This window comes from Ochotona princeps, chromosome 2 (genome assembly GCF_030435755.1).
Source record: "Ochotona princeps isolate mOchPri1 chromosome 2, mOchPri1.hap1, whole genome shotgun sequence".
Taxonomy (NCBI): domain Eukaryota; kingdom Metazoa; phylum Chordata; class Mammalia; order Lagomorpha; family Ochotonidae; genus Ochotona; species Ochotona princeps.
This window is the reverse complement of record NC_080833.1, coordinates 9,831,641-9,960,402: the sequence shown is the minus strand read 5'-3', so window position 1 is coordinate 9,960,402 and position 128,762 is coordinate 9,831,641. Positions and strand designations below refer to the sequence as shown.

At 47.4% G+C, this 128,762-nt stretch overlaps 3 protein-coding genes across 7 annotated transcripts; 1 reads left to right on the top strand and 2 right to left on the bottom strand.

Moving 5' to 3' along the window:
* Positions 1–9,879: 9,879 nt before the first annotated feature.
* ZBTB17 (zinc finger and BTB domain containing 17) lies at positions 9,880–39,977 on the top strand. Of its 3 annotated transcripts, none has more exons than XM_004592338.2 (15): positions 9,880–10,030; positions 34,881–35,087; positions 35,568–35,756; positions 36,258–36,395; positions 36,625–36,750; positions 37,193–37,428; positions 37,518–37,660; positions 37,764–38,064; positions 38,138–38,225; positions 38,316–38,432; positions 38,531–38,651; positions 38,855–38,985; positions 39,107–39,316; positions 39,418–39,507; positions 39,588–39,977. In XM_004592338.2, the coding sequence occupies exons 1-15, from the start codon at positions 10,024–10,026 to the stop codon at positions 39,869–39,871; spliced, it is 2,388 nt and encodes a 795-aa protein (XP_004592395.2). In that variant the 5' UTR covers positions 9,880–10,023; the 3' UTR covers positions 39,872–39,977. The 3 variants fall into 3 exon arrangements, with proteins under 3 accessions (XP_004592395.2, XP_058531642.1, XP_058531648.1); XM_058675659.1 differs by having other exon boundaries at positions 37,761–38,064; XM_058675665.1 differs by lacking the exon at positions 9,880–10,030 and adding an exon at positions 10,388–10,512 and having other exon boundaries at positions 37,761–38,064.
* Positions 39,978–41,657: 1,680 nt separating this feature from the next.
* SPEN (spen family transcriptional repressor) lies at positions 41,658–121,245 on the bottom strand. Of its 3 annotated transcripts, XM_058675650.1 has the most exons (16): positions 120,783–121,245; positions 100,775–101,095; positions 97,492–97,968; positions 70,459–70,619; positions 68,156–68,356; positions 64,487–64,638; positions 60,239–60,364; positions 59,477–59,590; positions 58,367–58,480; positions 56,976–57,076; positions 44,829–52,947; positions 44,278–44,427; positions 43,918–44,076; positions 43,630–43,824; positions 43,270–43,428; positions 41,658–42,197 (listed from the first exon to the last, which is right to left on the bottom strand). In XM_058675650.1, exons 1-16 carry the CDS (start codon positions 120,863–120,865, stop codon positions 42,066–42,068), a joined length of 10,764 nt encoding a protein of 3,587 aa, XP_058531633.1. In that variant the 5' UTR covers positions 120,866–121,245; the 3' UTR covers positions 41,658–42,065. The 3 variants fall into 3 exon arrangements, with proteins under 3 accessions (XP_058531633.1, XP_004592397.2, XP_058531636.1); XM_004592340.2 differs by having other exon boundaries at positions 43,918–44,427; XM_058675653.1 differs by lacking the exons at positions 100,775–101,095; positions 120,783–121,245 and adding an exon at positions 99,548–100,764 and having other exon boundaries at positions 43,918–44,427.
* A 2,522-nt stretch (positions 121,246–123,767) lies between these two features.
* Positions 123,768–124,936, bottom strand: LOC101525055 (H/ACA ribonucleoprotein complex subunit 2-like). Its single transcript, XM_058660785.1, is given in 3 exon segments — positions 123,768–124,601; positions 124,702–124,738; positions 124,740–124,936. Coding segments are annotated over 3 exon segments (276 nt in total). The 3' UTR covers positions 123,768–124,559.
* Between the last annotated feature and the right edge of the window lie 3,826 nt (positions 124,937–128,762).

Below are 128,762 nucleotides of genomic sequence, written 5' to 3'. Positions count from 1 at the left end.
ATGGGTAAACCAGACAGGAATTCCTACAGTGGGATGCTACTTATATACACAAGTATAAATATATTTATAAATACAAAATAGGGAAGTGGTGGCACACACGACAGCATAGACACGCCTTGAAAACCAGGGATGAGGCCAGTCACAAATGAGCACACGCTGTCTGAATCCACTCGAATGCAATCCCCTAAGCAGGCAAATCCATTTATATGAAGATTAGATTGAATTGTTGGGAGGTGGGGCAGAGAACACCTGTTAGTGAGTACAGACATCCTGCTGGGGTGATGAAAATGCTCTGAATTAGATGGAGATAATGACTGATATTAAACCCCACCCCCAGAACTGCACACCTTAAAATATTTGTGTGGTATGTGAATTCTATTTCAACAAAGTTTTATGCCTAAAAAATATTGATTTATTCAGTTGAAAGGCAGAGGGGTGTGTGGAAAGACAGACACAGATCTTCCACCTGCTAGTTCACTCCCCCAAATGACCACAACAGTCAGAGCAGAGTCCGTCCAAAGCAATGAGCCAGCAACTTCTTCTGGGTGTCCCATATAGGTGCAGGGACCCAAGAACTTCGGCCAACTTCTACTGCTCTCCCAGGCACATTACCAGGGAGCTGGATTGGAAATGAAGCAGCCAAGACTTGAACAAGCACCCATATGGGATGCCAGTACCGAAACTAGCAGCTTTGCTGGCTATGCCACAGAACTAGCCCCTAAAGAATAAAGTTTTGAGCCCAGCGTGGTAGCCTTGCAGTTAAAGTCTTCACCTTGCATGAGCTAGGATCTCATACGGGTGCCAGTTCTAATCCCAGTGGCGCTGCTTCCCATCCAGCTCCCTGCTTGTGTCCTGGGAAAGCAGTCGAGGATGGCCCAGAGCCTTGGGACCCTGCACCTGCTTGAGAGACTCCTGACTCCTGGATTCAGATCAGCGCAGTACTGGCCGTTGCGGTCACTTTGGGGAGGGAATCATCGGACAGAGATCTTCCTCTCTGTCTCTCCTCCTCTCTGTATATCTGACTTTGCAATAAAAATGAAATAGATCTTTTTAAAAAGTTGTATCATTACCTAAAACACAGAGAGAAGTAGAGATAGGGGAAGAGAAATCTTTCATCATCTGCTGGTTTTCTCCCCAAATGGCTGCAGCAGCCAGAACAGAGCCCATCCGAAGTCAGGAGAGAGGAGCTTCTTGTAGGTCTCCCCATGGGTGCAGGCGCCTAAGGAATTATGCCATCCTCTGCTGCTTACTTCAGGCCATAAGCAGAGAGCTGGATCTGAAGTGGAATAGTCGGGACTAGGACTGGCATCCGTATGTGCTGCATATAGAAGTGCTGCAGACAGGTTTGACCTAGAATGCCATGGCACCAGCCCCTAAGGTTTAATTCTTTTTTTTTTAAAAGACTTTTTTATTTATTTCTATTGGAAAGGCGATATACAGAGAAGAACATCTTCCGTCCAATGGTTCACTCTCCAAGTGCCCGCAATGGCTGGAGCTGAGCCAACCCGAAGCCAGGAACCAGGAGCTTCTTCCAGGTCTCCCTCACGGATACAGGGTCCCAAGGCTTTGGGGCATCCTTGACTGCTTTCACAAACACAAGCAGGGAGCTGGATGGGAAGCAGGGCTGGCACGATTAGAAACAGTGCCCATATGGGATCCAGGTGCATTCAAGCCAAGACTTTAGCTGCTAGGCTACCGCACTGGGCCCAATAAATAATTCTTTTAAGATTGATTTTATTTTTATTGGAAAGTCAGATATAGAGAGAGCAGGAGAGACAGACAGGAAGATCTTCCATCCAATGATTCACTCCCCAAGTAGCCGCATGGCAGGAACTGAGCCAATCCGAAACAAGGAGCCAGGATCTTCTTCCAGGTCTCCCACAAGGGTGTAGGGTTCCAAAGCTTTAGGCCATACTCAACTGTGTTCCCAGGCCACAAGCAGGGAGCTGGATGGGATGCAGGGCTGCCGGGCCCCGATAGATAAGTTTTAAAACGAAGATTTGGGGGCTTGGCAAGGTGGCCTAGGGGCTTAAGTCCTTGTCTGGAATGCCAGGGTCCCATATGGGCGTCGTTCTAATCCCAGCAGCTCCACTTTCATCCCGTTCCCTGCTTGTGGCCTGGGAAAGCAGTGGAGGACAGCCTAAAGCCTTGGGACCCCGCACCTGCGTGGGAAACCTGGAGGAAGCTCCTGGCTCCTGGTTTTGGACCAGCGCAGCACTGGCTGTTGTGGCTGCTTGGGGAGTGAATCAGAGGACGGAAGATCTTTCTCTCTGTCTCTTTATATATCTGATTTTGCAATAAAAAATGAAATCTTGGGCCTGGCGTGATAGTGTAGTGGTTAAAGTCCTTGCATTGCATGTGCCCGGGATTCCATATGGGCGCCGGTTTTAATCCCGGCGGACCCGCTTCCCATCCAGTTTCCTTCTTGTGTCTTGGGAAAGCAGTCAAGGATGGCCCAGAGCCTTGGGACCCTGCACCCGCGTGGGAGACCCGGAAGAGCTCTTGGCTCCTGGCTTCAGATTGGCTCAGCTCTGGCTATTGCGGCCGTTTGGGAAGTGAACCATTGGACGGAAGATCTTCCTCTCTGTCTCACTTCCTCTGTATATTGCCTTTCCAATAAAAATAAATAAATCTTTAAAAGAAGTGAAATCTTTAAAAAAAAAAAGGAAAATTTTGAACTAGATTGTTGGAATAAGGCAGAAGTAAGGAGACAAGTAGATTGAGTGAATGATTATGCCTTGGTTGGTTACTTGTTAGGCTCCTTGCTTCAATACGTTGCCAGCCAAGTCCAAGCCCCGAGTTTCTCTCCTCTGATATCACCTCTGCTCAGCTGTCATAATGACACACAGGACCTTTACCAAAATCTTCATGCTATACCTCAGTCACCTGTCATCCTCATCCCCTCCCAGAGCTCAGTTATTATCACATGTGAGCAACCTGCACTTTCCCCCACAAAGTGGCATCATCTAAGGGCTTGGTCACTTCATAGATGGAAGTTAACAGAAAAGCTTGGTGGGTTCTTTCCTCAACTTATTATAGAAATAAAAGGTCAGGAACCAGTTGCTGACAGAAAAGTTTATTTGCAAAGGGACCTGGTGGGCGGGGAAAGAAGAAGGAAGGGGAAAGCACCTTCTGCGAGAAAGCCGGGAGGTGGGGTGCCCCTTGGAAGGAGAGAGGGAGAGACCTCAAAGGTTTGAGGAAGAGTCTTGGGCTTTTAAACCTTCCCTTACTCCTCCTTGTTGAGAAGGAATCTACAGGTAAGATGTTGCCCATTGGTGGTCTCTTAACCAGTTAGGAAATGAGTGGGCAATGCTTGTATCGCCCACCTGAAGGTGTGGCCAAGACCTCAGCAGGCCTGGATGGTCTCAATGGAGACCTCAGAAGCTGTGGTGGAACCTACATTTGGGCCAGGAGATGGAAGTCCTTCTCTTCTCTGTCTCTCCTCCCTGTAAACTCTGCCTTTCCAATAAAATAAAATAAAATAAATCTTTATACTTTTCTGTTTTAATTCAAGAATGAGAGTGGCAGAGACCAACAGAGATGACAGAGAGTGCTCCATCCATCTCTGGGTTGCTCCCCAAATGCACACAAGGGCCTACGTTGAGCCACACTGAGGCCAAGAGCTGGGAATTCAACCTGGGTCTCCCAAGGGCATGGCTGGAGTCTAGCTCCTTGAGCAATCACCTACCACCTTCAGTGGTGCACGGCAGCAGGAAGCTGGAGTCAGAATCTCACCCCATGTTTCTTTGTGATGGGAACACTCAAAATCCTCTCTTCTAGATATTTTGAATTACACAACATTCGTAACCAAAACCACCTTTCCAGCTGCCAGAAATAGCACTCATTCCTCCAGCTGGCTGTGACTTTGTACCCATTAAAAAATCTCTCCTCACCCCCATTCTTCCCCTCCCTGGCCTCCGCATCCACCAGTTCAGCTTTTTCTGACACTACAGATGAAAGAAGTCACACAGTATTTGTCACTGTGGGCCTGGCTCTTTTCACTGAGCGTTGGGCTCCTCCAGGTTCATGCATGATACTGCAAAGGACAGGATTCCACCCTCAGTAGACCCTAACTAGACATCCTCTTGCAAATACAACCTTCTTTTAAAAATTTTTAAGAAATTTATTTTATTGGAAAAGCAGGTGTACAGAGAGAACAGAGAGGAAAGTCTTCCGTCCAGTGATTCACTCCCCAAGTGGCTGCAATGATCCGAAGCCAGGAGCCAGGTCTCCCACACACGTGCAGGGTCCCAAATCTTTGGGCTGTCCTCGACTGCTTTCCCAGGCCACAAGCAGGGAGCTGGTTGGGAAGTGGAGCTGCTAGGATTAGAACCGGCGCCCATATGGGATCCCGACATGTTCAAGGTGAGGATCTTAACACTACATTATAGCGCCAGGCCCAATAAAACCTTTTTATTTTTAGTTTTTTATTTTTTTTGTTGTTAATATGCATATTTTCTTTTTTTTTTAACTTTTTATTATCATTTTATGATACAGTTCCATAGGCTCCTGGTATTTCCCTTAGCCCAACCCCAATTCCTCTATATCATTACTAAAGTATAGTTCTTCATACACAATCATATGTCCATCATTGCGGGCATGGACAATGGGAGAGAGTCCAGCATCCTATTGTCAAGATATAGTAAACAGTTTCATTGTAAGTCCATCTTTGTCTGGAAATAGAAATGCATACTACATTGTATCCTCACATCTGGATGTTAGTCTCCATTTCACAGCTACTGTACATCCCCTCAAATGAAAAGTCATAATACAAAATCAAAAATAGAAAGAAAAGTAGAAATTTACAATGCCATGAAGTTAAATGACATGTTACTAGATATGACAGTCTCCATTACCCAGCTACTATACATCCCCTTAAATGAAAAGCCACAAAATAAAAAATTAAAAAAATAAAAAATAAAATCAACAGCAGGAATAAAAAAGAAATTAGAAAAAAATTAGAAAAAATTAGAAAAACACCATGAAGTTAAATAACATGCTACTGAATGACTACCATGTAGCTGAAGAAATGAAAATCAAGAACCTTCTTGCAGAAAATGATGCTACTCTATGATCTATGAGTCATTGAAGAATTTAATCAGAAGAAAGTGCTTTGAAGAGATGAAACTAACAGAAAACATCAAAACCCATGCTATAGAGTTTCTGCTGATTTTTGTTAGTGAAATGTGTCTCTTCTAGACAACAAATAGATGGGTGTTGTTTTTTTTAATCCAGTCTACTAATCTATGACATTTGATTGAGCTTAAGCCATTTATTTTCAGGGTTAATACGTATGGGTGGTACTTTGGTCCTGTTATTTTAGGAATGGGTTGTTCATTGGTTTAGTCTTCTGTTGTCATTTTACTGGAATATTCTTCTCATTTGCCTTTGGTTCTGGTGGGTGCTATTCCTCTTCTCTGTCAAGAGAACATCTTGAAGAATCATTTGTAGGGCAGGCTTGGAGGAGGCAAATTCTTTTAACTTTACTGTGGAAGAATTTTATTTCATTTTCAAAGACAAAGAAAGCTTTGCTGGATATGTTATCCTAGGCCGACAATTTTTTCTTTTAGAATCTGGAATATGTCACTCCATCCTCTTCTTGCCTGTAGAGTTTCCTGTGAGAGATCTCCTGTGAGTTTAATTGGGATTGCTTTATATGTCAACTGATTATTTTTTCACGTGCACATTTAAGGATCTTTTCCTTATGCTCAATTGAAGATCATGTGTCTTGGTGAAGATTGCTTTTGATCAGTCCTGTTGGGAGTTCTGTGCCCCTCCTGGATGTTGTTTCCCAATTCTTTCTCTAGATTAGGGAAATTTTCCCTTCTTATTTCATTAAATATATTTGTAAAACCAGTTCATTTTTCTACACCTTCTGGGACTCCCATAACTCTTATGTTAGGTCTTTTAGTAGTGTCTTTCAATTCTTGAATACTTTTTTTGGCCTGATCCAGCTCTGCTTCCAGCTTTTTGTTTGCTTCCCCCTCATGACAGGAAATACCTTCCAATTCTGAGATTCTTTCTTCTGCTTGCTTCATTCTATTTTGGAGACTCTCCACTGTACTTTTAATTTGCTCTACTGTGTTCTTAATTTCTGATTTATCAGCCTTGATTTGCTTTATTGCTTCCTTAAATTCTTTGAACTCTTGTATGTGCTTCTCATTGTTGATCAGAAGCTTTACAATGAATTTTCTGAATTCTGTGTCCTCCTATTTTCTCAATGTCTTCCTCAGTGAACTCTGAGGTTGGCATAGGGTTTTGCTCCTTTGCAGGGGAGTTTTCAGTAATATTCGTTGTGCCTTGGTCTCTTCTTTTGCTCTTGGTCATTGTACTTCTGGTTAGCAGAGTCTTCTCCTTGGGACAGGTTTCTAAGCTGTGTCACCTATAGATCTGCAGTTTGATTTTACTTATTGCAGTTGGTACACAACTCTTTGCTTGCAGCCACTTGTGCCCCTCCCCCAAGCGAGTTCCAGGTCTGGGTTCTTATGTTAGATTTCAACAAAAAACTCCATAGCCCCAACTCCTGGCTCACCAATCTCTACCTCCTGTGATACCATGCTAAGGCTGTACAACTTTTCTCCCACTTCTGGTTGGAGCAGGTCCCAGGATTAGAGAGACACCAGGTGTCCTATATAGCTAGGTATTTGGTGGCAATGATCTTACCGGAACCTGTTGGATGTTAGGTCTGGGTGCCACATGGACCTGTTTCGACCAGTATAATGCCACAGTCAATATTATTTTCCTGTGGAACCAGTGCAATCCATGGAACTCAGTGAGTTCTCGTGAGCTCAGGACATGCGCAGTTCACTGTTGTCCCCTGCAGTCCTAAAGCTTTTGCCACAGTGTACAAAATGGAGCCTAACATACCACTACTAGAGTTCTTGATCTGCTGGCTGTCAGGTCTGAGGGCTACCCATATCTGTCTTGGGTGGAACCTGTAGAATGCCACGTTGATGCAGTTCACTGAGTCAGAAATGAGTTCACTCCCAGCTCTGCGAATGCTCAGTCCTTTCACTTGCCTTTGCCTCTGTAAGCAAAACGGGGCCCAATTCGTCTTTAGGGGGCTGACTGGGTTGTGAAATCCACCCTGTTCTCACACTGCTCATCTGGGATCTGCTGCTCTGTTTCTGCTCCTGGTCAAATCAAACGGGCCAGCAGGATGGACAGTTCTTTGTCTGGGTTCACCTGCCAAGCTCCCAGCGAAAGTCCCTTCCCACCTGGTTGCTGGTGGAGTTCTGGCTGCTGGTGGAGTCCAGATCGCCGTTACCTGAATGCTGCTGGAGTATCAGTCACTGCAACACCACACCGTTGTGTCTACTGCTTTCCTGTGTTTGTCAGTCTCCAGGTACCCCTCTGCAGTTGTTCTGTCCTCTCCTATTTCCTGGAATGTGTCCTCTCTGCATCATCCTGAATAAATGTTTCTCTGTCTGTTTTTTTTTTTTTTAAAGATTTTTATTATTATTGGAAAGCCGGATATACAGAAAGGAGGAGAGACAGAGGGGAAGATCTTCCATCCGATGTTTCACTCCCCAAGTGAGCCGCAACAGTCTGGTGCGCGCCAATCCGATGCTGGGAACCAGGAACCTCCTCCAGGTCTCCCACGCGGGTGCAGTGTCCCAATGCATTGGGCCGTCCTCAACTGCTTTCCCAGGCCACAAGCAGGGAGCTGGATGGGAAGTGGAGCTGCCGGGATTAGAACCGGCGCCCATATGGGATCCCGGGGCATTCAAGGCGAGGACTTTAGCCGCTAGGCCACGCCGCCGGGCCCTCTCTGTCTGTTTAAACGTGTCCTTACCCTATTCTGCCATCTTGATTCTCTTTTTTTTTAATGATTTTATTTTTATTGCAAAGTCAGATATACAGAGAGGAAGAGAGACAGAGAAGAAGATCTTCAGTCTGATGATTCACTCCCCAAGTGACCGCAGCCACTGGTGCTGCGCTGATCCAAAGACAGGAGCCAGGAACTTCCTCCAAGTCTCCCACGTGGGTGCAGGGTGCATCACCCACTGGTGAATCTGGGCACCAGAACAGAGTGTGGGTCGACCCTGGTTCGGTCACGACCATAACCAGTGCACATTACAGAATGCCAAGATGAGGTTACCTGTACCAGATGTGGACGCAGTGCCCAACAGCACACGTGAGAACCAGGAGGAATGGGGCCGAGCCGGCAGTAGCTCCCCTACTGGACCACTACTCCCTCTGGAGAGCGTGAGCTGGGATGGGTGCAGTCCAGACTAAGCAGGGCTACAACACCTGTGGACCTCATGTGTGCTAGACCAGGGAAAAGCCAGGCTGGGCTGATTGGTCCTCCTGGTGCAATCTACAATTAGAGTGGGTGAGGGTTGGTTGGGCTTAGCCACAGCATCAGCTGGCAGAAGCTGGCACTGGGGGCTAATTCTGTCAAGTTAAACCACAGGACCACCTGGAAAGTGCATAATCCAGGAGTGGGAGTGGCCTAGGAGGGGAATAGTGGGTTCCTCCCTCTTGGGTTACCACTCCCAAGGGAGGACATGAAAACCAGGACAGGGGCTGGGGTGGCTAGACAGAGAGACACCCAACACAACATCCGTGAGGGATGGATAGGGGGCTGGTTGGGTTGCACTAGGCTTCAATGCCTATTGACATGTATGAGAGCTGAATGTGGGACAGACTGGACTAGTCTGCTGCACATACTGGCAAACCAGGATAGGGGGCGGGTATGTTGGGGGTTATTGTGGGTCACTCCGACTAGGCTGCAGCTCCCACTGGTTTCTGTGAGGGCCGAGTGTGTGCTGGGCAGAACCAGGCTGGACTGCAACACCCATTGGTTTCAGTGGAAGACAGGGCTGGAAACAGAATCAACCCAGCAACTGCAACCACCAGCTGATTAGGGCGATGGACTGTGCCGGGCCCTATGCTAGCTAGTACACACAAGAACCTGGTCTGGGAACACCTCAAAGTTTCTTTGGGGATCCTCTCAATCGGAATGCCGGACTCAGAACCCTAACCATGAAAAGACAGAGGACAGAACAAGTCAATCAACCACCTCAGCTATATGTTGGCAGTGAAAAACTGGGCAGACAGAGACTCTATGATGGATTATGTCAATCAGTGGATTCTTCAGTGACCTCATCGTGCTTGCACTGGAGAGACTGGCAGCAATTCATAAGTGTTGAACTATCAAAACTACTTGAGCAGGATCCTTGGAGCATGCCCCATATCAGGGACCTGGGGCAGGTGGGAGACTGGGTGGGGCTTCTCCTTTTACCTCCCCCCTTACCCCAGATATAGAAAAAAATGTGTGGAAATGATAGTCTTACCCGTTTTCCTGTAGTCCTTGAACCTTTTTACCCTAATTAACTATGTAAAGATTGTAAAAAATGCAATAAAAAGAAAAAATAATGGGAAATAAAAAGAAAGAGGAACAGGAACTGACCAGGTTATTACCTGTTGTCTCATGACTAGTGGCCACAAATTCTGGGGGAACGGTTTGCCCCTTTAGGTACTTTGTCCAGCTATGCTTGGCTCTTGGGATGCACGCAAAGAGAAATGGGGTGGTTGGGCCCACCAGGTTTGGGGATCTCACCAAATCCATCTGATAATAACACAAGGGAACGTGAAGAGTTTATGGTGGTGGTGAGTGTTATCAAAAATTAAGGCTCATGGAAGATAAAAAAGACCAGAAGTGAAAGAAGGAGAAAGTTTGAGACAACGCAGATGAAAGCTTTAACACACCGTAACCGCCAACACGCGGCAGCTGATCCTGCTGTATTTGGAACAGACAACTAAGGCGGGTACAAGACCTGTCCCACGACAGGGCAGAAGTACTGTAATGTGTAACTTTTGGACAGCTAGGCGCATGCGCCTGTTCGCGGTCGCGTAGCTAGCGTAGGCGCTGCGCAGGCGCCGGAGGTTGCAGCCGGGAAGCCGGCGAGGTCGGTTCCGCCCGACTCTAACATGGCGGCGCCCTTTGTCTGCTCTGAAGTGCCGTCCCTGGCCTTCTCGCGGCCGTGATGCACCTCCCTTTGCAGTGGGGTTCGGGACATGGCAGGTGAGGACCGGCAAGCGCCGGGGACCTGGGGAGTCCAGGCAGCCGGGACAGAGGCGGCGGAGGGTGGGGCGCGGCGGGACGCTGGGGGCGGTTGTGTGGGGGAGGGGAAGGAAGTCGAGTGGGACGGGAACCGGGGCTGAGGGGACGCGCTGGGACAGCGGCCGCCGGGCACTGAGAAGAGGAGCACCGCCGGGCGAGCGGGGGTGGGGAGTGGGCGGGCGGAGCAGCCGCCCCTGCGAGGGGGCGCGAGTCACCTCCCGAGCTCGGTGACACCCCAGCTGGCGGCATCTCCGCCCCCGCCTCCCGGCTGTCACCGCCCCTTGACCCCGCGCGCCGCGGCGGGTGGGCATGCGGCGGCCGCGAGGGGGCGAGGTGCCCGGGCAGTGCAAGTCCGCCGGCCGGGGCCTACCTGGGGAGTGCCGGGCACTCAAATGATTGCCTTCATTCATTCGTTCCTTAGACGACGGCTCGGCTCCTGTCAGGTTCTGAGGATGGAGCCGGGGTTGCCGACAGACCGGGTCTCCCTCAGAGCAGGGGTTAGGAGTGTGGACGGTGGCGCCGGGTAGGGCGTTTGAACCCCATTGCACGCTGTGGCTTTAGGCGCCTCAGATTCCTTCTCTGCGCTTCAGTTTCCTCAGAGATGATGCTAACATCTACTTCCCAAGGGAGTGATGCAGATTGCTTGGGGCGGCAGGTGTAAAGTACTTGGAACACTCCTTCTGGGTGAATTGAGAGAAGTTTCCCAGCAAGCTGGGACCCACAGCCCGGGTAGGGTAGTGAGCAGGCCAAGGGGGCTTGTTCTCGGGGGAAAGTAAGCAGTCTCTAGAGAGAGATGACAGAAAGGCTAGGGAGGCACTGTGTCCTCGTTGACTGGGGAGGCGTTCTAGAGCTATTGGTGGGTGAAGAAAGGGATTCAAGGAAGAGGATGAAGGACAGTTAAGAGGTTGCTAGAACAATCCCGGTGAGGAGCGAGGGTGGCCTGGGGTTAGGTTGGAGGCAGAAGGTAGGGAGTGATGGTTTTGGATCTAGGGTTGACATAACTAGGTGATTGCTTGGATGAGGGACTTGGGGCTCACCCCAAGATTTTGACTGGTGGGAATGCAAATCACTGTGGGAAGCCACAGGACAATGAGCAGATCTGAGGGAGAGGAGGCAGATTGAAGCTTGAACATGCTGGCGACCAGCGCCTGGCAGACATGCAGTGGAGCTGTCTGAAGGTGCTGCAGTCTCCGAAGTTGCAGGAGGGGTCCTGTTCGCGTAGAACTAGGGCGGGCAGTACCCAGCAGGGTGCTCAGGACTTCCTGAGGGCTGCTGCGCCACAGTAGGACCCGAGTTTAGCCTTGGCTTTGTGCGTCAGCGTCGAGCTACGCAGTGGGGGCTGATGTCCAGATGTCCGGCGCCTGGCAGGCAGTGGTGACCCAGTGCGCCATTCCTGGAGCTCTCGCTCTGCACCCCAGCCCTGCCTGGCTTCGGTGGATGAGTCAGGGGGTGCTAACAGGCCCCCTCTGCTTCTCAGCAGGTTTCTCCAGTGTCTCTGCCTCTGAGAGTGAGCTGCGGGAGGGGCACATGCTAGAGTCACCTGGGTCCTGTGGGACTTGGAGGTGTGTCCCGAGGGACTCTAGGATGAACCAAATGGGGATGGGGGGTCATTTTGTTTCCCCTTCTTGCTGGCTCATAGTGATTTTAATCAGCCGTTCAAGGTAGCTTTTTCTTCAAAATGAGACAATAATGACAGGATCCTGATGGTTGTATTTGGTGTGTTGTTGCTCTTACTACTGTTTTATCCAACAAAGATTGAAGTGTGTTAATCACCATGCTCATACCTTGTTTTAACAAGTAGTTTAAAACAGTGGTGCAGTGGGAAACGTCCCATCAAAACAATGTGGAAACGCAGTGACTGGAACGAAATACAAGTTTCTTCCTCACCTTGTGGCAGTGTGAGAGTGTACTTCCCACCCAGCGCTGGTAGGACAGCTGGGAACAAGGGTCCTGGGATCATCTGGCTCTCCTTGCTCAAACCTCGGCTTCCGTCTCTTGGTCCTGCCTGGCTGCTCCAGTCCCTGCCATCGTGTGTGAACTCCAACTGGGAAAAAGGGAAGGATGGAACAGAGAGTGGACTCAGTTCTTCTGAGGTTCTCATGTTTGAAGAGACATGATTTTTGTACAGCAAGGTCTCCACACCTAAGCCAGCTGCTGTGTCTGGTGTGTTACCCCAGAATGAGTCATGTCTGTACCTATGCTGGAGGCAGAAGGGATTGAGCAGACCGGTTTTGTCTCTAGCATGACTGACTCACTCAGAAGTTTCATCCCAGCCAGTGTGAGGGGCTGCAGGGCATTGGTCAGGAGAGGTGGAGCTCACCCCTGGAGGACTGCTTGGAGGGCGAGGCCTTAACTGAGGTGCTGAAGGTTCAGGGTCAATGACCTGAAGTGATTTTTTTTTGTTTTTCGTTTTTATGTATTTAAAAGTCAGAGAAAGAGAGACATTGTTCACTACCTAAAATGCCCATAGTAGCCGACACAGGGCCATACCAGAGTCAGAAGCCCAGAACTGAATCCAGCTATGTAGGTAGCAGAGAGAACTAAGTATTGCCCAGTCACCTCTCGGGGTGTACATTAGTTAGCAGGAAGCTGGATCACAAGCAAGTCCAGGACTCAACCCCAGGCCCTCGGCTAGGGAACCAGGGCATCCCAAGTGGCCTGCTGGCTGCTGTGCCAGACCCCAGCTGCAGTGATTGTGGAGTGCTGCTCAGGGAGGGGTAGAAGTGGTAGTGAGGACTTGATCTAACTGCGAGTCCAGGTTCCTCTCTTCCCTGGCTGTATGTCTTGTGGGGAGGGTCATGGCCATTGAGGTTTGGTGTTCTCATCTGTGAACTGGGCTGACGACATATCCTTCATAGGGTTGTTCTGTACATTCTGTAAGGTCTGCTATGTGTGCGGACCACTTCCTAAATGTCATTGACCTTTTGCTGCAGAGGTGCAGGGTGCTTCAAGCCAGAGAGGCCTGCCAGGATTGCAGTGACACGTGGCCTCACCCCTCAGAGCAGTCCACGTGCCACCCTTACCTGAGGCAGAGACCATCCAGGTGAGGCACAGAGGCCAGGACAGCTCTGTGTTTCCCAGGATGCCCCAGGTCTTCTCATGAAAGTCTTCCCTGGCTCCTCAGAGGCCAACCTCCATGTGCATTGGAGGGGTCTTTGAGAAGGACTTGCTTGATGCGTTAAGTTCATATGTTCCTAGGAAGCTGCCCTAAACCCAGCCAGCCCCACTGACCCTGCTCTGACTTTTCTGCATCCATTATCAATCTCTATTGAGGCATTCTCACCAACTGGATTATAATCCTCAATTTCCTGGTGTGTCTGCTCTCTCCTCACCCCCTCCCACCCATCCCCGCCGTCTAGACCATCAGCATGGTGGGTGAGGAACAGGGTGTGTGATGGTGGATAGGTGAATGATCAGCTGGGATTAACTGAAAAGGAACTGGAAGTAGGAATTGACAAGGACTTCGGGGGTCAAGGGGTGAAGCCTGCTACAGTAAAGTGAGGGAAAGCTGGGGTTTACTGGTTGTTTGGCTGTAGGCATGGGAAATAGAGATGGTGAACTATGGCCTAAACTAGGAGAATTTTGGTCAGAAGACTGTTTCTTTTTTTGTCTATCAGAGCAGGGATTTTCAACCTTGCCTTTACCTTTGCAACCTGACATTGGACCAGTGTCATTGTTCACATTGTTCTGTAGTGCTTCAGACCCCTAAGTAGGGGTGCCAGTAGCAATCACATTCCTGTGACAATCAGAAATGTCTGCAGACATTGCTCAGTGTCTTTGCCTTCAGCAAAGACTTTGGGAAAGTGATTTAAAGCTGGGAACCCCTAAGCCAACCCCTCCTGGGCTCCTAACTGGTTCTTATCAGTATTTGACGTCTAGAAGCCTGTTTCTTGACCTGCAGCAGAAGGTCATTGTAAAATGGGTGCAGTGATCACCTTGCACGTCATGTCATTGGATGGGATTGTTAATGAGGCATGTATATGAAGTGATTGGCAGTATTATGTGTTAAGTGAACAACACCCTTGAGAGGATCAACAAAGAGAATGTGAAGTTGAGGAAGAAAACCATGTTCAGTACAGTATCTATGCATAGGATAGAAACATCAGAAGGTAAGTCACCACCCCACCCAGGTATTTCATGCTGGATGCCCTTGCGGAGTTCAGGGCACGGGTGTGCATGCAGGCCTGTGCAGAGGGGACTTTGTTTTGGAGTTGGTGGCTCGGATTTGTTGTATACAGGGGTCTACAGGCCTGGCGAGTCCTTGGCATGGATGTTCCTGTTTAGATCATAGGAGGGGCAGCCCCAGAATTCTGTGTGCCTGGAGAAAGAGCGGGCGGTCTACTTGCAGCAGTACTGGAATTCTTCAAGGGATGGTGCTGTGTGAGTAACACAGAAGTACGTGGATGTGGTGTTGTGACATGGTGTTCAGAGAGGGACCCCAACTTTAACAAGAAGTCTGGATACATTTTGTGCCCAAAACTATTATCCTGCATACCCATAATCCATCCTTCTTTCCCTTTCTCCTTTCTCTCACTTTCTTCTTTCCTTCTGTCATCATTTTTTTTCTTTTTTTTTTTGTTGTTGCTGGTCACAAGTTTAAGCAATTGAAATAATAGAAATCAAGTAATAAGCATGTTGGCACAAGGTGACCTCAGCATTTACTGCGAGTGTGTGGGCTACACCCTCAGCATGGGCGCTCCTGCTGAGAGTCCCAGAGTGAATGAAGGCTGACCTAGATAATGTCTTCAGGCTACCCCAGGGCTTGGGCTCTTGTATTCACGCGTGCTTGTTGTGAACTGGAGACATGATCTTCAGGACTAGCGCGGGGAGGGAAGGAAGCAAAGGGTCTTGTTAGAATTGAGGATTCGCTCCTGTGGAAATCTCAGGGTGAGCGCTGGGGCTCAGAGTGGGCAGCAGGCCAGAAAGCAGTGGGTGGTTGCTTTGTAACGTCAGTAACCTGCTCAGCTTCTGGTCTTCAAAGATTCTCCCCACACAGCTACTTCCTGGGCTGGAGTTAGTACTCCCCGCAGTCACTTCCCATGAACGACTCTGTTCTTGTCTTGCCGTTCTGCCCAGCGGAGCAGTACTGTTCTCATTTCAGTAGTCTGGGGTGTGCGGGCCCTGTCAGGGACTTTCCGGCTTCACTGTAACCCAGCGCCCCTTCCGGCTCAGGGCACAGCTTAAAGTGCACAGGAACACTGGCGTATTTTGTAATTGTTTTTGTTAAATCCTGGGTAGATTCAAGAGTGTATCAGGAATAAAGTGCAAGGATATAAGGAACATCTGTCTGCCCTCCTTTCAGTTCACAAAGCACATTATCTTTGCATCCCACCGAACAAGTCCCATCCTCCCGTTATCTCTGAAGCTTTTTAAACTGTTAGCTTATTTGTTTTGAAAATCACAGGGAGGGAAGAGAGAGACAGGCAGATAGGTGGAGGGGAAGAACCAGCCCTCATCTGTCCCTTCCTTCTGTGACTGGGGGAGTGGCAGACTCTGGGTTCCAGGAACCCCAATCCAGTCTCCGGCATGGGTGGTGGGACCTCAGTCACTGGAGCCATCATCCCTGCCTCCCGGGGTCTACGGGAGCAGGAAGCTTGGAGTCAGGAACCAAGATGTGAGGTGTAGGGCTCCTAACTGGTAGACCAGATGCCTGCCTCTCTGAATGGTTTTATCAGACATTTGTGTTGCTAAACACAAATGTTTCTTAAGCTTAATTTAATTATTTCCTTGGTGACTGAAGTGTTTTGTTTTATGTGTATTTGTGAGACTAATCCATGTTACAGATAGGTTCCACTGTACAAGAACACATTTATCTCTTTTCTGGTCGGTGCATGATTGGGTTGTTTCAGGTATTTCCTGAGACAGTGCCACCGTACTCCTTATTGGGAGCTTTGTGGGGAGCCTTTCCAGGCAGCAACACTGCCAGTGGAACCGTGGCATGGGCTATGTGCATCTTCATTTGATCAACTAATGCCAAATTCGTTATTAAAAAAAAAAAGATTTTATTTTTATTGGAAAGGCAGATATACAAAGATGAGGAGAGACAAGAGAGGAAGATCTTACATCTTCTGATTCACTCTCCAAGCGCCTGTAATGGCCAGAGCTGAGCCAGTCCGAAGCTAGGAGCCAGGAGCCTCTTCCGGTCTGCCACGTGGGTGCAGAGTCCCAAGGCTTTGGGCTGTCCTCAACTGCTTTCCCAGGCCACAAGCAGAGAGCTGGATGGAAAGCAGGTCCGCCAGGGTTAGAACTGGTGCCTATATGGGATCCCAGCATGTGCAAGGCAAGGACTTTAGCCACTAGACTACTGCGTGGGGCCCTCTCCCAACAATGGCTGCCATGTTAAAACTTTTTTTTTTTAATTGTATTCTTCATGATACAGTTCCGTAGGCTTGGGGATTTCCCCTTTAAGCCTCCTCTTTTCCCCTGCACCACACTAAACGTTTTTACTAAACTGATGGGACAATAGTGTCATGTGGTTTTAGTTTGCATTTTCCTGGTTATCAGTTATAAGGAAAATCTTTTCTTATAGTTATTAGTCATAAGGGTTTCAGCTTTTCTGAAACTTTTCAAAAATTTTTGTTCATTTCTTAGTAGGTCCTTTGTCTTATATATATATATATAAACTTAATTTTTTCATTTTAGATATTAATCTTTTCTGACTTATAGTTTGAGACTTGTCTTTTCTTTCTTGTCTTGTTCGTTAATAGAAATAGTTAATTTTGGGTCAGTGGATTATGCTGCCACCTGCAATGCCAGCATCCCATATGGGCACTGGTTCGAGTCCTGACTGCTCCACTTCTGATCCACATCCTTGCTAATGCTCTTGGGGAAGTAGTGGGAATGGCCCAAGTGTGTGGGCCCCACACTCATGTTTGAGACCTGGATGGAGCTACAGGCGCTGGCTTCAGCCTGGCTTAGCCACTTGGCGAGTGAATCCGCAGATGGAAGAGCTTTCTCTCTTTCCCTCTCTGTAACTCTGTCTTTCAAGTAGTAATTGCATAAATCTTAAAAAAAAAAAAAAAAAAAGGAAATAGGTGGGCCTGGCACAGTAGGCTTGTGGTAAAATCCTCTTCTTGCAAGGGCTGGGGCCCCATATGTGCTCTGATTTGTGTCCTAGCTGTCCCACTTCCCTTCCAGCTCCCTGCTTGTGGTATGGGAAAATAGTAGATGACGGCCCAAAGCCTTGGGACCCTGCACCCACATAGGAGAGCTGAAGGAAGCTCCTGGCTTTTGGCTCCAGATCGGGTCACTCTGGCTGTTGCTGCCACTTGGGAAATGAATCAATGGATGGAAGATATTCCTCTCTGTCTCTCCTCTCTGTAAATCTACCTTTCCAATAAAAATAAAATCTTAAAAAAAGGAAATAGGTAATTTTGATGAAATTCATCAAAATGTTTTTCCTTTTTTTGTTAGCACATTTATTCTTTGTAAGAACTTCCTCCCCAGTTCAGATGTATAAAGATATCCCCATACATAAGAGTGTATTTTATTTTACTTTTTAAAAAAGATTTATTTTTATTTGAAAGGCATGTTTAGAGAGAGAAGGAGAGATAGAAAAAGGTCTTCCATCCGCTGATTCATTCCTTAAAAGGCCACAGTGGCCAGGCAGCCAGGAGCCAGGAGCCAGGAGCTTCATCCGAATCTCCCATATGGATGCAAGGGTCAAAGAACTTGAGACGTGTCTGCTGCTTTACCATTTCCCAAGCAGGGAGCTGGCTCAGAAGTGGAGTAGCCAGGACTAGAGCGCCTGGTGCCATATGGGGTGACGGCATTACAGACGGAGGAATAGCCTTATGAGCCACCGTACCAGCCTTTCTTTTGTTTTAAATTAACAAATAATTGCACATATTTACTATTACATATTATCTTCCAAACTGTTTATCATTTGACCTATTACCCTAACTACAGTCTTTTCATATGGCTCTGTGATGTTCCCAGTCTTCAAATATCATAAATATGTAGGTCTCATTGTGGATTCGTTCCTGTCTGTGCCGTGAAGTGAACTAGAGCAGGTGGGCCCATACTGGAGTTTTTCTAACAACCCTCTCAGGAGAATTCAGGAAGTCAGGTGACTGACTGACTTCTTGACCTGAGGACCTCCCAGCACCAGGCTCAGCCTCCTCTGGGTGGGGCACCCTGGGGACTTTGACTTTCACACACAGGTCTGTAGATGCTGGTACCCAACCAGCCTGGCAGCTGCGTTTGCTCACTCGCTTCCCGCCCTGACTCGGCTCTGTTCTGACCTCTCAAGTCTTGCTTGTGTCCCTGTCACTCTTTTGATTTAGTTTCAAAGGTGTCTTACCGTTTTTTTCTTCAGTGTTTGTAATTGTTTGAAGTGGAGGACACCTGGACACCTGGTGTGCTCAGCTTCCAGAAATTGAAGTGTTTCATAGTGTTACTTTTGTATTTTATCTGGCAGCAGCAAACTTGGAATATTAGGACTAAGGCTTAGTAATGTGGACTCTGGGATTTCATGTTTCCTGACACTCAGTAGTGTGTGGGAAAGGGCTGCTGAGCACCTATTAATGACAGAGAATTTTGGTCTTTGGGGGCAGACTAAGGGTCTGTTTAATACGCCGTCTGTCCATAAAGCTTTTGTTCTTATCCATATTGGAAAGAACACAGGTTTTAGAATATGGTGTTTGACCTTGTCATCTGACCTCTCCAAGCAGTGATCCTTTTAATAGCCCCTCTCCCATTGATCTGGAGGGCTGCTAAGGTGTCACGCATGTGCAGGTGACACTGCAGGTGGGTCACCTTGGCAGTGGTTGTAGTCACTCTCCATGCGCCCAGTCTTCCTTTAGTGCTTAGTGTGAGAGCTTGTGCTCTGCAAGACTGCTTTCCTGGGGCAGCGCCACCCACAGGCCCCTGCCAGCAGTACTCCACTGTCTGTCACCAGGCGCAGCTCCACCCGCAGGCCCCTGCCAGCAGTACTCCACTGTCTGTCACCAGGCGCAGCTCCACCCGCAGGCCCCTGCCAGCAGTACTCCACTGTCACCTGGGGCAGCCCCACCTGCAGGCCCCTGCCAGCAGTACTCCACTGTCACCTGGGGCAGCCCCACCCGCAGGCCCCTGCCAGCAGTACTCCACTGTCACCAGGCGCAGCCCCACCCGCAGGCCCCTGCCAGCAGTACTCCACTGTCACCTGGGGCAGCGCCACCCGCAGGCCCCTGCCAGCAGTACTCCACTGTCACCAGGCGCAGCCCCACCCGCAGGCCCCTGCCAGCAGTACTCCACTGTCTGTCACCAGGCTGGGAGATTCCTGTCGGTTTGGGAAATCACAAGATAGGATCCTTAATTGACTATTTGCATCAAGTGTTTTTTGTTTGTTTGTTTGTTTTAATATTTGTTTATTTTTAATGGAAAGGCAGATATACAGAGAGGAAGATCTGTCTGCTGATTCACTCTCAGCCGCAACAACCAGAGCTGAGCCAATCCAAAGCCAGGAACTTCCTCCAGGTCTCCCACATGGGTATAGATTCCCAAGGCTTTGGGCGGTCCTCGACTGCATTCCCAGGCCACAAACAGGGAGCTGGATGCGAAGTTGGGCCACTGTAACTTGAACCGGCACCCATATGGGATCCTGGTGTGTGCAAAGCAAGGACTTTAGTCACTAGGCTACCACCCCGGGCCCCCAAGTGTTCATTGTTATCAGACTAATGAATGCATTCAGAATTTGTATCAGTAGTAGCAGGCCACTGTCCAAAGTATATCTTTAAAAAATTATTTATTTATTTATTTATTTATTTATTTATTTATTTATTTATTTTAGGAAAGACAGATTTACATTGAGAAGGAGAGACAGAAGAAAGATCTTCCATCCAAAAGATTTTCCATCCACTGGTTCACACCCCAGCTAAAGCCAGGAGCCAGGAGCTTCTTCCGGATCTCCCATGTGGGGGCAGGGTCCCAAGGTTTTAGGCCATCTGCTGCTTTCCCAGGCCACGAGCAGGGAGCTGGATGGGAAGTAGAGCAACCAGGACATGAACTGACACCCATATGGGATGCTGGCTCTTGCCAGGGGAAGCTTAGCCAATTGAGCCATTGTGCCTGGCCCAGACTCTTCAACTTAAAGAGTACCTCGGGATGACTAATCCTTCCTTGGAATGGTCATGAAAGCCTTTTTTCTTTTCTTCTACGAAGTCATGCACTTTGTAGAAAGAAGGTGGTCTTTGCCCTCAGATGTTAGGCACTTAGGCCTTCTGTTGTGGCTTCATTCGAGAGGAGTGTACCTTGCAGTTTCGGGGTTTTTCCCTGATCTTTTTCAGATGGAGACTTCCCATTGCCGGGTGTGTGGATCTCTCAGGCGATGTTGACACCTGTTCTTAGAAGGTGGAATGTTTTTAGGCAGTTATTTCTTTTCTGTACTTGACTGGCATGGGTTTGAATGTGGTCCTGAGTGGCGATAGCCAACAGCAGCTCTGTGAAGTAAGAGCTTTTATTACCATCCCCACATTTCCGGCAAGGAGTGGTGTGAGAGTAGAGCACTCGTGCCCACGGCCCTATCCTGGCTGGGCTGGGTCCCACGGCAGCGGCTGTGACAGGGTTTGGGGCCATGGCATGCTGCCAGCTGCTGCCCTCCAAGCTGTGTACCTCATCTCTGTCTGGAAATGCGGGTGGTGGCGGCTGCTTTGGGCAAGCCCCCGAAGGGATTTCGGCTCAGAAAGCTTTTCTGAGTGACACAGTCTCTGTGCAAATTACTGAAATTTTCCACTTCCTTTTTTTTTTTTTAAAGATTTATTCATTTTTTTATTACAGCCAGATATACACAGAGGAGGAGAGACAGAGAGGAAGATCTTCCATCCGATGTTTCACTCCCCAAGTGAGCCGCAACGGGCCGATGCGCGCCGATCCGAAACCAAGAACCTGGAACTTCTTCCAGGTCTCCCACGCGGGTGCAGGGTCCCAATGCATTGGGCCGTCCTCGACTGCTGTCCCAGGCCACAAGCAGGGAGCTGGATGGGAAGTGGAGCTGCCGGGATTAGAACCGGCGCCCATATGGGATCCCGGGGCTTTCAAGGCGAGGACTTTAGCTGCTAGGCCACGCCGCCGGGCCCTCCACTTCCTTTTTGAGCAGTGTTTTCCTGTTGAGAAGTGTTCAGTCACCAGATCGTGTAAGAAATGTCTTTAAGGTTTTATGGTAGATGAAAGTGAAAAGCTAAGATCACGGACTCCCTGAGCATTCATTCATTCTCTGTTCTCTCCACTGCCAGCCCCTTTCTTACCTTCCTCCATTTTCTCTCTCTCTCTCTCTCTTTTTTTTATCTTTTTCACTTTAAATAGATAATACTTCTAATTGCTTTTAGCAGACATACAGAGCAGAAGTGTGGCGCAAAGTAGAGTCCCTTCCCCCACCCCTGCCCCCTCTACATCAGCTACAGAGAAGAGAGCCTGTTGTTTTCAACATCATTACGTCCTAAATGTCATTAGGTAATACACATTTGTGCCTGGGTTTACAGTTTTGGGCAGATAGCATGGCCCAGCTTCTGCTGGGATGAATTACTAATAAATGTTGTTGAGGGACTTGGAACACTCCATCAAGAGTTGCTTAAAACCTCCCAAGTTTTATAATGTTTGGTGAGAGGGCCACTTGCAGAAAACTCCTGTAAATTTGAGTGAGATTCTGGACACCAGCAGAATCCCTTCCTTCTCAGTGCCAGCTCAGGTTGACACTGTCCCCTTTTTCACCTCCTAAGGGTCCAGAGCTACGCCTTTCCCACTTAAGTTTCTGCTTCTGCTCTCCCCTCGCAGCCTTTCATCTCTACTCTGCAGTCAGGGTAACCACCGAGAGTTGTGAGCTGAATGTAGCGTTGTCTTGGTTAAACTCCAGGATGGATGCCAAGTTCTGATGTGGTGCCACAGCACCACATGCCTGGCCCAGCCTGGTGCTCCAGCTGCGTTTCCCCCCCACTTTTTCCTTCTGATGTGGGCATTGAATTTATTAATTTTTTTTTCATCCAGGTTCCTGGCTCCCACAGAGATAGAGATACTAAGTGGAGGTTGGTGTTGTCTGCCAATAGGAATAGAATTTGTCAGCAAGGGAAGAAATATACATTCAGACACAAATGTGGATGTCCTACACAGAGAGCTACAATGTGAGTGGGAGAGAGAGCTGCCCACAGTCCAGTGTGAGTGACTCAGCTGCCCACAGACTGGTGTGAGTGGCTCAGAAAGCTGCCCACGGACCAGTGTGAGTGACTCAGCGGCCCACAGATTGCTGTTAGTGGGACAGAGAGCTGTCCACAGACCAGTGTGAGTGACTCAGCTGCCCACAGACTGGTGTGAGTGGCTCAGAGAGCTGCCCACAGACCAGTGTGAGTGGCTCAGCTGCCCACAGACTGGTGTGAGTGGCTCAGAGAGCTGCCCACAGACCAGGGAAGAAAAGGAAGAAAAGCGGTATCTGTGATGGGAAGGGGCCGTTCACTAAACAGGGAGAGCAGAACCACTCCATCGGCCTGCTGCAAAGGGGGCTGCTGGAGGAGGGACTCAGTGCCTTTGAGGGAGGTCCACACAGCAAAGAGGACTGCTCTTCCATCTTCTTTCCTTTTATCTGCCCTGCATGCAGGTCTTGGGTGTAAAAGGGGCAAGAGGGAAAGTGGACATTTTGACTCATAGATGGAGTGGGGTGTGGCAGCAGGCTGTAACGTACGACTCTATGGACTCAGCTAGTCACCTGCCTATTTATCCCACATCATTCCACCCTCACAGATTTCTGGAGCCTTAATCTTAGGACTGCTGAGGAATGAGGCTGCATCTTCTGTATCTACTTGCCTATCCAGGGTTCAGAAATCTCTGTCTGTCTCCCCTAAAGGGTCTGTCTCATGAGCCAGGGGATTTTCATTTCTAAATGACTGTGCTCCACCCCACCCCACCCCACCCCTGCACACACAGGGTCATCATTACTTTGAGCAGGTGCTAAATTTCAGAACAGATTTGTCAGTCACAGTGAGCATAGTTGGAGAAAGATGAATCTCGGTGGTTTTATCCCCTTTAAGAAAGGAAAATATATGCTATTTCTCAAATTGTAGGTGCTGATTAATTATCTCTGGGCAAATTATAAAATCATGTATCCTGGACATGAAGATTCATAGTAGCTTTTTCAGTGAACATGCTGCTGTTAGAATACATATGTTCAGGGCCCAAGCTTCTCCTTGTTCTGCCCATGTTGGTTGTTCATGATTACCTTAGAGCATCTGAAGACTTGGGTACTTGGCTGTCAAAGCTGGCCTGAAGTATCAGCTAGTTCCCCAAGCAGTAGGCAGGTTAAAAAAAAAAAAAAAGATTTCATGAAGTGTATCAGGATCTTGTGCTATGATGATAGGCCTCTCTAAGGAGTTTTCTGCTGATAGCAACTTCCTGAGGGAATCAAGAGGTGTGTAAAACATATGTGCCACAGAGTACAATAGTCTTGATATGACAAAAGAAAGATTTTGCTGATCTGTTTTGCCTTTTGAAGAGGTGTTTGATTTCTTCAGCCGGTTTACCAGGTTAGGCAGGCATCACTGTGTGCTCCCAGAAGACTCAGTAGCTACAGGTTGAATACTGTGATATGAACCTCTTGCCATACCCCATCAGAGCCTTTTGTACCTGACCTGAATTAATAATATACCTTATGTAATCTTGAGTTTCAAATCAAAGAGGAAGTCAGAAGGCAGAAAGATCTTGCAGATGGCATTTAGGCAGCCTTAGGTACCATCCTCATCCAGAAGGGGCAATAGGTACTTGTTCATGCCATGTTTCAGGGTCCCCTTGGCAAGGCTTAATCAGGATTCCCTTCTGATTTCACCTGGTGACCAAGGGATCCATGGGGTATGGAGATGTTAGGAAATCCCTAGAGCAGAAGGGACACAAATGAGGTTTCCATGGACACTCTGGAGAGACCTTGGAAGGCCACAGGGGAAATTACTTTCTTTAATAGGACTTTTGGATGCTTGCACCTTTTCTGTTCCAGTTGAAAAAAGCTTCTCTCCAGCCTGTGAAAGAATCGATAAAGTATCTACTGAGATATTTGTCATTATTTGCTAAAGCTGTGCTAGTAAGGTCGGTCAATCTTTATCTAGAGGTATTGCTTTCTTTTGCATAGGAGTGAGCAAAGGAGGCGATTTGATGTGACCACTAGGATTATGTTACAGATGAGACAGGAACGAGTTATTTCCCTGGTAACAGTATGCAGTTCTTTCCCTCCAAATACTGCAGAATATTGTCATTGGGACGCTTCTTCCTAGATGGGTAGTCATCCACTTCCTGAATCATCTTCCACTAAGAGACCATTAGGAACATGACCTTAAGGTTCGCCACCCACTGACATCTTTAGTATAACCTTGTGGTTGAGCTCGTTCTATATCAGGGTCAGTACAGTTGGGATTTTTAGTTACCTTTACAGGCTGAAATGCTAAAGCCATTTCTAGAATCTCCATGTAGCAGCTATTTTTGCTACTTTATCTCTAATGTATTTCCTTTGTTAATGTTACCGTCTTTCTTCTAGTGCTCCTTGCAGTGAGTGACAGCTACTTGTGAAAGTTCCAGTTCTCCCTCAGGAACAGTTAATATCTCTTTTCCACATTTAATGGGAATGTTACTTGGAGTCAGTAGGCATCTTTCCAAAATGCTGCATTGCGCATGTCAACACAAGGAAAACATATTTGGAATCTGTATAAATATTAACCTGTTGGTCTTTTCTAGTCAAGGCAGTAAGTTCAGCCTTTTGAGTTGAAGTGTTAGGTGGCAACACATTGGTTCCTATCATGTATGTCAGATCCACTGTGGCTTGTCCTGTCTTGCTAACCCCTTCCTTCATGAAGCTACTGCCATTAGCAAACCCGTGGCATCTGGGTTTCCCAGAGGTTCATCTCCTAAGTCAGGCCTGTTAGAATAGTCGTGCTCCGTGGCCTGCACGCGGACATTGAAATGGTAGGTAGAGTAGCTCAATGGAGACTTGGCATACCCGAGAGATACCTCAGCTGACTTCAATCACTGAAGAGCCTGATGTTTTGTGAGGCATCCACATTTTTAGCTGTCGATGAGCTTTCATTTCTAGGAATCCTTGCACCCGGTGTGGAATTTGAAATTCATGTGGCTGGCCCAAAGTCAATGAGGTTTGCTACCCCGAGAGCGCTATTGCTGCAACCCTTAACCATGCAGGCCATGCTGCAGCTGCTGAGTCCAGCTGTTTAGAAAAACTGGCCACGGGGAGTGAAGTGGGATTGGTTCCTGAGTCAGCGTACCTAGAGTTACTCCCTGTTTCTCAGCTACAAGCAGAATGAATGGCTTGTGCAAGGTAGAGATTCCTAGTGTTGGAACTTCTGTTGATAGCTCTTCATTCCTGAAAGGCTCACATAAGGGCGTGGCTACCAGCCCATATCCTGGGATCAGTATCCTACAGAAGCCCGCCATTCCTGGGAATATCCTTAGCTGCCTTTCTCTTCAGTGGGAGAGCATACCTTCCTAGGGTCAGAATAGATCCTAGTAGTTTGTTTATATCTTGTTCAGAAATCTGAGCTTTTGTTTTCAAATGAGACTCCTCCTCTGAGGTATGCTACAATGAGAACATCATCTGTATATTGCACAAACCCCATTATTTAATTGGAGCTAAGTTAAACTTTTTTTTAACTTGATGGAAGACAGCAAATCTCTAAACAAAGAAGTTAGATATGCAGGTATCGCCAAGAACTAGTGGGAGATAAACAGCAAGGTAAGTTTCCTAGACAGATTCAGTGTCAACCCCATTAATAATACAACTCTGAGGTTTGGGATCCTGCCTGGGAAGTTAGCAGAGTGACTTGTACTGTCAGCCAAACAAATTAGCAGCCATACTCCTGATGTCAGCCCTAACCCAAGGCCTCCGGCCTGCGATGCCAGCTCTGTGGAAGATCCTCGGGCCCACAAGCCTTCAGACAAGGCCCTGAGCAAGTGGAAACTTTCTCCTCCCTTCAGGGACAGGGAGATCCCCCTTTCGATGACTGCTTCTCTCGCACTGGGTCGTGTCTGGACCACAGAGGTCCTTCATGGAGGGACACACTGCTGCTCACCATCCTGGCTTTCCACACCTGAACCTCTGTCTTAGGGACTTTTCAGGCAGACCTGGGTTTCTGCCTGCTGGGTTGATTCTGAGGTCCCCGGATGTTGTTTAAACTGGATGCTACTTGGTGAGTCTGTTGTCTAGTCGGCAGTCTCCCATGCTGGAGTACTCTTTCTCCTGCAGCCATGGGTATATTATTAAACACCTTAAGTTTTACTTTTTATCATTGGCTCATGGGATTTTGGGGTCCCATGAAGAGGTTCTGAAACTGTACCCTTAGGAGTGAGCCCACAGGAATGAATACAGAACTTGCAGCTGAAAGTCTGTAGAACTGGAAAAGACAGAGGTCGACATGGTGGGTTTAAGTTCAGTGAGTCCCTTGTAGCAGATGCAACTTGGTGCCTTAGAATCTTTTTGCTTTTGCATCCCAAGATTGGATTTCCTGTCCTGCCTGCTTTGCCGGGTGGTGGTTCCCCTTCAGGTGAATCTGGTTCTGGGGTTCTAACACCCAGTGCCTCTTGCATTTCCCTTACCTCTGCATCTAGGGTAACTGGCTGCAAGGAGGCACTGTCATTGTTGCTAAGATGCTAGCACATCAGAGAGTGAAGTTACCTGTATGATTGGGGCATGTTCCCAGCACTCCAAATAAACTTGGAGGCTATAGACCGACCTCTAGGGGGCACTGTACCTCTTGCCTGGCGGATAAGCTCCAGTCGAGAGTTTCTCTTAAGCTCTCCAGCCCAGCATTCCAAGAACTGCTGTGGGCTTACTGGTTGCACCTAGAGACTTGAGTTCCACACCTGGATTGTATGCTCCGCGGTGAGGTCCAGCATCTTCAGATGTCAGGACTGAGAAATCCAGGGCTCGTGTTTCCTGAGGCCTGCCTTGCGGTGAGGGAGGAGGTTTGACTGCATGGAAGCTCTTGGTTCCCATTTGGCAAGCAGAAACACATTCATACCCAGAAACCAAAAGCCAGCCACATTTTAAACCTGGCTTTCCCTGCACTCTCCAGTCACCCTAGAGCAGAGAAGTTGCAATGTTATCAAGCCCTAACTAGACTATAAGTAGTCTGGCTGCCACTTAACAGGGCTGGCATTGAAAAGGGAGAGCCCCACTTCTCTACTCCAGATAGAAAGTCCCACCCCCTTATCTAGTAATAGCTAGATAATATAACTAGTAATAACTAGATAAGGGGAAATGACCCTTCGCCCTTCCCCCTTCCAATAAGCAAAGGGGAGAGACAGGGAGCCATGCGATGAGTAGAAGACAATATAGAAGCCAAAGCCAGGGCAGACACATGTTGTCTGTTGAGAACAGAGCTGTCCCACACCACATAGTAGCTGTACAAACTGCATCGCCTCAGAAAGGTGCACATTGCAGCACAGAGTCTCCAGCCAGTAGGTGAGGAGCGGTCACCCAGGATTTCCATGGTTTCTGGTTAATAGGGTGTCCAGCCCCAGCCTCCAGCTGCCTGAGCACCGGAACAAAGCTCACACCCTCAGGGAACAGAGGGAGGGAGCCCTTTAAACTGAGCAGGCAGTGTTCCTGAAACATGTGAAGACTGCAATCAGGATTACTCACCCACTTCCATTTTGGGTTACACACTGCAGGCTGGCTCACCGTTAGGATGTGGGCAGTGGATCTGTTAACTTTTCATCCAGGTTCCTGTCTTCAGCAGAGAGAAATACTAAGCAGAGACTCGAGGGAGTAAACGTGCCTTTCCATGCTGCTGCAGGCCGCCCTGCGGGAGGCAGGGGAGCCAAACACGGCACAGTTGAATCTTAAGTAGGTCCTTGGCAGAAAGAGGGCCTTTCTCCTTTCTTTGCCTTTTTTTTTCCTCAAAGATTGATCTTATTTATTTGAAAGGCAATGTTTTTTTTTTTTAAGGATTTTATTGTTATTGGAAAGCCGGATATACAGAGAGGAGGAGAGACAGAGAGGAAGATCTTCCATTCGATGTTTCACTCCCCAAGTGAGCTGCAACGGGCCGGTGCACGCCGATCCGATGCCGAGACCAGGAACCTCTTCTGAATCTCCCACGCGGGTGCAGGGTCCCAAAGCTTTGGGCCGTCCTCGACTGCTTTCCCAGGCCACAAGCAGGGAGCTGGATGGGAAGTGGAGCTGGATGGGATTAGAACCGGTGCCCATATGGGATCCCGGGGCTTTCAAGGCGAGGACTTTAGCCGCTAGGCCACGCCGCCGGGCCCGAAAGGCAATGTTACATAGAGGGAAAGACAAAGCTCTCCCATCCGCTGGCTCAGTCTCTGACTGACCACCATGGCTAGGACTGGGCCGGGCCAGAGCCAGGAGCTTCTTCAGGAAGCTACAGGAAAGTGGTAAGACTATTGTTTCCACATTCCCTCTCCTGTGTGTGTGTGTGTGTGTGTGTGTGTGTGTGTGTGTGTCTGGGGTAAGGGGGGAGATAAAGGGAGAAGCCCCACCCATCCCAGTGTCCCCAACATGAGGCATGCTCCGAGGGCACTGCTCAAGTGGTTTTGATAGTTCAGCAGTTCTGAATTGCTGCCAATCTCACTATTCCATGAAATTTCTATGAAATTGCTGCCAATCTCACTATTCTATGAAATTTCTCCAGAATCCGCTAGCTGGCATAGTGCACCTTAGAGTCTGGGGCCCTGTACCTGCATGGGAGACCCAAGAAGCTCCTGGCTTCAGCTCTGGCCACTCTGGCCTTTTGGGGAGTGACACAGCAGGTAAAAGATGTTCGAGGTCAAGGTGGACTTTGACAAGTAGATGAAGTGTGAGAATTTGCAGTTTGATTTTCAACTTGAAAAAACACAATCCTCTTGTAGGAAGAATTTTCCAGGCCAGGAGAGTGTCTGCAGGTTTTGCATTTCTAGGATGCACTCCAGGGGCATGTTGTCAGCTGGGGGTGGGGATGGGAGGGCTGGCCCACTGTGAGCTCCTATCTCCTTGCCCTGTGTTGTTGCATGCTGAGTCCCTCATATGTTTCCAAAATGAGGAACACCACGCAGCTAGCAGCCGGTGCTGCTCTCTCCCACCTGCTCTTGCATTCCTTAGGCATCCCAGGGTGGCTGGAGTCAGGGCAGGGCCTGGAGCTGGATGTGGCCACTCTCCAGGCTGGATCAGCTGTCTCCTGGCTCCCGGCTGCCCTGTGAGCAGTTGTCAGAGAAGCTACTTGCATTTTGTGCCCGCTGAGAGTCTGACTGGAAGGTTTCTGTCTGACTGCAGAAAGAGCTGGGTTCTGGGGGCACTTAGTGCTTGGGCAAGCACCCTAGCTTTTCCCAGAGCCCCCTTAGGTTTTCCCGTGAGCACCTCCCTGGTGGAACAGTGCCCTGAGGGGCTCTGTGCTCGCTGCTCCACCTGCTGCTGCTGCTGCTGCCACCTCCTCCCTCACTCCTTGCTAATTGTGCTCAGGGGTGTTTTCTGATTGCATTTAGAAGGAATAATGGGTTATGATTATAATGTCTTAACAGATCAAGCCACCAAATACTTATTGCATGTACCCAGTGTACCCAGGATAAAAGGGTGGGTAGAGACCATCTGATAAGTTTTTTGACCTAAAAAGAGTTATAATGAGAATCTTTGCTTCCTGCTAACAGCAGGTGCTGGGTACCAACAGCATGCCAGGCCCTGCCAGGCCCTGCCAGGCACTAGATGGGGACTGCCTGGGAGTTGCATTGTTGCCTGTGTTTGCTAGGGGAAAAGCTTTTCTGGGGCTTCCCTGCCGGCAGGTCCCGCATGGCACCCCAGATGTTCTACTGCCTCTGTGGGGCTAAGCTGCCCTCAAGTCCCACTGTCTGACTTGGGACACCCTGTGGAAATGGTGCCTTGTGACCAGAGGGAGCCCAGCCAGGAACTGAATGGCTTGGCATATTGAAGAGACTCTCAGTGCCATTTTGTTGTTACTGGGAACTTGCTGGATTGGGCCAACTGGGTCTTAGTCCCAAGGAGAGCCCTTTCTCAGGGCCTGCAGGACAGTGGGGATGGCTTATAGTTTTTGCCGCTGAAACTTCCAAGTTTCCTTAGGTGTCAGTCTAGAACTGGTGTGGAGTCACTGACACATGCTGGCCGCACTCGCTGCTGGCTTTTCCAGATTTGACCATCAGGAGTACAGTGGGTGCTGGGTGGAGGGAGGAGCCTGCTGGTGGCTCAGAGTCTGGGCCCCGTGTGTGACATCTGTTACCCTGCAAGGGTCCTCTTCCCTCATCCCCAAACCCTCAGTGCCTCCTTTTCTCATTCCCCAACGACTTCCTTTGAGGCGGGCCTGGGCTGGATGCAGCCAAGCTCCTGGCCTGGCCCAGCAATCAAGGATGAAAACCAAGCCACTGCTGGGATCACAGGCTCATGAAGGGTTTCTGCATCTAACACGAGAACTCATGTGATGGGCATTTGGCACAGTGGCTACCTCACTGCTGGGATGCCCACATCCCACACTGGAGTGCCTGTTTGAGTCCCAGCTCCCCTGCTTGCAATCCAGTTTGCTGTTGAGGCACACCCTGGGACGCAGCAGGTGAGCTCAGGTCCTTGGCTCTGCCTCCCACAGGGGGCCAGCTGGAGTTGGTGAGCTTTGCCTTCAGCCTGGCCCAGCTCCAGCTGTTGCGGGCTCTTGGGGAGAGAACCAGCAGATCGAGGATCTCTCTCTCTCTCTCTCTCTCTGCATTTTCAAACAAATAAAACATACAAAATAAATAAAAATTAAAACAAGGCTCTGGGGTTTGCTGGGCTCTGTGGGCTTGTTCAGATCAGCTTCTCTGTGGTTCTTAGTCTTTAGGGTATTTCTTAGATGTCAGTTACTGGTACCTACATTTGTTTATCACCTGCCAAGCTGAAGATGAAGGGATCCCCACCTGTGTGCCTGAGTGAGGGTGGCCCGTGGGAGCAGCCTGCCCATGGGGCTCTCTTCCTGTTGGCCATGCTCCAGCATAGGCCTCTCCACTTCGAGGCTCAGGCTAGCCAGCCCCCTGCCACAGCTTCCACACTGGCCACTCTACCTGCACCCCTCTAGGCCAGGCCACATGCTGGGCTCCCGCCACTCTGGGGTAAAGTCCAGTGGTCACTTGAGGGCTTTTGCTGAGGTTTGGAGGTGTGGTGTTGCTAGCTGCAGCTTAACACATGACCTGGGCAGGTAGGGGCCTGGAGAGCCATCCAGCAGGCAGCCAGCTGGTGCCCAAGAGCTGGAGAGCAGCGGGGCCACCTCGCGCTCCACTTACCCGTTTCTGTAGGTGAAACCGCCTGCTCCTGTCCCCCAAAGCTGCTTTCACACCTGCTGGGGGCAATGCTGGAGCAACTGCTGGCCCATCTGGGAACAGGGCTGTTTTTTCTTGTCTTCCTGTGCCTTCCTCTCCACTTCTTCCCTTCCTGTTCCTTGCCCATCTTGTTGCCTCCTTCCCTCTTAGCCGTTCTCTTGGGGCAGATACCCTTCTAGGTGTGTTCCTTGTTGGAATTCCAGGGGCTGCTAGTTTTCTCCCAGCACCCATGGTGGGCAGGAGCCTCTGCTAGGCCAGCATCTAGCATTCGGTAGAACATTCTAGGCACACAGCTGCTCTCTTGGACATGGTGGAGTAGAGGGTGAGGGTGGCTCGGGGACCCAACTGCCATCTACCTGTCCCTTGGGCCTTCACTGTTCTTATGAACCCAAGGCCTCTAGCAATGTGAATCCCCTTTCCGCAGTGTCCAGCGCTGAGACAGCTGTGTGGCTGGGCTTTGCTGTCTCAGGAAGGCTTGTCAGGCCGTGGGTCCCAGGCAAGGTCATGTGACCTGTTCTTGGAGTCTCTGTTGGTGGAAATCTCTTACTTGTGTCTGGCAAATCAGGTTTTTCTGCTAGAGGAATCCGCTTTGAACAGGCTCCACCAAAGGCACCTGGGAGGGCCAGCTGATGCTCCCTAGGTTGTCACCCTCCCAGCTCAGCCTCCGGGCAGCAAGGGACCTGGGCCTGTCCTGGAAGTTCTGAACATGCTCCCTTGGGAGTTTGTCCTGGCAGGGCCCTGGTGTTTCCTTTCTACACTGGGAGATGTGCTCACGAGGGTAGAGAGCATGACTGGGAACTAAGGCTGGACACACTCCTTGCCCGGGCATACTGGTTGTTTGTTTGCTTGCCTTTTCCACAGTAGAAAAAAGAGACTTAAGTGGGTTTGGCTTGGGCCTCCGTTGCCTTCTGCCTCTGGGCTGGTGTGTATGCTCTTTGGATCCTGGGCCCAGACACCCTGGTGCAGGTGTTTGCCCCGTGGACTGGACATGGGGTCCTCTCAGGTCAGGTGCACAGGAGTGTTGTGGCATTCCTTCCCGTCACAGGTGGGAACATCCTTTTCCCAGTGCCTGATGACACGACAGAAAGCTGAAGGCCCTGTGAAGGGTCCTGTGTCAGTCGCAACCGCTGTGGCAGTGGCCTGTGCTGTACAGCAGGCTTGGCTCAGAACAGGCCCTTCCAGGGACAGGGAGGGCCTGCCACTTGCAGGCTAGCATCGGACTCATCTGTGTAGACTTCAGAGCACATGGCTGAGAGCTGTGGCATGATCAGGCAGCACAGGGAGTAGGATCAGAATGGAGAAGCCCTCCCTCTGTGTGCGCCGCTCAGAGGGTGTGGAACTGGGCAAGTGTTTCTGGGTCGCTGGCGCTCTGGACTTCGAGCTAGAAGCTAGCTTGCTGCTGAGGGGGCCTGTCGCCACAGCCACAGTCCCTAAGCTTGTGGGTGACTTTCCCAAGCTCAGGAAAAGTATAGTCGCTACTTATGACATTTCCAGACACAGTGCTGTGGCTAGATTTGGCATCCTTCAGAGCTGACCTGTGCTGGAGCATGGGGGGCGTGGCCCTCACTACAGCTCATCACAGCCAGACTGCCATACATGGTCACTGCAGCTCCGGGCAGCCCCATGACTCACTCCCTGGAGGCTGATGTAACAGGGAGGCAGTTAGAGCCAGGGAGGGGCTGCTGAGAGCTGCCAGGGAGGCGGGGCAGGGAGTGGGGAGCACCAGCCAGCTCCCGTCACCTGCCCTGCTGCAGCCCGGGTGGCTCAAGCCCACCTGGCCTCAGGGAAGGGTTGGGACCAGGTTCCAGGGCAGGTGGCACAGAGCGCCTCACAGCTGCAGGTCAGACAGGGGTGCTGGATTTTGTTTTGGAACATTATGAAATTGGTTTTCTGACAAGAAGGGCTTGCTTGTTTTCCCTGGAAAATTACTGTTTCGAGGTCTTGTGGCAAGGCAGTTGGGAGGCTGCGTGGATGCTCACGGAGTGTCGGGCAGCTCTGGGGCAGCTGGTTCTTGGCCGGAAATCTTCCTGCGCATGTTCACTGGGCACAGATGTGAGCTGTGGGGTTTCCAGCAGTAAGGGCTGCCCTCGGCAGAGGAATGCCGCCAGGCAGCCCTAGCGTCCTGCAGAGAGGACTCCAGTGCCCTGTAGTTTCCAGAGCATGAATTAGAGAAAGGTTTTGTGGGAATACATGAACTTGGCCCAGAGCCTGCGGGTGCAGGGAGAGGGGTTGGTTCTGTGTTGTCTTCCCCAGCATTTCTCCCCTGCCCTCCCCCACCCTCCCAGTCTGCACCCAAGTGAACAAAGGAGAGGCCCAGCACGACTGTTCAGTGGCTAAATCCTTCCCTTGCCAGCTCCGGGATCCTGCTGGAGTGGCTGCTCCACCTCCCATCCAGCGCCCTGCTTGTGGCCTGGGAGGGCAGTTGAGGACAGCCTAAAGCTTTGGGACCCTGTACCCACGTGGGAGACCTGGAAGAAGCTCCTGGCTCCTGGCTTCGGCTCAGCGCAGCACCGGCCGTTGTGGCTACTGGTTTACACTGGGGAGTAAAACAGCGGACAGATCTGTCTCTCTGTATCTCCTTTTCTCAATAAATCTGCCTTTCCAATAAAAAATAAAACAAATCTTAAAAAAAAAAAAAAAAAAAAAAAAAGAAAAAAGGTTTCTTTGCAGCCCAGCATGCCTGGCTGTGTGGAGGGCTGGTGGAGGTGTCCACTCAGGACCACTGGTGCTTGGCTCCAGTCCCTCCTCCACGTCTGACGCAGCCCTCGTGCTCACCGCAGGAGGCAGCAGGTGCCAGCCTCTGAGGTTCCCAGCTTTGCCCTTGGCTGTTGTAGGCACTTGTCACCTCTGCCTTTCAAATAAATAAAACTCTAAATGTCATACTTCTTAAGGGGAAAAAAAAGCCAAATATGTCCCATTAAAACATCTGTTCTTTATTCTAAGATTTTGTCATACACTTTGCAAAATAACATTGAACTGAACATATCTTTTCCTACATGAAGTGATTGTAGTAATTGGTATTTTCTTTTATTTTTAAGGATTATTTTTTTGAAGGGCAGTTAGAAGGACGAGCAGACAGAGGTCTCCCATTGGCCTTGACATTCCCCAAATGGCCTTGACAGCTGGAACTGACTGATGTGATGCTAGGAGCATGGAGCTTCCTCAGGTCTTCCACGTGGGAGCAAGGACTCAAGAACTTGAACCATTTTCTGCTGCCTTCCCAGGCCATAAGCAGAGAGCTGGATGGAAAGTGGAGCAGCTGGGACTCAAATGGGCAGTGCCCATATGGGATGCCAGCAACACATGGGATGCATGACTTGCAAATGCTGTTACCTGGAACTGGCCAGAGACACACTGCTGGTCCCTGGCAGCATTTGGATTTGGCAGTTAGGGTGGCCAGTGAATCCAGCAGTAGGAGCTCCCGGTTGGTCTGGCTTATAGTGTGTGTCTGGAGTTAGCAGCCCTTTTGGGACTGAAGTGTCTCTGCTGGGCCTTTGGAGTGGGCTATCAGGACTGCCTGGTGTCCCCTCTGCAGGCTGACCCCAGGGCCTTGTGTTCTCCACAGCCATGGATTTCCCCCAGCACAGCCAGCACGTCTTGGCACAGCTAAACCAGCAGCGGCAGCTGGGCCTGCTCTGTGACTGCACCTTCGTGGTGGACGGGGTAGACTTTAAAGCCCACAAGGCGGTGCTGGCAGCCTGCAGTGAATACTTCAAGATGCTCTTCGTGGACCAGAAGGACGTGGTCCACCTGGACATCAGTAATGCAGCAGGTACCCTGGTGGGGCCGGGCCAGCTTGTCAGGGGCCAAGTGCTGCACAAGCCCTCCTGGGGTGGCACCTGCGGGGGCGGGGTGCACCAAATTTCAGCCCATGTTCCCACCATCTGTTGGGATCTGCTTTGACTGGGAGAACCGGTAGGAGGCGTTCCAGAAGGCCCCAGCCATGATGGTGCTGACAGGCCAGGGCGGGAGTTCCTCCCATTGGTAAATGCAGAAACTGACATGTGTCAGGTGACTGAGGCAGGGCTCGGGAAGGGTGTGCACTGTGGGTGTTCCCAGCCCCATCATCTGTGCAGCGCAGGCACTCTCATCCCTGGTCCCATGGGTGTACTCACATACCCTCTCAAGACTGTGGAGGGGCTGAGGACCTGCATGCGGGAGAAGGCAAAGGGAAACAGGAGGCTGAGCTGTTGCTAAATGTGTGCTGATCTCCCCCTGCTGCTGATGGGGACGGCTGCCGTGTTGTTGGCAGGCCTGGGGCAGGTGCTAGAGTTCATGTACACGGCCAAGCTGAACCTCAGCCCTGAGAATGTGGATGACGTGCTGGCTGTGGCCAGCTTCCTCCAGATGCAGGACATCATAACAGCCTGCCACGCACTCAAGTCACTTGCTGAGCCAGCCAGCAGCCCTGGGGAGCGCATGGAGGCCTCCCTCGTGGAAGGTGAGGTGGCTGGTGGGCTGCTCCCAAGCAGGCGACCAGAGAAGCCCGGCTCTGGCTGGTGAACCTGTGCCTGACTGTCGGGGGTCCCTCCTTTGGGTCCATGTCCTAAGCTGGCCCTGACTTGGGGTGGGGTGCTGGTGGGGTTAGGCAGAGGCTGGAAGAGCCCCCTTCGCCTGCCCCTCCCCGAGGTCGTTGGTGGTGCTGGCTCAGGGCTGTGCACAAGGACAGGCCTGCTCCTGCACCCTCTGCTGCCCCGGGCCTACCCGCTGGGGCCAGGTTCCTCCTTGTCACCTCAGGGGACTGGTCCTCTCCCTCCAAGCTCTGTCCTCTGATTTGCATCCGTGTCACTCCCAAGGATGTGGGGACTGTTGCTGTTAGAGCAGGTGCCTTAGCTCTAGCCCTGGGAAGATCCTGAAGAGCTAGCAGGTTGTGGGCTGCCTCGGCCTTCCAAGTAATGGGCACTTGATGGGAAATGGCAGGTCTGTCCTGTTCCACCTCCAGGAGGGGAAAAGAGAGCAAAAGAGAAAACCGCCACTGCCATGCTGAGCAGGCTGGACCAGGCTGGACGCAGCCCGCCCTCCGGCCCAGGCCGGGAGCTGAAGGAGGAGCGAGGAGGCCAGGCCGAGAGTGCAGCCAGCGGTGAGTTGCGACACTGAGGCCGTGCAAGCCACCCTGAATGGGGGAAGTGGCAGCAGGAAGTTACAAGGCCTGGCCTGGCACCTGCTGTCACCTGCTGTCACCTTAGGCCCTAGTGTAGCAAGGGGCTGCTTCCAGAAGGGCCACAGCCCCCACTAGGGGTCTGGCTGGCCCAGGAGAGTGGACTGGCCCATCCACAGAGGGTCCCAATCATGCCTCAACCTCCCTCCAGGTGCAGAGCCGACAGAAAAGGCCGATGCCCCCCGGGAACCACCACCTGTGGAGCTCAAGCCAGATCCCACGAGCGGCATGGCTGCCGCCGAAGCAGAGGCCGCCTTGTCCGAGAGCTCCGAGCAAGGTAGTGGCCAGAGCAGGCCCTCCTCCCGCATGTCCTCCGACCAGCCTCTGCTGCCTGTGTCCACCTCCCCTTGAACAGACTCATTCTTGTTGCATCTGAGGATCTGTGTCTTGGTCACGCGTCATGGTCACGTTTCTGCCAGTGCAGATGCACCTGCTGGTATGCCACAGCGCCTCCCAGGGCCTGTTGGCCAACAGTGCCTGTCTGGCTGACCAAGGCCCTGTCTCTACATCCCCTGAGTGGCACATGCCAGGACACAGATCCTCAGCTTGTTGTCTCTGGGCAGTGCCAAGGACCATCCACTCCCCACACCCAGATGCTGCCACAGCCCCTGCCTACCTGGCACACCAGGCCCCAGGGTCTGGGTGTTCTGAGCTCAGTCTCTGTGGAGGCCACGGCATGCTCTCAGATTCCTCACCACCACCTGCCCTTCTCTTGGCAGAAATGGAGGTAGAGCCAGCCAGGAAGGGGGAAGAAGGAGAGGAGGCGGCTGCAGGGCCTGCTGCGGTCAAGGAAGAAGGGGTGCCGCTGGAGAATGGGGAGGCCCCCGAAGAGAGCGAGTCGGCCGGCACCGACTCTGGGCAGGAACTTGGCACTGAGGCTCGAGGTCTGCGCACAGGCTCCTATGGCGACCGCACCGAGTCCAAGGCCTACGGCTCGGTCATCCACAAGTGTGAGGTGCGGGGCCGCAGGCAGCGCCGGCCCTCCCCACCCAGCCCCTGTGCCCCGCGCCCTCATGCCCCCCCCCCCCCCCGCTGCACCCACAGGACTGTGGCAAGGAGTTCACGCACACGGGCAACTTCAAGCGCCACATCCGCATCCATACCGGCGAGAAGCCCTTCTCATGCCGGGAGTGCAGCAAGGCTTTCTCGGACCCTGCTGCCTGCAAGGCCCATGAGAAGACACACAGGTACCTGCTCCGGCGGCCACCTTGCCCTGCGGGCATCGCCCTGCCACCCTGGTGCCCTGGCAGCCCGGTGAGCCCTCTCTCCGTCTCCTTTCTGACCAAGCAGCCCGCTGAAGCCCTATGGCTGCGACGAGTGTGGCAAGAGCTACCGGCTCGTCAGCCTGCTCAACCTGCACAAGAAGCGGCACTCGGGCGAGGCGCGCTACCGCTGCGAGGACTGCGGCAAGCTCTTCACCACCTCCGGCAACCTCAAGCGGCACCAGCTGGTGCACAGCGGCGAAAAGCCCTACCAGTGCGACTACTGCGGCCGCTCCTTCTCCGACCCCACGTCCAAGATGCGCCACCTGGAGACACACGACACCGACAAGGAGCACAAGTGCCCGCACTGCGACAAGAAGTTCAACCAGGTGCGCAGACTGCCCCCGCCCTGGGTGTGGGGGGCTGCCCCTCTGCGCTGGCCTGACCCCACACCGCACACAGGTGGGGAACCTGAAGGCCCACCTAAAGATCCACATTGCGGATGGGCCCCTCAAGTGCCGAGAGTGCGGGAAGCAGTTCACCACCTCAGGTAGGCGTGCGACTGTCCATGCTGCCCTCCTGGCCTGCTCCTGGCCACCTCGGGGCTCCCACACCAGGCCCGCCCTCTCTCCCCCCACAGGGAACCTCAAGCGGCACCTGCGCATCCACAGCGGGGAGAAGCCCTACGTGTGCATCCACTGTCAGCGGCAGTTTGCCGACCCAGGGGCGCTGCAGCGGCACGTCCGGATCCACACTGGTGGGTGAGCAGGCCCCGCATCGCCTCGGGGCTGGGGGAAGGGGCGTGGGGCGTGAGAGCTGGGTACCAGCCCCTGCTCCTGTCCCATCTGTGCCCAGGTGAGAAGCCCTGCCAGTGTGTGATGTGTGGCAAGGCCTTCACCCAGGCCAGCTCCCTCATCGCCCACGTGCGCCAGCACACTGGCGAGAAGCCCTACGTCTGCGAGCGCTGCGGCAAGAGGTGCCTGCTGCCCTGGCTCTCCCCTCCCGTGCCCTGGGTGTCGTGGGGTCCCGGGAAAACAGGCTTGGTTGGAAACCTGGCAGACTGCTGTCCCAACCCAGGCCCTCCCCAGGCTCCTAGAGTTGGTGGGAGGCTCCACCCAGCTCCCTTGGTCCTGGGCTTGCGCAGTTGGATGTGAGCCCTGCCCCCCTGTGGCCCTGCAGATTCGTCCAGTCCAGCCAGCTGGCCAATCACATCCGCCACCATGACAACATCCGCCCACACAAATGCAGCGTGTGCAGCAAGGCTTTTGTGAACGTGGGGGACCTGTCCAAGCACATCATCATCCACACGGGTGAGTGTGCAGCTGCCTGCCCGTGGCCCCTGCCGCAGGTGGCCCCTAGCTCTGCTGGCACCCCCGCCCCCGCCAGGCCGTCCCTTCCCCAGGGCAGCAGAGATCCCTGCCTCCTCTCCAGGAGAGAAGCCTTACCTGTGTGACAAGTGTGGGCGTGGCTTCAACCGGGTGGACAACCTGCGCTCCCACGTGAAGACGGTGCACCAGGGCAAGGCGGGCATCAAGATCCTGGAGCCGGATGAGGGTGGGGAGGTGAGCGTGGTCACTGTGGACGACATGGTCACGCTGGCCACGGAGGCATTGGCGGCCACGGCCGTCACTCAGCTCACAGGTATGGGTGGCAGAGGCAGGCCGCACGCCTTACCTTTGGGCTGGCAGGGATGGGATAGGCACCCGTGGCATCTGCCTTAGGCCCTGTTGTTCTGCCCACAGTAGTGCCTGTGGGAGCCGCAGTGACCGCAGATGAAACAGAAGTCCTGAAAGCCGAGATCAGCAAAGCCGTGAAACAAGTGCAAGAAGAAGGTGAGGGGGACGCCTGGGGTGTGAACTCCTGGTGGCCCCGAGGGCCCTGCCGACTCTGACAGCAGCTCCCACCTCCACAGACCCCAACACCCACATCCTCTACGCCTGCGACTCCTGTGGGGACAAGTTCCTGGATGCCAACAGCTTGGCACAGCACGTGCGCATCCACACAGCCCAGGCCCTGGTCATGTTCCAGACAGATGCGGACTTCTACCAGCAGTACGGCCCAGGCAGCACATGGCCAGCCGGGCCAGTGCTACAGGCCGGGGAGCTGGTCTTCCGCCCTCGGGATGGGGCTGAGGGCCAGCCTGCGCTGGCGGGGACACCACCAACCGCACCTGAGTGCCCACCACCTGCGGAGTGAGCGGACAGCCCCAGCCCTTCTCCTGTTTATTTAAGGATGGATGGTGCCCCACAACTGAGAAGGGTGGCCCCATTCCCTAGAGAGAATAAATTTGATTATTTTCTAATTGTTGCTTGTAGGTCCCTGTGGGAGGATGGGGAGGTAGACATACAGCAGCTACGGCTGATGCCAGGGCTACTCCACCCACGGACTGGCCTTCTTGGGATCGTCAGGCCAGTCCTCCTTCAAAGTGACACTGGAACCCCAGGACCTCTAGGACCAAGCTGCCTGCTTTACTGAGGGTGTAGTCAGAGTTCTCTCTCACCCGCTGCAATCGGGGCAGACCCCCATCCCAACAGTGACTTTGCCCTCTTCTGCCCAGTGGACTCAAAAGGTGGGGGAGGAGTTGTAGGGGCTGGCCCAGAGAGCCCAGCCCCCTTCTGGAGCCAACCCAAGCCATAGTGGCTCTGTCCCGGAAGTCATGTCTCCTTCAGAGGAGCAGCAAGGTAGAAAGGAGAGCCAGGGCCAGCCGGCTACCTGCTGGGCTCTGTTAAGTCTGGGCAATCAGGAGGGCGGGGTGCTTGCCTCACCAGTGATCCCTGGCCCAAGGACCAAGGTCAGTCCATGCTAGCCCTAAAGAATGCTTGCTTTCCTGCAACCGAATGAGGATGCAGAAGCAGGCCAGCTAGAAGCCTGGATGTGGTGTTGGGGCTGGCGGCAGGGGCCCCAGGCAGCGGAATCAGTGCTGCACGTACAGGAGGGAGCATGCACACAGCCGCTTGTCTATGTCATCTCAGACCCAAAGCCCCCGTGACACTCTGCACGTGAGACCACCAGCTCTGTGCTCCCTGTCTCATGTTGAGTCCACCCCCTCCTGCCAGGAGAAAGGACCAAGCTGTGCCTCAGGGAAGGCACTAGGTTCAGTCCTCGCCCGGAGGGAGGAAAGGTGTCGGAGAGGAGACCCGGGGCCTGCTGCGGTTTCTGAGCTAACTCTGTGCGGAGGGATGGGGCGGTATACAGTCTACAAGTCGCGAAGTGCCTTCCCCATTGTTAACAGTCACCACCTTGATGTTTCAAAAACAACATTCAAAAAGTTAAGAGTTTGGCGTTTTTGACAAAAATGTCTTTAGTTTATAAAAGCAGCAGAAAAGGAAACATTCCATATACTTGAGGTGGGGGGGGCACTGTGGCTCCCCTAAGCCAAGGGACCATTGGACCCCCCAACCCAACTGACAGTCGCATTCACACCTGACATGTTTTGTATTTTTTAATAAAGTTTGTAATCCATTGGACACACGGAACAAAACTGTGCTGAGAAAGTTTCATAAATTAATAAGTGTTAGGAAGTTGGAGAGGTCCAGGCTAGCGGGAGGAGGGGTCGCCAGTCCTTCTGTACAGGTGCTGCATGACGCTTCCACGCGGCAGGAGCAGGGCCCGGCCGTACCAAAGCGCACTTATACAAAGTCTGAGTATGAAAATAAGATCTTCTCTGAAAACACATTTTTGGCACAGATTAAAAAAAACGTATGTCAGGGAATCTGATTTTAAGTCAGTATTATATATATTTATATATATTATATATTTATATATACACATACATCCCATGTTCTGCATATCCCACCAAGAAAATCCTGTTTGCTCTTTCCAATTGTAAACTGTACATCCCGGTGAGTCAAAGATGGTGGCAGCAGGAAGATCCAGGAAGGTGACATCCGAATCAGCAAGGGAAAGGGAGGGAAGGGGACCAAAAAAAAAAAGAAATGAAATGAAATGTTCCTTGACCCCAAGGTCCCGGCAGAAGTGTGGAGTCCTTGCCGTGTTCAACACCCAGTCACAGCCCGTCTTCACTGTGCAAAGTCCAAGTCACTAATTTAGTGCAAAGGCAGTTCTGTTTCTTGTTTCTTAAAAACAAAAACAATGTAATTCCACTGCCCTGTTCCTTTTCTTCAAAAAGAAGAGAGAGAACCCCAGTCCCAAGGCGCCTGCCAGGCCAGCGGTTGATCATCTGTGTCCTTGGGCTAGAGCATCAGGTAAACATACACGTAGCAGCACCACTGCCCAGAGGTCTGTCCGCAGGCGCGGGAGCAGGAGGCTGGCATCTGGCAGTGGAGTCCTCCCCTTCAGCAGCTGCTTCTGGCCTGGCCGCGCTGTCCACTGGTTCCGTTTCACTGCAGAGCCTTGAGAACGTACCCAAAGGTGGGGACCATCCAGGGGCTCACACCGAGGCAATGACAATCATGAGGTGGGGAGAAATGTTGGAGATGCTGGCCAGGAGGTCTGGGGCCAGCCGGGAGAGGTGACTCTCGGAGAACTCGCAGGGCGGGAAGATCTGCAGCACGTAGGCGGGCTGGGGGGACGGTGGAGAGAAAGGTAGCAACCTCTGTTTTTGCACCACCCACCCCACATGTTCACTGTGGTTCCAACAGGGGAAGCCGGGACAGGCTGAGCCACTCCCCCAACCATCTGGCATCTCCTTGACCACACCTACCAGAAAAGGCCTGAACTGTGTCTGACGATTGAACACAATACCTCGTGTCCCCCACTGGGGCCTCTAGAGATGAGGTTTAAGAAAACCCTCTGGGGACAGGTTTCTGTGTGTCCACAGCAGCTGGCTCTGGGCTCTCGGGACACTGGTACCTCCTATCCCAGTGCCAGGGCTCGAATCTGGCTCTGCTTCCTGTCCAGATTCAGGCTAAGGAACTTCCTGGGAGGCAGCAGGTGCAGCAGCTCAGATACTCATGGGGAGACAGGGAGCGACCCTGATGAAATCCTGGGCTCGGGCCCGGCGGCGTGGCCTAGCAGCTAAAGTCCTGGCCTTGAAAGCCCTGGGATCCCATATGGGCGCCGGTTCTAATCCCGGCAGCTCCACTTCCCATCCAGCTCCCTGCTTGTGTTCTGGGAAAGCAGTCGAGGACGGCCCAAGGATTTGGGACCCTGCACCCGCGTGGGAGACCCGGAAGAGGTTCCTGGTTCCTGGCTTTGGTTCGGCGCGCACCGGCCCGTTGCGGCTCACTTGGGGAGTGAAACATTGGATGGAAGATCTTCCTCTCTGTCTCTCCTACTCTCTCCGTATATCTGACTTTGTAATAAAAATAAACCTTTTTTAAAAAAAATTTAAAAAAGAGAAAAGAAATCCTGGGCTCCTGGCTTTGGCCTGGCCCAGAGCCAGCTGCTGTGGACACACAGGAAGTAAACCAGCAAACTGAAGGCTGCTGTCTGTCTCAAACACAATCTGTCCTCAGCTGCTCCCCGACTCCCCCGCGGAGGTGCATGCTGGCAACCCTTTGCCCTCACTGCCCCTGTGTTACCGCAGCTGGCCTTGGCAAGCCCAGCCAGCAGACTTACTGTGCAGTTTGCTCTCGACTAGCCAGTACCCTGTGCACACTCCCATCCCGGTAAAAAGGAAAATCCAGACCAACCTGATTGGAGCCAGGATTGGGAACATTGATGATCCCAGCTGCCTGCTTGGCTTGCAGGTAGGTGATAAAGGCAGCCTTGAGAGATTCAGTCTGGCTCACGACGTCTTCTTGGTCACGGCCACAGGGCAGAGCCAGCAACAGACAGTAATCTGTCTCCACCTGTGACAGAGACAGGCCAGCCACCGTGAACGGGGGATTCCTGGCCAGCAGCAACCCAGGCCAACCCCTGAGGTGCCCAGTCCCCCGTAACAGCTGCTGCTCTGACTGCTGCTGGGCCCACGGGCCTTACACCCCCAGGTTCCAGGAACCTGAGAGCCCAGACAGGTGGGCGGGGGCTTCCCCAGGGCCTGCCAATCTCACCGTCATCCTCCGGGCAACCCCTTCCAGCTGCGAGGCCTCCAGCCGCATCCTCTGGGCTATCCGCAGTGGGGGGCCTCCCTCGGAGAGCGGCAGGGAACGATGCGCCAGCACGTTGTTGCCAGACACAAAGTGGAGCTGCACGGCAGCTGTGTCATTCTTGAGGGCCAACAGGCCCTGCCACACGATGGGGTACTTCTGCTCACAGGGAGACAAAGAGTTAGCGGAAGGGCTGCCAAGCTGAGCTGCACTGGGCACAGCCACCAAGAAGCAGCCCCAACTGGGGTTTACCTTCAGAAGTTGGACCATGTCCACAGGTCTCTGGGATGTCAAGTGTGGTGAGGCATCTGGCTTGGGGCTTGGCTGGGCTTCAGCGTGTGGCAGAGCCAGGCCTGGCGGGGTGCTGGGGCCAGAGGCCGTGGTGACAAACAATGGCTGTTTTGGGGCAGCCTGAGCAGGAAGAGGGGCCTGGAGGTCAGGCTTCATGGAGACAGAGACAGGGGAAGGGTGGGAAGTCTGGCCTGCTTCCACCTGGGCCCTCTGCAGCTGGGCAAGGGACTCCGAGGGCCTGCTGGGAGGGCCAGCCGGGAGGCGAAGCTGCTCGACTCCCCCAGTCTGGGTCCCCTTGGCCTCCTGCGAGACTTGAGGCACCTTGCTGCTTGATGGCTGGCCAGGCTGGCTGAGCTGTGACGGCTGGCAAGGCAGGGCAGGCTGAGCAGACTGCGGGGATGGCACAGGTGGGACAGGCTGTGAGGACTGCGAGGGTTGTGCGGGTGGCAAGGGCTCACTTTCTGGAGGACCCTGGAGGGAACAGCAAAGGCAAAGGGGCTGCCGTCAGAGTCCACGCCAATAAGCACCACCCGACCCCACAGTTGGCCCAATGGGCCTCAGGGCAAAGGTCAGAGCGCATCTCCTCTAAACCCAGCTACTTTTCTGACCCTCTCCATGCCTGCAGGCAGCAAGAGCCACCATGCCAATCATGCCCACAAAGAACCCCTCCCCTCTCCAGCCCCTCCAGTGTCGCCCGGGTATGGGCAGTGCTGCAGGAGGTTCCTCATCACGCCCCGCCACTGGCTGCTGTATTTTCAGGAGCACCTGACCAGCTCACCTGCTACTCCACCACTGTGCTGCCAGCTTTCTAACACATTTCTACATCCAAGCCTACTGGGCCCAAGTGGATGCCCACAGACAGGCCTTCTCACCTGCGCAGGGACCTTGGTCCGTGAAGTCAGGCCAACTGAGGAAGCGGCAGGGAACTGGGCATGAGTGAGCTGAGCTGGGGCGTGGTAAGTCCGGATGTCGCCGTACCTGTACTCCTGAAACAGCTCCCCACTGGAGTGCACAATCTGCACCCCATGGGTCACCACCACAGGGGGTGTCAAAGGCAGCCCCTGGAGTTGGTTGCTAGGGGTGACGGTGAGTATGCGCGCCTCACCGTGAGGGGCAGGGGCAGGGGCGGGGACAGGGGCAGGCGCAGGCACAGGCGCAGGGGCTGCTTTGGCATCTGATGTCTTGGCAGCTTCTTTCACTGGCTGCTGGGGGGCCTTGCTGGCTAGTGGGGCCTTCACGACCCCATCTGCCACGCGGGGCTGCTCGCTGACTGCCGTCACATGCGGATGCACCATGATCCTTACGTCTCGGGGCACGGTGTACGGGTGCAACCGGTACTCAGACTGCATGACCAGCACCTCAGACTGCACTGGGGCCGCAGCGCGAGCCACGGGGAGGTGATACTGGACTTCGTCCTCAGGGGGGTGCTGGGAGGCCAGGGCAGGCACACCAGCAGCTGCTGGCTGGGGCGTCCCCACACGCGGGGGGGCCCTGACCTCAATCTGCTGGGGCTGCAGGGGAGCCCGAGGGGAGTGCAAGGTCTCTGGTCGAATGCTGTAGGTGATGCTGGGCAGGGTGGGGGTGCTCATTCTCACCTCACCCTGGGACAAGTGGCCGAGGGACACAGTCTGGGTGATGCTGTGGGGCGGCATAATGACAGACTGCTCTGGGTGGATGCTGGAGATGAACTGAGGCACTGGGATCCCCGCGGCCAGCATGACTGTGGCATTGGTAGACAATGCAGCGGAGGTGGTGCTGCTGGGGTGGCACGCCCTTGGGAACGGGGAGGAGGCAGGCCCACTGGGTCTGGCAGAGTGTGTGTCTGGCTTTGTGGTTGCCAAGTGGGGGCCAGTTCGATCTGTCGGGGTGCTAGGTCCCGCGCTGACATGGTTCACTTCCGCAGGCAGTTTGCTGGGCAGAGCAGGAGCGTGGTGAGGAGTGAGAGTGGATCCCAGATTAGCTGGCTGAAGGACCTTGGTCTCTATCTTGAGAGTGACAGGGTCAGCAAGCTTCTTGTTAGTGGTTACGATGCTGGGGGTGAGGACCAACTGGTTGTGGACCAGCACGGGAGGTGTGTTGATGCCCTGCGTGAGGACCTTCACCGTGCCTCCCTGAGTGACCGGCGCAGACACCGAGAGGTGGATGGGCTCGGGCTTCTCCAAGGATGGCCGGTCAGGCTTCACAGAGGAGATCACAGGAGACGCGTTGTACGTCTGGGCAGTCAGGACCAAAGTGGAATGGGTGGCCACGTTCGCATAGCCTGAAGGGGCCTGAGGGCCTTTGGCTGTGGCCTGGGATGGCGTGACACAGTCAGCTTTGACCTGGGACTTGGACACCGACTGCTGGAACTCAATGTCCATCGCACTAGCAGGGGGGATCTGACTGATCTTGGCACTGATCCGCTGGGGGCCTTCTGTCTTCTGCCCCGAGTAGCTCAGAAGGACAACCCCTTCGGAAGTGTTCACACGCAGCCCTGCGCCAGAGCCCGTCTCGGCCGGCCGCTCGTCGATCACGGACATAGACCCAGGGTGGAACCGACTATTCTCGTTAGTGCTGGCTCTCGGTTTGCACTTGGCTGACGGTGCAATCACGGCACCAGCTGCGGTCACTGCGCCAGCTGTGCTGGTCACCCCACCAGCTGCCGCAGTCACTGTTGCGGCTGCGACCGTGATGGCACCGGCGTTCACTGGCCCCGTGGCGTTGATGGTGCCCGTGGCGGCATTCACCATGCCTGTGGTGGCGTTCACAGGGGCCGTGAGGACGTTCACGGGCCCCGTGAGGACGTTGACAGGCCCCTTCAGGACGTTGACAGGCCCTGCAGGCGTGCTCACCAAGCCCTTCAGCGTGGCCATGGAGCCCTTTACAGGGCCCTTCAGGGCATTCACGGGCACCAGGGAGACATTCACCAGGCCCGTCAGGGCGCTCACCAGGCCAGTGAGGGTCTGCGGAGCGGGTTTCGCCAGGGTGATCTTCTGGGAATTCTCCAAGTCAATGCTGACAGGCATCCGGCTGATCACAGAAGTGATTTTGGGAGCAATGACTGGAGCCACCTTCTCCTTGTCAGCTGCCACCGGCACCTCCGGGACTTGAGTGTCACAGGGGCTGGTAACTGCAGCTGGTGTTTTTTCTTCCAAAAGAGGCCTTTTTGGTTCAGCTGCGAGGGGCGGTGCCTCATGCAGGCAAGGGGTGGCACTGACAGGCTCTGCAATGGCTGTGGTGACACTCGTGGAGGTGATGCCCGTGGCTGACACGTACTTGGGGTCCATGAGGATTTTCCTCAATGTACTGGAGCTGGTGTCAACATCAGAGGCCTTTGTGTCTGGGGGAAGAGCTGGGGACGGAGTGGACGGAGCCCGGGGCTCCTCCTGCCTTGTGATCCACTCTGTCACCTTAGCAGGGGGACTCTGGTGTGCGATCCCCCCAGAGGCAGCAGGTGGGGGCAGCTTTACGGGCGTCACAGAAGGAATTGTAGGTGGGGGTACACTTGAGTCGCTGGGAGGTGTCACGGGGTCACTTTCGATGACTGAATGCACCTTGAACCTGGCTTGCGGCTCATCATCCACGGGTACCAGCTGGGCAGGAGGGGGCAGCTCTGGGAGGGCCGGGGCACTGGGTGGCGTTCTCTCTTCAGCAACAGTGCTCTCTTGAGACACGCACTCCGCAGGCGGAGACTCGCTTGGATCAGAAGCATGTGCCGGGGCAGGAGAGGAGGGGGGCTTTTTGCTCTGCTCCTCCTCCTGGGGAGGTTCTGGGGGTGGCACCACCGTCCCCTCAGTCGTCCCCTCGCTGGAAGCAGTGAGCTCCGCCTTGGAGGCATGCGGCTCTGGGGCAGCCCCTGCCTTCTTGTTTGTATTCCGTTTGCGGCGCGAGCGGGTTGTCTTCTGGCGCCCCTTGTCCTTCCGCACCTGGGCAACTTCTGCTTCTTTTGGCCCTTTGGCTTCCTGTGCTGGTGGCGAGCTTTCGCTGCTGTTCTCTCTGGATTCCTTGATTCTCTCTGCATTCGCTGGCCCTGTTGAGGGGTCAGCGGCACTGGCTGCTGGCCTAGAAGACTCTGTGGACGTCTCAGTCTCCAAGATGCCAGACACCGCCTCATTGGTCTCAGGCTCCACTCCTTCCTCAGGAGGCTGCACATGTGTCTGAGAGTCTGCCGAGTAAGGCGCAGAGGCTGGGAAGTTTTCTGGTTCCCCAGAAATGTCGTTGATGATGGAGCCAATGGCCGCGGCCAGCTCTGTTTCACTTGCCTGCTGTGTGGGCTTGTCCTCTGAAGCAAGGCCCTCGGGTGCACCTGCTGCCTTGTACGCCGCGGCGGCGCTTTCGGTGAGCTTGGCGATGTTCTCCACGGCCCGCTCCAGCTCCATCTGCTTAGCTAGCTGGGTGGTTTCCGGGGAGGCAGACGTGTCCTCCTTCTCTGCCTCCCCGTCTGCATCCACACAGTCATTTTTCAATTGAGATGGTAGAGTATCGTCCTTTGGAGAAGTCTTGCTTTTCTCAGGGGAGACGGCTACGACCCCAGCTTCCTTCACTGTGGCCTGCCCCGCAGCCACGCCGGGACTGGCGGTGGCCTCCACACTTTTCAGACTTGCAGATCTGTCCATGGCTGACCTCACACTGCGGGATCTGCCTCTCTTGGATTTGGAGGTTTTTTCAGGGGCTGGCTTTTTCTCCACCACTTCAGCTGCAGCTACCTCGGGGATGTTTCTGTCCGTGCTTTCTTTCCTATCGCATTTCTGCTCAGTCGCTGCTGCTTCTTTATCAGTCTTGGACTTGGCGTTACTTTCCTTAGCGGGGACCTGGGCACTCTCCTCAGCAGTGGCCTCAGGACGCTCAGGATCAACTCTGGCTTCATTTCTCCCCTTTCTTCCCTGGAGGCCTCCGGCCGCCGATTTCTGAGATCGCGGGGATCTCCAACCTTCAGGCTTGAGTGTCTCTGTGGGCTCTTTGGCCTCATCATCATCCTCTTCGGCCCGACGGCGCGTCTTTGGAGGCCTTCCCCTGCGAGGGGTGGTGGGAACTGCTGCGGCTTCCTGAAGTTCTCGCTCCAATCGTTTTCGGGTTACCCTGGGTTGCTCCGTGGGCTCTTTGGCCGGAGAGCGGCTTTCGCGGTCAGCCATGGTGGCGTAAACACTCCTGACGTTCCGGCGCCTGGTGCGGCTGAGCGGCAAGCTTGGTTCAGGATGCTCGGGGTCCCCAGCAGAGTTTTTTGAAGCAGTCCTTGTAATTTTCTCTGCCTCCATCTTCAGTTCTAAAAGCTTCTGTGCTTCCCCGCGGGGAGAACTGGATCGCTTTAGCTTCTCCCGGTCTATTCTCTCACTCTTCCTCGTGACGGGCTTCTCCACAGTGCTTGCTGCAGCTGCCTGGACTGGGGTCTTAGAACGCTTACTTTTGTTTGGCTTTTTATCTTTTACAGCAGTTGGAGGGTCAACCTCCAAGTCCTCGGACACTTGGGGCAGAGCCTCAGAGGCAACTTCAGCTTTCTGACTTGCAGCAGGCTCATCGCAAGCAGGTGAGTGTGGCTTTTCGGCCTTTGGCTCCTCAGCTTCCTCTGCCTTCCGTGTTGGCTTTGCAAGCGGCTGAGCACTATCAGCTTCTGGAGCCACAGTGCTCTCTCCCTGGGAATAGGAGGCCCCAGGAGTTGGAGGCTTAGCATCCAGAGAAGGTGGTGGGTCAACAGAGACACGTTCCTCCGCCCCAGCAGCCCCAGCAGCCCCGGCAGCACCTTGACTGATATCTACTCCTGGAGGCAAATCTGCTTGTTCGGGTTGTTCCGCAAGAACAGGGGCTGGTTCAGACACAGGTTTTGCTTCATCTGCGACAGGGACAGGCTCGACGGCCTTCTCTTCTGTGACAGAAGGCTCGTCCCCCGTCTTCTCGCCGGTCGCCTTCTCTGGCGCTGACGCTGCTGGCTCTGGAGTTCCAGCTTGGCCGCCAGGAGGCCCACCGGCAGCTGGCACCTTCAGCTCTGACTCTTTATTCTCAGAAGCACACTCTGGCGTCTTGGGATGACTCTCTGTCTCTTCTGGTTTCTCAACCTCTTTCGGTTTTTGATCTTTTTCTTTTTCTTTCTGCTGCATTCGTGTGAGCTCCATGAATCTGCTATGGAACAAAACGACTGGCTCTTGAATCAAATCAGCTGTGCTGCTGGTGCCATCTGATGTCTGCCTCCCATACAACCTTCCACAAACAAAGTCTGGCTCTTCCTCCTTTCTCTCCAGATGCTGTAAGCGCTTGGAATCTTGTTCAAAGATTGAACTGTGTAAAAAACGAGAAGCAAATAATTCTTGCCTTTCCTGCTCTTCCTCTTTATGGTCATCTTTTTTATCGTCCATTTTCCCTTCTGAATCTGTCCTAATTTTCTTCTTTTTCATGTACCAGGATGGAATAGGTCTTGGAGCAGAGTCAACTTTTTCTTTATCTTTGTTATTTCGAAAATTAGCAAAGCGGGAGTCCCAATCAAGAAAAGACCAGTTCTCCTCTCGAGACGAGGAGAGGGATTTAGCTCTCTCAAGCAAAGCTTTAGTGTCTGGTGTAATTGTCTTATCCAGTGCAAAAGAGTAAAATCTGTTCCTTTCTAGAGAACTTGGCAGTCTTTCATCTCGGTCCCGTAGTTTGTCCTCTCTGTCCCTCAATAAAAAAGACAGCCGAGAAGTCTCATAGAGGGCGGAGGCTCTGGGGGAGTGGGGTTTGCATTCCCCGTCCTCATCAGAGTCGGAAGGCACCTCGCCCGGCTCCAGATCACGCACAGACCTCTTTCGAAGACTGTCTCTCTTAATTATGCTGTTTGGGAAACTCACATCAAACCTGCTGGCATCCTGCTTCAGCTGAGCATCCCAGCGACCCAGATCCTCTTCGGAGTTCAGGACAGAGAGCTTCATCTTGGCCATGTCTGCCATCTGTTCTCTCCTACTGGAATCGTACGGATTGAATTTTAAGGACTCTTCTCTGACAGTTAAGGTAGAATAGGGGAGACCTTTCTCATCTACTTTAGGGGACCCTTTCACTGACATGAGCCTAGGGGGCCCCAGAGCATCATCATCTTCATGGAAGGAGCCATGGCGGGTACTGGGAGAACAACCAGTCCTTTCCGAATCTTCACTGACTTGGCGTGAACTTCTGTAATTCCTCTCTCTCTTGGTACAGACGTCGAAGTCTACATGATCCAGCCTTTTCTTTTTGCTGGGAGGCGAGTCATCGGTGACATCCTGTGGGGGTTTGCCCACCTCATGAACAAGGCTACGTCTTTCATAGTCATCTACGTCCTTTTTAGGACTGCCAAACTTCTCGGACTTGGCTATTTCCATCTCCATCTGCTGCTTTCTACGGCTCTGCTCCATTTGTTTTCGGTAGCTCTGTGTGTGATCAATGTCAATGCCAATTTTTTCCTCTGGATTTACTGGATGTGGTTTCTCTTGGCTCGATTTACGGTCAGGTGTTTCGTCGTGAAGGGTGCAGTAGTTTTTCCTAGCATCCTCTCTCTCTGGGCCTTGATCCTCTGCCGGCTGCAGCTGTTTGCTCTGTGGTTTGGAAGAGACAGGTTTCTTGGGTTGCACCTCTTGACTTTCCACAGACTCCCCTGCTGGCTCTGCCAGTCTTGACTGCGGGTCTGAGCTGGCCCTTGATCCAGACCCCACAGAAGCATTGGGGAGCTCGGGCCCATCTTTGGGGCTGGGCGCAGCATTCAGTCTGTCCAGTTTGATTTTTTTAGATTCTCTCTTAGGAACATCTTTTCTCACCGTCTTTCTTTCAGGCTCTCCTTCTCTCAGCAGAGTGCCATCTTTAGATGATGTGTCAGGCTGCTTTTTAACAAGTCCCCGAGCTTCTTCCGCATCTGGACTGCTCTTCTTGACCTCTGGCTTTTGCCTATCTGCTTTCAAACCCGAATCTGCAAAACGTCTCCTCCTGGCTTCCAGCTTCTCCAGCCCCGTGGCGCTCACCCCGTCTGCAGGCTGCTCTGGCTTGAGGTGCTTTCTGGCTTTGACCCTGCTCTCCTTGTCCACCACATCAACATGGCTGGAAAGCCCCTTGTCCTTTGGCACTTTCATTCTAGCAGATTCCAGTTTAGACAAGTCTGACTTGGCAGGCTCTGTCTGAGAGGCTTGAAGTTTCTGATCTAGAGCAGAAGACTTGAGAGAGTCATTATCAAGCTTGGACTTTGGCTTTTCCAAAGGACTGTGCTCGATAACTTTTCCCTCTTTCTCTTTGACTCGAGTCAAAACCACATACGGCATGAGTTCTAGACGATTTTTTGCAATTCCTTCTTTGTCCACTTTCTCTCTGCTCAGTTTATTAGAACTCCTTGGCTTCCCAGGACTCTGCTCTCTCTCATTTTCTTGGTCTGTTTCGGAAGACTGAGAACTAGGGGAATGAACTTTTCCTTTCCGCTTCTGCTTGTCAGGTTTGTCCTTTTCCACTTTTTCCTTCCGTATTAATCGTCTCTCTCCTCTTTCAGGATCAAAAGTTCGTTCTTTGTCTGTCTTTTCATTTTTTGTATAGCGTTCCAAACGAGACTTGTCGACTTTCTCGTACCTTGGCGGGGACAGTGAGCTGCAGCTCCCGCTCCGGTCTGAGGACCGGCTGTACAGCCTTCTCTCCGGGTCCCCAGGCAATCTCTCCGCTTGTGAGGGGGAGGCTCCAGGGCTCTGTGGCCGCCGCAGGTGAACTGGACTCTGACTCCGTTCAGTGGGCCTCCTCTCATGGTCTCTGTCACGGTCAGAGTCAAATCTCTCTCTTTCTCTTTCTCGTTCCCTTTGCCTGTAACTGTACTCCCGGATATCTTGCTCGTAAGGATCACTCCTGTAATCCCTGTATTCTCGAGGGTCGTCATAGTAGCGTGATTCATAGTAGTCTCCTTGGTAAGTTTCCCACTCTGAATAGAACTCTCTCCCTCGGGCTGCATAGTCCCGCCTGGAGTCCTCAGGATATGTGCCTGGCGCACGGACAGTGTCGTAATAAGTGCGATCTTGGCTGTAGTCATAGGACCCTCTGCGTTCCTCTCTGCCAAAGAAGAAAATCATGTCATTCCTTATCATGTACAAATCACATCACATTCAGGAGATCAGGAAGTCTGTCTCTGAGGTCCTGGACATTACTTAAATCATTTGTTACATGAATAAGATAAGATAAAATAAAATAAAATTTAAAAAATTAAAATAAAGTAGTAGCTTTCCAATACAACTGGTAAGCTCCAGCTTTGGCTAGCTACTGGCTGTGAGCACTCGTCGGAACTGAAATATATGTAAACAAAATACAGACCAGATTTCAGAGACTTAGTTAAAAAAGAAAAGGCTTCAATAATATATTTAAATTGATTCTATGCTGAAACAGTATTTTAGGTACATTGAGCTAGCTAGGTACAACTAATGTGGCTGTTAGAACATTTTCAATCAGATAACCTACGTTATTTTTTCTTTGCTCCTAAGAAGCAGTGACAGGAAAGACACTAGTTAGTAAATGTTATCATAGTTCCATATTCCTACCTCTTTTGTTAAAACTTATTTGTTTTTTTTTTTGAAAGACATATTTAAAAAGAGAGAGAAGGAGAAACAGAGAGCTCCAAAGACAGAAACAGTTGCAGCCCTAAGTGGCTGCACCATTCAGATCTAGCCTGGTTCGAAGCCAGGTATTCCTAACCCTTTCAGAACTACTTTCCACACAAAGATACTCTTACCACCATCTGGGAAATAAATGCAGCATTTGGAACAACAGACAAAATCATTAAAAGTCTTATCACCTCTATTACCTGTATGATACTGATAATACTGATAATACCTCTCTCTCAATTCACAAAAAATAATTTGGGAGCTAAACTCTCTGAGCTCTACTTACAAACTGATACTTTTTCTCCTAGAGCCTGTAAGATGACTAGTACCATCTGGAACAACTTCCCCAGCATCGTCTTGGATGTTTTCTCGAGACCCTCTGTAGATCTGTTGTCATTCTGCCCGAACTACCAAGTAATAAACCAGCCATGGCTTCAAACACCCCCATCTTAAAGGAGTTCCTGCTGCTTTCCTTCCGCAGTAACTATCCAGTGAATTCAAAAGTGGATGAAATCCGTATACAAAAGTTAGTATATTATGTAAAAACAAATACCCCATAACAGAAGTCAATCAATTATTTCACTTGCAGTCATTCTCACAATTCATTTTCAGTATTGCCATTAGTGGTTCACAAAATGAGCACTTAAGCCCCTGAAAAGCACAGGCTCTGGGGCCAGCACTGCGGTGCAGCAGACCAAGCCTCCACTGCAACACTGGTATCCCACCTCAGAGCATTAGTTTGCGTCCCAGATGCACTGCTTACGATCTATCTCCCCGATAATGCACTTGGCAAAACAGCAGAAGGCGTCCCAGGTGGAGTGCCTGGCTCCTGGCTTCAGTGAGGACCAGCGCTAACCACTGGGCCCATTTTGGGGAGTGAACTAGCAAATGAAAGATCTCTTTCTCTGTCTCTCCCTGTCACTCTGCCTTTCAAATAAACCAAACAAGTCTTAAAAAAAAAAGTTAAAGCTGCTGCGATGTGATGCTCTAATCCCTGTGAACAGCAAATGAAGCATCTACCCTGAACATTCAAATGCTGGAAAGATAAATGACAATTATATATAAATACACACACACACACACATTCTCACACTGAATCTTCTTAGGACAAAAATAATAATCATAAAAATCTATTAATAGTATCTGCTTTAACTGGATTCAAGATAATACTTCTATAGTTCCATAGGAATTGGATTCTTTGCCTAAACACCAATGAACCACAATGTAAGCAATGCCACTAGGCATACATCCAAGCTAGTTTACTTGATATATGCAGAAATGCATACGCTAAAAAAGTAACAATTTCTTACATGAAAGCTAATGCATAACATATTTTTAAAATGTTCTCAAGTGAGTAATACATCCAGTCACCATCACTGCCCACGTTAATGGTAGACGTGAGTCATACTTTTACACAGTACATTTTAAAAATAAAGCAAATTTGGGATGGCCATTTGGTGCAGTAGGTATTGCCACCTGGGAGCCCTGCATCCCGTCCCGGAGTGCCTACTTTGAGGCCTGGCCCCTCTGCTGCCAATCCAGCACACCCAGTGGGAGACCTAGAGTGAGGTCCAGGCTTGTGGTTTCAGTTAGGCCCTTCCCCAGCAGTGGCAGATATTTGGGGAGTGAACCAGAAGATTAAAAAAATCTCCATGCATCTGTCACTCTTTCTTTCAATTAAAAAAAAAAAAAAAAAAAAGACTCCACAAAATATAACAAAATGACTATATTCAAAACTATATAAAAATTCACAGAAGCCAACAGGTACATATATAAACATTCGCGCTGGAGCAATGTTCACATGAACGAATACTTTTCTGGACCCATGACTACGAAAGCAAACAAGCAGTCCTTCCCTCAAGAAACTCCACTCCAGCAGGCGACACCACAGTGCAGCACTTGCACACGAAAGGCTCTGTGGGACACAAGGACTTGCAGGAGAGGAGGTCTGGAGAGAGCTGCATGGTGTCCAAGCTCCACAAGCAGGTAGAAAAGTCATCTAAATTCACCCTGAGAATCACTGTGGTATCAAGTCCAACGCTCCAGCTGGCAGAAACCCAGGGCTTTTCCCCAGTCCAACCAACCGACCACTAGGAGTAGGCATGACCTCAATCGCAGGTTACAATACTCGGTGACCTCCAACCTGGGATAACAGTGACTGCCCTGAGAAGAGCATTAGAAGGAGCAAATAAAATACCACCTTATAAATGGCACAGTCCTGTGCGAATGGAGCTACGCTCTGCATTACTATTACTAAGCTGCACTATGAAGACAAAGTAACTTCCTGTTGCTGTTCATGCATCAGCTATTTAGCAGAAGACTTTCCTTCTGCTCTAGAAAAGGCAGACTCTCAAATTATACAAGAAACACACTCATGGATATTGCCATAGGAAACCAAATGGGAAAACTGAGATCATAGTCAAGCCTAATAACCCTGTGCTTCTCTGCACTGGGAAATAAGTGCCACCTGACAGAAATGAATGACCGGGACTGGGAAAGCACCAAACAACAAAATCAGATCACTAACATTAGCTAATATTTGGTAGTGCTATACAAAAAGTGAATAGTTTTAGAAGAGCATGTTTTGTGAAGAAGATTGTTTACATTTACAGAAAAGAACATTTTAGCTGGGTCTCTAACATAGCCATTACTTACGGGTATAATTCCTCTAAGCGTCCCTGCAAACGTGTAACAAACAAATTTTGGGGAGCCACACATCCCTTTGCACATACACATACAATATATTTTCTCTTTCTCTGAACCCACAAACATACACACATATAGAACAGCCTAGAAACACTGACTGTCCAGCTAAAGAGCTATTGATTTTGGGTCTTCTGTGACTTGGATTCTGATAGTAACAAAGGATGGCTCACAGAACTGGGGTTCCGCCACCCAGGTGGAAGAACGCTACAGAACTCCACAACTAAATGGGGACCAAGCCTCTGGGGACGCAACCTGTCTCTCTAATAATTGGAAAAACAAATAAAAACAAACTTACATTTCTATGTAAGTTTTTCTGGAAAAGACAACACTGGTGGGGCCCGGCGGTGTGGCCTAGTGGCTAAAGTCCTCGCCTTGAAAGCCCCGGGATCCCATATGGGCGCCGGTTCTAATCCCGGAAGCTTCACTTCCCATCCAGCTCCCTGCTTGTGCCTGGTAAAGCAGTCGGAGACGGCCCAATGCATTGGGACCCTGCACCCGCGTGGGAGACCTGGAAGAGGTTCCTGGTTCCCGGCTTCAGATCGGCACACACCGGCCCGCTGCGGCTCACTTGGGGAGTGAATCATCGGACGGAAGATCTTCCTCTCTGTCTCTCCTCCTCTCTGTATATCTGACTTTGTAATAAAATAAATAAATCTTTAAAAAAAAAAAAAAAAAAAGACAAGACTGGAAGAAAGGAATAAAAAAATCTAAAATCTCATCGCATCTTGATTTTGTATATTAAAATCCATGTTCCACTGATGGCTTCACAATACGTACCTTCTTTCTACTAACATTTCATAAAAGTCTCTGATATCTTGACCAGACTTCTCCATGCAATGATAAAATGCCAGCTGACTTTCCCGATTTGCAAAATCCACCTTTATTAAAAAAATAAATAAATAGTAGGTGTTGATGCAAGTTTCAGATCTTAATGACAAAAGCTTACTGAATTTTGAAAACACTTCACAACATGTCCTTTCTGGACAAATTTCAGGGCAGCAGTCCACTGTGATGAGGTGAAACAGTCCCCATAACCAAGCTTACCTTGTTGAGCCTAATCTCTTCAAAGTTGAACACAAATACTGGTAACAAATGTAACTCAAAGTTCCAGAAACATGGAAAACTGAAAGATTCTACTGGACTTTCCAGTTGACAAGCAATCAGAACAACTAAATCTAGCAACGTCTGCTGTGCATACATTTGCTGGAAACTGAGTTAAAACATGAAGTAAAGTAGTGAGAAGCAGGACATATTTTTTCACAGCTGGACCTTAGAGCCATAAAAGTATATGATGCCGGGCCCGGCGGCATGGCCCAGCGGCTAAAGTCCTCGCCTTGAACACACCGGGATCCCATATGGGCGCCGGTTCTAATCCCGGCAGCTCCACTTCCCATCCAGCTCCCTGCTTGTGGCCTGGGAAAGCAGTCGGGGACGGCCCAATGCATTGGGACCCTGCACCCGCGTGGGAGACCTGGAAGAGTTTCCTGGTTCCCGGCTTCGGATCGGCGCGCACCGGCCCGTTGCGGCTCACTTGGGGAGTGAATCATTGGACGGAAGATCTTCCTCTCTGTCTCTCCTCCTCTCTGTATATCTGACTTTGCAATAAAATGAATAAATCTTTAAAAAAAAAAAGTATATGAAGCCTATCAGCTGCCAACAGCTCTCATTTGGAAAACATGTTTTCCCTACTTGTAAAATTCCTTCAAACTATCATGAATAAAAAGTTCTCAAACAAATCCAAATCAACACAAAACAAAACAAGCAAAACAGGCTTTAGGTGGCCACCAGGTCTTCAGGAGAACGGGGAGAAACAGGCTCATCCAGGAAGCTGGGCTGTCCTGGAGACCCGGTGTGCAGATGCCCACTACTAACTGGCAGTCTGATGGGTACACACGGTCCTCAGTGTATACCCAAGCCATTAGCTGCCTGGGGACTGAGAAGTGTACATTTTGAGTAAAAGGACTTTTAGAGAAGGATCTGTGGCCAATGTTTAAAAGACCCTGTGTCCACAGAACACTGAGGATAAAAATCATTACTATTTTCCTTTAAAACTGAACAGGTGTAACTCACGTGTTATAAGCCATGTGAAACATGCAAATGCCAGGCACTAAGGGAGTCAGATTTGAATACAATATTGTTTTGATTCACCTTCAAGTTACTGTGCATACCTTAATTTTATTTCCGCCAATTTTCCTCCCTTTGGTCTCTTTTACAGCTGCTTGTGCGTATTCAATTTCATTGTAGAGAACCAGAGCCATACCTTTCAAGCGGTCAAACACGACCTGTTGATAAAAAACAGGATTTAGTCTCAGTCCCAATAAAATACATACAAGTGCAAAATACATATTATTCTAAAAAACATTCAGTGGACAAGAAATCTTTCTCTTTAACTCTCTCTCTCTGTATATCTCTGCCTTTCCAATAAGAATACAAAATAAATCTTAAACAAAAAATTCAGACTTTTCCAGATGAAGCACGCTGTAGTGAACACATCACATGCACAGACCGTCTGGGATCAGGGATATTACAGCCTGCCATACATTATGTCTTCATTTTCCTATATTTCACTTTGCTTTGCATGTTGACTGGACTACATTACTACTTTAAACAAAGTATTCTTCTAGCTTGGCACAAAAAGACTGCTGAAGAAAATGTAAGAGCTGAGTCCGTGAAACGGACTGAGTGAATCCTGACGCAGTTGCGCTGCTGCCTGAAGGCTGCTGGCCTGCTCTTCACCCCAGCAACCTTTCAAGTAAGTGTTTAAGTAACAAAAACTAGACATAGACATAAACAAAAGGTAAGTTATGCAACACACCTAACACAGAGTGAACAAACCACCTCCACGCAACAGAGGTGGATCCACAGACCCCTTCCCTGCTGTCTGTGTGGATTATGCGATGGTCGGTTGTGCAAAATTCCGTTTAAACTCATAAGCATTTTAAAAAATCAAGTTAATTATACATTTAGTATAAATACAAACAAATATTTATCTGGACTAATCTAATGAGATAAAATTGCAAAAATCACCCTAAATGTTCTATTTCATTATGTTTACTGCATTGAGAAGTTTTGAAATCAATCACCTCCAGTAGTTAAAAAGTTCTTCAAAACCCTTGTGCATATCATAAGCTAACAGATGCAACTACCCTTTTGGACAAAATTTTAGCACAGAAAGTCCTAATGTGGTTGCTATTAAAGAATAGGAAAACCAGCATCTGGAAGTTGGGACAGGAAGGGCAGAGTTGCAACCGGAAGCACACACCAATGCTGCCACCTACCTTTACCACGGGCCCGTATCGGCAGAAATGTCGCGTTAAATACTGATCTGACACGTTTGCAGAAAGCCCATCTAGCCACACACAGTTTGTAGGCATGCTTTTTCCAAATCCCAGCTGAGTATAAAAGGCAAAACTTCTATTAGTAAAATTCATAATCACAACTGAATTACAGAATTCGGAGAAAATTAGTCTTCCACAGGAATCTCTATCTCAAGCGGAACTAACTGGTCAAAATCCAATTGGCAAGTTCAAAAAGTAACCTTGGGCACAACACGGGTAGTCCAGCGGCTAAAGTCCTCGCCTTGCACATGCCAGGATCCCTATGGGAACGAGTTCTAATCCTGGCAGCTCCACTTCCCATCCAGCTCCCTGCTTGTGGCCTGGGAAAGCAGTTGAGGAAGGCCCAAAGCCTTGGGACCCTGCATCTACATGGGAGACCCGGAAGAAGCTCCTGGCTCCTGGCTTTAGATCGGCGCAGCTCTGGCCATTGCAGCTACTTGGGGAGCGAGTCAACAGACGAAGGATCTTCTCTGTCTCTCCTCCTCTCTGTATATCTGACTTTCCAATAAAATAAAAATTAATCTTAAAAAAAAGTAACCATGCCCAGTTAAGCACATATTAATTCAGATCACAGGATAGGATGAGGAAGCAAAGAGGAGTACTCTTAACTACATGTCTTAACGTTAAAGAGTAAAACATACGTATATAAAACTTCAAATATTAAAAACAAGTCAGAACAGAACAATATCAAAATTCACTTACCTTGAGGCGGTTATTTCCAAGGTACTCTCCATCCATCTTCTTAATAGCTTTACAAACACTGGCAATATCACAATATTGCAAGAACGCATACTGAGGAACTCCATTCACCTTCTTAATATCAATATCCTGAAAAAGCCAATCAATACTACTTAGCAACATGCCAATAAGAAAATGAACAGAATAGTCCAAATAAGCTGTTTATTGCTCAAAAATGTCACATTCTCAAAAAAATAATTTCCTTAGTTAAAACTGCACATCTTGGGGCAGGCATCCAGCATAGCAGTTAAGATGCCCCACACGGGCCCGGCGGCATGGCCTAGTGGCTAAAGTCCTCGCCTTGAACACACCGGGATCCCATATGGGCGCCGGTTCTAATCCCGGCAGCTCCACTTCCCATCCAGCTCCCTGCTTGTGGCCTGGGAAGGCAGTTGAGGACGGCCCAATGCTTTGGGACCCTGCACCCACGTGGGAGACCTGGAAGAGTTTCCTGGTTCCCGGCTTCGGATCGGCGCGCACCGGCCCGTTGCGGCTCACTTGGGGAGTGAATCATCGGACGGAAGATCTTCCTCTCTGTCTCTCCTCCTCTCTGTATATCTGACTTTGTAATAAAAATAAATCTTTAAAAAAAAAAAAAAGATGCCCCACACAGCCTACAATGCTCCCCGGGGTCGAGATCTCACTTTCGTTGGCAATTCCAACCTTGGAAGCAGGCGGTGACAGTTCATGTTGTTTGGTCCCCTCCACCCGACGGGAGAACCAAACTGGGCTCTTGGCTCCAGAGTTCAGCCTGGTCCAGCCACAACTGCTGCACACATTTGAGTAAACCAAAGCATGGCAACTCTCTAACAGAAATAAAACTGCATATAAAACATATATTCATTTACATACATACTCCTATCAGTTATCAGGCTATAACAGCCAGGGCTAGAGCAGGCAAAAACCAGGATCCAGGAACTTCTGTGTGGGTAGCCTTGGCCTATCTCCCAATGAGTAATTGCCAAGACACAAATGAGCACCTTTATATAGGAGGATGCTGGCAATGCAGGTACACAGTAGCCTCACACGTCACACCACAATGCTGGCCCTGACTCATTTTATATTGAGAGTCCCAGTTCTGGCTGCTGCTTCCAATTTTGCTAAAGCACGTCCTATGAGGCAGCAGTAATGGTTCAAGCTACTGGGGGTCTGTCAAGCACACAGAAGACCTGGACAGTAGTACTGGCTCCCGCCTTTGGTCCCAGCTTTTATTAGTATTTTAGGTAGGAACCAAAAGGATAGCAGCTTGCTTGCTCTATGAGTTCTCTCTCTCCAATAAAATTTTAGTTTATTTTTAATGCAAAAGCAGAGTTTTACAGAGAGAAGGAGAGACAGAAAGATCTTTCTTCTGCTGGTTCCCTTCCCAAATGGCCACAATGGCTGGAGCTGAGCTGTTGAGCTCTGCGTGTGGCCTGGGAAAGCAGCAGAGGTTGGGCTCTGCACCACATGGGAGACCCAGAGGTTGGGCTCTGCACCACATGGGAGACCCAGAGGAGACTCGTCACTCCTGGCTTCAGTTCCTGATCCTTGACCCTTCCCACACTCATCAACTCTGTAAATGTCATCAATAATATAATTAAAAAATAAAATAAAATAAAAGGCTGCTTAAGTAAGGCCTAAAGAAATAACCTATACTGGGCACGGCGCAATAGCGTAGTGGTTAAAATCTTTGCCTTGCATGCACCGGGATCCCATTTGGACGCTGGTTCTAATCCCGGCAGCCCCACTTCCCATCCAGCTCCCTGCCTGTGGCCTGGGAAAGCAGTGAGGATGGCCCAAAGCCTTGGGACACTGCACCCACGTAGGAGACCCGGAAGAGGCTCCTGGCTTCACATTGGCGCAGCACCGGCCATTGCGGCTCCTGAGGGAGTGAACCTCGGACGGAAGATCTTCCTCTCTGTCTCTCCTCCTCTCTGTATATCCGCCTTTCCAAAAAAATAAATAAATCTTAAAAAAAAAAAAAAGAAAGAAAGAACCTATTCTGAAAATCATCACATTTACAAACAGGAGCCCATTTTCATTGCAAGTAGGATGCAAACTCCTGCACAGTCTCATGAATACTGGTGGCCAGAGTCACTCACAGGCTCTTCCAGCAACAACACGTCTACCATCAAGAAGCAGCAGACCATTTTCCTAAAGTTTGGGTGTTACTTAAGCGGTGACACCAGCAACTGACAACACAGCGAAACTGACAACATGCTGACCTGCCCACCTTACTTGGAACCACAGCTCTTTTTATTTTTAATTTTTATAGATTTATTTAGTTTACTTGAAAGAATTATAGAGCGAGAGTTATTCTATCCACTGTTTCACTCCCCAAATAGTTGACATGGCCAGAGTTGAGCAGGTCTGACGCTGGGAGTCAGAAGCTGCTTTTAGGTCTCCCACGGGGAACAGAGCCCAAGGACTTGAGCCATCCTCTGCTACCTTTCCAGGCCATCAGCAAGGACCTGGATCAGAAGTGGAGCTAACAGGACACAAACTGGCACCCACATGAGATGCTGGTACCATAGGTGGAAAACTAGCTTGCTACACCACTATGCCAGCACTGGAACCATGTCTCAAAACACATTCATCAGACCTGGCATGATGGCTCAACTGGCTAGTACTCCCCTTGCAAGCATTGGGTCCCCATGTGGGCACTGATTACAAAGTCCCAGCTGCTCCACTTCCCATCTAGCTCCCTGCTTGTGGCCTGGGAAAGCGGTTCAGGACAACCTAACCACTTTGGCTCCTGCACCCATGTGGGAGATGCGAAAGAAGCACCTGGCTTTGCATTAGTACAGCTCTGGCCGTTGCAGCCACTTGGGGAGTGAACCAGCAGATGAAAAACCTTTTTCTGTGTCTCCTTATCTCTGTAAATCTTTCTTTCCAGAAAAGCTAAATCTTTAAAAACAAAATCAAAACACATTGATCACTGCATCTGCAGCAATCCTGGAGATGAGAATGAGAATGTACCCTTGAGCTCAACTACATCTTTTTGTACTGCTGAGAAATTTGAAGTAGCAGCTGTAGTAATACAGCTACATACGGATCTGCCTGTGGGCAGGCATTAAGATGCTGTTTAAGTGGCATCCTATGTGGGAGTGCTGATTTGAGAACTGGCTACTCAGCTTCTGATCCAGCTTCTTGCCTTTGAAGTCAGGGAGCTTGGCTCAAGTGGTTTGACCTGGCCCAGGCTCAGTAACCACAGGAACTTCTGGAATCGACCAGCAGATGGAAGATCCGTGTCTCTACTACTTCACCTTTCAACTACAGAAAAACAAATGTTTTCCTGGTGCATTTCTCTAAATCCATGGCTCTTTTGTTTTCTCTCTTTTACCAACTACTTAAATGTCTTGTTTCCAATTTGTAAAAGATGTCATTTAGACAAGCTACAATTACAAGACTAAGTTATGTCATGAAAAAAAAAATCAGCGCCTTTTACATAGACAGTTACTCAGACATACATACAAACACACCCCTAAAACATCAGCAACAGTGGTTTCGACCAAGAACAATTATTACTCTCCAAAGACTAAATCTGCTAGAACGATTGCTTCACTATTAGTAAGAAGTCTTCTGAAGACAAAAGTAACTGGTCTATTTTTTCTTTCTACTGACCCAACAACTACACCCTAAATACTATCCAGCTATAACCAAACTACACTCAGTTAATCCAAGCTTTTTGAGTTACAATGAACAAAAATCCTTGTATCCCTAAATCTAATAACAATGACTTGCATAATAGAATTTTGAAATTAAAATTTCAAAAGAGAATTCAGCTTCCAGAACAAGTCAACCAAATTCTAGTAAATCCCAAGACAATAAAGAGACACTAATTTATGGCTGCTTTTTCATTTTTTTACAAATGTTTTTGCCTCTAGATTTTCCTTTCTACCCAGAGGGCTAAAGAATACATTAAAATAGAAGCCAAAGGCTACAGAAAAAAATGGATAAGAAAAAAATATATATATATACTAATGAAACAGGAAAAATATGTATTTTTGGTTTTGTCCATATGCACACAGAACAATGTTTAATTAACTATCACCTTTGAGCAGAAATTTAGAGTGCATACAAATGAGAAAAATGTTATTTATTTTATTTGAAAGGCAGAGACAGAAACAGACAGCATTCATTATAATCCTTAAATATCTTTCTGAACACACCTATACTATGCTTTACATTTTATAAATAGCTGAAACTGGCCTAATTATGAAAGCAACATACCACAATTTCTCCAAAGCGCTGGAAGATGTTGCGAAGGTCATGATAAGTAGTGGTTTTTTCAAGGTTCCCAATAAATAAAGTTCTTGTTGCTTTGGGGTGAAATTCATCTATCCTCTCATCTAAGGGACGAAATTCATTTTCACTTTCTGTTTCTGTTGGTGGATGGGGAGAATAAAAAGAGAAGGCAGTTTTAATGTATATATTCTGACCATAAGAAATCCATAGTTAATAAATGACCTCACAAATAAAGGGCATTCATACTCACAGAAACTGAAACATTATAAATACTACCAGAAACAGTTGTTCTTTATTAACGCAAATCAAAGGAATACAAAAGCTAGGGAAAATTTGTACACAAAAAACTTAGGCTGAATTTCCAATTAAGTTGATTTATAAGAGAAACACTGACTCACACAGAAACAGATTTTAAACTCCAGCAGAATGATACTCATTCGAGTCTTATCTTAGATTCCAAAATTATATAGCAGGCTGGTAGTGTAGAATACAGAATACAGTCTGAAATACATGGAAAAACTCGTGCGGCAAACAATCTAGCTTCCCATTAAACTGCACGACTTCTCACCATTTTAGAAGACATTCCACATGCCATAATTCTCAAGTAACTTAAGACAATGAACAGAACAAGTGCCTAAATACACAAGTTTGAAAAAATAATAATTTTATGAAAACTGATGGGAGCTACATTAATGAAATACACGCCTTTGGTCTTATATGGTTTCCAATGGCAAACAGTAAGAGGGCAAATAATTTTTAAGGTTTCTGCCTTTCTAATGGTTCAATCTGTAACTCGACCATAGCCTTTATCCAAAACTTCACTTATCAAATTGGTCTAAGAAAGCAACATTCAAGACTGTTGACAATTGTTGACAACTGAAGACAACTGCTGGGCCCTGCACCCATGTGTGAGATCCAGAGAAAATTTCTGACTCCTTGGGATTGGCGCAATAGCGTAGTGGTTGAAGTCCTCGCCTTGCACGCCCGGGATCCCATATGGGCACCAGTTCTAATCCCGGCAGCTCCACTTCCCATCCAGCTCCCTGCTTGTGGCCTGGGAAAGCAGTTGAGGACAGCCCAAAGATTTGGGACCCTGCACCCATGTGAGAGAAGAGCTCCTGGTTCCCGGCTGCAGACTGACTCAGCTCCAGCCATTGCAGTCACTTGGGAAGTGAACCATCGGACGGAAGGTCTTCCTCTCTGTCTCTCCTCCTCTCTGTATATCTGCCTTTCCAATAAAAATAAAACAAATCTTAAAAAAAAAAAAAAGAAAAGAAAGAAAATTTCTGCCTCCTGGCTTCAGATCAGCTCAGCTCTGGCCCTGGTGGCCATTTGGGGAGTGAACCAGTGGAAGGAAGGATTCTATGTACAAGGACATTTCAGAAAGCTCAGGGAAGTCGAGCTGTATGACTTTATTTTGCTACCAAAAATTCTGAAATCCATACATGCCTGAGGTCTTCCAAAAGTTCATGGAAATTGTGTATTATGAAAATAAAAAACTAACATGGAGTATAAACTTTTTTTTTTTTAAAGGTTTATTTTTATTACAAAGTCAGATATACAGAGAGGAGGAGAGACAGAGAGGAAGATCTTCCATCCGATGTTTCACTCCCCAAGTGAGCCGCAAAGGGCCGGTGCGCGCCGATCCGAAGCCGGGAACCAGGAACCTCTTCCGGGTCTCCCACGCGGGTGCAGGGTCCCAAAGCATTGGGCCGTCCTCAACTGCCTTCCCAGGCCACAAGCAGGGAGCTGGATGGGAAGTGGAGCTTCCGGGATTAGAACTGGCGTCCATATGGGATCCCGGGGCCTTCAAGGCGAGGACTTTAGCCACTAGGCCACGCCACCGGGCCCGTATAGACTTTTTTTTAATCAGTCCTTCACTAGCCTCTCCCCAGCACCACTCTTCCCTTCCCATTCCTTCAAAATAAATAAACTGATGATACTAGTGGCGGTGATGGTGATAATGGATACTAATGATGATGGCATTGTTCCTTCAAGTCCCTTGGTTTTAATATGCTTAAATCAACCAAGCTTTTCAAAATCTTTGCTGGCAGGTAAAGACCATATTTCTTCCTGCATATTCAATAATTAGTCAAAAAGCTATTTAAAGGGCCAGCACTGTAGTAGAGTGGTTAAAGCCTCTGCCTGCAATGCCAGCATCCCATATGGACACTGCTTCAAATCCCAGCTGCTCCTCTTGTGATTGAGCTCCCTGCCTCTGTTCCTGGGAAAGCAACAGAAGACGGCTCAGGTCTTTGGTCTTTTGTACCCATATGCAGGACACAGAAGTTGCTGGCTGCTGGTTTTGGCCTAACCCAGCTCCAGTTGTTGGGACATCTTAGGGAATGAACCAGCAAACCGAAGATCTCTCTGTGTCTCCCTCTTTCAAATAAACAAATATTGTCAATAAAGACTTTAAGCTAGCCTTACGACTTGGCCATCAGAGACCTTACCCTTCCTGAATGCTCTAATCATTATTTAAGCAATTCTGACCTACTCCAACTGATGTATAGAACTCCTTAGTTGCTCTTGGCTCAAGAGGTAGAGGATAAATGTCAGTATAAACTTGGTAGAGGATAATGTTTAATTCCTTTGAAAAGATAATTTTCCTTTCATTCCTACGTTTCCTCATAAACTTAAAACAAATTCACATTTCCATAAATCAGGGTTTTCAAGCCTGAGTGTATGAGTTCTGAACCAGTAAGCTGGCACAGGGTCAGAGTGCAGGCGGTTCTGAAATGGCCAAAACACTGATCCAAGACACACCCTTTCCCACGTCTTCCGGGTATGTGTAGGACAATAGAACACTGCCTGAAATGATCTTGGACTTGCACCCACACACCTTGCTCCCTGCTCTTCTGTCACTAACTATCTTTGAAGGTCATGCAAGACAGATGAACAAATCCAATCTTTGTTAAGTTTAATAAAAATAAAACTGGTCTAACCAGTCCCTCAAATCTGTATTAATGAGTAGTTTGCTTTCTACTGGAGGACAATTTCTTCTTTTTTCCAAAGAACTACCTCGTAATATCAATCAATTCAATCCTTTCAGGAAAACTAGATTCAGCAAGGTTCTGAAGCTCTCAATTTCAAAGTCTTTTTTTTAAAAAGATTTATTTATTTCATTACAAAGTCAGATATACAGAGAGGAGGAGAGACAGAGAGGAAGACCTTCCGTTCGATGTTTCACTCCCCAAGTGAGCTGCAACGGGCCGGTGCGTGTTGATCCGAAGCCGGGAACCTGGAACCTCCTCCAGGTCTCCTACACTTGTGCAGTGTCCCCATGCATTGGGCTGTCCTCGACTGCTTTCCCAGGCCACAAGCAGGGAGCTGGATGGGAAGTGGAGCTGCCGGGATTAGAACCGGCGCCCATATGGGATCCCGGGGCTTTCAAGGCGAGGACTTCAGCCGCTAGGCCACGCCACCGGGCCCAATTTCAAAGTCTTAAAAGCTGCCCTTTCTCCTTCACAAAATAAAAATCTTTATCATACCTAACCAAAAAGATATTTTTTTATTAAGTCAAACAACAAAAAGCAGACACGCTGGAAGTTTGTCAACAAGCAGTGAGCGCAGTGTTCACACTCAGGACACTGGGTCACCTTCCTGTAAGCTGTAACACAGGGAGATGACATGTGGCTGACCCTGCGGTCTTACCTGGCCCTGTCCATGCTGTCACCTCAATCTGCATACCAAAGAAAAGCTTTCCTTTCGATGCAGTCAATGCTTTTTCTTGGTCCTCTTGCTGCCGAAAAAATACCAGACCATACCTTTCTTCAGAAGTTCCGTGTATCTGTACTGAAGTCACCTTTCCAAATTTCTTAAATTCATGAAAAAGGCCATCTTTAAGGCTTGTATCTAAATCCCCAAATAAAAACAAGTTACTTACTTTTCTAAACCAATTATAACCCAATAAGCAAACTACTCAATCATTAACATGACTTTTTGATACTGTATTAGCTTTGAAATATTACTATTTCAAATAAAATAACATTAAAAGGCATTTTTGAAAATGACTGTACAAATCTGAATATAAATCTGGTTGTTAAAAAGTATAACCTGTTGATTATTAGGTGAGAATGCTTTTTGTGCTTACGCAAGACAAGGCACTTATCTTTCCAACATATACACATAATAGCAAAACTCTGCTTTAAAATAAAGTAAAATTTACAAAACTAGAAAGGATAAAGACACAGAGAAAATAAAGCAGGAGTGGCAAAATGTTAATTTTTGAATCTAAGGTGCAAGATTCCTAAACCTGAGTACATTTTCTTTCGTTATTCCTTCTACTCTGAGAAACCATCTTTGGTTTTCCTGGTCTAATGTTTGTGACATAACTGCCTGGGAAATGTCATGTAACAAAGAAGCCTTAAAACTTTTACAGATAAAAATCATACAAAAATATTTCAAAAAGTTCATAGAAAATGTGATTAAAAGATCACTGTGGTAAAAAAAAAAAAAAAAAAGCCCTTGAAATCCATGCATCACCTTTCTGAACACTTCATTTTTTTAACACCAAAGTAAACATATCTTTTCATTTCATTTCCTTCATTATGAATGTAGGAGTACAAAAAGGCAAGCCTAAAGTTTTACTCTTTTGTCCATTGCTGAATTACCAGATAATCCTAATCAAACACTCATCACCATTTGTATTTAAAACATCTCTTCTCAAATCTGGTATGTAAGTTTTATAGCCTACTTTAATAGATAATTTAGACAATTATTGAAATGTACTTTGAAAGAAATGTGCATTAGGTCTCTGCTGATTTGATCATGTATAATATCTTTAACTCGCTTACCTACTCAGACATCTGACACTGGAACAGACTACACATATGGTCAACTCTCAAGGAAAAGCATCAGAAGGCAAGTGCTGAGCTGCTGTTTAAGACACCTGCAGCTCACCTCTGGGTACCAAGAGGGATTCCCAGCTCTAGCTCCCAGCTTCCTGCCAACAATGCAGACTTTGGGTCAAGAAATGGGGTTCCTATCACCCCTGTGAGAGATAAAGATTGAATTCCCAGCTCCCAGCTCCTACTCAACACCGGCAAGCTCCTGGCTTGGACCCCAGGTCAGCCTAGGCTCCATCAAAATTTGAGTGATAAAATGACTGGAGAAGCACTCTTCTGGAGCAGGAACCAGCAGATCAGAGTGCTCACACAAACACACAGACACACAAACACACCTTAAAAGAGAAAACAGAACACCCTCCAATGAAACATTTCCATCATTCACAGCTTTCCTCATTTAAAATTAAATATAAACGGTTTCTTATCATAATTCAAAGTTATTTCACATAGCACAAGACTTCAAGCCAACATAATGCGTCTATCTAAAGCGGAGGACACTAGACACAGCAGTTAAGTCACTGCCTGTGTGCCCACATCCTACACCAGAACACCTGGTTTGAGTCCCAGCTATGTGCTTCCAACTCAGGGTCCTGCTAACACACACGGGAAGCAGCAGCAGATGACCTGAGCTCTTGGGCTGTCGCCCACAGGGAAGATCAACACTGAATTATGGATTCTTGGCTTTGGCATAGTCTAGCCTTGGCTACTGTGGTCATTTGGGATTTGGAAAATGAGCCAGGGAAAGATGATAAACATCTCTCTGCCCTTCAAATAAAATGGGGAAAAATAAGTTTTGATATTTAAACCAGAAACACATATTCAAAAATAAACCACGCTATCTTCACATGCAACCTTTATATATGCACACAATCCATAAGCAACGTATTTATTACACGTAAATAAAATATTGTCCAGCACATGATCTTCATTCAAGAGCAACAAAGCAGAAATTAAACCACATAAAACTATCATACTTTCATGTCCTACTTACCTGCATTATTTGTTAAGGAACCACTAAATCAAAACTGATTTTCACTACAGAGTAGAAAATCCATTTGTCCATGCTGCCTTTTTTCTCATTAAGAGATAATACATCATACAAAATATTACCTGTAGAGCGTACTGGAAGATTCTGAACTTTGATCCCAAAACTTTTACGGGGCTCATCTTTTTCCAGAGATGAAAGCAACTGGGAAGCAGGTGCTGGGACTGCTGCAGACTGGACGGATCGGGCTGGGGAGTCATCGCTTGAACTACTACTGGAGTCACTGCTACAGAAGGGCCAAACAAGGATACGAACTTCAGTGAGGAAACACAGAATGACTGGCATATAAAATCTCTTAAAATTAATAAGTACCGATAATTAAAATAGCTAACCCTCAGGACTAGGATTTGTGGTGGTTCCACATTCCCCCCATCTCATTTAACCTATGATCAGAGATTAAACAGATGATAAACACTGTGGCTTCAGTATGTGGAAGCAAAACTGATCATATACACTCAAAAGCAAATGTTACATTCCGTGAATAATTTGAACATGTTTTCAAATGAAATAAAATTAATGAATGTCATTTACCAATGATAATAATAATAGAATTATGATATCAGTTGTCAATTCAGAAATCTAGATTAAAACGGTGGCTTAGACATATAGCTCATATCCTTGGACCAACCTCTTCCCTTGCTAAGCCTGTTTCCATGTTTATAAAGCAGAAATAATGGTAAGAGTACCCACCTCACAGAAAGGAAATGAAATCACACACAGCTCAGAGATTCTGGACTATGACATGTATTTGGCAAATGACAAAACATGGCTCCATTATTATTATTAGTAGTAGTAGTAGTAGTTAGAGTACTGTATCACTAGAATGAAAGTACTATCACCTCCTGGGCAAATTAATTTTTAGGTAAACAAGGATCCAAAACAATTTTTCAAGCAATTCAAATTCCAAAATTTCCAAAGAAGAGTGAAGAAACTTGTAAGTAACTTAAGTTCTCGTCTCTGTAAATAACGTGGGAAGTGTGAGTTGATGCAATTAAATGTTAGCTTAGAATAGAATCCTCCCAGGAACTCAGTCAACTGATCCTACGCATTCAGAAACAATTTTGTTATGCCCAAAAATCATGTGATAAAAATTTGGAGGCCCAGTGCAGTAATCTAGTGGCTAAAGTCCATGCCTTGCATGTGCCAGGATCTCATATAAGTGACAGATTTAATCCTGGCAGCTCCACTTCTCATCCAGCTTCCTGCTTGTGGCTTGGGAAAGCAATGGAGCATGGCCCAAAGCCCTGGGACCCTGCACCTGCATCGGAGAGCAGGAAGAAGCTACAGGCTCCTGGCTTCAGATCAGCTGAGCTCAACTCCAGCCATTGCAGTCGACTGGGGAATGAATCAGCAGACAGAAGATCTTTTTTTCTGTCTCTCCTTTTCTCTGTAAATCTGCCTTTCCAATAAAAATAAATACATCTTGGGCCCGGCGGCGTGGCCTAGCAGCTAAAATCCTCGCCTTGAATGCCCCGGGATCCCATATGGGCGCCGTTCTAATCCCGGCAGCTCCACTTCCCATCCAGCTCCCTGTTTGTGACCTGGTAAAGCAGTCGAGGACGGCCCAAAGCTTTGGGACTCTGCACCCATGTGGGAGACCCGGAAGAGGTTCCTGGTTCCCGATTTAGGATCGGCGCGCACCGGCCCGTTGCGGCTCACTTGGGGAGTGAAACATTGGATGGAAGATCTTCCTCTCTGTCTTTCCTCCTCTCTGTATATCCAGCTTTCCAATAATAATAAAATCTTAAAAAAAAATAAATACATCTTTAAAAATATTTTTTGATGTACTGAATTGCAAGACTGCTATGGTTCTAAATTCTTTTATAGTATCAACAAATAAATAACCAAAAGAACTACTAACAGATGTTGCTATCTTTCTGAAATTCTGTTCTATAATCTCTTAGCGGGAGCTTCATCCTACAAGCAAACAACTCTGGGAGATGATCCTCCGCAGCACTCTCACCGAGGATAAGCCTCCAGGCAGTTCTTGCCATTTGCTCAAACTACAGATCTCACTACGACAATCACTCACCAAACCATCTAGAAAAGAGTTCAAGCTCAGGCTGGGAAAAATTTGTTATTACTTTAAAATAATAAAACGATCAGACCAGCCATGTGGTGAACACAGCTTACGCTGTCTGCATTCCCACCACAGCACTGGGGCAGATTCCAGCTCCCGACTCCTGCTTTCTGCCAGTGCAGACCCTGGCAAGAGGGGTGCCGATTCGAGTGTCTGGGCTCCTAGCACCCATATGGGAGACCCAGGCTGATTTCATAGTTCCTGGCTTCACCTTGACCTAGTTCTAGTTACTGCAAGTGTTGACACTGAACCAGCAGACGACAGTTCTCTGCTTCTTAAACAAAGTGCCATTAAGTGTTCTGTCATAGGAGCCATGTTTATTACAGCATGAAGCAAGTAATATCCTAAACAGCATATTGTTACTGAAATTAATGCTTAACAAAATTAATGTTCTCAGCACAGAAGAAAACCCTTTTATGCAAAAGTACTTCACAAAGTTCCTGGAAAAGGGGGAATTAAAATGTACACTTACTTTAGTACAAAACATTTTTTGAAATTCATGTATAGATTTTTCTTAATACACATTTTTATGAGCTTGTGCATATGAATTTCAACTTTTGGCACCAAAATAAACACATCTTTTCATTACATTTCCCATAAGTTTTTGCAGGCACTGTCTGGCTGTCTGATCATTCTGACTTTTAAATACACAAAAAGAAGGAGAGGCAGGGCAATCTTCTGTCTGTTGATTTACCCCCAAGGCTGACACCAGAGGCAAGCAGCTTCCTCTGGGTCTCTCTCAAGGGTGCCTCTGCATCTGGTACCTGGGCCATCTTCTACTTTCCCAGGGCATTAACAGGGCACTGAATACACTACCGATGAATCAGGCAGAATCAGTTCACACAGATTCATTAACTGACCTACATTTTGTGTCTTTGTATTATCTGTAAGCATTTAATTATCAACAACTCGCAATTGTGTTAGTTTGTCTATAGTTAGTAAATTAAAAGGCCATTTATTCAGATTGAGAAATAATCTGGCATAAATGAGTTTTTTTAAGAAGAGCAATTAAGGCAACTGAAAAACTTTGCCGTTTTGTTGAAAGGAGACATAAACTCAAGTGCCAAGTTCACTTCTTACAGGAAAGCCAATAGTTTTTCTCACTGTATAACCAGTGCTACCCGAGCTTGGGTCACAAGAAATATATAACATCAGATGCTACATCTTTTTTAAGATTTATTTATTTATTTTTATTGGAAAGGGAAATTTTATACAGAGAAGCAGAGACAGAGAGGAAGATCTTTCATCTGCTGGTTCACTCCCCAAGTGGGCACAATGGCTGGAGCTGAGCTGAGCCGAAGCTAGGAGCTTCTTCTGGGTTTCCCATGCAGGTACAAGGTCCCAAGGCTTTAGGCCGTCCTCAACTGCTTTCCCAGGCCACAAGCAGGAAGCTGGATGAAGTGGAGCAGCCAGGATTAGAACTGGCACCCATATGGGACCCCAGCACATGCAAGACGAGTACTTTAGCCACTAGGCTACCACACTGGGCTCATAAGATGCTAATGTTCTATCAGGCTTTGGTAATACAAATGTGTCCACTAGTCTTCGGTGATTCTTTCAAACTAGGAAAAATAATCACCTAGTTTTCTAACTGGAATGCATCAACATACCAGATAACTCTTCTATATCCTATTTTTTTACAAGCTAAATCCAACCCTGTAAGTGTGGTCTGACGACCTGGGGGAGGCCCCAAGATCTTTTTTAGGATTCTGTGAAGCTCTCTTTCAATTGCTTCAGCATCTGAGCCAAAATTTTCTTCATATTGTTCACCCCAAGAGTTTTATATCTCAGTATGAATTGGTTATAAAAGCCTATTTTTCTTATTAAATCAGACACTAAAGACATTTGCAACAAAATAACAACGCCTTCTCACTAATGTCTTTATTTTATAAAATATTTGCATTAAAATCACAATAACCTAGTGACTAAAGTCCCTGCCTTGCATGCACCAGGATCCCATATGGGTGCCAGTTCTAATCCTGGCTGCTCTATTCCCATCAACTTCCTTGCTTATGGCCAGGGAAGCAGTGGAGGACGGCAAAAAGCCTCGGGACCCTGCGTTCACATGGGGGCCCTGGAAGAGGTTCCTGGCTCCTGGCTTTGGACTGGCTCAGCTCCAGCCATTGCGGTCGCTTAGGGAATGAATCAGCAGTCAGGAGGGTTTTCTCTCTTTATCTCCTTCTCTTTATAAAATCTGCAAAACCATATCTAGTAAAATTCAGTGCCCAAAAGTGAAATGAAAACAGAAAATACTACTTGGCTGCAACCTTCAGAGTTTGTCCTTTTTCATATTAATTATTTTAAAACAACAGCTATTCTAACTAGGGCCTTCAATGATATTTAATAACCTGATTGCAAAAAAAAAGAAAAACCCTCAGTGATATGTTGGGAGTGGTGTTGCACGGTAGGTCTTTTTTTTAAAAGATTTATTTTATTTCATTACAAAGTCAGATATACAGAGAGGAGGAGAGACAGAAAGGAAGATCTTCCGTCCGATGATTCATTCCCCCAGTGAGCCGCAACGGCCGGTGCGTGCTGATCCGAAGCCAGGAACCAGGAACCTCCTCTGAGTCTCCCACATGGGTGCAGGGTCCCAATGCATTGGGCCGTCCTCAACTGCTTTCCCAGGCCACAAGCAGGGAGCTGGATGGGAAGTGGAGCTTCCGGGATTAGAACTGGCGTCCATATGGGATCCCAGCGCATTCAAGGCGAGGACTTTAGCCGCTAGGCCATGCCGCCGGGCCTGTACGGTGGGTCTTTAAGCCAGTGCCTGCCCAAGGCCTGCATCCCAGGAGTGTAGGTTGGATTACTGGCAGCTCCAGTTCTGACTCAGCTCCCTGTAATGCTCCTTGGAAAGCATTAACAGCCGAGTGCTTGGACCACTGCATCCACATGGGAGATCTGCGTGGAGCTCCAGGCTCCTGACTATGGACTGGTCCAGCCCCATCTGTTGGCATCTTAGCGAGTGTTTGTTTTCTCTCTCTCTCTCTCTCTCAAGTCTGTCCTAAAATAAATCTTAGGGGAAGAAAAGAGAAACTACTGATATTCATTAAAACATTTCATATACCCTGATATCTTGAGCTCTGCAGATGATTTTTGGAAATAAGCAATTTTTGGAATGAACACAGAAACAATTAAAATACACAAATTAATACAGGTGTTAAATGTCTGAAAAAGAGGAGAGCTTTGGGATGATTCTTGTATTTCAATCATAAATACTCTTTCTGTGAATCCTCAGTCACTGTCTCACAAGGAAGGGAGGGGATTTCTGACTCTCGGGCACACTGCTTCAAGGTCAGGGACGCTGGTGAACACCACACAACTCTCAGAAATTCTCTGGATGAGAAATCCTCTCCTACCCTTGTTTCTTGGATTTCTCCCTTTTGAAAAATTAACATGCCAATTTCAACATGCAATTCAAACACGACATCTTTTAAGTGGCTATCTTTCATCATTACTCATGTATCATAAATAATCTGACATATTATACCTTAAATCAAAGAAGAAATGTCCATTTATGTTTTTTAAGATTCATATTATTATTATTATTATTATTATTAAGTCAAATATACAGAGAGGAGGAGAGACAGAAAGATCTTCCGTCCGATGATTCACTCCCCAAGTGACAGCAACAGCCACAGCTGAGCTGATCCAGAGCCAGGAGCCAGGAGCCTCCTCCAGGTCTCCCACATGGGTACAGGGTCCCAAGGCTCTGGGCCGTCTTCGACTGCTTTCCCAGGCCACAAGCAGGGAGCTGGATGGGAAGCAGGGCCACCAGGATTAGAACCGGTGCCCATATGGGATCCCGGCATGCAAGGTGAGGACTTCAGCCGTTAGGCTATTGCACAAGGCCAGAAATGTCCATTTCTAAAAATTACACTATTCAGGGGCACTGAGATCTAAAACATTCTAGCATCATTTAACTTTGAAAAACACAATGAAAAGGTGAAAGATTTCGTAAAAAGTGTGTTTCACACGATTAATACCAATGTCAAAGTGCTTTGTGGACAGCACTGTTTTGTAACTCTCAAACAACAAGTGAAAGACACAGATTGACCACATTCTAGTACAGTTAACATCAATGAAAGTAGTTCATTCATACAAAAAAATTGCTAAGCAGTGCATTTTTGTCCTCAAACTCAAAAATTCTAGGAGATAGATTAATGACAAAAATATTTTTTCCTCACCAAAACATACTGTTCACAAGAAACTAGTAATTTTACATAATAAGAGATTTCGTTTTTGCCTTTAACACCCTTCCCCCAAAAAAAATTTTATTAAAAACTGTCCTAGAGGACCTGGTGTGGTGGCTCAGTGGTTAAATCCTCGCCTTACAAGTGCTGGGATCCTATCTGGGCATCAATTCACATCCCGGCTGCTCCACTTCCCTTCCAGCTCCCTGCTTGTGGCCTGGGAAAGCAGTTGAGGATGGCCCAAAGCCTTAGGACCTCGCACTTGCGTGAGAGACCTGGAGGAAGCTCCTGGCTTCGGATTGGCTCAGCTCTGGCCACTGCAGCCCCTTGGGCAGTGAAATAGCATACCAAACTGTTAGAGAAAGCACTGCTCTTTTGAGCCAAAATCAGTGAAGTTGTCTAAACTCCTTAAATTCAGGATATTTTTACTGAGAGAATCTTTTTAAATATATATTTAGCAGTGAAACTATATTCTTACTATGGACCAATATTTTAACTTCAACTTCACATTGCTGAATTTCTTTTTTTTTCTGATTTTATTTGGGATTCCTCCCTAAAGTCCCACCCCCCGACAGGTTTTTCCCCACGTTTCTATAACAGTATAGTCCTTCATAAGGAGTCATAATTCCATCAGTCTCTTATTTAAGTGTGCCCCGACATTGCTGGTACAGACCACATTGCTGAATTTCTGCTATTGTTAGACTACAAGGATTTCTGATGGGAAAACATCTAATAATAGAATGACAAATATTAACTCAATGAAAGTGAAACTGACAAGAGAAACTTTCTGTTACTAGACAAATCCAGAGGTAGACAGAGAAAGCTTTTCACTGTAATCAGCTTCTACTGCTGCTCAGTGACAATTTAGACCCTAAGAATTTCTTAGAGCATCTAGACCTTAGAAATGAACTTTCTTGAATTCTGCTTTCTATCTAGACCTCAAATCCAAGCACCTATAAATACTAACCACAGCCAGACTTTCAACAAAGCTGGTGTGCTGGTGCAGTGGGTTAGGCATTCCATGTCGCAATACAATTACTCCACTTCCAGCCTCCTGCTAAAGCACCAGAGAAGGTACTTAAACGACGGATTAGGTACTTGAATACTCTGCCACCTCCATGGAAAGCCCAGGTGGAACTCGTGTGGCCTTGTGTGGAGCAGTGGATTGTGTCACCACTGTCACACCGTGCAGCGCTCTTCAAATCCCACCTGCGTCCTCCTAAAACACCTGGGAAAGCCAGAGTGCACAGCCTGCTTCTCAAACGCAAGAGACCCGCCCAAGTCCCGGCATGAGACTGGCTCAGCCCTGGCTGCTACTTTTGGGGAACGAACCCGCAGATGGAGGCTCTCCATCACTTTGGCTTTCATTTTTTTAAAGAAACCGTCATGGGCTGACATTGTGGCCAATGGAGTAAGCCACAGGAGAACAGAGTCTCCTATCTGTTTTAAGTGGAGGCTGTTCCACTTCCAACCTAGACCCCTGCTAATACTCCTTAGAAGGCAGCAGAAGATGGCTCAAGTACTTGGGCTCCAGGTGCCCACACTGGAGACATGGAAAAAGATCCTGGCTCAGAATCGGCTCAGCTCACTGGGGGAGTGAACCAACGGATGGAAGATTTTTCTCTCTCCTCTCTGTAAAACCTGACAGCCCAACAAAAATAAAAATTGATCTTTAAAAAATAAATTAATCTTTCTAAAAAATTAAGTCTTACAAATTTTGACATTAAAAATATTTATATAGTAGTATCTGAGAATCTACTGTTTTGCTAACAAAAGCAAAAGCAGAAAGGGGGCTATGGTTTTATTAATCTATTACAAAGCATGACATTTTCTCACAAATTTACTAGGTCCTGAAAGTCCACAAACCTTAAGAACCATAAATAACGACTGAGATCTCACCACCAAGTAACTCATTTACGTCCAGATTATCTCTCTGTTCAGATGCATGATTGGCTTCCACAGATTCAGATAAATGTAAAACCCATACTGAATCACATGAAACAATGCTTCGAAGTATTTACACTAAAACAATGTTGGCTCCAGATTAGTTTTAAATTCTTTGTCTGTTTTTATTTTAAAGATTTATTTTTATTACAAAGTCAAATATAAAGAGAGGAGGAGAGACACAGAGGAAGATCTTCCATCCGATGATTCACTCCCCAAGTGACCGCAATGGTCAGTGCTGTGCCGATCCAGAGCCAGGAGCCAGGAACCTCCTCCACGTCTCCCACACGGGTGCAGGATCCCAAAGCTCTGGGCCGTCTTCGACTGCTTTCCCAGGCCACAAGCAGGGAGCTGGATGGGAAGTGGAGCTGCCGGAATTAGAACTGGTGCCCATATGGGATCCCGGCACATACAAGGGGAGGACTTCAGCCGCTAGGCCATGCCGCTGGGCCCTAGTTTTAAATTCTAAAGAAGCTAGACGGACTGGGTCATTACATTGTTGGCACTCCTTTAAAGACTCAGAAAACCACGTTCTGTAAAAAGCATGCTCCCGTAAAGCAACAGGCAGGTACACAATCTACTTGAAAAACAAGAAACTGTGCTTCGGAGCTTCTGAGGGTTGCCTTATTCAAGAGTAATAGGCTAGAAAATCTAAACTGTCAATTATCACACGGTGAAATTCTTTTATTCTATTAACTATAAAGCCACATATATTTCTTGCATCAACACTAAAATGCTTCCAAAGGCATAAGCCAAGAATGCACAGAAAAGAAAAGGTAGTTTCTTTCTACTTTTAAACTTTTCACTCAGGCAGTTCTACATCTACAGAAAAAGTTACCCTGCACCTGCAAGTATAAGCCATCTACAACTGGATACGTATATCCGTAAATGGTTATTAGTTACGCAGAAAGAAACCCCAACTCTAAAATTGTTCAACTTAAGTAGAACAATTTCTTTGCAGCTTCTTCCAGTGACAGCCACAAGGCTCTAGTCCATGACAACTCTACCCACCGGAACACAACACGCTCAGGACGCTCGTTTGTCCTGTCTAAACACGAAAGACGACAACAACCAAAACTAACGTAACTCCGGTTTTTGGATTACATAAATCATGTCCAGAAAAAACTTTACATCCATTAACTGTGGGTCTTGTAATATCAACAATAAAATTCAACTACAGTTAACAGACTCCTTCTAATCTCTGTCAGAAGTATCAGCCATCACTTACAAATTACTTTCAGCATCCCTCTATCAGAGACTGGGTTGAGCCAGGGCTCTGCATCTGCTCCGGCTCCCTTGTAAGGCACCTGAACTCCCACCTTCCCGATGCATCCTCCCCGGCTGCAGGCTCAGGCCTGAGGCCTCAGGCGGGTCACTGGGTCACTCGGAGAGTGCACTTGCACATACCTGCTCTCTCTCCGAGCTCCCAGGCCCAGAGCTCAGCTTTTCAAATTAATCAGTTAAAAAAAATCTTTGTTTAAATGCTAAAGATTTTTCAAGGCATTCCCTTGGCCACTCTGAAAACTGATAAGCATTTCTGCCCAATCAAAACCAAATTTCTATACGATGAAACCCAGATTCAGTTTAGTTTATATTTCAGGCATTAAGAATCTCAAAAGACATTTTGTTAATCTCTAACTTCTAAGAGAGTAGAAATACTTGGAAAATCAAAGAAAAACATTCTATTTGTCTTTAAACAAAATAAAAATACTAAATTTATATACCAATTACTTTGTGACATTGTATCTTGATACAATTTGCTTTTACATACAACTGTTCATAAGAAACCTAATGTAGGGCCTGGCACGATAGTATAGCGGTTAAAGTCCTCGCCTTGTACATGTCGGGATCCCATATGGGCACCGGTTCTAATCCCAGCAGCCCAGCTTCCTTTCCAGCTCCCTGCTTGTGGCCTGGGAAAGCAGTTGAGGACGGCCAAGAGTCTTGGGACCCTGCATCTGCATGGGAGACCTGGAAAAAGTTCCTGGCTCCTGGCTCTGGATCGGCACAGCTCTAGCCATTGTGGCCACTTGGGGACTGAATCATCGGACGGAAAACCTTCCTTTCTTTCCTCCTCTCTGTATATCTGACTTTCCAATAAAAAAAAGTAATCTTTAAAAAAACAAAAAAGAAACCTAATGTAAGCCATAAACACTTGGGTAAGCTTCGATCTTCAAATACTTAACCACATTTTAGAAATAACATGGGAAGTTAATTTTTAATGACATTTTACTTACCCTAATACATTAAAATATTATTTGACCATGCAGTCAATATCAATTTTTAACAAGGTTTTCATAATTTTTGTGCATTTTTTTAAAAGATTTTTTTCTATTTATTTTTATTGGAAAGTCAGATACACAGAGAGGAGACAAAGATCCACCATTCATTGATTCACTCCCCAGAAGGGCCTAAATAGGGCTGCGGGATTAGAACTGGTGCCCATATGGGATCCTGGGCATGTACAGCAAGGACTTTAGTCACTAGGCTACTGTGCCGGGCCCTTTACTGTGCATTTTAAACTAGTCTATTAAGACATAATTTCACAGGACCCTCCCAGTGACATGCAGGTTAATTGTCAGCCTGTGGTGCAGAGCGACAGAGGTTCAACTGCCAGTCGTTTCACTGTTAACCCAGCTCCATGCTAACAGCCTGGGAAAGCAACACAAGACAACAGCCCAAGGCCTCAGGCCTCCGCACGCTTATAAAAGGCCCAGAAGAAGCTTCTGGCTCCTAGGTTCAGACTGATGCAGCTCTGGCAGTGACTTCCATTGGGGGAGTACCCTGTCTCCATCTCTCTCTCTCTTTAACACTGACTTGAGTGAAACATAGTAATCTTTTCTTTAAAAAAAAAAATTCTCACACCACAAAATTCATCTGCTTAAAGATGAACAACTGGGGGCCTGGCCCAGTATCCTAGTGCCGAAAGTCTGTGCCTTACATATGCCTGCATCCCATATGGGTGCCAGTTCATACCCTGGTTGCTCCACTTACACCTCCAGCTTCCTGCTTGTGGCCTGGGAAAGCAGTTGAGATGGTCCAAAGCCTTAGTACCTTGTACCCGCATGGGAAACCCAGAAAAAGCTCCTGGCTGAGCTCCAGCCATTACAGCCACTTGGGGAGTGAACCAGTGTATGAAACATCTTTCTATCTCTGCTCTCTGTAAATCTGACTTAGTAATAAAGTGAATAAATCTTTAAAAAAAAAAGTGAACAACTGAGCCTGGTGTGATGGCCTAGTGGCTACAGTCCTCGCCTTGCAAGCCCTGAGATTCCATGTGGGCACCAGTTTGTGTCCCAGCTGCTCCACTTTCCTTCCAGCTCCCTACTTGTGTCCTAGGAAATCAGCATAGAATTGTCCAAAACCTTGGGACCCTGCATCCACGTGGGAGACTTGGAAGAAGTTCCTAGCTTCAGGGCCCAGCACCGTGGCCTAGCGGCTAAAGTCCTCCCCTTGAACATGCCGGTTCTAATCCCGGCAGCTCCACTTCCCATCCAGCTCCCTGCTTGTGGTCCGGGAAAGCAGCCGAGGACAGCCCGAAGCTATGGGACCCTGCACCCGCATGGGAGCCCCGGAAGAGGTTCCTGGTTCCCGGCTTCGGACTGGTGCAGCATTGGCCATTGCGGCTCACTTGGGGAGTGAATCATCGGATGGAAGAGCTTCCTCTCTGTCTCTCCTCCTCTTGGTATATCTGACTTTGTAATAAAAATAAATAAATCTTTAAAATAAAAAAAAAGAAAGAAATTCCTGGCTTCAGATCAGCTCAGTTCTGGCTACTTAGCGTGTAACCCAGCAGATGAGAGATCTTCCTCTATGTTTCCCCTTTTTTCTGTAAAGCTGCCTTTCAAATAAGAATAAAGTAAATCTTAAAAAAATAAATAAATAAATAAAAAATAACACAAAAAAGCGAAAAATTGAGAGAATTTATCACATGTATAGAGTTATGCAACACTCACCGTAATTTTAACACATTTTCGTAACTGCTACAAGAAAGCTCACACCTTTAGCACTCACCTTTCTTCCACCCCAAACCATAGTCAACTACCAATCTACTTTGTTCCTACAGATTTAGCTTTTCCGGACATTGCATGTAAATACTACAAATATGTGGTCTCTTTTTCTTCTTTACTCGGCATGTCTTCTTAGTTTACCCATGATGAAATATTCATTTATTTATATACTGGTGCACAGACTAACCAAATATCGAGTGTTCAACAGCCTCCCACGCAGCACCACACAGCCTCCTCCTGGAGGCAAAAACTTCCCCTACTGACAAGCATTTCATTCTTTAAATCTGCAGACCGTTGCAAAGTTTTCAACAATAAAATAATGTTTAAGTATAGTTCAGCATACAAGAATCTGGTCTGGGAATACCTCAAAGTTTCTTTGGGGATCTCCCCAATCGAACTGCTGGACTCAGAACCCTAGCCAAGAAAAGACAGAAGAAAGAGCAAGTCAATCAACCACCCCAGCTATATGTTGGCAGCGAAACACTGGGCAAATGAAGACTCTATGATAGACTATGTCAATCAGTGGATTCTTCAACGACCTCATCGTGCTGGGAGTGGCGAAACTGGCAGCGATTCATAACTAGTGAACTATTAAAACCACTTGCCTGGCGGCGTGGCCTAACGGCTAAAGTCCTCACCTTGAACGCACCAGGATCCCATATGGGAGCCGGTTCTAATCCCAGCAGCTCCACTTCCCATCCAGTTCCCTGCTTGTGGCCTGGGAAGGCAGTCGAGGATGGCCTAATGGCTAATTCCTCGCCTGGCATCCACCAGGATCCCGTATAGGCAGCACCAGTTCACGTCCTGGCTGCTCTGCTTCCCATCCAGCTCCCTGCTTTTGCCTGGGAAAGCACTGGAGGACAGCCAAAGCCTTGGGACTGTGCATCCACACAGGCTGAGATTTGGAAGAAGCTCCTGTCTCCCGTCTTTAGATTGGCTCAGCTCCAGACATTACGGCCACTGGAGAGTGAGCAGCAGATGGAAGATCATTCTGCTTCTCCTCTCTGTATATCTGCCTTTCATATAAAAATATTATTTACTTAAAAAGGCATTTCAGGGCCTTGACAGTAGCCTGGTGGCAAAAGTCCTCACCTTGCAGGAGACAGGACATCATGTCGGCACAGTTCTAATCCCAGTTGTTCCACTTCCCATAGCTCCCTGCTTGTGGCTTAGGAAAGCAGTCGAGATGGCCCAAAGCCTTGGGACCCTGCACCTGCATGGGAGACCAGAAGATGCTCCTTGCTCCTGGCTTCCAATCATCTCAGCTCCTGCCATTGGGACCACTTGGGGAGTCAGTCAGTGGACAGAAAGATCTTCCTCTCTGTGTCTCCTCCTCTCTGTAAATCTGATCTGCTTTTCAAGTAAAGAAATAAATCTTTTTTAAAAATTCATCTTTAAGGGCCCGGCACAGTAGCCTAGTGGCTAAAGTCCTCGCCTTACATACATTGGAATCCCATGTGGACACCAGTTTGTGTTCCAGCTGGCTCCCTCCCTACTTGTGGCCTGGGAAAGCAGCAGAGAATGGTCGAAACCTTGGTACCCTGCACCCATGTGGGAGAACCAGAGGAAGCTCCTGGCTCCTGGCTTCAAATCGACTTGGCTCTGGTCGTTGCAGTCACTTGGGGAGTGAATCAGCAGATGGAAGATTTTTCCTCTCTCTCTCTCCTTCTCTCTCTATAAATCTGACTTTGCAATAAACAAATTTTCAGAAAAAATCCATATTTCAGAACTACCTTGCTGAAACAGTTTATTAATATATATACTTTTTTATTGGAAAGGCAGAGAGGATTATAGACAGAGGAAGACCTTTCATCCAATGACTCATTACTCCAAGCGTCCGCAATGGCTGGAGCTGAGCTGATCCAAAGCCAGGAGCCAGGAGCCAGGAGCCAGGAGCCTCCTCTGGGTCTCCCATGCAGATGCAGGGTCCCAAGTCCTCAGGCCATCCTTGACTGCTTTCTAGGGAGCTGGTTGGGAAGAAGGGCCGCTGGGACCAGAACCGGCACCTACGTGGGATCCACCATGCCAGACCCAACTTTCTATTATATTAAAGCAACTTTTCAGAAAAACACAACAAAAGCAAATTAAAATCCACAATATAATGAGGAACAACTTTTCTCCCAAACCTACTTCATATCATTTTACTTAACAGACCAAAGATAAACTCAGCACAACCCAAGCTGAAATTAAAAAGGGTAAGGGAAAGAGATTCAACAACCAGGTTCTGCAGGGTGACACAGGCAAGCAGTGGGTAGACATATCTAATTTTTCAAGCCCTACTCCTAAGGGGCAATTGGAAAAAAAAAAAAAAATACTAGCAAAACTATAGGGTTAAGGCAAAGTAGACTGGATAGACATGGAACACCTCCTCCCCTGGAATAAACCCATGTTAATGGATAGTCCTCGGCCAAGGGCCACAGGCAGTGCCGCACTGCCCCTCCCATCACCTGCCCAGTAACCTGTTGCAGTCAGTCCTCCCACCCCTGGGAAGACCTGGAAGAACCACTGGCAAAACAAGGACGCCTCTGGAGGTGGCAAGCAGCCAACTCACACTGGATGATTCCAGTTTAGGCTGGTTCAAGTTGCAAACAAGCAGTTCCTACCTTCTCCCACTCTGTCAGATGCAAGGGGCTGCCAAGAAAGCACTCTTCACTCCTCTTCTGCACTCACAAGTAAGTCTATTTCTTATTTCTTTTGTAGCAGAACCTCTGAAATGAAAGCAGGGTTCCTGATACACAGCAAATATGGGTCAGCCCAGCACCTGTTTCCAAAACTGAGTGCCTACTTAAATGCAAGCCCTTACCTCAGACAACAACTACACTTAAAAAAAAAAAAAAAAAGCCTTAAGAAAATGCAGCAAGGAGAAGTAGGGGTAATCTGGGCAAAAAAAAATGCGGCAGCACTGCATTAAAACAAAAATCTGTTTCTTTTCCTATTTCCTACACATGGCCAAAACGGGAGGTAAGCCCACCAGAGCAATTAGCAAGCAGACACTTTTCTACTTTCCATACATAGCTCAAAAAAGCTTGGCTGGCTATTATGACCCCAAGGTCTTGTACAGTTTATTGTGCCTTAGCAAAGCAAGCTACACAGCAGCCAAAAATGGAATATATCTCAAAAGCATGGATTCTTCACTGACCTCTGCAGTTTCTCTATCATGATGAAAATGGAAAACAAGCAAAAGATAAAAGAGCTGGGGTGTGTGTTTCTTACAGCACAGCTGCTAAACTTTGACCCCCTGCTGCCAAACAGCCCCAAAATGGCCTTTCCCAGGGAACCAGCAGTGTGTTTTCTTTTAGCACGTAGTTATAAGACAGCTGGTCACAATGAGGCATGGCCTAAGGTTTCTTAAAGATTTAGGCATACTTTTCCATCAAATCCTTGCCCACTAAGTGTACAATTACACACACACACACACACACGAGGTGCCAGTATTCAAGACTATTTAATCATAACAGTCAGTAAAATCACTAGTTGGCTCCTATTAGATTCCATCACAAATTACAGTGGAAACTTCATGTAATGTCTGAATTGGTTCAGAACAATAACACTGATCTTCAGCAAGACATTCTCCCTTTTAAAACCTCAGATGATATTTCAACTACCTAAAAGTCAAAAGTAGGTAAAACAAAATCATAAATGTCAAAGAACACTTGTCAAGGCCAGAAACAAGCCAGCTAACTGAAATACAGCATACAAAATTTTACTTAGCCTTAAATTAGGAGTGCAAATATTTTTTTCAATTTAAATGACAATAAGGAATAAAGACAAAATGTAAATCATTCCTCCAATGAACGCTTATTATTCTTGACTCTGGCCTCAAGAGAAAAGCTTCACTTAACCTTTCATTATTTCTCCCTGAAAATCCTCTACAACTTCAAAAAGCAAAAGATGTATTAGTTCTCATGTGCTAGTATAATTTCATTTCTTCAATTGGCTAGTTTGTGTTCAGTAGTTTCACAGTACAGCTATCATTCATTACACACTGAAGGGACAAAATTTCCATTTCAATGTAAGTGATCCACCTTAAATGACTTCTACCAAGAAGAGTAGCAAACAGAGACACAGACTGATACTGCCCAAACTGAACTAACTTCTACTTTCACTTCAGTCTTACCTAGCTATTAACAGAATGCATAGGAAAAAAGATCATGGCTTCTAATCAATATCCCAAAATAAGATTTAATTTCAGTTACATCATTTCTCCTGAGATTAAATGGCACTATTTTTAGTGGTAGTGACTTCTTCTGTTACAAATACAAATAGCCGATGTAATGTAGCACATTAAGCTACGGCCTGCCATGCCAGCATCTCACATGGGCACTGGCTTAAGTCCTGGCTGCTCCACTTCCAGTCAAGCTCCCTGACACACCTGAGCAGCAGCAGTGGCTGCACCAAGTCCTCAGCCGCCTGTATCCACATAATAAAGCTACTGGTTCTTGGCTACAGCCGCCTGTATCCACATAATAAAGCTACTGGTTCTTGGCTACAGCCTGGCCCATGCCTGGCTGTTACAGCTGTTGGAGAAGCGAACCACTGGAATAGAAGACCTCTCTCCCTCTCTAACTCCGCCTTCCAAATAAATAAAATATATCTTAAAAATGCAAATGATATAAGCCGCTTTGACCACAGAAGACATGTTGGATAAGAAGTCATTACAGTGTGAGAAAATCATATTTTGTCTCCAAGTAAATCCAGAAATCCTTGTGCCTATTTGTTTTTTTAGGAATACAATACTTTTCCAGGATTAGGAAACATTCAGAGCAGGAGTCACTTGCTCTGGCCCCATCAATGCATCTACAATGAGTTACTCAAAATTCAACAAATATGCCAGGCCTAATCTTTTTTTAAAGATTTAGTTATTTTGGGCCCAGTGCGGGAGTCTAGTGGCCAAAATCCTTGCCTAGCACGCGCCAGGATCCCCTACCAGTGCTGGTTCGTGTCCCAGCGGCCCCACTTCCCATCCAGCTCCGTGCTTGTGGCCTGGGAAAACAATCAAAGACAGCCTAAAGCCTTGGGACCCTGCACCGGTGTGCAAAACCCAGAAGAAACCCCAGGCTCCTGGCTTCTGATCGGCTCAGCTTCGGCCGCTGTGTCCTCTTGGGGAATAATCAATGGACAAAACACTTTCCTCTCTGTCTCTCATCTTCTCTGTATATGTGACTTTCCAATAAAAATAAATAAATCTTTAAAAAAATTTTAGTTATTTTAATTTGAAAGGTAAATTTGACAAAGAGGAGAGACACAGACAGAAGGTTATCCATCCACTGGTTCACTTCCCAAATGGCCACCTTGGCCAGGGCTGAGCTGATCCAAAGCCTGGAGAAGGACCTAAGGGCTTCTCCTGGGTCTCCCACGTGGGAGCAGGGCTCCCAAGGACTTATGCCATCCTCCACTGCTTTCCCAAGCTATAAGCAGAGGGCTGAATCAGAAATGGAGCAACCAGGACATGAACTGGCACCCATATGGGATGCCAGCAACACAGGGTGGAGGATTCCCTTGCAGTGCCACCACACCAGCCCCAACAGCCTAACTTTTAGGTTGGTAATTCTATATGACCCACAAATGTTATAAATACCTAAATGGATCTCACATATTTTCCATGCCCAATAGATGATAAAAATTCGGAAGACCTCTTTTTACAACTAAGCATTGTAACACGTAGATCCTCACCTCCCCGCTTCCCACCCCTGACTGGTGTTACAGGACAGCGGATCCAGGTGCAGCACATTAACCCACTGCTTACGATGCCAGAATCCCACATCAGGACACCAGTTCCAGATCTTGCTGCTCAACTTCCAATCCAGACACCTGCTAATGAGCCTGGCGAGGCAGAAGAGGATGGCCAAGCACCTGAACCACAGTCATCCACAGGGGAAGCTAAGATGAAGTTCCAGTATCCCGCTTCAGCCTGGCCAAGCCCTGGCTATGGGGCCAAGCAGAACTTCCTTTTTCTTTTCTTCTTTCCTTATTTCCTTCTTCCTCCTTCCCTTCTGTCTATTCCTCTATCCTTTCCTCTGTCACTTTGCCTTTCAAATAAATAAATCACCAATCATTAATTCCTTTAAGAAGCATAAAACATGTATTAAAACTGCTGCATTCTGCAAGCTCCCAGCACATGATTTTTCACATACTTAGACACACACACACACACACACGTACAAAACACAGCAAATTTTACAACCAGGTAATAAAATAAACAATAAGCATGCCTGGGCCCGGCGGCGCGGCCTAGTGGCTAAAGTCCTCCCCTTGCATGTGTCGGGATCTCATATGGGCGCCGGTTCCAATCCCGGCAGCTCCACTTCCATCCAGCTCCCTGCTTGTGGCCTGGGAAAGCAGTTGAGGACGGCCCAAAGCCTTGGGAACCTGCACCCGCGTGGGAGACCTGGAAGAGGTTCCAGGTTCCCGGCTTCGGATCGGCACAGCACTGGTCGTTGCGGTCACTTGGGGGGAGTGAATCATCGGACAGAAGATCTTCCTCTCTGTCTCTCCTCCTCTCTGTATATCTTTGTAATAAAAAATAAATAAATATTTTTTTTAAAAATGAGATGCATCTCCGTAAGGAAAAAAAAATGCTTCTTTTAAATGAGAATGTTCATGCTAGCATTCTTTTAGTTTAAAAACAAAACATTCTTCTTTATAAGATTCTGTCTTTCGTAAAAAGCAGCACGTAAGCCTGTTATAAAAATCTAAAATTCACTAAATATTCTAATTACTGTTTGATCCAGAATTTATGTAAAAGAATCCTAAGTTGTCTAACACTAGAAAAAAAAAAATTAGGGGTACTAATAACTTTGCATGTAATCTACTCAAAACATGATTTTCAAGAAATATACAAAACAATGGATGGGAGGCTAGGTGGGGCTTTTCCCTTTGTTTCTCCCCTGACCCCAGATACAGGGAAAAATGATAATACTAGTGTGGAAACAATGGTATTACCCACTTTCATCCTGTAACCCTTGACCTTTTGTACCCTAATCAACTAAGTAAGATTATTAAAAAAAAAAAAAAAAAAAAAAAAAAAACCAGGGACCGGGCAGGAATATTCCTTTGTCATTTCTTTTCTACACTGTACTGGAAGTCATAGCTGAATAAATAAGAAAATAAAAGAAAGAAAAAAGGGCCCGGCGGCGTGGCCTAGCGGCTAAAGTCCTTGCCTTGAAAGCCCCGGGATCTCATATGGGAGCCGGTTCCAATCCCGGCAGCTCCACTTCCCATCCAGCTCCCTGCTTGTGGCCTGGGAAAGCAGTCGAGGACGGCCCAAAGCTTTGGGACCCTGCACCCGTGTGGGAGACCCGGAAGAGGTTCCTGGTTCCTGGCTTCGGATCGGCGCGCATCGGCCCGTTGCGGCTCACTTGGGGAGTGAATCATCGGACGGAAGATCTTCCTCTCTGTCTCTCCTCCTCTCTGTATATCTGACTTTGTAATAAAATAAATAAATCTTAAAAAAAAGAAAAGAAAAAAAAGAAACATACAAAACAAATTCAGCAAATAGTATCAGCAGCAGTAACACAATTTAACTTTCTTTTCAATAGAAAGTAGCTTGCTGGGGCCAGGACTGGCATCCCATACTAAATGTGCCTAGGAAAGTAGCAGAATACAGCCCAGGTCTTTGGGTCCCTGCACCCACATGGGAGATCTGGAAAACGCTGTTGGCTCCTGGCTCCAGACTGGCCCAGCTCTGGCCACTGTGGCCATTTGGGACCACAATGTCTCCCTCTTTCTGTAATTCTGCCTTTCAAATAAATTAATAAAAAAACATTAAGGGAGAAGAAGCCTATTTCCCATTTAAAAAAGAAAAACAAAACTGTTCTAAGGTAAAGCCAAAAAGTTGGAGAAGCACAGGGCATTCACCTCTCTTTTTTAAATTTACATATATATTTGAAAGGCAAGAGTGAGAGAGAGGAAGAGACAGAGAGCTCTTTCATCCACTAGTTCACTACCAAAATATCCACAAAAAGGTTTCAAGGGAAAGCAGCCTTGAGACCCTGCATCGGCTTGGCATAGTAAGAAGCTCCCGGCTCCTGGCTTCAGATGGGCTCAACTCCAGCCATTTCAGCCACTTGGGGAGGGAACCAGCAGATGAAAGATCTTTACCTCTGTCTCTACTTCATTCTGTAAAATCTGATTTTCCAATAAAAAAATTAGTCTTAAAATGGATAACCCATTTTTCCAGCAATGATTCAGCAGACCTTTATAGGGGACAGAACCAAGCGTCAACAGCCGGCATTTGGCACACACACTAAGATGCTGTTTGGGATGCCTTCATCAGAGTATTAACTGGATCTGCCTTCAGTCCAGTTTCCTGGCGTGGAAATTGTTAGGACTCAAGTATTCTGTTACACTACAGATACCTGCATTGAATTTGGGGTCTTGGCTTTGGCCTGGCCTACTGGCCTGTTGGAAGCAGCAGATGAAAGCCTGCTCTCTCTGTGGCTTTCAAATAAAATGAAAACAATTTTAGAAAAAAGGATCAAGGGCAAGTTAGAGCTGGAAATGTATGAGGATATGCCCAAAAGAAATTAAAACTATGTATTCACAGCAGCACAATCTACAATAGCAAAGACATGGAAACAGTCCAGAAATGTGTCCAAAGGGGAGTGGTTAAAGAAACTGTGGTACATCTATTCCATGGAATATTATTCTGCCATTAAAAAGAATGAAATTATACCATTTGCAACTAGATGGCCCTAATTAAAGACTATTATGCTGAGTGAAATAAGTCAATCCCAAAAAGACGAATACCTTATCTTCTCTCTAATACAAGGAAACCATCCTGCAAATTGGACTGTGTAGCGGTGGAGTAACGGAGACTACCATAGCTAGAAGTAAAGACACAATGCAACATACATCCCTATTTCCAAACAAAAGATGGACTCCCAGTGAAAGTGTTGGACATATCCAGACAATGGGATGATGGACTGACAGTGTCTGTGCCAGCAATGCCAGGGCACACGTAAATGGCAGACTGATGGAATTTTAACTCCTTATGAATAAACATATTGTTGTGACAATATGGGAAAAATCAGTTAGGGGGTGGATTTGAGACAGGTGAATCCAAGACGATATAAAATTGTACAATAAAATTCAAAATTTTAAATTAAAAAAATTTTTAATAAAAAAAAGTATGAGGACCCCTTTTTTGGGACTATGGTCTGTGGACAATTTACAGTGTTCATAAATAGATAAGGCACGACCTGGCACTAAAGCCTAGTGGCTAAACCTCCTCTTGCATGCATCGGGATCCCATATGGTCGCTGGTTCATGTCCCGGCTGTCACACTTCCCCATCCAATTCCCTGACTGTGGCCTGGGAAAACAGTTGAACACAGCCCAAAGCCTTGGGGACCCTGCACCTGCATGGGAGACTAGCCATCTCAGTCACTTGGGGAGTGAAATCAACAGAGCCACTGGTAACACTCATTTCAGAAATGAAAGAGCTGACAGAAGAACTGTCTCTCCTTCTGTCACTGTCTTTCAATAAATAAATCTAGATATTTCATAATAAGTGCTTTGATGGAATTTATACATAAAAATGGTCCAAAAAGAGAAAAAATAGGGGGCCCACACAATGGCATGGGTTAAGCCTCTGCCCGTATGGACACGGGTTCTCGAGTCTCAATTGTTCAACTTCTGATCCAGCTCCATGCTAATGTGCCTGGTAAAGCAGCGGGGTTCGGTCCAAGTCCTCAGGCTCCTGTTGCACATGGGAGACCCAGAAGAAGCTCCTGGCTTCTAGCTTAGGACGGCCCAGTTTTGCACATGGCAGCCACATGAGGAATGAACCAGCAGATGGAAGATCTCTGTGTATCTCTCTGTAAATCTGCCTTTCAAATAAAAACGAATAAATCCTTAAAAACAGACAGAAACAGACCTATAGCAGCACAGGACAGCACCTGGGAAAGCTGACGCAGCAAAGTCCCAATTCTCACCATTTTGTATAAACAGCAGATCATGCCGTTGATGAGAATTTTACAACTAGGCTGCAATTAATCCCCAATTTTCTCATTTAAAATACACTGCTAGGAATGTGCTCACCAAAGCTGTCAAATCAAGGGAATTAAAGGGTGACTGATTTCCCAGTCATGGATACAAGACAGACTTGCTTCTTCCATAAGTAAATCCAAGCCGTTTTAGTCCACTACACAACACTCTGTTTTAAACATCCTTATGAGACTTCCAAATGTCACAATTTCACAATCATAATTTTAAACATAACAAAATAGAAATTATTTCTTCTAAAAAGAAATCAAACAATCTGAATTCACATAGCCTCTCAAAAATGTTACTTTTTTTTTTTGAAGGATTTTTTTTTTCGATTTATTTTTATTTCAAAGTCAGACATACAGAGAGGAAGAGAGACAGAGAGGAAGATCTTCCATCCAATGATTCACTCCCCAAGTTACCGCCATGGCCAGTGCTGCGCCAATCCGGAACCAGGAGCCCAGTGCCTCCTCCAGGTCTCCCACACAGGTGCAGGGTCCCAAGGCTTTGGGCAGTCCTCAACTGCTTTCCCCGGCCACGAGCAGGGAGCTGGATGGGAAGCGGGGCTGCCAAGCTTAGAATCGGCGCCCATATGAGATCCCGGAGCATGCAAGGTAAGGACTTTAGCCACTAGGCTACAACACCAGACCCTCAAACTGTTACCTTTTAAAAATATTCACTTACCGTGGAAACAATGGTCTCACCCACTTTCCCCTGATTCTTGACCCTTCGCACCCTAATCAACTAGGTAAACACCATCAAAAATAAAATTTTTAAAAATTTATTTCTTCATCTGACAGGCAGAGAGAGAGACTGTCCATCTTCTGGCTCACTCCCCAAAAGGCGAGGGCCGGGCCCACAGAAGTGGCAGATCATCAAGCATATGAATTATCATCTGCTCTTTCCTGGGCATATTAAATAAAGAGCTGAATTTGAGGTGGAACAGCCAGGCCTCAAACCAGCACTCACTGGCAGCAGCTTTATGCACTACCCCGCAACATCAGTCCTTAAAATACTTTAGGGCCCAGCAGCATGGCCTAGCGGTTAAGGTCCTTGCCTTGAACGCACTGGGATCTCATATGGGCGCTGCTTCTAATCCCGGCAGCTCCACTTCCCATCCAGTTCCCTCTTTGCGGCCTGGGAAAGCAGCTGAGGACGGCCTAAAGCCTTGGGACCCTGCACCCGAGTGGGAGATCCGGAAGAGGCTCTTGGCTTCGGATCGGCTCAGCACCGGCTGCTGCAGCCGCTTGGGGAGTGAATCATCGGACGGAAGATCTTCCTCTCTGTCTCTCCTCTTCTCTGTATATATCTGACTTTGCAATAAAAATAAATAAATCTTTTTTTAAAAATACTATACTTTAAACTCAACATTATTTTTTTTTAAAAAAAAAGATTTATTCATTTTATTACAGACAGATATACAGAGAGGAGGAGAGACAGAGAGGAAGATCTTCCGTCCGATGATTCACTCCCCAAGTGAGCCGCAACGGGTCGATGCGCGCCGATCCGATGCCGGGAACCTGGAACCTCTTCCGGGTCTCCCACACGGGTGCAGTGTCCCAATGCATTGGGCCGTCCTCAACTGCTTTCCCAGGCCACAAGCAGGGAGCTGGATGGGAAGTGGAGCTGCCGGGACTAGAACCGGCGCCCATATGGGATCCCGGGGCTTCCAAGGCGAGGACTTTAGCCGCTAGGCCACGCCGCCGGGCCCAAACTCAACATTATTATAGAGGAAAAGAGGACATCTGATAAAGGGGACTGCATCTAGCAACAATGGATAGACACTGAACACCAGAGTTTAGTTCCACGCACTGGATTGGATCACAATTTAATGACCATGGGCCTGGCATAGTAGCCTAGTGGCTGAAATCTTCACATTGCAGGAGCTGAGATCCCATATGGGCGCCGGTTTGTGTCCCAGCTGCTCCACTTCCCTTCCAGCTTCCTGCTTGTGGCCTGGCAAGCAGTCAAGGACAGCCCAAAGCCTTAGGACCCTGCACCAATGTGTGAAACTGGAAGAAGGCTACTACTGGCTCCTGGCTTCAGATCAGTTCAGCTCCAGCCATTGTGACTACTTGGGCAGTAAATGAGCAGTTGGAAGACCTTTACTCTCCTCTCTGCCTTCCCCCAAAAATAAATAAACCTTTTTTAAAAACAATTTAATGAACCAATCGTTTGGCCAACTCCAACAATTCTGCAATTCTGCACTATTCTCTGTGTTATCTAAGAATGTTATCTAAATATCGTAACTGCTGAACATGCTCTGAGAAAGGCAACATTTCTGGTTTTGTGATGTGCACAAAGAATACTGGTGCTATTCTTACAGGACAGCACTGAGAGGCCCATCATTCAGTCCCATCGCCAACAACGTTCAATTTGTTCTTCATAAACTGGCATATCCTGATTCTTAGCGATGTATTTCCCAAGTCAGGAACTCTCACAATAAGTTATCAGTTCTTTCAGGTCTCTAACTGAAACTGACATCTGTAATCTTGGCCTTTCCTGGTCCAAGTCACCAGCTGCCTTTCTAAAGCAGATCTCAAAAAACTATCTCCTCTCAAACCCTTCAACAGCTCATCTCTCCATAGAGTAAAACTCTAAACTATCTCTTGTTCTTAAAACCTTCTACCTACTTGTACGTTCAGTTTGCTCCTTCTCTCTCAGTGTACTTATAGCCTAGAATGTCTGTCCAAGTTCCAAGCATCTCCTTTATTAACGCCATCAAATGCCAGTTCTCCTTTTTTTCCAATCTGCCTTCGGTTCCCCATTGTTTTTATATTTAGATACCAAAGCTGTCCTTACAAAACGACTGTCACAACAGTGAAACTAGAAGGAATCAATAAGCTAAGGAATAAAGTTCAAGCAACCAATTAAAAGCAATCTACTCACTGTTGACAGTCTGTTAGCTCTAGAAAACTTGACATGAAGAAATTAGATAGGTAAACCACACAATCTCAGAAGAAAAAACACAGCAGAAAGATTCCATACAAGCATAGGAAAGGGAGAAATACAGCAAGAATCTGCCAATGTTCCCAAGTCCATAAGAAGGAGCTTTCAACCACCAGGTTTCTGTGTCCTAATTCCTTGTCAAATACGATCATACAACGGACATCAGAGGGAGAAATCCAAACCCAGACTTCCAGATAAAATGTTAAGTCTTTAAGCACTGGCAATAACATGAAATACCACACAAGGCAAATTAAACACATCTACTGGTCAGCTACGGCCTTCCAAACCTGCAGTTAGCGTAACTTTCTACAGGTTAATCTTTTAAAGTAATTTTTTTCTAACCATAAAAAAAATTTACAGGGCGACAGGCTCTGTGGTGTAAAGGGTTAAGCTGCACCCAAAATGCTGGTTCAGAGTGTCAGGTTTGAGTCCCTGCTGCTCCACTTCCAATCTAGCTCCCTGCTACTGTGTCTGAGAAGGCACAAGAGGATGACCCAAGTGTCTGGGCTCCTGCAACCATGTGGGAGATCCACATTTGGGAAATAAACCAACAGATGAAGATTTATGTTTTTCTCTCCTGTACCACCCCACCCCCATAACTCTGCTTTTCAAATGAATAAACAAAAACCTTTGAAAAATACACTCAGGAAAAAACAGGCATTTGGTGCAGCAAGGCCTGTTTCCCCTAGCAGGTGCTGAGTTTGCATCCCTGCTACTCTGTTTCCAAACCAGCCATTTTAAGACAATATTCATTAAATTCAGAGAAGTTAAGTATTCTCATCCACATAAAGAAGAGTTACAATTTGAGCCAAAACTTGCTTATTTCCTAAACTATATACTTTCATCATTCTAATATGCAACAATTTTCAGAATGCTTCAATTATACCTAGGTAGGCAGGTAAATGCATAAAATGTTTCCATTTAACATTGTGAATTACAAAATCTAGGAAGTCTGGACACTTGAGCCATTCAACTACATGACTATTTGCATTACTTCAATTAATTCTAAGCAGGCAACACGAAAAGAAAAATAAATTAGGCCTTTTAGTAAGGTCATAAAATTCGTATCCAGTGACAACTAAATTTGTATCCATATGGCACTTAAATTTAAAAATGGGACATCTGGAATGAATGGGCTGAAAACAGTAGCCAGAAACTGGAAATACACAAAGACTATCAATATGTGGAGCAGCAATAAGTTAGCGATTATTAAAGAGCTATATTTATTAAACATGTATTGACATCAAGGAAAGCACTTCAAATGCAGTTTTCACTTAAACCATAATTTCATGACAGTTCTTATAGAAGATGAGAATGGTGAGGTTAAGAAAGTATTAAGTAACTTCCCCAAGATTACTGGAAGTAATATATCATCTATTTTGAACTATAATTTCAAAATTATGATTTCCTTGTTAAGGAATTCATTATTTTTAATCTGTAGAATAAAATTTATTTGTAAAAAGTAAAAATGCACAATAGATAAGTATATACAACCTTAGACCAGTAGAATTCCAATCTGAATTTAAAGAATGTTTTTCCATTAGAGTTTATAAATTGGGTACCACCTTAATGTTGAAAGTAAATTCAAATGCATTTATAAATGGACTTAGTAGTTGATAATAAGCATTTTAACAATATAATTCACTAAAACATTTAACCAAACAGCTTTTACCAATTTTAAACCAAAAAAAGTCGAAGTCATTAACATTTCAAAGACACCACACCTTCAATGTCACAGAGTTAAATTCAAAGTCACTCTGCCTTGTTGACAATTAAATGTTAATACATCCAGAGGATGGAACAGGATTTGCAAATCAAACAGCTTCAGGTTACTCAGTAGAATAGTTAATTCTACGGCCATATGCTAATCCAAGATTCCATCACCGCTGATCATTGCAAATGGGTGAGAATGCAATAGCCCGTCTGTTTAACCTACCTGTCACTGCTGGTACTACTGCTGCTGCTGACTGAATCACTACTGGAGGATCTGCTCCTAGAGCCGCTGCCGCTAGGGGACCTGGTGGGTCTGGACGCTTGGCTAGCCAGTCTTTGAGGAGACTGGTTTCTAGACTGGGATGAATGTGGTGAGCGACTCCTGCTGTGCTGGTAATTCCGCTCTGGCCTTCGGCCTCGTACCTCCCGGGGAATGTCATCCCTGTAGATATCCCTGTGTACCACACTGGGCAGCGTAAACTGCTCCCGAGCCCTAGGTTCGTATCGGGGGTCATGAGCATCAAAGCGGTTTGGACTTCGACTTCGAGAAGTGTAATAGAGCCCATGCTGTAAAGTCCGCTCCCGAGGGTCTCTATAGTAATCCTGATCGTAATGTCTCGTCCGATCAAAGCCTCCCGGCCCCCGTTCATGGTGTCCATAGGCACTATGGTCATACGCACGCTCCCTGTTATCTGAAGCCCTGCATTTAGGAGGGGGAAAAATATTTAATCAGAAAGGAGTAAACAAAATTAAGCCAAGTCATGCAAAACATTCACTTCAACATTGCCTTTGTCACTGGTCATTCTCCAAACAGCATGAACCCACTTAGAAAGCAACTACTAACAAGCTTATCATGTCACTTAACTCAAAAACTTATGTTCACAGATGAGCAATAACTGTTTTAAAACACAGTCAGTTGCTCATTTTATTAAGGATTCTCTGACTTGCACATAGAAATACTTTGTACACCTCCTTTTCTTCATAATCTGAATGGACTAGGTTGCCATTTTAAAGCTTTTTACTCTTGCTATGAAAGGTTTTTACACTTTCCATCACACGACTTGCAAATACATTTTAGGTCACATTTCCACACATTTTAACATAGACATGAAAGCCCTGATGTAGTGCATGTTCTACAGAAGGGAGGACTTTCAAAAAATATTTTTCTTTACTTAAGTAAAACCCTTTCTCATTAAGTTTAATTATAAAAAATTACCAGACTACATAAATTGCTGTGCCCCATTATTGTTAATAAAAATTATTTTTCAAAACATCATACATATTTAGAATATCAATATTGAATTGCAACATACTATCCTATGTAAATTTAAGAATAAGTTATTCTATCTCCTTATGCTATAAAATTCAAAATAATTCTTAAATGTTTATTCTATGATCTAATTTCTTCATGCACATACTATTATGAATAACTTCGTTTAATGAAAATATATATTTAGTAAGATACACATATCAACCTGAAAATGCAAGAAGTACTTGACAGACTTGCAGTTATGTGTCAATATTAAAAATGAATTCTAATCCTATAAAGAAATCCTAAGTGCTCTTTGGGAACTAGAACTCAGCTCCTAAATTCCTAAAAAATCACTTTGCCTTAATTTCTTTCCAACCTCATCTCTGTATTAATCTATTAAAAGGATTAATGAATCATGAAAAGTAAGATATTAGAATCTCTCCAATGAAGAATTACTTGGCAAAATCTTAACAATTAAAATTATGTGCCCAATAGATGGCCAGATCCCAGATCGCTCCACATTCATTTTTATATACCATTTCATAACCCTACCTCCCTAGGCTATTTTTTTTCTTGGTTCTTGTTGCCATAATGAAAAGCAACTGGCAAAAGTCAATCTTTGTCACTAAATACTAAATAACAACTTTCTTCATTTTTATTTCTACTTTCCTGAAATGGGGATATTTCATTGCTTAACAGGAGTTTCCATTCAGATTTAAGAGAAAATTTCATAAATACTTCATTAAGCATCCTATCAAATGTTAATTAAAGCCATTATTAATGCTATAACAAAAGCAATAGACAAAGTTCTAGAATTACTGTTACAGCTAATATTTTATCAATATGCAAAGTTCTTATTATCTATTAGGAAGAATACAGAAGGCAGGCACAAGAGCTAGCAGAGCTGGAATCTATTGGCTATTCTTTGATTCATCTATTAGTACTAAATACTTCTAGAGTTAGTGAGAAAAGAAAGTTTGACTGGGTTAGGAGAGGGGCTAATAGACACAGGTCAGGACATACCAACCTTTTCCAAGTGTGGAAACACGACCTATAATCCCAATTAAAGCTAGGGAGAGAATTGTGAACATAACTTCCCCAATTTTGGCCCCTCTTAGGGGGGTAATCCACCTTCTTAATGGGCAAGGGTGTCAAATGATATTTAGATGAACCACAAGAAAAAAAATCTTAGTGACCAGACAAAATAATTCCACTGGAAGCAAGGAGTCCCAGACAAACTCTCAAACCCCCAGACTTCTTTCTTGAGAAAGTAGACAATTATAAATTGATCCACATTCATAAACATCTCCAGTCCTAAGTGTGAATCAGGCAGCTGGCAGACGAGGAAATATCCTGCAATCCCAACAAATAAGGCATGGTAGCTCGCCAACTGCTTTCTTTTGTAGTCATCCAGCTCAGTTTTGATTGCTGTATCCACAACTGATCGTCACCATGTGTCCCAAACTACAGTACTTTTAAGTGGGCAGCAACTGGCTTAAGAAGTGAGAATAATCCTCTTCCCCTGGGCTAATGGAGTCTTGACAGCATCCCATACATTCCAGCAATTAGAACAGAACAGCTATATTCCAGGTTTTGGGAACGTTCAGCACGTCAATTTCCCCCAATTCCATCAAGGAGTATAATTCCAACACAGAAATCGTGTAGATCCAAAATGGAAAACTCAAGCATCGCCTTCTCTCTTCTTCATCCAAGTATATACACATTTCCATGATAAATCATTGTAGAATCCAAATGGTTGAATCACTATGGTCTGTTTCATTCTTTTGTGACAATCCAATTCACTTGTAGATATCACGTGGTGAAATGAAGAAGCAGACATCAACTTCTAAGATCATCCATAGGCTGTAATATTCCAGAAATATTCCAAATAGTACAACCAAAAAGTTGTAGCCAAATAGCTCCATCAGGTAGAAAGGATATATCCAAGGAACGCCTTAATATCCAAGAGAAGGGATACTTCTAGAAGACGGGTAACTCCAAAAATGATGCTGCCACAGGAAATCTTCCACCACTTCACATCTCAAGAGTAGATATCCAATCAGCTGCAGGAAATATCCTCTACGATTCCATAAGACACCAGCCAGTGAGACAGAGATCACTTCTGTTTCCAACCCAAAATAGGAAACATTGAGAATGCCCAAACTTTAAATCCAACTGGGGCCCCTAAATACGAGTTTGTGTTTCTCACCATATCAAATACAAAATACCTGCCTACAGAAACCTTGGAACTTACCCATCAAGTCTCCGCTCATAACGTCCTTCTCGTGCATGAAGTGACGGTGGGGGGCCATAAGCAGGCCCTCCACCACCTCCTCTGAACCCAGAAACCTCTCTACTACGAGATGCTATGGAAACTGTATCATCCAATCCCCGAGCAGCACTTGGAATGGTGCCTGGTTCATTATAATCCGTGCGTAGGTCTCTGTCTCCCATTTTGTTGACCGAGTTGTGAGCTTTCTGTGCACTTTTGATGTCCACAAAATCCACAAAGGCAGCCACTCCTCCTTCAGATCCCCTCTTGGGGAGAATTTTGACACTTTCCACACGGCCATATCTGGAAAAAATAAAGTAAAAATTATTGTTGTATATCAGTAATTTTTCAAAAAAGTTTTTAGAATGATATTTTTAATAATTCACAATATTTATACACAGTGAAGTATAAAATTGCTCTCTTTCACACTTATATTTTTTTCTCTAGGGTAACTATTGGCACCAATTATATCACTGTCATTTCTTAAATAAATAAAATTTATCAATCTACCCTTAACCTTTCTAGAATACGTCAGTGAAATGAATCTCTCCAACTTTTTAGGGAATTACACATTTGGTCCATGGTTGACAGACTGCCCGAGTTTGAATGCCTGCTCTGTTCCCAGTTTCAGCTCCCAGCCAGGTGCGCCCTGGGACGCAACTGTTAATGGTTCAGGTGTTTGGGTCCCTGCCTCTCCTCACAGGAGACCTGGTTATAGTCTCCCAGCTTATGGCTTCAGCCTGGCACAGGCCTGGCTACTGTGGGCATCTGCGGAGCAAAGCAGCAACCACAAGGGACAGGTAGGGGTGTCTACTGCTCTGCTTTGCAAGGAGATGAAAACAAATACTCTTAAATGGTTTTGCTATTTTCCTAATATGTTAAAAACTGTTAAAATCTACATCTCAGATATAAAACTTTTTCAAATAAATAAATCTTCTGAAATATCTTATTATGATCCAGTTTTATTTCAAAAACACTATGCTAAGTGATATAAGCTAGACATGCAAGGAAAAAAAATCTATGATTCTACTGCAAGAAGAGTCTAGAAAAGCTAAATTCAAGGAAAGAGATGCTAACAATAGTAAGAACTGAGAGAAGGAAGACAGGGATTGGGAGAAGGAAGACAGTTTCCATATGGATGGCTAAACATTTTGAAAAGAATGATAATGGTTACAAATCATTAACAAATCTACTTTATCTTTTTTAAAGATTGTTTTGTTTTTTACTGCAAAGTCAGATACACAGACGGAGGAGAGACAGAGAGGAAGATCTTCCGTCCGATAGTTCACCCCCAAGTAGATGCAACAGCCGGAGCTGAGCCAATCCGGAGCCGGGAGCCAGGAGCTTCTTCCAGGTCTCCCATGTAGGTGCAGGGTCCCAAGGCTTTGGGCCGTCCTCAACTGCTTTCCCAGGCCACAAGCAGGGAGCTGGATGGGAAGTGGAGCTGCCGGGATTAGAACCAGCGCCCATATGGGATCCTGGTGTGTGCAAGGCGAGGACTTTAGCCACAGAGCTACAATGCTGGGCCCAAAAAACCTACTTTAAACCACTGATTTGCACACTCAAAATCCGTAAATTTTGGGCCAGTATTAAGTTGCTGTTTGTACTACCGACATCCCATACAGGGTGCTGGTTTGAGACCCAGCTCCTCCATTTTGAATCCAGCTCCATGGTTAACACACTTGGGTAAAGAAGTGAATGATGTTCTAAGTATCTGATTTCCTGCCAACCTCATGGGAGATCCCACTGGAGATCCAGGTGCCTAACTTCAACTCGACTCAGCCCCAGGCCTTTGCAGCCATTTAAAAAAACAGAAGATCACTCAATCTCTCCTCTTTAAAAAAAAAAAAAAAAGTAAAACCAGCTGGCGCCATCTTGGTTCAGGCTGGGCACCCGAATGAGACCTACTACCCTACCAGCCGCTTTTAGCTGGTAGGAGGGTGCACAACTTAGCCTTCCAAGCTGAAAATTGACAGTGAGTGCTGGCTGCTTAAAAGCAGCTGGTGCCATCTTGGCTCAGGCAGCCAGGGCGCCAACTGCGCCAGGTGAAGCCCACTGGCCTCCCAGCAACGAGCTCTGGGGATTTGGGGGGTGAATTACTGCCTAGGAACATCCATGGATAAGGGACTCCCAACCACAGGGCCACTGTACATGCATGTAAGCAAGGGAGCTGAAACTTGGTGGTTTGGAAGGAGAAAGACTGGAAGATCTCTATGGGTCAGACTCATGCACCAGCACACATGGGAGTCCTGAGATGGGCTTGTTAAGCATGAAACCTGGCTGACCACCACACGCCAGCTCATACAAAAGCTAGGGTCAGGGCCTGGTAAGGCAAGATCCCAGTACCTGACTGTCAGAACAGGGGACGGGTCACATTAGGTTGGGACATGACACTAACCAGCATGCAAGAGAACCATGTCTGGGGGTAGATTCTGTGGGGGATAGCTGGGTCCAACCATGTGGAAATACAAGACTCGCTGGTTAGCTTAAGAGTTGGAGAGGTGAGGGGCTAAGCTGGTGTGACTATGGAACCTGCCAACACTCAAGGGTACTAGAGCCGAGAATAGGCTGGGTAGGTCCAGGCTACATATACACATGTGCATCCTAAAACAGGGTATAGAGTGGGCCAGGCCACAACATTCACCAACTCAAACAGAGGCCAGGATGGAGGGGCAGGCTATGCCAGGCAAGGACCTAGACCCACTGGCATGCATGAGATCTAGGTCTGGGAGTTGGCTGAATAGGGGCACCTGGGAAACTCCCCTAGTGGGTTATAGCTCCCATTGGTGAGCACAGGGCTATAGCTTCCAAAAGCAAAGGCCAAGACAGGCGAGGGGCTATGCCAAACTGAATCAGAGCAACCACTGGCACAGGCAAGATCTATGGCTGGGAATAGGCCTGGTTGGTAGCTAAGGGGACACCCTGGCTAGGTTGTGGTTCCCACTGGTGAGTACGAAGGCAGAAGTTGGGGCTGCTATCTGGTCACGACATGACTGCAGTTTCTCTCAGCACAACTGTGGATTAGGTACGGGATGCGCCAGACTGGGCTAAACTCCAGCACCCACTGGTGCTCGTGACAACCAAGGTGGATGTCGGACAGGCTGGGCTAGGTCTCTACCCCTACTGAACCATATGTGAGTTGTCGGGGTGTGGATCAGGCTTGGCTGGGATGTCGCACCCAACAGTAAGAACCAGAACAGGTGAAGGCCAATCAGCAAAGGCCACTGTCACTCCTAGGGCAGGAGGTAAACTAAATAGGGCTGGCCCATGGACCCACCAATGGACACGAGATCTGGCATTGAGGTAAGCTGTGATAGAGGAGCTTGGGGAACTCCTCTGTCGGGACACAGTCCCTGCAGGTTAGCGCAAGAACCACAACAGGAAGTAGCCCAGACCAAGCCACGTAATGGTACCAAACAGCATACACTTGGCTCAGGTCAGAGGTAAATCAGGCTGGGCCAGTTCATACTACCCACTGTAAAATCTGAGCACCAGAACGGAGTGTGGGTCAGGCCGGGTTGGACCACAACACAAGCCAGTTTACATGAGGGCCAGGACTGGGAGTGGCTGGGCTGGGCTAGGCTGTAGCCCCCACCAGCTGAGCTGGAATTGGGGGTGGGCTGGGCCTGGTCAGGCTACTGCATCCTCTGGCAAATGCCAAGGTGAAGCAGGCCATGCCAGACTGGGCCACAGCATTTAATCAGTTACACGAGACTCAGGGGACTGGAGGGGAGGGGGCGAACACGGCAGGGCGGCTGCATGAGGCTCCCTGCTGGACCACTACTCACACTGGTGAGTGTGAGAGTTGGGATGGGGGCAACCAGGCTGGATAGGGCTACAACACCTGTTGGCCTCATGTGAGCTGGATCAGGGGAAAGCCAGGCTGGGCACATTCATAACCCAGAGTGGGTGTGGGTTGGTTGAGCTTTGCCACAGCATCAGCTGGCAGATGCTGGTACTGGGAGCTAATTCTGTCAAGTTGACCTGCAGAACCACCTGGAAAGAACAAGATCAAGGAATGGGCCAGCCCAGTAGGGAAACAGTGGGCACCTCCCTCTTGAGTTGCCATTCCAACTGGTGAGCACAAGAAGCAGGACTAGAGGCAGGCATGGCTAAAGAGAGCGGCACCCGCGGGCACCAGTGTGGACTGAATAGTGGAAACGGTTAGGCTGAACTAAGACTCGATGCCCACTGACATGTGTAAGAGTTGAATGCGATGTGGGACAGACTGGATCAGTCTGCTGTACACACTAGCAAGCACGGGAAACAGTGCAGGGGGATGGGCCTGGTGGGGTTATTGCGGGTCACTCCAACTAGGCTGTAGCTCTAGTTTATGTGCGGGCAGGCTCGGGCTGGATTCCAACACCGCTGCATTGGTTTACAGAGAAGACAGAACTTGAGCCAGAACTGACCCGGGAAATGCAACCACCAGCATGTGCAAAGGCTGACTGGAGCAACAGACTATGCCGGATCCTGTAGTAGCAAGCACACACAAGAATCAGGTCTAGGATCACCTCATATGAGGCTTGTGGCCTGGGAAAGCACAGCCCAAAGCCTTGGGAACCTGTACCCACATGGGAGACTTGGAAGAGACTCCAGGCTCCTGGCTTCAGATAGGCTCAAGTTCAGCCACTGCGGTTGCCTTGGAATAAATCAACAGATGGAAGATGTTCCTCAGTCTCTCCCCCCTCTCTGTATATATGACTTTCTAATAAAAATAAATCTTTAAAAAAGAGGGGGGGGGTCTATCCACTGGTTCATTCCCCACATGGCCGCAATGGCCAGAGCTGAGCTGAGCTGATCTGACGCTGAGAGCCAGAAGCCTCTTCAGGGTCTCTCACGTGTGCAGGGTCCCAAGGACCTGAGCCGTCCTCCAATGTTTTCCTAGGCAACAAGCAGAGAACAGGCTTGTTATGGAGTAGCCAGGACACAAACCAGCATCCATGTGATCCCAGCACAACAGTGAAGAAATTAGCCAGCTGTGTCACCACACTTGCCCCCCCAAAAATTTTTAAATTTCTAAGTCCTACAGTTAAAAACAAAAAAAAAGAAAACCTACCAGGGCAGAGATGGTAGCATAGAATGTTAAGCCAAAGCCTGAGATGCCAAAACCCCATAACCATGTCAGTCTCATCTCTGCTTCTGATCCAGCTTCCTGCTAACACACCTAGCAAAGCAAGCAGATGCTGGCCCAAGTGACACAATTCACATGAAGACCTAAATGGAGTCCTGGGTTCCTGGCTTTGGCTCGACCTAGTCCTAACTTTCGCAGACATTTGGCAAGTAAACTAATAGATACATCTTTCTCTATGTCTCTCTCCATCACCGCTTCAATTAAAAAAAAATTTTTTTTAATAATTAGTCTCAGGCCTGGCACAATGGTTCAATGGCTAAATCCTCATCTTGCATGCGCCAAGATCCCATCAATTCGTGGTCTGGTTGCTCTGCTTCCCATCCAGCTCCCCGCTTGCGGCCTGGGAAAGCAGTAGAGGAAGGTCCAAAGCCTTGAGACCCTGTACCCACATGGAAGACCTAGAATAAGCTCCTGGTTCCTGGCCTGGGATTAGCTCAGCTGCAGCCAGTTAGGAAGTGAACCAGTGGATAGATCTTTCTGTCTTTCCTTCTCTCTGTAAATTTGACCTGTTTTTCCAATAAAAATAAATCTTTAAAAAAAAGTTTTTGAAAATTGGTCTCTAAAAACATTTGATCAACATTTACAATATTCTCCCTCATACACTATACAAACATTTGTTGAGATCTGTAGGACACTGATGCTAAAATCCAAGATCCAAGGATGCTCAAATTTCTTTCATAAAATGGCACAGTATTTGCCTATATCCTATGCACATCATCTTCCCGTGTACTTCAAATCGACTCTAAGAAATAATATCTAATGTAATATAAATACTATATAAGTACTGTATCACTTAGAAAATAAACAAGCAAAAAAACTATACATATCAACATAAATGCATTTTTCCAGACTTTTAGAAATTATTGTTATTTTTTTTTTACACTTCAAAGACAAAGTAACAGTGAGACACATGGAAAGACCTTCTACATACTGGCTCACTCCCCTAATACACAAACAGCAGTGACTGGGACAGGCTGAAGCCAGAAGTTCAAAAACCCATCTAAATTTCTCAAATGCATCACAGGCACCCAAGGAGTTGAGCCATTATCTGTGTCTTCTGCAATATTCATTAGCAGGAGGCTGGATCTGAAGCAGCTTGATAGCTGTACACACACCGCCTTCCAGCACGGCGAACCCCAGGATGTTGCTCCCTTGCCCTTAGCTGGATGCAGGACCCAGGGGCACAGAGAGCACATCGTGTTCTCTTAAGTTTTCAACAAAGAATGAGAAACTAATCAAAATAATGGCAGGCTCTTCCTGAGTGTTTGCTTTAAACATCTGACAATGGATATAATAAGCACTGAGAGTCCCTAGAAGTTCCCTGAGGAAAGTACATTCAGTATATTAGTAATCTAGTATTTTATATATGAAAGTAATGTGCTATACTGGAGAAAAAGCTCGAGGCTTTGAGAAAAGCTGAGTTACTAATTATATGGTTTTAAAGGGTACTATCAAAAAAAAAAATACTATCAGTTTGGCATTGTAGCATAGTAGGTAAACCCCCATCTCCAAGATGCTAAATCCTCATGTGGCTGCCAGTTCATGTCACCGCTGCTCCACTTCCAATCCAGCTTGCTGCTAATGGCCTGGGACAAGCTGTACAAGATGGCTCACTGAGGTCCCTGCCGCACATGTGGGAGACCTGGAAGAAGCTCCTGGCTCCTGGCCTTAGCCTGGTGCAGCCTCAGTTACTGTGGCCACCTGAGGAGTAAACTAGCAAACAAAAGCTCTCTCTCCCTGGCTCTCTCTCTCTCTCTCTCTCTGTAACTATGACTTCGAAATTATAGACCTTAAAAAAAAAAAACTTTCTTAAGCAGTTGCTACATATCAGTAGCAAAAAAGATCCTTGGTTGCTGGGAATCCATTCGAAATCTTCAGTTTTCTGGAACCAATGCAATGGCTTACTGGCTAATCCTGCATCTGCAAGCACAGGCATCTCATATGGTCACCAGCTCATAGCCATACTGCCCCACTTTCCTTCCAGCTCCCTGCACCAACGTGAGACCCACAAGAAGCTCCTAGCTCCTGGCTCCTGGCACCAGCTTCCAGCTTCAGATCGGCTCAGTTCCGGCCAGTGTGGCCATTTGGGGAGTGAACCAGCAGGAGGAAGCTCTTTCCCTGCCTCTCTCTGTAAAATCTACCTTTCCAATAAAAACAAATCAATATTTTAAAAATTTTCAGTTTTCTGATGAAAAAAAAAAGTCCCTTCTATTCTAAAACTGTTTTTATGAGATGCTGGCATTGCTGGTGGTAGCTTAAGCTGCTATATCACAGTGCCAGCCCTAAATAAACCTTTTTTTAAAAAGATGCATTTAACTTTAATTCCAGCTTCTGCAATGGATCTACCAGTAAACAACAGCAAGGGATTGCCACATACATCTTCACACAAGTCCTGCTGGAGTCCTGTGACACAAGACACTCAAACTATACCTCACAATGAAGGTAACATTCACCTTTTAGACCCTACCAACTCCCTCAGCTAACAGACAGCAGCTCGAGGCAGGTGCTATGTACGGCATACCAAGTTAAGTCACTGCCCAAGACACTGGCACCCCGCCGAGGCACCCCTTTATGTCCTGGTTGCTACACTTCCAATCCAGCTCCCTGCTAATATACCCAAGAAAGCAGAAGATGGCCCAAGTGCCTGGGCCTGTGCCACCACATGGGAGACACGTTAAAAGCTCCTGGCTCCTGGCTTTGACAGGCTCAGCACCAACAACTGCACTCATTTACCAAGCCAGCCAGCACTTTGGGGGGATCTCTCTCTCTCTCCCTTCCCTTTTCCTCCCTCTCCCTCTGCCTTTCAAATAAATAAATATTTTTAAAAAGAGAAGGAAAAATAAAGAGGTTTATATCTGAAAGGGGGAGCTACAGCACAGCCATTAAGACCTGGTCTCTAGCATCCACATGCCAAACTGGAATACCTTGGGAGACTGAGCTTCACTTCCAATTCCAACTTTCTGCCAATGCACACCTGTGAGGCAGGAATAATGGCTCAAGAGGCGGGCTCCCTACCATCCACCAGGAAACCCACACTGAGTTCTTGGCTCCTGGCTCTAAAGTTATAAATTATAACCACAAGATAATGCAGTAATGTTAACACATTACATTTTTACAGAAAAGAAAATCTTTTTTTTTATTATTATTATTTTTTTTAAAGATTTATTTTATTTTTATTACAAAGTCAGATATACTGAGAGGAGGAGAGATAGAGAGGAAGTGGAGCTGCCGGGATTAGAACCAGCGGCCATATGGGATCAAGGCGAGGACCTTAGCCACTAGGCCACACTGCCGAGCCCCAGAAAAGAAAATCTTATGAATCAACCCCTTGATCTTCTATTTAGACCAAACACTGGTTTTCCTCGTCACACCTTTTATTTCTATTTCAGTAACTGGGAATTTTTCAATTAAGCCATAAGGCAGAATTTCAAGAAAAATAATAACATCTAAATTAAGAGTTGGCCATATTTTCTCTATATTATCACAACTCAATTTTTTAACTATTATGAGGAAACATTTAAAAACAGTTCTTTTTCTAACCATTTTAAAGTGTACACGTTTCAGTTCTAACACTAGTCAAGGCTATTGCTTCTTTTTTTTTTTTTAAAGATTTATTTATTCTATTACAAAGTCAGATATACAGAGAGGAGGAGAGACAGAGAGGAAGATCTTCCGTCTGATGATTCACTCCCCAAGTGAGCCGCAAAGGGCCGGTGCGCGCCAATCCGAAGCCAGGAACCTGGAACCTCTTCCAGGTCTCCCAAGCGGGTGCAGTGTCCCAATGCATTGGGCCGTCCTCGACTGCCTTCCCAGGCCACAGGCAGGGAGCTGGATGGGAAGTAGAGCTGCCGGGATTAGAACCGGCGCCCATATGGGATCCCAGGGCGTTCAAGGTGAGGACCTTAGCTGCTAGGCCACGCCGCCGGGCCCAAGGCTATTGCTTATTAACATAACAGACGATACTAAAATACTTGGTGGGGTCGGCACTATGGCACAGCAGGGTCATGCTGTAGCATAAACCATTTCAGAGTGCCTGAGATCCAGTCCCAACCCCAGCAGCAGTGGAGCTTCCTACTAATGCGCCTGGGAGGCAGCACAAGACGCTACAGTTGCGTGGCCCGTCACCACAAGGGAGACCTGCATGGAGACCTGAATGCTGGGCTCTTGGGCAGAGCCCAGGCTGACTATGGGGACTTCGTGGACAGCAGGTGAAATTCTCCCTCTGTGCCTACCTCTACTTCTCAGTCACTCCGCTTTTCAAACAGTAAGTAAACAAATTAATTATACAGCAAGTCAAACAAAATTAAATAACTGGGGCCAGCATTATGGCTTAGCAAATAAAGCCACAACCTGCAATGCCAGTTGAGTTCCAACTGCTCTTCTTCGCACTCAGTTCCCTGTTAATGTGGCTGAGAAGCAGCAGAGGATGGTCCAAAACGCTGGACCCCTGCCACCCAACATGACAGACATGAAGGAAGCTCCTGGCTCCTGGCTTCAGATTAGCCCAACTCAGGCCAATGCAGCCATTTGGGGAATAATCCAACAGATGGAAGACCTCTGTCTCTTCCTATCTCTGTATGCAACTCTGCCTTCAAATAAATAAACCTAAAAAAAAAGTTTAGGGTCTGGCGCAATAGCTCAGTGGTTAAAGTCCTCGCCTTGCATGTACTGGAATCCCATATGGGTGCCAGTTCATTTCCAGGTGGCCCCGCTTCCCATCCAGCTCCTTACTTGTGGCCTGGGAAAGAAGTGGAGGACAGCCCAGAGCCTTGGGACCCTGCACCCACATGACAGACTCAGAGAAAGCTCCTGGCATCAGATGGGCTTAACTCCAGACATTGCAGCCATTTGGGGGAGTGAACCAACAGATGGAAGGTCTTCCTCTCTGTCTTTCCTCTGTGCATCTAACTTTACAATAAAAATTAATAAATCTTTTTTAAAACAATTAAAAATTAAAAATTTTAAATTGCTAACATTGACAAAAATTAAAAGTTAATGGTTCTAGGCCCAGCATGGTAGCCTATCAGCTAAAGTCGTCACCTTGCATGTACCGGGATCTCATATGGGCGCCAGTTCTAATACCCACTGCCCCACTTCCCATCCAGCTCCCTGCTTGTGGCCTGGGAAAACAGTCAAGGACGGCCCAAAGCCTTGGGACCCTGCACCTGCATGGGAGACCTGGAAGCGGCTCCAGGCTCCTGGCTTCGGATTGGCGCAGCACCGGCCATTGTGGTCACTTGGGGAATGAGTCACCAGACAGAAGATCTTCCTCTCTGTCTCTCCTTATTTCTGTATATTTGACTTTGTAATAAAAATAAATCTTTAAAACAAAAATAATAAAATTAAAACTTGAGATGGCCACATGCCTTATCAAAGTAACTGGGTCTGATCCGAATTCCAGCTCTTCCACTTCAGATCCAGCTTCCTGTTAATGCATCCTCTGAGAAGCCTCTGGGGATGGCCCGAGAGTTGGGTATGTGTCACCCACACGGGAAATCTGACTGGGTTCTACACTCCTGGCTCTGGCCGGCCCACCCTGTCTGCTGCGGGAATGTAAGCGTGAACCAGCAGACGGAGACTATCTCCCCTCACCACTCCAACCTCTATCATTCTTTCAGATAGATTAAAAAACTTTTTATTTAGAAATTATGTCTGAGATGTACATCAAATAACAAACTCTAGATTTCTTGGGCTTATGCCAATGTGTAAGGATCTTAATTCATTAAAGAACTCCTCAGACAGGCAGCCAAGAGCAGTGAGAGAAGAGGTAGGTTCAGATCAATCAGGCTTTGGGGCAAGAAGGGCTACAGAAATGTTTGCTGAAACACCACGTAACTTGAGAGGTTGACACCCAAATAAATGAAGCAATGATTCCTAACATTATTCCTGAGAAATGAACTCATTTCTCATTACTACTTCTGCATGACTCAGCATATGATAAAGTTCAGACTCATTCAGTGATGAAGCTTATGCCACAGAGGTTACAACACAACAGAAGCAAAACATTCACAATTTGTCTCCTATTAAGAGAAAAAAAGAGGATAAAAATATGCAAGTCACTCCCAGCCCCACTGTCTTTTCCTCTCCTTGCCACTCTCCTTATTCCGTTCCATGCAGAGGCCAGGGAAGCCACGCAGAACCAGCAGAGACAACGCGTCCGGAGACGGCAGTGGACAGAGGGAGCAGTTGCAGTATCAGCTACACTGAACACAAAACTCCACAATTAGGTAAAGGCATGAAGAACTGAGGGTACGAGGGAGCCAGCATCGAAATGTAGGGGGCGAAGTCTGCATGGGATGCCAGTATTCCATGTGGGTGCCAGTTTCAGTCCCGGCTGCTCCACTTCCAATCCAGCTCCCTGCGAATGTGTCTGGGAAATCAGCAGAAGACAACCCAAGGCCTTGGGCCCCAACACCTACATGGGAGACCCTGCTTTCCCAGGCCACAAGCAGGGAGCTGGATGGGAAGTGGAGCTGCCGGGATTAGAACCGGCGCCCATACGGGATCCTTGTGTGTACAAGGCGAGGACTTTAGCCACTAGGCCAGATGCCAGGCCATAAAATTTAAAACATATTTGTCAGGCCCAGCACAATAACCTAGTGGCTAAATCTTTGTGCCCTGGTTAGTCCATTTCCAATCCAGCTCCCTGCCTGTGGCCTGGGAAAGCAGTAGAGGTGGCCCAAGTCCTTGGGACCCTGTACCAGTGCGGGAGACCTGGAAGAAGACCCTGGCTCCTGTCTTTGGATCAGGTCAGTTCTGGCCATTTGAGCCACTTGGGGAGTGAACTCTCAAATGGAAGATCTTTCTCTGTCTCTTCTCTCTGTGAATCTGACTTTCCAATAAACATTTAAAAACTAAAAAGTAAAACTTGTTTACCAGCATCCAGGAGAGTACAACCACACCACACCCAAAGGTAAATATCAGTGGAAGGTAAGGCATGGCCAACCACACCTCGAACCAGGACAAAGGGATGACCTGCGGGACAGCCATCTTCTGTACGAGGAGCTGCTTGGGATGCCTGTATCCCATAGCCAAACACCTTGGGTCAGTCTCAGCTCTGCTCCTTATTCTAGCTACCTAATAATGTGCGCCAGTATTCAGGGCTCAAGTACTTGGGTCCCTGTCACCCAAAAGCAGACTTAAGTTTCCCAGCTCGTAACTTCCGACTGCCCCAGCCCTGGCTATTGGAGGCATTCACGTGAAGCAAGAAGGCAGATCTCTTCCCAAAAAAACAAAGAACAGAAACAAAAACTGGTCCTGCAGACCAGACATGCCACCACACAGGTGAAATGCTGCTCCTAAGGACACCCAGGGATTGTTCACCAAAATCCTCTGCATGACTCAGCACTGACCTCCTCACCAAGGGGGGACCAACATTCGCAAGTTTCCAAAGACAGCCTCTCTTGGAGCTATGTGTCCATTAACCTTATTTTCTTCTTACTATGTTGTATCTATTAAGTAACATGACATATGCTAATTAATATGTATATGAGGGCCAATGTTGTGGGACAGTGAGTTGGACCAATACCTGTAATGCCAGCATCCCCCATGGGTACCAGTTTAAGTCCCAGATGCCCCACTTATGCATGACCCAGCTCCCTGCTACCACATCAGGGAAAGCAGTGGTGAAAGACGCCCAAGTAACTGCACTCCTGCCACCTGTGTGGGGAACCTGCATGGAGTTCAGGGGCTCCTGGCTTGGTTTGGACCAGCACTGGCAACTGCAGCTAATTGGGCAATGAACTAGTGGATAAAGGATTGTTCCACCTCTATAACCCTGCCCTTCAAATAAATTCAAAAGACTTCTTAAAAATTATACAGCTCGGACCCGGCGGTGTGGCCTAGCGGCTAAAGTCCTCGCCTTGAACACACTGGGATCCCATATGGGCGCCGGTTCTAATCCCGGCAGCTCCACTTCCCATCCAGCTCCCTGCTTGTGGCCTGGGAGAGCAGTTGAGGACGGCCCAATGCTTTGGGACACTGCACCCGCTTGGGAGATCCGGAAGAGGTTCCAGGTTCCCTGCTTCGGACTGGCGCGCACCGGCCGTTGCGGCTCACTTGGGGAGTGAATCATTGGACGGAAGATCTTCCTCTCTGTCTCTCCTCCTCTGTGTATATCTGACTTTCCAATAAAAATGAATAAATCTTTAAAAAAAAACAATTATACAGCTCATGTGTACTGGAGACTGCCATGGCCTTACCAATTTGACCTCACCAATGGGGAATACCTGATGTGATTGCATACCTATAGAAGTCCACGTAGCTCAGACCTAAATACTCTGATTCATTACTAAAGCCTGACATTGTGGAAAGATTTTGTTCATACAGAGGGTAGGTTTCTTATGAACAGGACCTGCTCATAATACTCACACTTGGGTTTCTTGGAAAAATTACTGATTCCACAACTGGGACAGGTAAAATGCAAAGTGAGTTTTATTATGCATGAATTAAGAAATATTTGAAATGATGGGGAGATACCTCAAGGACATAGCAGGTAGCTTAAAGAGTTCCCATTGATCAAGTCTAGGATGATCTGGATACCAAAATAAAATAAATAAGCCCTGGATTAAACCTCAATGAAAAAACTGGAGAAGATGAGTCTAAGCACTTTAGTTCTTGCCTGTGTGCAGCAAATGTAGCAGGACTCACAGTGACAATTTGGCAATGATCAAAGTGATATGTTACACAGGCAAAGACTGATTAAGGGATGCTAAGGCTGGAAGGCGGAGGCAGCTTAATGAAGCAGACACTAAGCGCATAACATCAGAGTTATCTTCCCACAAAATTTTTACCTAATACAAATAGGGAAATGATGGAGACACTGACTTAATGAACATTAGTGTCACCGGTGGTAGATACGGTTTCTCTTCTGATATACTCTGAGAAGGGCAGAGCACCACTCCTAGAGGATTCCTGACAAGAATGTACAACCTCATCAGGCCATTAGGCAATATTCCACAGTCAGGTAGAGGCACATCTTGAAGAGAGACATTTACTAAGCTCCTGAAAACTCTCAAGCACATGACAACTAGGAAAGGAAAGGAAACTTGCAGACAGAAGACTGATGAGACCTGACAATCTGAAAGGCTGTATGTGGGGCCCAGATCGTCAGCCTAGTGGTTAAAGTCCTCACCTAGCATGCACCAGGATCCCATATGGGTGCTTATTTGTGGCCCAGCTGCTCCACTTTCCTTCCAGCTCCCTGCTTGTGGACTGGGAAAACAGCTGAGGACAGCCTAAAGCCTTGGGACCCTGCGTCACATGGGAGACCCAAAAGAAGCTCCTAGCTCCTCCTGGCTTCAAATCAGCTCAGCTCTGGCCATTGTGAAGTGACCCAGTGGACAGAAGATCTTTCTGTGTCTCCTTCTCTATGTAAATCTGTCTTTCCAATAAAAATAAAATAAATCTTACAAAAACAAAAAAGAGTACATGTGATACTGACATCCTGAACCAGAAAGGAAAAATAGACACTGCCATGGCTGGCTTGCTTGAGGGAGCTCTGCAGACTGGTACAGGAAAACTGTATCAGGGTTGGTCTCCTAGCTGGAGACCATGGAATGGCAATGCAGGAATTCCTGGCTCCTGGTGTTTGGGGTATTTAGTGAATCAACAAATGGAAGCTCTCCTTTCTCTGTGTTTCTCTCTGTCATTCTACCTTTCAAGTAAACCAAAACATAAATAAACATGCTAGAGTTCAATTCACTTCCATAATCAAATCATATTTAAGTCTTCCTAAAATTGTCTAGTTAGGATTTTTTTCTTTTTCTTTTCTTTTTTTTTTTTTTCCTGGACAAACAGAACTCCAATCTGTTGGTTCACTTCCCAAATGTCCACAATGATCAGGACTGGGATGACCTTTGTAAACTCAATCCAGGTCTGCCAAGTGAATGGCAGAAATGGAGCTTCTGGCGCTATCACCACTGCCTCCCACAGCCTGCATTAGGAACGCAGAGTTAGGTATCAAGCACAGATGCTCCAGGATGGGAGGCTAAATGCTCACCGTTTAAGCGGAGATTTTATAGAGCCACTCTACTGGTTTATTTTTTTTTTAACTATGTTAATTTTCAATTTGCCAAACAGGGATATATAAAAGGGAAATAATTTGAATACTGCACTACTTTAGAACTGCAGCAGGAATTACATCTTGTCACTACAAAGTATATGGCAAACTTTGTTACCAGATGATCTCAATGTTACTTAACACCCTGAAATAGATATAAAAGCTTCCTTAACAACAGACTAAATAAAGTAACACTTACCTGTAAATTTCCAACCTTCTTTAAATACTACTTGTGTCTCAAAGTATTACTTTTTTTATTTGCCTTACAGTAACTCACGGTTTAAGTGAAAATAGCATAGTCTACTGTGAAAATTAATTAGAATGGCTACAATTAAAGAATTTCCTTATAGTTAAGAAACACTGGGGGGAAATGCAAATGGAAGACTTTTTTTTTTTTTAAGTGAAAGTGGCAGAGAAAGAGATACAACTTGGGCCTGCAACAGTTAGGGCTGACCGAAATCTGAACCTCCATGCAGGTCTCATGCATGGGCGGCAGCGACCATGATGTGCTGTTACCCAGGCACACTAGCAGAAGTCTGATCAGAAGTGGGGGCAGTCACAATCCTAGACACTCCAGAGCAATGATTTCTCCCTTCTGTGACTCAACACCCACCATGGGAAACATGACTTCTCATGCTACATACAAAGCACTAGAATTTTAGCTCAGCAATAAACTACAAGAGTATGTATATCTTTGCACTACATATTGTTCAGGCTTCTTGAGAACCTGTTCTCAGAAGCCACATAATTTCTGTGAGCTATAGCTGGATTTCAGTGTGGGGGGAAGAAAAAAAAAAACAAGTATGGGACAGGCACTTAGCTTGGCAGTTAAGATGCCCATGTCCTATAATGAAATGTCTATGCTGTCTACTTTTGACAGTTCTTCTAACTCCAACTTCCTACTAACGCTGACAGGATGCTCAAGTGATGGGGTTCCTACCACCCTTTGCCTGCAACCTGGTCCCACCCTGCGAGGCATTTAGGGAGTGAACCTGCAACTGGAAGGAAATCTGTCCCTCTTGCAAGTAAGTAAACAAAAATTAAGAAAGGAAAAAAAAAAAAAGCAAATTTTCAAACCAAAGACAAAAACTTGGAAAACTCCCATGGAAAGCCTTCACTCATATTACCACTACAGCTACCAAATCTACAGATTTTCCTATTTTTCCGGAATTTAAACATCTCATAAAGCTGAAGCCTCTTCATAAGCATGCCATGCAGTCCCAAATAATGAAAAGTCTACAACAAAGGTAGAAGAAAAAAGAGACCCTGCACAAGTCAACCAGCATCACTTTTCCTTGCAATAAATCCTTTATTTTCTTTCCATGTGCTACAAAAGCATTCTTTTCAGGAAACAAAATACAACAATTTAAGTATTCTGCATTATTTGTAATGCTATGTCAGGATAACTATGAATTTTACTTTAATTTTAAAACATGCAAAAACCTATCATGAAAATAGATATTCAAAATCAGGATAGTCAAAATCAAGCGACTGTTTCATTGAAACCCTCAGACCTCACAAGAAGAAAGGACAGGCATGATGTATGCCAGTGAGTCAAATCTAATTCTAAAATTACCTTTGTTTATAATAAAATGAGGACTAGAAAACTTCCAGAAGATCTGGATTTAAACAACATGTAACATTTATACCAGACACTTAAAATTCAGGAAAACCACTGTTTAAAAACATGTGAAATTATCAAACCAAAATATAACTTAAAAATAGGTCTCATTTTTTTTACAATGTTTACATGGGAGGAAGAAGAAATCCCTGAGCCTAAGAAACTGCATCATAATAAAGAAAAAATTTTTCAAAATATATTTAAAAAGGAATTTTTACATGAGGGGCTACATCCCTCAATCACTGCATAATCTGGTTTCTAAAACTGGGAGTGGCTGGGAAGAACGCAGTATTACTAAAAATCTGAAAATAAGGTATAAAGCATTTTAAAACCTTTCAAGGGTTCTATTCATTGGATTATTCTAATTCAAGGCGCTGTCTTTTTCCGCACACACCTCTCTCACAGCCAAAAGACAGCAACCAATTGTTGTGTAACTCCTCCCTTCCCTTCAGCCCAGCTAACACACAAAGGAAAGGACTTTCCCTACAGTGCCCTGTAATGAATCTTTGTTAACTAAAATGGCATTCCGAAATAACCCTTGCTTAATTTTTTCTAGTCAACATACTGAGACCAGTAAAGATAATGAACACAATAGCTTTATTATTAATGCAAAAACAGAAAGTAAATTGCTAAAGATGTTCTGATTATATTTCAGGATTTGCTTTTTTTTTTCTGACACTGAGGTTAAAAAAAAGCCAAATCAGCACCCTCCCCTCAATTTACTGTCCACCAGAAACAGATTAAAATACCGATTAAAAATGTATCAATTAAAAACAAGACCTGCCGTTATTCCCCTCCCTTAAAATGTCTATCAGCTGCCCTGCCCCCAAAGCGGTCTGGTTTAGTCTCTTCTTTGAGAATCCAAATAACTGCAAAACCTAGTCACTGCTAAGAGAACATTCACCTTAAATGCATTTTATATAATGTATTCCCAGTGTGCACCTCTTAATCCTGTGAAACAGTTATTAAATGTTGTAATCAGCTAGGGAAAACGGTAATGTAGGGAGTGCAGGGTTCTCTCATTCTTTTTTTCTAGCAGAGACCAGAGATGAATATTAAGTTCCTTGCAGAGCCATCATTCTGATACAACCACTGCTTTTTCTAATTCAAATAACCGATTTAGTTTTCCCTCCCAGTAGCAGCCACACATTCTACAAAACATATTTCACAATAGGGACAGAAGGTGTGAATTCTTCCAAACAAGGTCCTCTCAGTTGCGCAGCTAGATCAGCAAGAACACCTCTTGCACGTGCAGAAAGATAAAACAAGAAATCCAAGAGACTTGGGGAGGGGCGCTTTGGAACCCCACGGTAGGGGGTCAAAGTCAGACTTCTCTGCTAAACGGTTTTAATCGTCTTTATTAAACCCTACCGTTCAATGGGCTAAAAACAAAATGTTTAAGATGAAAACAGTATCCTTTAAAATGAAGGGGATTCCGGGACACGCGAGGTGAGCATCTGCCCCTGTTCCGGAGGAGGTGAGGCACTCCGGTGAATGAGTCGCTCGAACACCGGGATGTGGCTGCAGACGGCCGCTCGCTTTCCAAGGCAGCTCGCCGCCTCCGCCCCCTCCTCCCGCGGAGCCTCTGAGCTCGGCTCTGCCGGTTCCCACAGAAAGCGGGTCCTGGCCGCCATTTTAGAAAGTCATTCACACAAGCGGGACCGCAGCACCATCCACTTAAAAACCTTGCAGCAGTGCCCTGGAGGAGTTCCTCTTTCCCGTCCCTACACCCTCATCTCGCAGCGGTGCCAGCCCTGCCAGAAGCACACAATGTCCCTTGAACCTGCATAATGCGAAATGACAAGTCTGGTCATAGACAGCGGAGCAAAGCGAATGCTGCAATGCACGTGTCTGCACGTCCGTGCACGAGAATTTCCCATGCAGAGGTGTGCAAAGTCCACAAGGAGATTTCACTAAGTACAGCCCAGTGGCTTTTCCACTCCAATAATATGAACCTGAAACATTATTCCACCAAAGCACTGAACGGTATCAAGAGACGGCTGGGAGGCGGGTAAGGGGTGGAGCAGCGTCAGGAAGAAAAAGTTCCCATCTGCTTCCCAATTCAAAGCACAGTCCCCCCTTCATCCTCCCGCTTAGGGGCAAACGACTGCCCTGGCCCGGGTTGTCAGGCACTCCATAGTAAACACGGGGCGTCCGGAGGCGCGCACGGCGGGGCCCGCGAGGGCCGCACTATCAGCTTATGAATGGCCTCGCCATCGCCGGCGCCTTTTCACACGCGGACACGCGCACACGCGCGCCCCAGCGGCGAGGATTTAATGCCCAGTAACAGCAACCACCAACAGAATCCAGGCTCCTCCATTTAGCAGCCGGAGGAGCTCTGCGCCCGCTGCTTCCATTTCCTCATCCGAGCGGCTCCGCCGCGAGCGACGCAACCTATTTTTCCCATGGTGACTCACTAATCGGGACGCTGCATAATTTCCCTCACTCACTAGACAGTAAGAGGAATTCAGGGCGAGCCCAGCTGGAAACCTCGCACGGTGCAGAACCCCAGGGCGACCGTCCTTCCCTGGGGGACAGGCACAGAGCGCCCCCGCGTCCACCCCCACTGCCAGTCGGCTCCGCACACAGACACCCCACAAAGAAAACAAGCGCGAACGCCGCCGGGCGGGAGCGGCACCCCAGCCCGGGTCGGCTCGCCTTCCCCCGCCAACAGCACGCGGGCAACTACCAAAGAAACTACGTCTCGACAGCGCGAAAGGCTCGAAATGCCCGACCACCTGCTTCACGCCGTCGGGGAGCAGGCGGCGGGCGGGTCCCCCTCCAGCGGTCGGCCTCGGGCAGCAGGGCCCCCCGAGCCGCACCGTCCTCCACCCAGCGCCGCCCAAGCAGGCGACAACATCTGCCGGCCCGGCTCCCCGAGCGGTCCTCGCACCGCCTACCGGGACTCGGGTCTCTGCACAGCCTTCCCGCTCGGGCCGAAACCTCTCCAAACTGGGCATCTCTGGCGTGCGCACAGGGGAGCGACCCGGGGCCACCCTTCCCGGGGCCGGCGGCGGCCAGGCCGAGCCCAGCGGCTGCTTCCTCGGCGACGTCGGAGGCCCGAGCGGCCGGTCCGCGGGGCCTGGGGCCGGGGGGTCCCTCGCCTCGGCAGTCCCGCGCACGGGGAGGGGCCGGCAACGGGTCGGAGCGGGAAGCGGGGCCTCGTGTCACTCACCGTTTGAAATGCTCGATGATCTTCTCCTCCCGGACATTCTCCGGTAAGTTGCCCACCCAGAGGTGCCTGGTTTCCCGGACCATGCTGGGCGGCGTGCCGGCGACCGCTGCTGCTGGCTCCCCCTCGCCGGCTTCGTACGAGACCGTCAGCGCCGGGAGGCGGGCGCCGGGGCGGCGGCGGCGGCGGCTGCGGCGGGGGCGTCGGCAGCGGCGGCGGCTCCTCCGGCTCCCCCCCGTGCAGAGACCATCCCTCTCCCCCAGGTTCTGACTCTCGGGCCTCGCAGCTCCGCTCTGCCGCCACCACACACCCGAAGCCGACCCTCGCGCTCCGGCGGCGCATGCGCCCGGGCGGCGGCGGGCGGGCGAGCGGGCGGGGGGGAGCGGGAGGAGGGGCGAGCGGGACCCGGGCGGCCGCGACGACGACGGAGCTGGCGCTGTGGCGGCCGGACGCTTCCCACCGGCGCGCGCGGCCCGCCTCCCGCCGCCTGGCCACCTCCCCCTCGCCGCCGCGGGCGCGCGCGCGTCCGCCCACCCGCGAGGCCGCGACGCCGAGCGCCTCCCAGCAGCGGCGCGCAGGCGCGCGGGCCGCGCCGGGGGGGCGGGGGAGGGAGGAACGCGGGCCGGGCAGGAACGCTCGCGCTGGGCGCCGTGCGCAGGCGCGGAGCCGCCGGGGCGGAGCGGCCGCCGGGCGCTCGGTCAGGTTCCCGGCGTGGGGTGCGGGGAAGCTGGGCGGCGCGCGGCACTGCGGGCCGGGGATCCTGGCACAGCTGTAGAGAAGGAAAAAAAAAAAAAAAAAAAAGGAAAAGAAGACAGGGGCTGGTGTTCCAGGAGACACAGGCCAAAGCGGCAGCCAAGTCCTTCACCTGCTAACCCTGCGGCCCAAGCTGGCCGTTCAGGACGTTGCTTGGGAAAGTGGTCAGAACAAGGCCGCCCCTCTCAGGCCCAGCGAGGCAGTGACGGCCTCGGAGACCCATCCCTCTTAAGCAATCATTGGCTTGTAAGTGTGTGGCAAAGCCTCTTGCGAGGTGTTCTTGCTCAACGTTATGGTATGCAAGGACTAGAACCGACAGGAATCTTGATATTGTTCCCTTCAGAGGGGTCACCCTAATTTCTTTTTTCTTTTTTATTTTTTTAGATTTATTATTATTGGAAAGCCGGATATACAGAGAGGAGGAGAGACAGAGAGGAAGATCTTCCATCCGATGTTTCACTCCCCAAGTGAGCCGCAACGGGCCGGTGCGCGCCGATCGCCGGGAACCTGGAACCTGTTCCGGATCTCCCAAGCGGGTGCAGGGTCCCAATGCTTTGGGCCGTCCTCGACTGCTTTCCCAGGCCACAAGCAGGGAGCTGGATGGGAAGTGGAGCTGCCGGGATTAGAACCGGCGCCCATATGGGATCCCGGGGCATTCAAGGCGAGGACTTTAGCTGCTAGGCCATGCTGCCGGGCCCCCTAATTTCTTTTTTAAACCCAAAAAGGGACTAGACCTCCAGCCTTTCCAAGCCTAGGGACTTTTGAAAACTGAAGTTGAGTTTTTAGATAAACGCCAGCCTGCAGGAGCCCAAGAAAGACCAGGAGGTTAAGTAAGTGTATACTGAGTACAGAATAACAGAGTTGGGAACAATCAGCGAATCAAAATTTCTTCTTCATTTTTATCCTTAGAAATAATAGCAGAGGAGGCTGGCCGTGTGGCGCCCCTGGCAGCCCCACTTCTGATCCAGCTGTCTGGGAAGGCAGCAGAGGACAGCCCAAGCTTGGGCCTTTGAGGCCATGTAGGGGAAAAAAATTACACAAATAATCGTAATAGAGGTGCAGAGCTTCGGGTACATGCTAGAGACTAAATACTTGGTCTCATTCACTGTCACCTTAAATATAAGCCATAATTGTCAAACTACCAGTACTGAGTTGGCAAATATTGGCACCATCAGTGGCACTCGTATCTGGAGTCTCTGGCACATAATTGCTTCTGTTCCACAAGCTACAGTGTCAGGTTGCTTTCACGTGTTTCTCGTCCAACATCCACGCTTCCTAATGATGGAGCCGCGTGAAGAGGCACGTCAACCGTTCTTCTGTTTGGTCTCTGCCAGCCCTGCTCTCAGTGAGTCAAATCAACTGAGAGGGTCTCCCTGCCCTCCTCTCAGCACATTCACAAGGCTAAGCGAGCAAGAGCCTAAGTAACCAATCTCACCAACTTGGTGGACAGTTTTTTCAGATTTGTAGCAAAGTAATTCATTTCCTATGCTGTTTTCCTGGCTTATTTTACATTTTCTTCTTGAGTCTTCCTCCCCTACCCCTTTGTGGAACTTCAGTTAGTGTCAGCAACAGAAGCCCAAGAAGTCAGAAACATGAGATACAATGTTGGTATTTGTGAAGAATGGTTGATGCTAATTCAGTCTAGTTATTGTCACCACAAAGGTCGGACCTTGTCTCCATGCAAATCACTCACTAAATAAAATGGGAGTTTTATTGGATACCTCAGGAAAAGTAAAAGCAAAGCAACTTATATTAAGATGTAGGATTACAGGGGCAGTGGCAGGTAGTGGGGGGCAGGAGGTTGGCATTATGGTGTAACAGGTTAGGCCACCCCCTGCAAAACAAACATCACATATAGGCACCAGTTCAGTCCTGGCTGCTCCACTTCTGATCCAGCTCCCTGCCAATGCACCTGGGAATGCAGCAGCACATGACCTTCATCCACTGCCAGTCCTTCATCCAAAAGGCAGACCAAGAGGACGTTCCTGGCTTCAGCCTGGCCCAGCCCTGGCCATTACAGCCATTTGGAGAGTAAACCAACAAAGAGAGGATCTGTCTGTTCTCTGCCTTTCTGTCTCTCTCTGAAACACATTCAAAAAAGATAATTTTTTTTTAACGTAGGCTTGGACATTTGGCCATGTCTCTGTTGCAACCATCATATTGAGAGAGTTGGGCCAGCACCCTCTTGCCTGAACTCAACACATATGTGTAGCTACAATTAGTAAGCATTGAACTCATACGCATTCTTCAATGCAGCATGAATTTCAGCACGAGGTCCCACAGTTTGAGGCACATTTTAAAGTACATGCAAATCACTTCTTTAGAACACAGTAAGTCTTGAATTAGCTGTCCCCCCCTGCCCCCCAAAAAAAGGCAGCTTCTCAGTGGTTTTACAAGGGGCCACTGACCAAGATGGGTTTCTTGCTATTACAAGCATACAGAAGGGACCCAGAGCCTAGTGGCTAAAGTCCTCACCTTGCATGCACCGGGATCCAATACGAGTGCTGGTTCTAATACTACAGGCCCCACTTCCCATCCAGCTCCCTGCTTGTGGCCTGGGAAAGCAGTTGAGGACAGCCCAAAGACTTGGGACCCACACATCCTTGTGGGAGACCCAGAGGCTCCAGTCTCCTGGCTTCAGATTAGCTCAACTGTGGCTGTTGTAGCCACTTGGGAATGAATCAGCGGATGGAAGATCTTTCTCTCTGTACATCTGACTTTCTGATAAAAATAAATAACTTTTTTTTTTGTAGTCTTAGCATTTATTTCTCTCAGCCCACGCTCTTAGGAGCTGTCTTCATTTAAGCTAAATAGGAAATAGCACTAATGGAGAAGGCCCCAACTCCATCTTCACCACACACAGCTGATGGGGCTACCTGGGAAGATCCCATTATTTGGGGAGCCAGGGGCCATGCTGGGCAAGTGGGCAGCAGCAAGGTGCAGTACCCAGGTTGCTTAGTCCTTCAGTGAGAGGAGGGCAGGGCCTTGTCATAGGATCCTAATATTCCTCTTGGGGCTTGATCATGATCACACAGGTGGGGCGCTTGGAACCTGCAGCTGCATCCAGGTCTGTCTTCAAGGGGATGTACACATAGGGTGGATTCCGGTCCTCACACATAAGTGGGAAGTGGCAGTATACCTCAACGGGCAGCGTGGCTCCTGCCAAAACCATGATCCCTTTCTCACCGTTGTTGACAAACTGTGCACCTCCTTCACCCGCGCAGAATCTGCTTCTGCTTCACGGCTTTCTTGATGTACTTGTAAAGCTTTCCCACGAGGCGGCGGCAAACCAGGGGCTGCGTGATGGGGTTCAGGTTGACCAGCAGCTCCTGGTAAGTGCTCTCCCCACAACATGCCTCCTCCTGGGCCTGCAGCCTATTGGGATCAACCTTTAATTCGGTCATGGCGGCAGCAGCTGCACCAGAGTCCTCCAGCAGCCAAAAATAAATAACTTAAAAAAAAAAACATATAGAGGACAAATCTCACTTGATTGCAACCCTTCTGTTAAAATCATGCGGAAGGAAAATCTGGGACGGGGGAGGCTTTTAGAAACAAAATCTTTTAAAAACTAGTGAGATTAAAACCAGCTAAGGTACATTTGCTATGCTTTCTCCTTTGCACAAAAGTAGACATTAAATGAAAATAAAAAGCAATATTTTTTTTATGATTAACCTACAGGTCTTGGTATAGAAGTGCTGTCATCCCATGTAAAAACCAGAGCAGGTACTTAATTTTTCTAACTCAATAAATAGGTAAAGTTGTTTACAAATACTTTGCGGCCCCTTGTCATCAACAGGGTGGCAAAGCAGACATTGCAGTAGAAGACTACTAACATAAGCAAAGTTTCAAGTTCTTCCTGAAACTCTTAGAGGAATATAAAATTAAGATGTATTTTACCAGAAAATTATCATATAACTGAGACACCTAACAATTTGAAGGCAAGCATAATTCCATTAAACATTTTTCCAGCACTTTCATGCTCAGCTTTCTTGAACTATCAGTTTCATCAAAAGACCTGTTTTCAGGATTAATGGCACCAAATATAGCAAAAACTATTGATTTTAGTTTATTTCTTCTTATAAAAAATGTTTTGTTTTTAATGTGAGAGACGGAGAAAACTGTGTTCTGTTGGTTCAAACCCAAATGCCAGAAAAGGCTGGGGCTGGGCAGGGCTGAAGCCAGGAGCCAGCACTCAACACAGGTCTCCCATGTGGGAGGCAGATATCAAGCCATCACCTCTGCTTCCGGGGCCTGAATCAGTAGAAAGATGGAATTGATAGCCAGAGCTGGGCATGGAACCCACACACTCTGAGCCATCACTATAAGCATCCTAACCAGCGTCTGAATCCAGTTTGATTTTTTTATATGACTGTACTTCTCAAAAGAGAATTCTCAGCTTGTAAAATGTCAACAGACATCAACCTAAGTAAACTTAATAAATTAAAAACAGCTCTTTTTCTGTTCATCTTTTTAATGTACTCCTAGAATGCAAATTTTTTTTTCTAATGTCAATTAATCAAATCCATTTGAAGACAAAAAATAGCTCACATATACTAGGTTAAAATGAGCAACAGAGTAGGGAATGTTACCCATTTCTGAGTTAAATGTAATATCCCCGTTCCTTACAGATTTTATTCAGCGTAACAAACACTACTTGATCTTTTTTGAGAGCTACTCAAAAACACTTAGTATGAATGAGAAACATTATATGGAGGAATGGGCTAACAGTCAGAAATGACAGTTGCTCAGTTTCATCACTAGCTAGATGACACAGGCAAATCAACTTGAATCTCAATTTCCTCTTTGGCAAAATGAGCATAAAATACCAGTTTACTTGATTAAGTGACGAAGTAATAAAAGAGATGATATACTTGTATGTGAAAGTATTTTAAAGTAGCACACCATATAAAATAATGATGAAAATTGAGTTAATGAGACATTACTATCAAAAACAACCATCAGCTGAAGTTAACAGCGCAACATCATCAACATCTTTAGTTACACCAGGTTCCATAAATCATTTCAAATCAACATGTAAAGACTACAATTCAAGTATACAGGCATGCAGCTCCGTACTTTTTTTTTTTTTTTTTTTTTGCTGACCTTTTCTATTACAAAAGTTAATAATAACAAAATCGACGTGCCCTTTGCACAGCCCCAAATCAAATGGAAAAACTAGGAAAGCTTTTCTCTAGTTTGTACTTTTTAAAAAAACTATTTACAGAGGCAGAATTTCTGCTTTGTATATCTTCTTTTTGTATCTGTGTATTTTCAATAGGCAAACAGCCCACTCTGTTACTTTTCAGACAATTCGTTATTTATCTTAACAATAATTGATGTTCAATGAAAAAGATCAAGAAGGAGGTTGTGATGTATCTATGATAAATGGATGGTGGAGTGACTTTCCTCACTTGTTTATTAAAGATAATTCAGAAAGGTGACATGAAAGCAAAGCCACTTTGCAAAGGGGAATTAAAATAGATTTGTTTTTAATCAGGTCTTATTTTCACACTGTGAGGAGCTGCTGTATTTAGCATGCTAGACACGCTCAAAGAGCTCAGTCATGCGTAATGGGAGCTCGGACGGGGAAGCCTGCAGGCTGCAGACTCAGGGTATGAATGCTAACCCAGCCACTAGAGCAGATAAATTACTATCACCAATTTGAACAGGAGGACAGAGAGTTAACAAGAATCTGGTCCTACGCTATTAAAGTTAAGCTGCTTCATAAGAAAGCACACAATATAACCATTTCTTCAAAACACATCACATAAAAACATTCATTAGCTCTAAATGGCCAAATAAAGCCTCAACCACATGAGAACTTGACGACATTAACAAATTCTTGTTGTTACAACCAGAATTTGTTTTTCCAAAATAAAGCAGATAAAACTCACTATATATTATATAATTCTCACATAAACCTTATTATTTTTGAGAGTCAAATGATTAGATGCCAATATTAACACATTTATATATTGATCCTACTTTTAGCATGTTTAGTTTCCTAAGAAATCTAAAGAATGGCGGGGTGGGGTGGGGGGTAAGCAGAGGGGTGGACAGCACCATAGCTGAACCTCCACCTACAAATGCCCAGATCTCATGTAGGTGCCACTTCAGGGGACGCCTACCTGCTCCAATTCGCATCCAGCACCCTGCTTGCGGCCTGGCTAGACAAGCAGAGGATGGCTCAAAGCCTTGGAACCCTGCATCCGCGTAGGAGACCCAGAGGAAGGTCCTGGCTCCTGGCTTCGGATCAGTTCAGCTCCGGCCACTGTGGCCATTTGAAGAGTCAACCACCAGATGAAAGATCTCTGTCTCTCCTCTCTGTCACTCTGCCTTTCCAATAAAAATGAATAAATCTTTAAATAATAAAAATTTCAAAGGCAATTTCCAGGTAAGATTAGTTATATGTTCTGTGCATTGTTAACATTTTAGTACATTAAATGAATGTGTTTATGTTAACATATCCTATATAAGCAAAGGTTACTGACTCTTCATTCAGATTTCAATTTAACTTTTCCAGATCCTACTACTTATTCCTACTGTAAGAAAATTGAACTTCCTTACTATATGTGATAATATATTAGCCCAAAATACCTCAGCTCTAGGATTTGACAGGAAGAAGTATATAAATAATAAAAATCATGCTTATGATTAATTCAGACAATTTTATTAAACTAAACTTGATGGAATCTCAAAAAAAATTTTTGAGAAAGTATGCTTAGTAACTTATTCCAAACATACTGGAATCATCAAAAGATTTATAGTTCTAAGTTGTCCTTGTGCTCAACTACAGGTTCTCCACTGCTGGGCTGCAGCTCCCGCTGGTTAGCATAAGAGCCAGGATTGGGGGCAGGCTGGACTAAACAAGGCGACAACACCTATGCATGAGAGCCAGATGGAATGCAGGGCTGACCAGATAGACATGCACATGCTGGTGCATGCAGGAACCAAGATTGGGAGCAAACCTGGTGGGAGTTTTTGGAGGGTCACCCTTACCAGGCTACAGTTCCCACTAGTGCGCATAAGAGCTGGGTTTGCAAGGCCTATGGAACTGTATCATAAAATGATAATAATAATAAGAAGAAGAAGAAAAAGAGCTGGGTTTGTGGCAGGCTGTATTGGGCTAGGCTGCAGTACTCCTCAGTTTACGCCGAGATAGGGCTGGGGGCGGAACAGACCAGGCAACTTCATGCACTCGATGTGCACAAGCTGATGCAAGTGACAGAC

Coding starts and splice junctions, on each gene's coding strand:
- ZBTB17 (XM_058675659.1), top strand. Junction 37,661..37,760: donor GCCCATGAGAAGACACACAG/GTACCTGCTCCG, acceptor TTTCTGACCAAG/CAGCCCGCTGAAGCCCTATG. Junction 39,317..39,417: donor GGCCGTCACTCAGCTCACAG/GTATGGGTGGCA, acceptor TTCTGCCCACAG/TAGTGCCTGTGGGAGCCGCA.
- SPEN (XM_004592340.2), bottom strand. CDS start 120,865: ATGGTCCGGGAAACCAGGCACCTCTGGGTGGGCAACTTACCGGAGAAT. Junction 60,365..64,486: donor AGCGCTTTGGAGAAATTGTG/GTATGTTGCTTT, acceptor TGGCTTTTTCAG/GATATTGATATTAAGAAGGT. Junction 42,198..43,269: donor CCAATCCTGGCTCCAATCAG/GTTGGTCTGGAT, acceptor CCGTCCCCCCAG/CCCGCCTACGTGCTGCAGAT.